Genomic DNA, 144179 nt, shown 5'->3' with positions numbered 1-144179 from the left:
TCTGCTTGGAGCAGGAGGACGCTTGGGTGCCAGGGGGGGCTCTGGCTGTAAATCCCTCGCCTTCCGGGTCCTGCACAAGAGACTAACGTGACTCGGGATTGGATCTCGAGGCCCGCATACTAGTCTACGGGCGGAAACTTGGGATAGTAATCACAGGAAGGATTACTAGATAGCCTTCGGGCGGATTATGAATACGCCTACGGGCGGGAACTCCTTGTATTGCAAAGATAAAAGGATATAATGATAATAAAGAAGTTGTTTGGCACTGTTTTCTTTATGTCCTATGATAAGATTACGTGAAGGAACCAGTGCTTAACAGGGTTAATCAAAGAAGTTGTTTGTATATGTCAAACTAATGTGGTAGGTAATTACATAACTAAAACAAACCGAGGAAAGTGCGGAGGATGGACCATGGGTCCGTCCTATGGATGGGTGGTCCCGGTTAGCCGGGAACTTTTCTCAAGGTCTTCAACGGACATCACCGAAACAAGAAAGGAGAACGATGACTTGGAAATACCAATTACCCGATTCAAGCTGTTTTAGGGGAACGGAATGGGACTATGCCTTTTGGCAGAGAGGTCGAGCCTTGCATCCCTCTCGTTTCCCATTCTCCTTGAACCAAGTGCAGTATGAATTCGCTTCAGACCGGGCGTTCTGCGTAAAGAAGTTTGATCAGGTCTGACGCTAGTCGCTGTTAGCAAACGACCAAACAATTCCGTTCGATCCTAAGTGGAAAGCGCCCAGGACACTTCCGTTACGGGGCAGATGCGGAAAGTCCTAGATTACGAAACCCGCAACATTCCATGGGAGTGCCGGGTGGAGTCTTCTAGACAACCTTTCCGATGGACTGCTAAGACGTGTCCTAGAGGATGTTAGTGGACACGTTACACTCCCCCTCGAGCTCAATCCCAATTCCTGCACACCAAGCAGGTCTCTGAACTTGCGCAGCTTCTCTGCGCCCAATGCCTTCGTGAATATGTCAGCTACCTGATCCTCTGTGCTGACATAAACTAGATCAATAAGACCTAGTAAAACCCTCTCTCGCACATAGTGATAATGCACCTCAATGTGCTTTGTTCTAGCATGATAGAATGGGTTATTTGCCAAGTGTATACTACTCATGTTGTCACAATAAATGACAACTGGTCCATCTGTAGACTGATGCATATCATAAAGTAGCTTATGCAACCAAGCTACCTCACATGCAGCCATTGCTGCACCCCTGTACTCAGCCTCTGTGCTCGAAAGGCAACTGTAGGCTGTTTCTTGCTGCTCCAAGTGACTGCAGCACTCCCAAAAGAGAACACATATCCACTGGTAGATCGTCTATCAGAAATACTACCAGCCTAATCAGCATCAGTGTATCCATGCAACTGTATCTGAACCCCAGTCTCATAAAATAGTCCATACTGCAATGTGGACTTCACATACCTGAGTATGCGTCTAGCCGCATCCAAATGTGGTTTCCTTGGAGCCTGCATAAACTGACTTACCAATCCAACAGCATAGCTCAAATCTGGCCTGGTAATAGTCATATAAATCAAACTTCCTACTATGCGTCTGTACATAGTAGGGTCTTCTAGAAGCTCACCTGCATCTGTGCTCAGCTTCACATTTTGCTCCAAAGGAACTGAAATAGGCTTACAGCCTGTCATCCCATATTTGGACAGCATGTCCAATCCATACTGCCTCTGCAAGAGCTGTATCCCACTTGGTGATCTAATCACCTCAATGCCCAAGAAATAACGCAGCTCTCCCAAATCCTTCATCTCAAACTTTTGCTTCAATAGCATTTTCACATGAAGGATATCTTCATCACTATCACCTGTCATAATCAAATCATCAACATAAATGACAAGTAGCATAATACCTTTCTCTGTTTTTTTTACATAAAGTGAGAAATCTGCCTCAGAAATCTGAAAGCCAATAGTGACAAGATACTGTCCTATCTTGTCAGACCATGCTCTAGGTGCTTGCTTCAAGCCATACAAGGCTTTCTTCAACCTGCAAACAAACTCAGGATGAATAGCATGCACATAACCTGGTGGCTGCTCCATATAGACCTCTTCTTGCAAATCACCATGCAAGAAGGCATTCTTTACATCCATCTGATGTAAAGACCATCCCTTTGATGCAGCCATAGCAATGACTGCTCTTACAGTTGCCATCCTTGTAACTGGACTGAATGTTTCTTCATAGTCAATGCCATATGTTTGTGCATACCCCTTGACCACTAATCTTGCCTTGTATCTATTCACAGAACCATCTGCATTGTGCTTCACCTTATAAACCCACTTACAGCCAATTGCATTTTTACCTTTAGGCAAAGGTACCAATTCCCATGTAGCATTTGCTTCCAAGGCATCCATTTCTTCATCCATGGCTTTCTCCCATTTTTCTTTTCCCATGGCTTCCTCAAAAGAAGTGGGTTCTGGTTCCTGTATCACTTTAACCATATATGCATAGTGAATGGCTGTAAATCCATCATATTTCAGCCTATCCACAGGATACCTAGCTCTCGTAGACCTGCGAAAAGTAGGTTCACTCCCAGGTGCTCTCAAAACATCCCTGGTCTTCCTTACTCCAGGTGTAACAATAGAAGGAATACCCAACTCATCATCAATGCTCTGTTTTTGAGCCACTGGATTCACCATCCACATAAGAGTGACCTGCATTCGCATCAAACATGGGCTGATCAACCTTCTCTTTTCCTTTTCGTGATACATGCATACCACTATCTGCATTACTTTGAGAAGATCCTCCTGATCTCAATCTGCCTGTCCATGGCGAAGAATGTGAACCACTGCTAGAGGACGCTCCAGGTCCACTAATATTTTGTGACTGCTGCTGTGAATTCTGTGCAGCATTACCATTTTATGCATCTACATCATCAATCACATTTACTGGTTTATACCAGCTACTCATCTCATAAAAAACAACATCTCTGCTCACTGTAAACTTACGAGTAGAAGGGTTATAGCATCTATACCCTTTTTGCTGCAGAGAATAACCAATAAAGATGCACTTCTCAGCTTTTGGATCCAACTTGGATCTCAACTCATCTGGCACATGTACATAGGCAATGCAACCAAAAATTTTCAAATGAGAAATATCTGGTTTCCTACCAGTATACCTCTCCTCTGGAGTCATTCCATGTATTGCTACAGTGGGAGTCCTGTTCATTATGTAGACTGTTGTAGCAACTGCTTCAGCCCAATAAAAATCCGGCAAGTCTTTTTCATTGAGCATGGCACGAGATACCTCTCCAATATGCCTGTTTTTCCTTTCTGCAATTCCATTTTGTTGTGGGGTATAACTGCATGAATATTGCTGCTTTATGCCATGCTCCTGTAAGAACTTTGCAAACTCATTTGAGAGGTACTCTCCCCCTCCATCTGACCTTAGGCATTTTATTTGCAGACCTGTTTCTTTTTCAGCCATAGCTTTAAGGGTTTTGAAATGCCCAAAAACTTCACTTTTCTTTTTCATAAAATACACCCAAACTTTTCTGCTATAGTCATCAATAAAAGTGACAAAATAATGATAGCCTCCAAGAGATGCAGCTTTAGTAGTCCACACATCAGAGTGGATTAATTCCAATGGCTTTTCACTCTCCTGAACATGTCTAGGAAATGGTTTCCTTGCTTGGTTTCCAAACTGACAGGCTTCACATACCTTATGCATTTCTGCAACCTTGAATTTTGGCAAACCTGCAACAATATTTTGGGCCTGCATTGATTTAAGTCGCTGTACATTAACATGACCAATGCGTTTATGCCAGATATCAATATCTGCAACTACACCGGTCCCATGTGCAAACATTGCTGCACTCAATTCAAACATGTCTGCATCCAATGTAAACATTATGCCCTTCTTCTTTCCTTTTGCTATCATGCGACCTTTATTTTTCATATCCTCAACAAAGCATCCATGAGGATTAAATCTGACCTGCTCAACCATTTGACCAACAGAAACCAGATTCTTGGTGATATTCGGGACATGAAATACATCGGACAGGTATTTCTTTTTCCCATCCTGCATAGACCAAGGAATTTTTCCAATCTGCACAATAGGATGTGCAGTATCATCACCAGTCTCCACAAATCCTGGTTTTTCCATTTTCCTTGCATCCTCCATCCATTCTGCATGACCAGTCATATGGTTTGATGCACCTGAGTCAACATACCATACATCGTTGCTTTCTTCTGCACTTGTCACAGAATTATTCATGTGCTGCACCATAAATAGATGCTCATTTCCGTCATCACCCCGTCTACTAGAGGATGCATAATTTCCTTGTTGCAGTTTTCCATTCATGAGGTCATTCTACTTTTTATAGCAGTCTTTAGCTATATGACCCATTTTACCACAATAGTAGCATTCAACATTACTGTTTGCATTTTGGCCTCTTTGCCATCCACCACGACCTCTTTGGCTCCCCTTGCCTCTAGAGTTACCACGTCCTCCTCCGTAGGACTGGTTTTCTTGAGTTTGCTGCATATTCTGATTTCTACCACGGCCTCCAAATCGGCCTCCTCTACCTCTACCTCTACCTCTTCCAGCATTTGAGTAGAAGACAGCTTCTTTTGAAGTTCCTCCTGAAGAAGATGCACCACCATTTCTCTGTTCCTCAGAAATTAGAAGAGCAATCAACTCCTCAAAATCAGGAAATCTTTCACGAACTGAAATGGATGTCCGAAACTGTGCATAATCCTTTCCTAGACCATTCAAGGTCACAGAAACTAAATCATCATCTTCCACTGGTGACCCAATGGAAGCAAGTGCATCTGCAATCTTCTTCACCTTCATGTGGTAGTCGTTGATGCTCATATTTTCTCTTTGCACATTGTGCAACTCTTGCTTGAGCTGCATTTTCCTGGCTTGCGTATTTGTGCTATACATTTTTGACAAAGTATCCCATGCCTCCTTTGGCATACTTGCATCTTGAATATGCACAATCATAGAGTCTGAAATGTTGATAGACAGCCAATACATAACTTTCCTGGCCCTCTCATGCCATGCTTTAAATGCTTGCATTTGCTGTTGATTGGGAACATCAGGAAGAACTGGTTCTTCTTCATTTCCTGCAACAAATTCCCAATATCCTTTTCCCATAAGGAAATTCGTCATTCTAAACTTCCACGCTTGGAAGTTGTTCTTGTCAAGCTTTTCAGTGACAATCTGTGAAAGAGAATCAGATGCCATTACAGAAGACTGCAAAAAATTATGTCACTGCAAAAACCACAGCTTCACCCTCACAAGGGAAAATCTGCAAAACTGGCGAAAGTGGTATTTGACCACACAGTCACTTCCTAGTGACGATTTTGCATCAACAGGCAACAGGATGATTCTGTAACTCCCAATGTCTCTGCGCACAAGCATACAATGCAATTTTTACAGTAACTATTCACCGACCTGTAGAACAGTGGCTGCACAGCATAAAACTGGGCCTTTTCCTGAGTGCGTGCAGAAAACTTATGCCTCCAAAACAGGCCCCGAAATGGCCTCAAATAAAAAAAACAAGGTCGCCGAGGGCTAAAGCCCTCGCCCGCAGCATATACTACCCTTTTGCTTCACCGCGAAGGGTGTCTCAACCTGAGACAATGCACTCCTGCACTTTCCGGCTGTGCTACCTGTAGAGATCTGCTCCCGAAACAGAAAATGAAAGCAACACTGCTCCTCTTACCAGAACACCGCGAGCTTGGCTTGCTTTCTTGAGCTCCTTACCACGAACAAGGCTCTGATACCATGTCAAGATTGTGGGAGAGAAGGAAGGAGTCTCGCTTGAAGCTTTCTTGCTTGCACAATGGGGGAAGACACACAAGGGTGGAGGCTGAAAACAATTTTTCTCTTCTTAGTTGTGTAAGCCAAAAGAACTCAAGTACAAAGAAATAGAAGAACCCTATATATGGGTCTCAAACCAAACTCAACTAACTAAGGTGGCATACTAACTGAGCCACGAACTAGAGTAGATAAGGATAGCTATCATGTAGCTATTATTCATGGGCGGTGTACCAACTGCGTCTGCAACTGACAAGTCGGTGACATAAATACACAACGGTCACCCTGGCATATCACGAGTGGAGCTCGATATCTCAATAGCTTGATCTCATGATCTACTTCTCTTTGAAGCGAGAGTTCTGTTAACTCTTCAGAAACTACGTCTGCGTATTCCTTTAAGTGACCAAATCACTTTACTTCTTTATCAATATTCATAGTCAAGATAATCGTTGATTTTTTTTAAAAAATTTATTCCATTCATATCAGCATAGCCCTTTCGAGGTACAATTATTTCTTGGGGCGATGGAACAAGTTGATACATTAATTCGAGGAGAATAAGATGTTGTTGCATTCAGTTACAGGAACTGAGTAGTAGTACGGCTTGGGGTCATCGATTTTCAGGAATCGATAGTTCATTGGAAGATTAGGGTATATTTTTCTTTGATATCCGTTCTTCTCATGACGTCCCAAAACCTTGATTCGGTCGGCAGGGATTCTTCGAATCACTTCCCCGTACACATACTTATTCTAGTTAACCCTTCGACCTCCGACCTGTAGGGTCGCTTTTGCGTGAGCCTCAACAAAGACAAATAGCTTCACGATCTTCAAATCCTCCATCCACTTGATTCTCTTCAAGTTAATTTGAAGGTACGCAAGTCGATGGCCGGCTATGTAATAGATCCCTGAAACACCCATCCATCTCCGTTCCACGTACACAGGCGATGGATTGTAAATGCGGTCTAGGATGTTTATCATCTCAACCCTTTGTCGATAATCTGTGGAATGCATCGCGGTCATAAACATGACTCGGAACACTAAGAAATATTCCATACTTCATAATTTTGCAAGACAGCATTGAAAGTAAGGAAATGTTTGGGACAGTAACATTTGCTTTACTTCTTCTTATTAAAACTTCATAAAAACAAGTCCTTTGTTGGTTTGCTATGATACGAACTGTAACGTATCTGCTAGTATCATCCAGGACACGTCTTAGCAGTCCATTGGAAAGGATGTCTAGAAAACTCCGCCCGGCACTCCCATAGAATGTTACGGGTTTTGCGATCTAGGTCTTCCCGCGTCTGCCACATAGAGGAAGTATCCTGGCCGTTCCCACTTAGGATCGACCGGAATTAGGGTTTTCATGATTGGTCATTAGCTAACAGCAACTAGCGCTAGACCCGAGCGAACTACTTTACGCAGAAATGCCAAGTCCGAAGCGGATTCACGCTGCACTTGGTTCAAGGAGAATGGGAAACGAGGGGGATGCAAAGCTCAACCTCTCTGCCATAAGGCATAGTCCCATTCCGTTCGCCTAAAACAGCAAAAATCGGTTAAGACATAACTCTAGGTCATTGCTTTTGTTATTCATTTTGATGATGATGATCATCCTGTTGTTCTTCGAGATTTTTGAGAAAAGTTCCCGGCTAACCGGGACCACCCAACTGTAGGACGGACCTATGGTCCATCCTCCGCACTTTCCTCAGTTTGTTTTAGTTATGTAATTATCTAACACAATAATTTGACATATAACAATCAGCTTCTTTAATTAACCCTGTTAAGCACTGGTTCCTTCACATAATCTTATCACTTGACATTAAAAAACAATATCAAGCAAGTTCTTTTAACATTTCATCATTTTATCTTTGAAATACAAGGAGTTCCGCCTATAGGCTTGTCCATAATCTGCCCGAAGGCTATCCAGTAATCCCCAGGGATCACTATTCCAAGCTTCCGCCCGTAAACTAGTATGCGGGCCTTGAGATCTAATCCCGAGTCACGTTAGCCTCTTGTGTAGGACCCGCAAGGCGAGGGATTTACGGCCAGAGCCCCCTGGCACCCAAGCGTCCTCCTGCTCCAAGTAGAGCTCAACGGAAAGACCTCTCGCAGTAGGTTCGGTCTACGTTCTTGACGTGGTCAACAACCCCCTGGGTTAGGGTCAAGCAGGCAGTCGGGAATAACTGAAGCTGCCTCTCCCTTCAGGCCTTCAACCTGAAGCATTAGATATCATTTCATCCTTTAGTTCTTTGAGCAAACAATGCAAACAATGCTTTCTAAACTATTACAAGCACAATCAATTCCAGTGGTTGTTTATTTGGCCAACTGTTAAGGAGTGAATCCCTCTCTCCGAATGCATCCAGCATTCGATCCGGGATCAATTGTGACTTGGCAAGATCCCCAAGGGTTTGTTTGTTAACCCTATATCCTTGGGTTAGGGCTGTACCCTACTAACCCAGCTTAACCAATACCTTAAATTCTATTAGCACTAAATATGTTATTCCAATTTACTAATTGGTCTTTTGCTTCCAAGCAAATATCTAATCCTCGTATCTTGGTTACTTTACCCAAGAAAGGTACTATATCACGACGATTATTTCTCCTCTTGCATGATAAACTTGCATAAGAATCTGCCAATCTCATTCCGAGGATTTGGCCGTTCCCTTGTGATCAAACCACAAGGTCATGCGACGTTGTAACTTGTTGCACAAGTTTTGCATCTAGTTCATGGGACTATTTCACCCATCGCATGAAGTCTTCTAATCACGAAATCTTGATTAGATAGAAAACAGGGTTTAGGGTGTCTTTATATCCAATCCATTCCCGATTGCACTAGGCCGACATCGTCGGTACTAGGGTTCCAACTCAATCTGAGTTCCATATTTTTTAACAAGAGATCCTTAGGATAGAAACCCTAGATCGTTTCTTATAGGTATGTCTTATTGTCCCTACATTCCGTGAATGTGGGCAGGACTTTTAGGGTATGAGAGTTTGGACTTGGCAATAAGTGCAATTATGTCAAGTCCTTAATGTGCTAAACCCTAGTTAGCACTTGGAGTATATTGTATCGATTTAACCATTTGTAAGCGAATCCTTTGTGGTTTAGGTGTCTTGGGTAATCCAATTTACTTATCTTATGATAATGACAAACTATTCCTAAAGATATTGTCTTGATGGAAGCGGGGAAAAACTAGTAGTATTACATCATAATTCATGTAAGCATGTGATTCATATCCTCTAGACTCATAATCCTTAACTTTTCTTATTAAGACCAAGCACATGTTAAAATTCGTATAACTTCCATTGATCCTACTAGGATATGCATTCACAACTCATGCTTCTAAGCTTTTAAGGTCTTATGTTAAACAAACCATGCAACCTTTTCCTAACTTCATTTCTGAATGAAATATTTGTACGTTGATTGAGAATTACACAATCTTTCCTAACCACTACGTAGTTGAATGAGATTTATGCCAATTGACTAGAGCTGATCCTACTTTATGCAACCTAGAATCATTTCCATGCCTTGCAATTTCCTACAATTGTTAGCAACTTTCTTAATGAATCATTACGAAGAAAATTTTTTCGAATAATGTGACATGCAATGTTTTAATCTTTCCATGCCAAATGAAGGTGTACAACAATAATCTCGACTTTGTAATGATAGTCATTAATTATTCTAAATTCGTTACTTTGTAATATACAAAAGCAACTTGCTATAAATGCATGGACATATTTCGTTCATTTCGTTGGAAAAATACAAATGACCAATCTTCAATCGTGAGTTATTTCTTTTTGAAATAGCCAATGTAATTCTTTCTCATCAAACTAGGTGGATTTGACAAGCATAAGTGCATCCTAATTCCATGAATTAACCAGGCGTGATTGTAATGCTTCAACGTAAATCAAGAAACAGGAAGAAAACCTGGACTTGTGGGTTCAATGAAATGTCCACATGAATGTTAGGAGATGATCCTCCTGTGGTTGCGCCTTGTTCCTTTTGAGGGGCCATCATGAATTCAACCTTCTTGCCTTGGCCGCATTCTTATGATCTTGGCATGTCTCCCTCGTACGAGCAATTCCCTTTGAGGTACGGCTTCCTTGACCGATGTACCGACTTGCGGAATTGGGCTTTGGAAGGCCTTAGGGTTCGAAGCTTGGGCCTTCTTTCTTTCAGAAAAGAGGAATTTGTGAGAGGGTTCTTGCAAAAGCCTTGTGAAAACGGAGGCTTGAGAGATTCTTCTCCTTGAAATTCTGGCTAGGAATGGTTTTATGGACTTTGCGGAAATGGGAATTTATGAACTTCTCCTTCTTTTCATAGAAGTTCTAGGGATAAAGATCTTTATAGAGAGGGATTGTGAGGGGAAATTTTAGAGATGGGTTTATGGGGGAATTTGAGTGGAAAGGGACTTAGGGAAAACCCTCTTATTCAAAGCCATGATGGCCTTATTTGAGGATCTAATGGGGGGAGCCTTATAGGCTTCCTCCTCGAAGCTCGGAGGGAAGAAAAGTTATCTTTAGGAGGGTTCAATGGGAAAGCCCTTAAACCCGGCAAGGAGATTGGGCTTCTGACGCAGATGCAATGGAAAAGGGCTTTAAATCCCGGGTTACAATGGACTTAATAGGGTCTCCACGGGTAGGACTTTATAACCGGGGAAAAATGGCTTTTGGGGGAATGCAAGGGGAAAGGGGATTTAAATGAAAACCAGGGGTAAAATTTGCTTGGGTGGGGAATCCACGGGAAGGGGGCTTGAAAACCCGAGGGGATGCAAGGGGAAAGGGTGCTTAAATCCCGGGGGGGTTATAAATAGCGCTTGGAAAGGGGCTTATGAAAGTCCACAAGAGGGACTTGTAAAATATTACACGGCGCAGCGAACAGAATCTGAGAAAGAGATAGAGAGTACACAACAGATAAGAGGAGAATCAGTAAAATTCTTTAACTCCAAACAACTGATACAAAGATGGCTCTGTCCACCCGTGCGCTTCCACTGCGTGAAGCTTAGATGGCGATCTAGACAGAAGATAGGTGAAGAGCTTAAGGCTAGCTGGAACAACAACTCTGACTGGGTGAAAGATGAGTGTAAGATGGCTGCGAAGGGGTTTAGCTTTTATAGCTCGCGAAGGTCGTTAGGTCAGCCTGCTGACCGACCTACCATATGAGCCTCCACTAGTCGGCCAGGGAATATTCCAGGGAATATTCCCTTTACCATCGGGCCGGGGGCGCTGCCCCCGGACCCCCGCCAGGGGGGCCGCTGGCCCCCCTGGGACCCCCCAGCCAGGGGCCGCTTCCGCGGCCCCCGGACCCCACAATAGGGGCCCCTTTTAACTCCCTTACCACACAACTCAATGCAATGTGCCTCGAGTTGCTACCAGCTTAACCACTCCGTCTAACCCAAAGATTAGACCCACAATGGTCACCTTTTTGCCATCCGGTCACATAGACCTCATCTGATATACAAGTCAGGACTCCACCAATGTCCGGGCTCACACTTGGCTTCTCCTCATAATGGGGGCCTTACAACTTTGAGCACCATGGATCATTGGTAGTACCTAATGAGGGTGGGGCATTGATCATATCTAACACCCCCCCTCAATGTCCACCCATAGGTGAACTATCTCCTCGGCCCAATGCCGAGTCTCTGAAGATGAACTTGAAGCAGATCCTTCGTAAGTGCTTTGGTGAAGATATCTGCTCCATTCTCCTCTGTTGGACAGTAGACCAATTCCACTATCCCATCCTCCATCAAATCACGCACATAGTGATACTGGATCTCTATATGTTTGGTGCGTGCATGAAACACTGGATTTTTGGCTATGGCGATGCAACTCTGATTGTCACATCTCAGCACAGTTGGTTCTTCATCCTGCACTCCCATATGCCATAGAATCCTTCTCAACCATACGGCCTCACATGCAGCAAAACAAGCTGCCTTGTACTCTGCTTCGGTAGAAGACAATGCCACTGTTGGTTGCTTCTTACTAATCCAAGAGAAAATTCCTGAACCCAAAGAGAAACAATAACCAGAAACTGACTTCCTGGAATCAATGTCTCCTGCCCAATCTGAGTCACAGTTCCCCACAAGAGAAGTTCCGAAACTGTATGTGATACCATAGTCAAGAGTTTTCTTCAAGTATCTGAGCACCCGCATCCCAGCCTTCCAATGACTCTCATGAGGTTTGTTTGAGAACCTGCTCAAAACACCAACAGCAAAACTGATATCTGGTCTGGTGTTACACAAGTAGATTAGACTGCCGACCAACCTCCTATACCTCCCAATGTCTGCTAGTGCTGATGTATCCTCAACGGATAACTTTACATTCACCTCCATAGGTGTAGCTATCTCCTTGCACTCGGTCATACCAAATGCCTTCAAGATCTCCCATGCATACTTCTTCTGAGAGATGAAGATCTTTCCTGGCTCTTGCCAGACTTCAATCCCCAAACAATAGTGCAGCAAGCCCAAGTCTGTCATTTCAAACTCAAAACTCAAAGCCTTTCGAGTTTGGTTGATCATATCTTCATAGTCACCTGTAATAAGAAGGTCGTCCACATATAGGACAATCACTACAGACTTTTTACCATCCCTGTAAACATACAAGTTAGCATCTGAGGCACATCTTTTGAAGTTTAGGTTTAAAAAGAACCTATCTATCCGCTGGTACCATGCTCTAGGGGCTTGTTTCAGCCCATACAATGCCTTCTTCAGTTTACACACTTTGTTCTCAGAATGGGGGGCCTCAAACCCTGGTGGCTGAGCCACGTACACCTCCTCCTTGAGGTCACCATTTAAGAACGCTGACTTAACATCCATTTGGTACACTGGCCACTTCTTGTGGGCAGCCACTGCAAGTACCGTGCGAATAGTGGTCATTCTGGCAGTTGGGGCAAATGACTCTTGAAAATCAAACCCTTCAACTTGTGAAAATCCTTGGGCAACCAGTCTAGCTTTGTACTTTTCTAAGGTACCATCAGCCTTGTACTTTACCTTCCAGATCCACTTGGTGCCAATAATCTTCCGCTTTGCTGGCCGATCCACTAGCTCCCAAGTGTCATTCTTCATTATGCTGTCATACTCCGCCTGCATAGCAGCCTTCCATGATGGATCTGCAAGTGCTTCTTCTAAGTCAGTTGGCTCCTTTACTTCTCTCATAATCTCAACCATCAAGGCCATGTTGACTATGTGAGCAGAAGCCCTCCTTTGCTCCTCTATTCTCTGAGACCTCCTTGGTCCGTCTGCCTTCTCCTCAACAGATGCAGGCATAGGATTATTGTGGTCATAGAGCTGCTTCACCCAGCGCGGCAATGGCTTTTCCGGTGGGGTGATGTCAGGTTGGTGAACTTTTTCCTCATCATCTGAAGATGATGCTTCCTCCTCCTTAAGGATAGGGATAGCTCTCGGGACAGGTTCATAGTGGACTACTTCTTTGCTTGATGATAAAGTGGAAGACCTTGCCTTCTCCTCCTCCACTGTATGCGGCTCCTCCTTGAACACCACATCACGGCTCGCGATGATCTTCTTTGCCTCTTGGTCATATAACTTGTAAGCCTTTTGCTCATCACTATAACCCAAGAAGATACATTTTCTGCTTTTTGGTTGTAACTTGTTTCTCTTCTCATCTGGAACATGTGCATAACATTCACATCCAAAAATTCTGAAATGTGAAACAGATGGTTTCTTACCAGTGTAAGCCTCATGAGGTGTTTTTCCCTTGAGAGCCTTTGTGTAGCTCCGATTTAGAATGTAGACTGCAGTATTAACAGCTTCAGCCCAAAAATGGTTAGGCAATCCCTTGCCCTTTAACATGCATCTTGCCATCTCCACAATGGTACGATTCCTGCGTTCCACAACACCATTCTGCTGAGGTGTGTGAGGCGTCGTCAATTGACGCTTGATCCCTTTGCTCTTGCAAAAGCCTTCAAACTCCTTTGAGTTGAACTCACCACCACCATCTGTTCTAAATTTCTTCACACTTTTCCCTGTTTCATTCTCAACAAGTATTAGCCATTCTTTAAACTTACCAAAAGCTTGAGCCTTATCACGAAGGAAGTACACCCACATCTTCCTACTGTAGTCGTCGACAATCAACATAAAATAAGAAGATCCCCCCAAGGCCTGTGTAGGCATCTTACCACACAAGTCAGCATGCACCAACTCTAGAGGAGCATGTGCTCTATTCTTGCTTTCTTGTGGAAATGCCTTTCTCTGTTGCTTGCCCATCATACAAGCTTCACATGGTTCCTTCAATTCAGTTATTGTAGGTAGGTGAGCAACCATACCTTGCTTTTGCATCTCCTTCAATACTGCAAATCCGATGTGTCCAAACCTTTCATGCCAAAGCTTACTTGTGCCCACTCCAGCGGTGGCTGTAAGAGCACTTAGCTCATACAGGTTGTTCCTCCTTTCTCCTTTGCCAACAATTGTGCCAGCACTATCAATAATTTCTGCACCTGTCTTCTTGAACCTTACTTCATGACCAAGATCAGTTATGGCAGCAACTGATAAGAGATTTCTTCTGATTTCGGGAACATACAACACATTTGAAAGCTTTTTGACTTCACCATTTGCAGCAACAAAAGAAATAGTACCTGTGCCCGCAGCAGGGCATTTAGCATCATTTCCAACCGTCACAGTGATGGATTCTTGTAGAGGCTGCATAGAACTGTATAGACCTTTCTTGTTGGTCATGTGACGGGAGGCCCCACTATCCAACACCCAAGAGTCAGTGGTAGATTCTTCTTGCGCCGAGGAGCACACTTCCTCAATGGTCGCCATGAATAATTCCAACTCTGCTTCAGCCGTATTGGCTGTCTCTTTCCCTTTAGTTTTAAGGGTACCATTCTTTTCATCTGCCTTCTTGACACGACAATCTGCAATTGCATGTCCTTTCTTCTTACAGTAGAAGCACTCTCCTTGAAACTTCTTCTTGCCGCCCTTTTTCTTTTTGTCACCATCATTTTTGGTGGAGGAAACACCTTTGCCTTTTGCATTGGCAGAGAATGCAGCATCTCCATTGTTGCTTCCTTCTCGGGCTTTCAGCCTCAACTCCTCCTCCATTAATAATGCACAAAACTCCTCAAAAGTCAAAGCTTGAGGTCTCACCTGAGTATTAAGGGCAGTTACTAGTCCATCAAACTTTTGTGGACAAATCCGAAGACACCTCCGAGCTAGCTCTTCGCTAGTCTTTTGTATCCCAGCGCCAGCCATCTGGTCGCGCAGATTCTTAATCCGAGTGATGAATGCTTCAACCGTCTCTCCTTCAGCAAACTTCTCTGCTGCTAGTTGATTCTCCAAGTTTTGAATCCTTGTTTGGTTTCGTGTTTCATACTGACTCCTTAGTACATTCCAAGCCTCTGACGCTTTGGTTGTATGCTGAATCAGAGTCAAAACACTGTCAGAACAGCTTGTAACTAAGGCACACAATGCATCTGCATTCCTTCGTTTCCAAGCTCGTAGGAGATCTGCATTCGGAGGAATCATCACACTAGGATTTGATGGGTCGGGGGTAGGCTGTGGTTCTGCGTCAGTCCCCAGCACAGTCTCCAGAAGCTCATAAGAATCAAGGATAGTAGTAATTTTGAACTTCCACAAGGTGTAGTTTGTACCATCTAACTTGCCTTCGCTGAAGGTTGGTGGACGAATCCTCAGTGTTTGAATAGCCGGTACAGCAGCACCACCTCCTACACCGCTTCCTGATGCGCCAGAACTGCTTCCCGGAGTCGACATCGTTTCTCTTTGCTGTTGAAGCCTTTGCCTCTTGCACTCTCTCCGATCTCTAGAGCCCCCTGGGCTCTGATACCATGTAAAATATTACACGGCGCAGCGAACAGAATCTGAGAAAGAGATAGAGAGTACACAACAGATAAGAGGAGAATCAGTAAAATTCTTTAACTCCAAACAACTGATACAAAGATGGCTCTGTCCACCCGTGCGCTTCCACTGCGTGAAGCTTAGATGGCGATCTAGACAGAAGATAGGTGAAGAGCTTAAGGCTAGCTGGAACAACAACTCTGACTGGGTGAAAGATGAGTGTAAGATGGCTGCGAAGGGGTTTAGCTTTTATAGCTCGCGAAGGTCGTTAGGTCGGCCTGCTGACCGACCTACCATATGAGCCTCCACTAGTCGGCCAGGGAATATTCCAGGGAATATTCCCTTTACCATCGGGCCGGGGGCGCTGCCCCCGGACCCCCGCCAGGGGGGCCGCTGGCCCCCCTGGGACCCCCCAGCCAGGGGCCGCTTCCGCGGCCCCCGGACCCCACAATAGGGGCCCCTTTTAACTCCCTTACCACGCAACTCAATGCAATGTGCCTCGAGTTGCTACCAGCTTAACCACTCCGTCTAACCCAAAGATTAGACCCACAATGGTCACCTTTTTGCCATCCGGTCACATAGACCTCATCTGATATACAAGTCAGGACTCCACCAATGTCCGGGCTCACACTTGGCTTCTCCTCATAATGGGGGCCTTACAACTTTGAGCACCATGGATCATTGGTAGTACCTAATGAGGGTGGGGCATTGATCATATCTAACAGGACTTGCCATATGAAAGGGGCTTAAAGGACCCCCCCCCCCTTAGAAGCTTCTAAGAAGCTTAGAAGCTTCTAAGGCTTATAGCCTAGCATGTGGCAGAACTAAGGATGGCGGATAATTAAGCCGCGGTGGCGTATCAAGGCTGCTGACAAATGGCAGCGTCGGCTTGGTCCATAGGCGGCAGCCTCTTCAATCGGCGGCGGCAGCTCCTCCCTCATGATGTTTGCACGCAATGATTTCAGCCTCTCTCTCCTTCCTCTACAACAGCGATTCGCTGTCCTATCTCTCGTTCAGCCCGCTCCCTTCTCCTTGAAATGGCCATGGTTTTTATAGGTAGAGGGAGAGGTACCTCCCTCCCTCCACGCGGCCTGATGCATGAGCATCAAGCCTTCCATGCTCCAGCACGCTGCACAGTCATCGTGCCTCCCCTCCCTCTCCTCCAGCATGACCGTCGGCTAGGGAAGGGAGGGGATAATTTTTTAAAAAAAATTGCTATTATCTAACTTAAGAGGAGATTCATATGCGGGAATATTACACTCAACCCAAATTAACCATTACCTTAGGTTTCTTAAGTCAGTGAATCCTGGCAACCATGTCACTCGAACTTGATTGATCCTTTGTCTACCAAGAAAAACATAACTCCATGGGATCATTTCACCCGTTGAAGGGTGTTTCCTGGGCAAGGAATTATGTTTAGACAAGAAGCAGGGTTTAGGGTGTCTTCTTACCCAACCCAATCCTAATTGCACTAGGCCGACACGGTCTTTCAGGATTCCAACTCAATTCGATTTTTAGCATTAGGTCGAATGATCCTTAGGGTAGAAACCCTAGATGATTATTTGCATGATCGTCCAATTGAGCCAAACATTCTGTGAATGTGGGTAGGACCTTTGGGTTTGAGGGTTTCGACTTGGCAACAAGTGCAAAACTAGATTGAATCCTTAACGTGCTAAACCTTAGTTAGCACTTGGGAAATTTATCGTATCAACTAAACCACGCCTATACAAATCCCTTGCGAATTAGGTGATTTAGATAATTCGATCTACTTGTCTTGCGACAAGGACGAGCCTTTCCTAGAGATGATAAACTTGATCTAAAGGAGAAAAATAGTTGCAAAATGTCACAACACATGTAAACATGTGATTCGTTGCTTCTATGTGCCACTAGATTTGCAATAACCCTATCTTTTCTTGCTAAAAGTCAAATGCATGATAATTTGTAGAATAACTTTCATAGCACTTACATCAAAGAATCATGCCTACAACCTTTTATCTAGGCGATTGAGTTTCATGCTTTGATAAGCCATGCAATCTTTTCCAAATGCAACTTGATGAAATGAGATTTACAAATATGTAACAAGCGATCCTTAGATACAACAACATCGTAAAAATGAAATTCATGCAACACTAAGGCTAGTGTTGATTTAATCCATTTCCAAGCATCTTTTTCCATGTAGGTTAGAAGACCGGGGTTCATTTTCATGCCATGCAATGGAAGTTAACAATTTCCTCGTGGGAATCATAACAAAGGGAGTTATTGAGTAAATGTAAGATACTCCTTTCCTTCACGGCCCAATGCACTTTAACAATTTCCTTCCTTTGCCCTAAGTAATAGGCGTTTAGACTCATTACTGTGGAAATGCACCAAAATAGCACCAAAAGCTAATCTCCTAAGATGGAAAACTTTGGAAATGCAAATGATCCAATTGCGTGACATGCATCATTCCTTATATCAAGAGATAATTTATCAAATGCATCTTTATCAGTATTACTTGAACTAACGATAAGCCAGAAGTGCATTATCCCTATGCTAGGTGAATTAGAAACATGCATAAGCGCTTTAAAGCATTTCTTTATTTGGAAAATAAATTCGTGGAACCTGGGTTTGTGGATCCACTGTGGGATCCACGTGAATGTTAGGGGAAAAGCCTCCCATGGGTGTGCCTTGCAACTTCTTGGGATCCATCGTTATGCAACGTACTTTTGTTGCAGCAGCTTCCCTTGAGTTATACGCGCATTCTGAAGACTTACGGTCTACGAATTTCCTCTCCTTCGCAGGATTAGGCCCTTGGAAGCTTGGGTCATGAACCCCAGGAATGAAATGTATGCACAAGGCCTAGGGAGGCTAGGATTTTTACCCTCGGGGTCAATCCATGTGCACAAGGCCTTAAGCCTTGCCTTTGGAAGCTTCCAAGAAGCTTCTAGGAAGCTTCTCCTTCCTAGAACCATGTGGGGAAAAAGATAATGGTTGAGGAGAGGGAAAAAATAATCGACGACAAGAGGGGAGTTTATGACAGAATGGCGGTGGCCTGACACCTGGGCGTGGCAAGGCGGTCCTTTCGATGGCCTGGTGGTGGATGGCTTGGCGCTGGCAGCAGGTCTCAGCAGTCCTCACAGCAGCTTCCTCCCAGCACGACGGCCTCTCCTCTTTTTCCCCTTGTCATAGCCCCCTCCCTTCACCATAGGGGGGGTTCTTATAGAGCTTAAGGGGGGGAGAGGGGAGCCACCACGTGGCTGGTGCGCATGGCTCTCCCCCCATACACAACCTTCACCACATCACCTCCTTCTCCCATTCCCTTTTCTCCAGCCATGCATCAGCTAGGTAAATTAGTAAAAAAATTTGCTTTATTTCTATCATTATCCATTTTTCCCCCTTCTAAAAGGGTGTTTCCCCATGGTTATGCAGTCTTGAATCCCCAGGCCCAATTTCACAATGCAGAGGCCTTGTTTTTGCGTGTGCGGGGTATGGATTAAACTACCAGTAATTACAATGCGGGAGATAACCTTACATAGGATTTACACGGTGTGCGGGGAGTCAGGTTTAGTAATATTTTAGAGCAGGAATATTACATACTCTCGCTCCCTCTTCTTCTCTTCTTCTCCTTCTCTCTTATTCCTGTACTCTCTCTCTCTCCTTCTCCCTCTCCCACTTCGTTTCTCCTCCTTCCCTCCCTTTCTCTTCCTCTTCTCTTCTTCTACTACTTCTCTTCTCTCTCCCTCTACCTCTTCTTCTCCTTCTTCTACCTCTCTCCTTCTCTTCTCCTTCTACTTCTCTCCCTTCTTCTCTTCTCTTTCTCACTCCTTCTTATCCTCTCCTTCTCCTTCTCCTTCTCTCCCTCTTCTTCTCTTCTCTCTTCCACTCCTTCTTTTCTCTCCTTCTCCTTCTCTCCCTCTTCTTCACTCTTCTCTCTCTCCCTCCTTTCTCTTCTCTCCTTCTTATTCTCTCCCTCTTCTTCCCTTCTCTTCCCCACTCCTTCTTCTTCCCTCTCCTTACTCCTTCCCTCCCACTACTTCCCTTCTCTCTCCCACTCCTTCTCTCCTTCTCCTTACCTCTCCCTCTTCCTTTGTTCACTCTACTTCTTTCCTACTCCTTCTCTTCTCCTCCTTCTTTCCCTCTACTTCCCTTCTTCTTACTCTTCCTCATGAGGCCCCGCACAGGTGGTGATCAAAAGGGGGGGTGGTTAGGGTTGAAGTCCCAAGGCCGTTTCAGCAGCATGGACGGGGGGAAAACGCCTAGTCAGAGGGCCCCAACAACACTGCCAGTGAGGAGAGGGGTGATGTAAGGGAGCTGGATGGCGGAGCATCATGTTGGACGAGGGCTGCCAATTGCAACAGGTCGCAGGGGGGGTGACATCGATTGGACAGCCAGGGGGTGGCACAATAGTTGACGGGGGGTAAGGGTGGCAGCGTAGCCTCCTCTCTCTCTTTCTCTACATGGGGAGGGGAGAAGCCTCCCCTAGGGGAGGAGATACATGGCATGGCCACCCCTCCATGTGGAGGTTGCATGCCTTCCCCTCCATCATCCACCACTCCCAATCTCTCTCCTCCCCCCCGATGTGTTGTCGGCGGGGAGAGAGAGGGGACTAAATTTTTTTGAACTAAATGAAAAAAAAATATTTTTCTTTTAAAATTACAGGGGAGGGTTCCTATGGCCCATTACATTCTCTCCCCTTTAGAGGAATCGAGATGTCCTCATCTCGAGAGGACCTGAGGGTATTGTTGGTTGAGAGTATCCTCATCCATCCAGGTGGCATCCTCTTCAAGATAATCTTTCCACTGGATAAGGTATTCTCTCAAGGTCCTTGACCTCAAATTCTTCTCCCTGACACCTAGGACTTTATCAAGCTGTAGCTCAAGGAATCCTTGGCTAGGCATTACAATTTGTTGATCATCAAGTACATGATTCGGATTAGGTAGATAAATTTTCAATAGGCTAACATGGAATACATTATGAATCTTTAGGGTTACGGGAAGTTGTAGTCTGTAAGCATTAGGTCCTAGGCACTTAGTTATCTTATAAGGTCCACAATACCTTAGACTTAGCTTCTTGTATTATCCCAAGGACAATGAACTCTTTTCAGGGTGTACGCGGATGAAGACCATATCACCTTCAACAAAGGATCTGTCTTGCCTTTTTCAAGCCTGCGTAAGCCTTGTGTATTGCATTTTTCAAGTCTGCGTAAGCCTTCTATCTATCCTGGGCATCTTGAATGTCCAGTCTTATTGACTTGATTTGCTCATCCATGTCTTCCAGCATCTACCTTAAAGCTTCTATCCTCAAGGTTGGATCCAAGAAGCTCAAAGGAGTACGACAATCATGCCCATACAATGCTTGAAAAGGGGTCATTTGAATATTTTGTTGGTAAGAAGCATTGTAGGCAAACTCAACCAGTGGCAAATATTGAATCCACTTTTTGGGTTCTCGACAGTAGTATGCCCTGAGCATATCTTCAATGACTTGGTTGATTCATTCCGTTTGACTATCAATTTGGGGATGGTAAGCTATACTGAAACATAGTTGAGTCCCAATCGCCTCGCAGATAGCCCTCCAAAAGTGTGATGTGAAGAGAGAGTCACAATCACTAATGATTCTTCTGGGTAACCCATGCAGTTTGAATATTTCCTTAACAAATATTCTTGCAATGTCTGAGGCTTTATAGTTTGTCTTGATAGGGATGAGATGTGCTACCTTGGTGAGCATATCTACTACAACCATGATAGAGCTGTATCCTCCCTGAACTTGGGGTAGACCAACAATGAAGTCCATACTGATGAATTCCCGATTCATTTGGGGAATGTCAAGTGGTTGAAATTTCCTTGGCATTTTAACATGTTCTACCTTAATGCATTGACAAGACAAATATTCTGTGACATATTTGAGAATGTCACCTTTAAGCCTATCCCAATAATAGCTCTTCCTTACGGCATTAAGGTTCTTGGCATAGCTAGGATGTCTTGAGAAAGGGGAGTCATGGGCTTCCCAAAGTATCTTCCACTTTGAGAGATTGGCTTGTAGGGATACATAATCTTGTCCTAAAGTAGACAAGTCCACTACTGACAGAGAATTCTTGATACTTTGTCTTTAGCTTTAGGTTTTAATCCTTGACGGGGATCTCCCTTAGCAATTTCTGATAGACTAGGTCATGACATGCCTCTTCTCTAGCTAGCTCAAGAATTGGGTTGTTTGGCATTGATACCTTTGTGGCTAGTGACCTTGCTGCTGATGGATCTTGCAAAATAAGGGAGTTTAGAAATACCTTGCGATTGAGTGCATCGGCAACTACATTCTCTTTTTGAGGCCTGTATTTGATTTGGAAGTCATATTCTTCCAGCACTTCGATCCATCGACGTTGCCTCATGTTGAGCTCATTTTGCATGAAGATCCATTTAAGACTCTTGTGGTCCATCACTAAAGAAAATTTATTACGTAGCAAGTAATGTCTCCAAAGTTTGAGAGCATGGATGATAGCCAACAGCTCCAGATCGTGGGTAGCATAATTCCTTTCATGGCTCTTCAGTTTCCTTGAAGAGTATGCTACGGGATTACCTTCTTGCATAAGCACACATCCTAAGGCAAGTGCACTAGCATCAGTTACCACTTCAAACTCCTTACTAAGATCAGGAAGTTTCAGGATGGGTGCTAATACTAAGCTTTTCTTTAGTTTGTCAAAGCTGGTCTGTTCAGCAGGTGACCATACAATTGCTACTTGTTTCTTTAGTAGACCAGTCAGAGGCACTGCAATCAAAGCATAGTTTTTGATAAAGATCCTGTACCATCCTATCAATCCAAGGAAGCTACATATTTCTTTGACAGAAGTTGGTGTTGGCAATTCCACAAAGTCTCCAACCTTGGCTAGATCTACTGAAATTCCATTTGTTGATACAATGAATCCTAGATATTCAATCTGTCGCTTGAAAAATGCACACTTCTTCTTCTTGGCATAAAGCTTGTGTATTCTCATTGTTTCAAGAACAATGCAAAGCTGGGGTTCATGATCTTTTTCCTATTTCGAGTAGACTAGGATATCATCAAAGAAGACGAGTACGAAGTCATCAAGATAGGGCCTAAAGATATCCTACATTAACCTGTTGAAGGTAGTAGGAGCATTTGTCAGCCCGAATGACATCAATAGGAATTCAAAGTGTCCATACCTTGTGCTTAATGCACTCTTCAAGATATCTTTTTCCTTGATCCTTATCTGATAATATCCAGATCTGAGATCTATCTTAGAGAAGATCTTCGCACCTTGAAGACAGTCAAGTAATTAATCTATTCTTGGAATGGGGTATTTATTTTTTATGGTTGATTGAGTCAACCCTTTGTAGTTAATGCATAGCCGAAGCGTTCCATCTTTCTTCTTCTGGAATAGGACTGGAGCTCCCCATGGCGAACTGCTAGGATGGATGTAGCCTTGATCTAGTAGTTGCTTGAGTTGCTCTTTCAGTTCAATAGCTTCCATGATGAACATCCTATACGGCCTCTTTGGACTGGTGTAGCTCCTGGCGCCATCTTGATTTCATGGTCGACTTCCCTTTGAGGAGGAAGTTCTGTCAGCTCTTCAGGAAATACGTCTGCGTATTCCTTTAACCATGAAGGTTTTTCCCCAGATTCCTGATTCTGATCTAGCTTATTTAGTTTAATCAAATAGACAGGTAGGCCCTTTCTAACTCCTTTTATTATCCGTGTTGCTTTTGCCAGCTGAATTTTGGGCTTACCAGGTGTAACTAGTTCCCCTTCAGAATTTCGGAAGGAAACTTGGCCCTTTCCACAGTGGATGTGGGCATCATTGGGTATTAGCCAATCCATTCCGATCAAACATTCGTGGAGACCTAGGTTCATTACCTTGAATCTCACCGAAGTTGGCTTCCCACCCAGTAGGAATTTCACCTTAGCAGTTTGCCTAGTACAAGAGACCTCAGGACCATTTGCCAATTCCAAAGTAAAGTAGGTGTGTCTATTGTGGCTATCCCTAGCCTTTTTGCACAGATTGGTGAAATGAAGAAATGTATACTTGCACAATCGATTAGGGTTTTGAAGCTTTCACCTTCATAATCTGATGGAGTTTGGATTACCGAGAATTGGCAATTCGGACCCTTCTTGTGAAGAGTGGCGTGAACCGTTGCCCTCTCAATGTCAGCATCCATGGATGGATCTTCTTCGTCACTCACCCAGCTCCTTGTTGGAAACATTGGAGGTTCTCTCTCTGGCTATGACGGTGGCTCCTTGGCCATGGGCGGCTACTTGGAATGGCCATTGGTGATGTCCCTAGCTAAGCTTGGGACACTGCCTCCTGAAGTGTCCGGGCTCATTGCAATGGAAGCAACGTAGATTGTGGTCATTACCTTGTGTAGGAACGAAGTTGTTGATAGCATTGGTTCTAGCTTTCTTCCTTTGTCCCTGATTCTGACCCAGTGCTCTCTTAGTCTGAGCCCTATACATTCCCTTGTTCTGATCCTTGTAAGGCCAAGTCCTATTGTTCCTTGGCTTGGTCTGCACCTCCTGTATTATTGGTGTAGCTCGAATGAGTGCGTCTTGAAGGTCTGTTGGGTGCATTGATTCCAAGTGGGTGTTTATGGGTAGATTTAACCTAGCACAAAACTTTGACACCTGTTGTGTAATATCCATTGGTGGCGTGTACTTTAAGAGTGAGACGAACTTTGAATAATATGCATCAAGGGATAGTCTGAGCTACTTTAGTTCATAAAATTTGTTCATCTTTTGTGTGCAGGTGGTAGATACCTCCCTCACACAGCTTCCTTAAGCTTCTCTTAAGTGACTGTCCCTTTCGAGATCCCTTGGTCTCTGCACCACTGTTTTCACCAAATTCTTGCTTTGCCTGTAAGCTTAAGTTTGGCGAGCATATCTTGGTTAGCAGGTGCAGTTCCTGCTGCCTCAAAATAGTCCTCCATGGACTCGATCCAAATCTCGGCATCAGTTTGAACAATCCTTTGCTTTCCATCGAATTTAGGTGGCTTCATTTGTTTGAGAAGGAACTTCTTCTCTTTAATCACAACAACTGTACTTAGTGCAGGGGTCGGACTTCGAACCTACACTTGGGGTTGCGCCCGGACAATAAGATTCTTTATGTTAAAAAACTTATCAAACGTTTCCCATAGTACGTTAATATGACCAGTAGAGCTTTTAGCCAAGTGACCTAATCACTTAACTTCTTTGCCAACATTTACAGTCAGGATAGTAGTAAAAATCTTGTTCATTCATGAGGGCATAGCCCTTTGAGTACATTTATTTTGGGAAAGTAGAACAAGCTGATTGGTACATCAGTTTAGGGAAAATAGGATTGTGCGGCTACAGGGAGTGAGTAATAATATGGAGTGGGGTCATGGATTTTCAGGAAACGATAAGTCATAGGAAGCTTGGGGTATCCCTTCCTTTGATACCCGTTCTTCTCATAGTACCCTAGCACTTTGATTCTATCCGCAGGGATCACCCAAGTCACTTCTTCATACACATACTTGTTCTGCTTAACTTGCGTCTGCCAACATGCAGGGTTGCGTTTGCGTGAGCTTCAACAAAGTTGAATAGCTTCATGATCTTTAAATCCTTCATCCACTTGATTCTCTTCAAGTTGGTTTGAAGGTACGCAAGTCGGTGGGCTGCTATGTAGTATATTCCCAATTCTTCCATTCATCTCCATTCCGCATACAGGGGTGAAGGATTATAGATACGGTCCAGAATATTTATCATGCCTAGCCTCTGTCGATAATCCGAAGCCCACATTGCAATCATAAAAATAATGTGGAACACCAAGAATTTGTTCCATGCTTTGTGACTCTACAACCCAGCATCCATAAGTGAGTAAGGAAATGTTTTCAACAGAAAACACTCCTCAATTCAACTCATCTTCCCCTGACTGACCCCTTAATCCCTTTACTTTCGTCCATTTACACACTTTACTGTAACCCTTTTGTATGGCCCAAATATAGCACAAATAATTTTTTTTTCTTTCTCTTTAACCATTGCTTTTCTTTGTAAATATTAGATCTCACTGGTTCGCTCTGATACCAACTGTAACATGCCCACTTGTCTGCTTGTGAAACATGTTTTAACAACCCATCGGGCCAAGGGTCTAGAAGGCTCCGCCTGGCACTCGCAGGGAATGACACAGGGTTTGCAATCTAGGTCTTTTCAAGTTTGCCCCGAGGGAAAGTGTCCAGCCATTCCCACTTGGGATTGACCTGAGGTCAGGGTTCCTTTCCTATCAGCAAAGTCCCTAGGAAGGAGCTAGTGTCGAGTTCCAGATGCACCATTTTGCGTAAGAACAACAGAGTTGAAGTGAATTCATACTGTACTTGGTTCATGGAGAATGAGAAACGAGAGGGATGCGAAGGTCAATCTCTCTGCCATACAGCATAGTCCAATTCATTTCCCCTAAAATAGAATAAACCAAAAATTCTACATCTACTAATACTAGGTCTTCATTGTCTTATTATCTCATCATTTGAGAAAAGTTCCCAGCTAACTGGGACCACCCTAGCGTAGAATGGACCTAAGTCACGTCCACCGCACTTTCCTCAATTTGCTTTAGTTTTCTAATTACCTAACACATTACGTTTTGACATGCAAAATCAGCTTTCTTAATTAAATAAATTAATCATGGGTTCCTTCACGTAACTTAGGCACTGACACAAAAACAATGCCAAGCAAGGTCCTTTTTCTCTAATAACTGCTCTTTTTTTATAAAAATCTTGGAGTACATCCAATATCACGCTTGAAGGCTATCCCAGTAATCTATAGGATTGCTGCTTCAAGTTCTACCCATTGACTAGTACATGGGCCTCGAGATCCCAGGTCGGCCTCTTGTACAGGATCCGGAGGCAAGGGATTTATAGCTAGAGCCTCCCTTGGCACCCAAGCATCCTCCCACTCCAAGCAGCACCCATGGAGAGACCTCTAGCGGCGGGTTAGGTCCATATACCGGGCGCGGCTAACAACCCCCTTGGATAGGGCCAGGCAGGCAGTCGGAGGTAACTGTTCTTGCCTCTCCCTCTAGGCTTTCAACCTGAAGCATTAATGTTTTTCCTTGAATTAGTTCCTTGAGCATAGAGATCAAATAATGTACTTAAGTACAAGCACAAACATTTCGGAGGTCGTTTGTGCGACCGACTGCTAAGATGTGACTCCTTTTTTTCCTAAATGCTCCCAGCATCTAATCTTGGGTCTTTTCACCACTTGGCAAGATCCCAATAATTTCAAACAAGATTACGCAATCAAATGGTCTTGGTAAGTTGACTTATACTTGCCCTTTTCCCTTGGGTTTTAACTTAGGGTATCTTAGTCCCTAACTCAGGCATTAGCCGATCAGTCAAGGCAATGGACATGCCTTATTCGCAACCCAACCAAGGTCAGATAACACACATGGCAACACATGATTCTTTGTTTAGACTTTAAAGATGCAGTCTAGATGCATGTGATCCTTCCAATTTAGTAGGGATTCATGATGTAATCCATATGAGAGGTTGTATGGTCATAAACCTGACATTTCACACTTGAAGGTATTTGGTAGTATTGCATATGTGCATGTTCCTGATGAAAAGACGAAGAAATTGGATCCTAAAGCTATCAAGAGTGTGTTCATTGGTTATGCACAAGACCGGAAAGATTACAAGTGTTATGTATTATCTACACATGAGACATTGATTAGTAGAGATGTTGTTTTTGATGAGCTGGCATCGTGGTATGGTAATCCTGTTGCAGTGACTACTGATGGATTAGCCATCACTGTTAATTTTGAAAATACACCTACAGTGAGTACATCTATGAGTGGTTCTACATGTGATGGATCAGTTGCAATAAATCCTTGGTCACGACACTTGCAGAGTCGTACTTCTACGTCCACTGACACGGATATGTCAGTGAGAGGGAGATTGGATAAGAGAAAAGAAAAGATGCTTGAGGATGTGGCATGTCTGCTTACAGGAAGTTATGAGTTATCTAACAACGACAGTTTGGATAGTGAGTTAGGCCTTCCATCTATTATGATGCATGGAGCAAGGCAGAGTCATTATGTACCACCTCATGAGAAGCAAGCTCAAAGTGAGCCATAGTTACAAAGATATAAGAGAGTCACGAAACTAGTTGATAGGTTTACATACACTGGTTATTCAGCCCATCATGATCCATATATGGCTAGTGTGATAGGTTACAAAGAACCTACAAAGTTTGATGATGTAGTTACAGATGATAATTGGTGTGCTACAATGGATGAGGAGTATGTAGCCCTGGCTGAAAATGAGACATGGGAATTGGTTGAGTTGCTTGAAGGCAAAGTCCCCATTGGGTGCAAATGGGTGTACAAGGTTAAGTGCAAGTCAAATGGCTCATTAGAACACTATAAGGCCACGTTGGTTGCAAAAGGATATGCGTAGCAATATGGGCTTGACTATGAGGAGAATTTTAGTCCGGTGGCTAAAATGGCAATAGTTAGAACAAGAATTGCTTTGGCAACATGCAAAGGCTCAAAATTATGGAAAATGGATGTCAAAAATGCTTTCTTGAATGGTGATTTGGTTGAGGAAGTATATATGGAGCAGCTTGAAGGCTATGTTCACCCAAACTTTCCTACTCATGTATGTAAGCTGAAAAAGACTTTATATGGACTCAAACAAGCACCTAGAGCATGGAATGCTCGGATTAGCAGTTATTTAAAGCAACATGGATTTAGATTGGGTGATCCAGATCACAGTCTGTTCACGAAGAAGACAGATCATGGATATGTGTTTCTAGTGGTTTATGTAGATGATCTTATCATCACTGGAGATGATGAAGAGGACATTGCTGAAATTGAATCAAGTTTACAGGCTGAATTCAGAGTCAAAGACCTTGGTGAACTAAAGTATTTTCTTGGGATTGGGGTAGTCTCTACGCCTCAAGGTATATGGCTGCTACAGAAGTAGTATGCTAATGACATGTTACAGAAGTATGGTATGGCTGAATGCAAGCCTATGGAGACACCTTATGATCAAAATTTCAAGCTACAGATTGATGTTAGGAATCATATAGAGAATGTGAGCATGTATCGACAGATGGTGGGTAGCTTGATATAGTTGACTATTACCCGTACCTTGACTTATGTTATGTAGTGGGGTTGATTAGTCTGTTCATGCAAAAGCCTCCCAAACCACATTTAGATGCAATCAGGAGGATCATGAGATATGTAAAGGGTATTACAGATTATGGGCTATTTTATGCATATGGAAAATCCCTTGACTTGACAGGGTTTACTGATGCTGATTGGATTGATTGTGCCTATGACAGGAGGTCAACCAGTGGTTATGCATTTGGATTGGGCAACATTATGATTAGTTGATAGAGTAAGAAGCTGAGTACATAGGAGCTGCATTAGCGGCTTGCAAAGTAGTTTGGTTGATGAAACTACTGAAAGACTTGGGCATACAGTTGGAAAGCAGAGTGAGATTGCATTGTGATAACCTCAGTAGTGTTATGTTGACTAGCAATCCTGTCTACCATGCTAGGTCCAAACATATTGAGGTTCACTACCATTTCATCAGAGAAAGGGTTCTTATAGGGCAGATTGACTTGATTCATGTAAAGACTGAAGACCAGGTAGCAGACATATTTACCAAGTCTCTTGGTAAAGAAATTTTCATATACTTCAGACATCTACTTGGAGTTTATCAGATGGTTTGAGCTTGAGGGGGAGTGTTATAATATCAAGCTCCCGTTACTCTTCAGTCAGTCTATCTTTATGTGTGTGACCAACATTAGCTGGATACAACTCTACATATGTGTGACATTCAATAAGTTGGTGTAGTTAGTGACTTAACCACAGTTAGGCTTGGTTGGTCATATCTATGTGTGTAAGTCTCTTTCATTTTGTATGATGGAAGAATAATAGAAGAAAAGCAACAATGAGCTGAGGCTCATCTTCTGCTCCACTCGATCTCTCCCCCTCTCTTCCAACAATCTAGATGATTCTCATTCACATTAACAAGTGGTTGTTGCATATAAACTTCCTCTTGTAACTCTCCTTGCAAAAAGTGTTCTTATTATCCATTTTATGCATGATCCAATTTTTGATATAGCCACTTCTATAATAGCCCTTACAATAGCCATTTTAGCAATTGGATCAAAGGTCTCCTCATAATCAATAAAATGAGTTTGTGCATATCCTTTGGCAACCATCCATGCCTTATAGCACTCAACAAATCTATCTTTGACCTTGTGAACCCATTTGCTAAGCTATAACCTTCTTACCTTCATGTAAGGGTATTCAATCCCATGTGTCATTATCAATAAGTGTAGATATTTATTCATCCATAGCACAATACCAATACTAATTACCCACTCCATCCTCAAAACAAGTGGGTTCCACATCCTACACAACCTTAGGCATGTATGCATAGTGATGAGCTAGCTATCATATGTCAATCACTATATTGGCTTTCTCACTCTACTTGACTTGCATGGACTTGGATCACTACCAGGTTCTTTAGCATCCTCTTATGTCTTTCACATACCAAGTCTTTCAATAGATGGAATCCCAACCTCCTTATCCAAGCTCTGCTCAGAGCCATTTGAATCAACATCAACATGAGAGAAACCTAATGATACATTAGTCATAATAGGTGACTCTCCAACTTTCTCAATCTACACATTATTGTACTAGTTACTCATTTCATAAAAAACAACATCCTTGCTAACTCTCAGCTTATGTATGATAGGATTATAATGCCTATATGCCTTCTACTCAAGAGAATATCCAATAAATACATATTTTTCTACTTTGGGATCCAATTTACTGTGCAACTCATAAAAAATATGCACATAAGAAATATATCCAAATACTTTCAAATGGGATAGATTTGGCTTTCTACCCATAAACTTCTCTTCAAGTGTCATACCATGTACAACAGGAGTGGGTGTCTTATTCATAATGTATACAAAAATAACAATTGCTTCAATTTAATAGTAACAAGGCAAGTTTCTCTCAGACATCAATGCATGAGCCACCTTTGCAATATGCCTACTTTTCCACTTAGCAATAGTTCCATTTTTTTGCAAAGTATATCTATATATATAGTGCCTATGTATACTATTTTAATGCAAAAATTTATAAAGATCATTGGAGAGATATTCTCCCCCTCCATTCAGCCTTACGCATTTAATATGAAACCTTGTGTCCTTCTCAACCAACGCCTTAAAGCTTTTAAAGTGTATAAACACCTCACTTTCTCACGCATGAAGTAAACCTATACTTTGTGAGTATGATCATCAATGAAAGGTTATAACAATCCAAATAGTTTCACCACATTAGATCCCTTTCACCAATCCAAATGGAGCCATAGCAAATTTTGTTGTAAAAAAAGCTCACTCTAAACCCATAAATTGAAAAACTAGCATCTATTTAAAAAGTAATAAAGTCCCACAACTACTCAAAGTTGCAATCTTTGTAGGACCTCACACATCAAAATGTATAAATTCAAGTGGCTTCTTACATACACACTTTTCATGCTAAAACATGTGCCTTGCTTTTCAAGTTGACATGCTTCATGTACTTTGTACATTCCATCAACTCTAAACTTAGGCAAATCTTAGGCAAGCCATCCACAATCTTTTTATACTGCATGTCTTTCAACTTCTTCACATTCACATGACCAATACTCTTATGCCAAATTTCAATATTAGCCACAACACTTCAACCTTGTGCAAACATGGTAGCATCCATTTTTTAGGTAGACTTACATCAAGAGTAAATAATTTGCCAACATGTTTCCATTTTGAAATGAACTTGTAATCATTTTTTAGATCTTTTACATAGCAACCGTCAGATGTAAATCCAACTTGCAATCCATATTCTACCATCTGACCAATAGAAGCCAAGTTCTTTATAATATTTGGTACATGTAGCATATCGAGCAAGTACTTAGTTTTGTCATCTTGCACACTCAAAGGAACATTTTTAACATGAGTAATGGGATGAGCTAAACCGTTCCCTATCTCCATATAGCCCCGAAGACTTTAGACTATGCATCTCTTTAGCCCACTCTCCACGAGAAGTCATGTGCTTAGAGGCACTTGAATCTACATCTCATACATCATTCTTTGATGAACCATCAACAATCATAGTAATCATGAAGTGCTACATAGCAAACAACTATTCACTTCAATCATCATGGTTTTTGCTCTATTGGATGCATAGTTACCTTGTTGCTTTTTTCATTTCTAATTGTATCCTTATTTTTGAAGCAATTTTTAGAAATGCAAACTTTTTAACCACAATGCAAGTATTATTTATTATCACCAAAATTCTATTGCCTATTAGAATTTGCAACTTATCCTCTATCCCTCCCGCTTCCTCAAGACTATCCTCCTCTATTTTGTTGTGAATCATAACCTTGACCACCATAACTACCACCTTGTCCTTTGCCACAACCTCCACCTTTGCTAGTAGAGTAAAACACCTATTCGGACTTGTTCTTGCTTTTAGAAGAGAAATCCAATCCAAGGTTCTTCTCCTCAAGTATTAGCATAGAAATCAAGTCTGGAAAATTGGGGATATCATCACTTGTATTTATATATGACCTTAAGTTTTGTGTTAATCTCCAAGTCCATCTGAGCATGCACGCACAAAATCATCATTATTAACTACCACATTGATAGATCTAAGAGCTTCCACAACGCTCTAACTTGAGCTGTAGCTTTCTTGCCTTTGAATTTACTTCAAATAGCCTTGCTTAATTTTTCCATACAGTAGTGGGGGTTTCAAATTCCTGCAAATAGCCCATTATGTTTTTTGTGACATTGATAGATAGCCAATACATGAATTTACTTTATGTCTACTCCCAATCTTGCTTAGTCTTTTTACTATTATGTAGTAGCATTTCATGTAGAAACTTTAGGTGCTATTGCCATGTCTCCTTCAATGCAATTCCAAACACATTTTCCCTTCAAGAAATTTAATATATTGAACTTCCATGCATGAGAGTGGATTTTATGACTAGGAAATACCTAGAAATATATCGAATTTTATCTATTTAAGATGGAAATTAAAGCTCAAAGAAAGCAAAGGATAGAAATATGACAATTTTAAGCAGCCGTGGAAGATAGAAATTCAAATCACTTCTAACGACAGACTTTGAATGGTTGCAGATTTTTCATAATTATTTCGGGTCCTGGATCAAATTGAAATGAGGTATGTTTGGACTTCACGACAGACATATAGAAATTTTCGGAATCGAAATTGGACACTAGACATGGAAACATGGAACAAAGGACCAAATTCAAGGTAAAGGAGCCTTCAAAATTAGAGAGTCATGCCCTTTGGGGCTAAGAAGCTGAAGATTTTTCATTTGGGGGGAAGGGGGATGGGAAGGGGTGTCTTTCAATAGCAAAATGGAAAACAAATGATAATTCCTTATTTACGTGATGATTTTAGTGGAGAGGGCCTATAGAGGCTATGAAGAACTACCCAATCTGAGCGTGGTAGCTTGTTTGTCAAATTTTTTGCTCCGAATATCTCACTTTTGATCAAAAAATGGTGGACTAAAGAGAGAGAACCAAAATAATTCTTTCTCTCTCCTCCCTCTCTCTCATCTTGAAGATGGTTCATACGGATGATTCTTGGAAGAGATTGGGATGAAGACGAGTTGTCCCGGGTCACTTTGAAATCATGTCAACAGTGAGAAGTGATATCCAACACAATTTGAGGAATAATGCCAGGTTGAGTGGCTACCCCAAGTTTCCGTTTTTGAATCCCAAAACTCAAAATGGTGGTAAGCCTCTTTTTAATGGAAATTCGAATCTTTTTTGACATTTCAAGATGCAAAACTTATTCATATGTAGTGAGATTTTGTTTCATTCTTGTTTGCAATATGTTTGAGGGCTATGAGTCATAAAATTTAGAACCTGCATTCGTAATCATAAGCTATTAATTTTCAAAAATCCAAAAAATGTGTTTTTAAGAAAAAATAATGTGCTTTGTCATTTCAGACAATCAAATTGTGTTCATGTGGGATAAAATTAAATTCCAAGATGGATTGTAGTGTGAAGTAATTTCATGACTCAAAAAAATATAAAATATATCAATTTATATAAATAAAATCAAGAAAATTACTCAAAATGCAGTTTTGGTAAAAAAAGGTAGGAAAAAAATAGTAATTGCCTTCGAAAAGTTACCAAAAATTATAAATATCTTCGTGAATGTATAATGGAGCTAGGGCATGAGGTTTAGCCTCAACTTATCCCCCTTCTTTGTGTCAAAGGGTGTATTTATCACTTTTCACATAAGAAAAACACATTTAAAAATGCTATCTACACCTACTATTGCAAGCAAGTTTTAAACGATAGGGGAGTTAAATATCATTGTAATGCTAATTTCATGCATATCTTGACATATAGGATTCGATTGTTTTAAGTCTTTAAAGAAAGGACATTAGCACAATTTATTTTGGTATTTCCTTGGCAACAAAGCACTGCGTTAGGATGAAGTCATGAAAAGAATTGTTTATACATATCCACACTATTTGATCTATAAGTTTACTTTGTAAAATCTATGGCATTCACTTTGCATCTACATTTTATAGATGGTATTAGGAGTATTATCTCTTAGATGCATAGCACTTGTTTTCGAATATTTCACCCACATTGAGTGCGAGGTTCCCTAAGGCATATGTTTATATAATCATTTTTGTTGGGATGGATGTGGTAAGGATTGAATTATCCTCTAGAACATTTCATTAAAGGAGAGGACTATGTTGCATATGTGCTTTATATTGAAACGGAACATCCTGGGGCTAATCTCTAGGGTGTAAGAGAGCCATAGTGGGGCCATAGCAATATGTTGGGGGTTCTCCCTTTGTTTGTGCTACAAGGTACTAGACACTATTATGTTGGGATACTCCAATTGCTTGCAATTTGGAAGGGCGATACATTGGACTATGCTTTAGAAATAGTATCTAAAAATTTATTCTTTGGATGAATTAGTTCATAGTGTCTATATGCTTCTAGTTGCAAGGCCATGGGATTGTTTAGGTGAGTTTAAGAGGCCTAGCTAGAGTCCTAGAGCCATTGTTCGGCCCATTTTTAGTTCCAATAATGCATGATAATTGTTTTTATCAAGCTTTTTGTTAACAATCTAGCTGAAGTTGATGCCAGGAGGCATATTCCACGGTGGATTTCGTAAGATTTTGCGGTGGATTTTGTAAAATTATATTTGTTACCGGGGCTCATACACAAGGTGGATTCCTTGTGCAAAAAGTCGATGGGGACGCGTGCCCTTTTCTGGCGTCTTGTTAATTTAATGTGCAAGTGGGTGATTCCATAGTGGGTGATTCTGCAAAATACATATTTAAATTAATGGAGATTTATGAGTTTAGAGTGCGCACTCGTAATAAATTAAGGTTAGGATTGCGTTCTAACCAATTTATTTATTTTGTAGCTATTCCACTGTGGATTCCGTGAGGTTTTGCAGTGGATTCCGTAAAATTATATTTGTTACCGGGGCTCATACACAAGGTGGATTCCTTGTGTGAAAAGTCGATGGGGATGCCTGTCCTTTTTGGCGTCTTGTTAATTTATTGTGCAAGTGGGTGATTCCATAGTGGGTGATTCCATAGTGGGTGATTCCGTAAAATACATATTTAAATTAATGGACGTTTATAAGTTTAGAGTGTGCATTCATAATAAATTAAGGTTAGGATTGAGTTCTAACCAATTTATTTATTTTGTAGCTAAAGACTGCTAGGTATTCACGTTTGTCAGTTTAATTTTATTATTTTCTAACAATTGTGAATACTTTAGTTGATGTGTATAACAAGCAATGGTGGCGTTGGGAAGCAGTGGGCGATAGCGGGGCGCCAATATTTATTTTGACATGCTTATTTATTGAAGCACCTGACATTTATTTATTATTTTGTATGCGCATGGATGCATGATTTAAATATTTGTTATTGGACATTGTATTTGGGCACAGCTCGACTCTTTGGGCGCCCAATCGCTTTAATTCTTTAGTGGAACAAAAGAAAACATAAAAGCTAGAGCGTGCTAATTTTAAATTGGACTATTTTTTGATGTTGAAGATGAATAATATATCAAATACATGCTTTGTGGAGCACTCACACAAGGCATGGGGGGAGATTATATCCAATTAGTCTTTTGCTTCATGTAGTGCAAGTATTCTCTCTTGTTTTTTATGCAAAAATAGAGTTCTTTTGTTCTTGGGGACCTTCCGGTGCTTGCTACGCTGCAATCAAAGACTACATCCCTACTAGGCTAAGGTGCCTCCTATGGCTATAACCTAAGGCAAATCAAGCAAGGTGGAAGAGATGCTTACCCATTTCTTACTTTCTTGCTTTTATACTCCAATATATTCACCTCAACCTTCAATCAAGCTCTGCACAACTATGGGAAGGCTCTGATATGATGAGAATAGATAAGAGGAGAGAGAGTTGAAGCACCAAGAGCACACATAAACAAAAGCAATGGAGATTTGAGAATATAGAGAGATAGGGATGACATCTTCTTCTTCTTCTTTCTTCTTCTTTCACAAGAGAGGACTAATTCTACAACATGATAAAAGACTAATATGAAAGTACCACAACATATGTACATGCATTCATTAAGTGTGAACCGAGTAGGAGAGAAGAGGTGGTATGATAAATATGCCATTATCAAGGATGGACTACAAGGGTATAGTCTAGCTATAGAATCACTAGTTTATCCTCATGTTAGTCACCTAACATGCCATTGAATAATATCATGCCATATTACCGAGGCACATAGTGGATGCTAGCTCATGTAGAGCTCAATATCTCAACTCTAGTCTGCCTAGATCTAGGAGTATACACAAATGGAATTCTAAGCTCACTATCAAAGTTGTCAATCGAATCATATCTAGAAGTTAGAATCCCAGAAGCATCAACATGAAATTTCTTTTTTTCTTTTCCTTCATCTTTACTTCTCCCCCTCACTAACATAGTACTATTAGTGAATGGTAATGCATGACTGTATACCTACTAGTCCAAGCTGAAAAACTTGGAGATACATCACATATAGGCCAAAACATAGTAGTACTTTGCAGTGAAATATTAGTAAATACATGATTTGAAGGTACATCATGTAGAATAGCAGCATGTAAGCCATACCATAATGCCAACCCATCAAGATAACATCTTTACTAATGATTATCTCTTGTATAAATTGATTGAAGCATTTATAAGCTTTCTACTCTTATACATAGCCAATGAACACACACTTCTATGCTTTAGGATCTAACTTCCTTCTCTTCTCACCTGGAATGTGTACATATGCAATGCAACCAAAGACGTTCAAATGATATGCTGTCATATCAGGAGTCGTTGCTATAGGAGTATGATTTAGCACATGCATAGCTATCATAATAGCTTTAGTCCAATAATATAGTGGCATATTCATCTCAGTAAGCATTGCACAAGCAATTTCCATAAGAACCCTATTCTTCATTTTTGCTACTCCATTTTATTATGGAATGTAATTGCAAGTAAGTTGCCTGCCAATGCCATTGTCTATCAAGAATCTATCAAATTCATTGGATACATATTCATTGCCACTATCAAATCTCAAGCAAGATATTGAGCAATAAATTTTTTTCTTGACTTTCCCCTTAAATTCCTTAAAAATAACAAGTACCTCATCTTTATGCTTCAAGGTTTACACCCATGTATATCGGCTGAAATCATCAATGAATGTCACATACTATCTTGATCCACCAAGAGTACCATTATGGGCTAATTTCCAAACATCAAATTGAATTAATTGTAGTGGCTTAGAGATATTCTAAACATGTTTTATAAATGGAAACCAAGATTGCTAACTGACATGTATCATAAACATCCACCTAAATCGGTGTAAATAAACTTGGACAACTAGCTACTTCTTCAACATGTGATACAAGCTTTGAACATGGGGCCCAATCCTCTTATGCTAAATCTCGAGATCTCTAATTACCTCTTGTCCATGTGCAAACATAGCTAACTTCAGCTAGGAAATATTAGGATCTAGAGTAAACATCCAACCATGTCTTTTTCCCTTAGCAATCAACCTATAACCATTCCAAACTCCTCAATAAAATAGTCATGTTTACTAAATCACACTTGAAAATTTTGCTATGTCATCTTCCCATATTTTTCCAATTGATAAAGAATGCTTAGTGATGGAAGAAACATGCAAGACATCATGCAAATTCTTCTTCTAACCATCATGTATAACTAAGGGAACCACATCCTTATGTCAATGTATGCTAAGTATTCTTGCATATACAGACATAACCATGATTATCAGGAACCATATCAATGAACCATTCACCATGTGGATTCATGTCATTAGAAGCTCCTAGATCAATTTACCATATATTATCAGACTTATCAACCTTAGTGACAATATTATGAACATAGATCATAGCAAAAAACCTATCATGAGTAGCATCTTTAGCATGACTAGATGAAGCATAATGTCCTTGTTGCTTGCCTCTTTGATTTTCTTGCTTCTTGCAGCATTCCTTAGTAATATACCCATACTTCCCACAATAGTGACAATACTTATCCTATTTGCATCCTCATGCGCATATTCTGAGATTGCCATGAATCTCTACCTCTAGAGTTGGATCTCCCCCTTACTCAAAAGTATCCACCACCTCTAGCACTCTGTAACTCTACTAATTATTTGCATTTTGAGATGCATTCTAATGAGTTGCTTGACCATGAGAGGATCCTCTACCATGGCTACCTTGGTCTCTTTGATTTGAGTAAAAATTTGCATCTTTACCTTTTAAGGTACTTGAATCAATAGCTAATCCAAGCTTAACCTCTTCATGAACAAGAATAACATTACGCCATACACACATAATACACATAAGAGGAACCTCACTCAATAATACAAGAAGAGAGATTGAGGTTGAAACATTTTCTTGCAAGTTTTCCTTCTTTCTTCGTCACACAATACAATGTACACAAAATATAGATGAGATACAATATTAAAGGAAAGTGGCTTACTAAGTCAAACAATGCATAAATAACTATACTAATTGAATGGTGCTATAACTATACCAACTAGAGATAGGTGTAGATAACCAAGTATAATAAGTGATAAGTTAGTGGCCATATGAGAGTCATAATGACCACCGACATGCTAAGTGTAGATATGTGGACCTATCTAACTAGGTGGTCCATCATCAATGTTTACGCATGTTGAGCTTTCCATATCTACACACTAGTGAGGTCCTCAATTCCAATAACATATGATGATTATCATAATTTCATAACATCTAGTACTCTAGGCTAGTGTATGACCTTGAGCTTTGAGATAGCTTTTGACAAAGCTCTTAATACCCATAAGTGGTAGTATAAGTCTACAATGGAAGAAACACCTCTTGGGGTGCGTATGTAGGAGAATATGGGAACAAACCTTATGGTCATCTAATTGTTTGAATACTCCTTTATAGCCTTTGAAAGGTGAGAAGGATCGAAGCTTGCACTTCAGAGCTATGGCCGGAGAGCAAGAGCAAGAAACAGAGAGACAAGAAATGGGAGCTCCAATAGTGGTAGTATAAGTCCAATAGTGGTAATACAAGAAATGGGAGCTCCAATAGTGGTAGTATAATACCCATAAGTGGTAGTATAAGTCTACAATGGAAGAAACACCTCTTGGGGTGCATATGTAGGAGAATATGGGAACAAGCCTTATGGTCATCTAATTGTTCGAATACTCCTTTATAGCCTTTGAAAGGTGAGAAGGATTGAAGCTTGCACTTCAGAGCTATGGCCAGAGAGCAAGAGCAAGAAACAGAGAGACAAGAAATGGGAGCTCCAATAGTCACAATGTGTGATCGAGCCTTCCTTTATTCAAATTGTCACTGAAAGAATAAAGAATAAAGTGACGCTGACAGACACCCACCACCTACAGTGTGCAGTGGTGGTGAGACTATCAATGTAGTAATACACAGGCGGCTAGGTGGAGGCGCCTTTACCCCCAAAAACCTCTCACTTAAAGGTGAATCTGCCCATAGTGAGGAGTGAAAAGAAAAAAAAAAGAAGAAAGACAGTACAACATGTACACATGTACAACAGGATGAGGAAAGATGTCATCTCATCCCATGCTCATCAACCTCCTGAGGAAGGCAAAGTGCTCTGTAGAGAGGCTTTTCGTGAGCAAATCTGCAGGATTCTGGTCAGTCAAGATCTTAACAAGATCAATAGACTTGTTCTCAATGACCCCACATATGAAGTGATACCTCACCTCAATGTGTTTTGTCTTTGCATGGAAGACCGACGAACTCTTGGCTAACTGAATAGCACTCATAGAATCTGAATGCAATGTAGGGATAACATCAATACCAAGGTTAGCAACCAAACAACCCAATCAAATGGCCTCCTTACAAGCCTCAGTGGCTACAACATACTTGGCCTCTGTAGTAGAAAGAGCCATGCATTTCTGCACCCTGGACATCCAAGAAACAACACCTCTAGCATAGGTGAATACATAGCCGGAAAAGGACTTCCTACTATCTGCATGTCCTGCATAATCAAAGTCAGTGTACCCCACGACTCTTGTATCCTGGCTACCATAGCATATGCACATATCTGCAGTGCCCTTCAAGTACCTCATGATACCCTTCATGGCATCCCAATGTTTCTTGCCATGTGTAGCTATATAGCGTGCCACAACACCAACTACAAAGGCAATATTTGGAGGAGTGGATATCATGGCATACATAAGATTTCCCACTGCAGATGCATTGGGAATCTTGGCCATCTTGGCCCTCTGCTCATCTGTCTATGGACAATCAGCCTGTGATGCCTTCACATAAGAAGGCAATGGACAGTCAATAGGCTTTACGTCCTACATGCAGAAGCGCTCAAGGACTTTATGAATGTACTCCCTCTGTGACAAGTAGAGGAGTCCATGATGCCTATCGTGTCTAATGCGCATACCAAGTATGTGAGCAGCCTGTCCCAGATCTTTCATCTCAAAGCTCTTCTTGAGCTGAGCCTTAAGAGCTTCTAGCTCATCATGAGCTTTCCATGCTATCAACATATCATCCACATAGAGTACTAAAATCAATAAAGAACCATCATGGGCTTTCTTCGTGTAAAGACACGGATCCATAGCACTCCTGTTGATGTAGCCTTGTGACTGCATAAAGGCATCAAACTTATGATATCACTCCCTAGGTGCCTGCTTCAAGCCATAAAGACTTTTCTTCAATTTGCACACTAGGTGCTCCCTGTCAGGTTCTGCAAAGCCCTTAGGCTACTCCATATAAATCTCATCATGCAAGTCCCCATGTAAGAAAACTGTCTCGATATCCATCTGGTATAAATCCAAGTCAAGCTGAGAAACCAAAGCCAAGACTAAGCGTAGGGTGGTCATCTTAACCACAAGATAAAATATCTCATCAAAGTCACACCATGCTCCTGCTTAAAACCCTTTGCTACCAATCTAGCCTTGTATGCCGGCTTGGGGTGTCCAAGGGTACTTTTTAGCTTGTACACCCACTTGCATGGCAAAGCCTTCTTGCCCTTAGGCAAGGAAACCAGATCCCAAGTCTCATTTTTATGCAAGGAGTATATCTCAAATTGAATAGCCCTCTCCGAGGAGTGACTATCACCCGTGCACATAGCCTCATCATAAGTGAAAGGCTCTCCTGCATCTGTAACCAAGACATAATGCATCGAGGGTTGGAATCTACCAAGTGGACATCTGTCTCTAGTAGATCGTCAGGCTCTACTGCCTGCCCAACTGCCTATCCAACACCCTGACCATGAGCATCTGTTGCAGCTGTAGGCTGTCCAACTGGCTGTGTGGGAGCTCTCCGCTCCTCCTGAAATATGACCCTGCAGATCTCAGCAACACTCTCAGGAAACTGATGCATCTTGTCTTCATGGAAGACTACATCATGACTACGGATGACTTTAAGCGCCTACGGATCCCATAGACGGTAACCCATCTCGCCTGTATCCCCATAACCAAGGAAAATGCATTTGACCCTCTTAGGATTCATCTTATTTCTCTTGTCCTTAGGCACATGGAAAAATGCCTCACATCCAAAGACACGGAGATGTGCATAAGAGGGAGGTTTTCCAATCCATACCTCCTCTGCAACCTGGAAATCCAAACCACTAGAAGGTGATCTATCTATGACATGCAGAGCTGTACTAACTTCCTTAGCCCAAAGGCTCTGTGGTAGGCCTGCATGGCTGAGCATACTCCGTACACGCTCCTGGATGGTTCTATTCATCCGCTCAGCCAAACTATTCGGGGGGGGGGGGGGGGGAAGGGTGTAGGGGGCGGTCAATTGATGCTTAATACCCCTCTCATCACATAACTGCTCAAAAGCACATGAGACATACTTACCCCCATTATCTATCCTTAGGCATTTTAGCCTATACCCAGACTAGTTCTCAACCAATGCAAGCCATCTCTGAAACACAGCCAAAGACATTGGATTTCCGCTTAATGGGATAAGCCCAAACTTTCCGTGAAAAATCATCTATGAAAGTAACAAAATACTTTGCACCACCCATAGATTGACAAGGCATGGGCCCACAGACATCGGAATGTACCAATGCCAAGGGCTCACTCATGCGTGGCCTACCAGACTTCTTATGCGTAGATCTAGTCTGCCAGCCATAAAGACAATGCTCACATGAATCAAAACATGCATAATCATGTAAAATATTACATGGCGCAGCGAATAGAATCTGAGAAAGAGATAGAGAGTACACAACAAAAAAGAGGAGAATCAATAAATTCTTTAACTCCAAATAACTGATACAAAGATGGCTCTATCCACCCGTGCGCTTCCACTGCGTGAAGCTTAGATGGCGATCTAGACAGAAGATAGGTGAAGAGCTTAAGGCTAGCTGGAACAACAACTCTGACTGGGTGAAAGATGAGTGATCGAAGGGGTTTAGCTTTTATAGCCCGTGAAGGCTGTTAGGTCAGGCCGACCTACCTTATGAGCCTCCACTAGTCGACCAAGGAATATTCCAAAGATTACCCCTTTTAACTCCCGTACCCCGCAACTCATAACCACTCCGTCTAACCCAAAGATTAGACCCACAACAGTCACCTTTTTGCCATCCGGTCACATAGACCTCATCTGATATACAAGTCAGAACCAATGTCCGGGCTCACATTTGGCTTCTCCTCATAATGGGAGCCTTACAACTTTGAGCACCATGGATCATTGGTAGCACCTAATGAGGGTGGGGCATTGATCATATCTAACAAATCAAGGGGTGGCAAGTATAGCAAACCAAAAAATATTTTCATTCCCTTCAAAGACATATGGCCCAAACGGGCATGTCAAAGAGATACAAGTGGGATAGAACCCACAGACAAACATGATCAAGGGAAGAAGCGGATACAATCAAGCGGAACCTCTTCCAATCACAAGTCTGCCACCACGAGTGATCTTCCATGTAGAGTCTCCAAAAGATACATGATAATCTATGTCATCAAGTTGTCTAGCTGACATGAGATTGTGTGTCAAAGAAGGTACATGACATACATCCTGCATAACAAAACTGCTGCTAGAAGGAAACTGTAGCCTAACATCACCAATGCTCACAATATCAAGAGAGCTGTTATCATCCAAGTGCACAGAACCCGAAATAGTACGATATCAATGACACCACTCTCGGAAAGATGTCACATGAAAGGATGCACCACCTGAGTCGAAGAGCTAACACTATGCATACATAGAGTGTATCTCTGTCATATCTGCGAAGCATGAGAAGAAGCTACAAGGATATAATCATCATCATCAACATCCTCAGGCTGCATAACATTGATCTCTTCAATTTAAACATTGGACTTTGCAGGCACTATGCTTCGATCAGAAGACTTATCCTGCACTTTGTCTTTCCCCTTATCTTTGCGCCTTTCATTGCACAGTTCATGGCATTGTGGCCTAATATGGCCATTTTTTCCACAATGGTGACAAGTAACATCTACATTCCTACCACGGGATTTGCTACGTGACTTCCCACAAGACTTGGACCGAGATTTCTGAGAATCCCATCCACGGCCACTCCCACTGCCATGCTTTCCATTTCCATCATTCTTGCCTATCATAGCATGCCACACACGAGAGGCATCCAAATTTTTACAATTAACCTCTTTTTGCAGAAGAGCACTCTCAACATCAGATAATTTCAAGGTATCAATAGAGGCACATAATGCAGTGCGGAATACATCCCATGACTCATTAAGAATACCAAGCAAGAAAAGAGGAGTGACATCCTCGGCAAAAGTGATGTCTTGTGAAGTCAAGTTCTTGAGTATAGCATGGATCTGGCTCAAGTGAGCAGGCATAGTCACATTCTCCTTCATGCGTAGATGCATAATCTACTTCAATCAATACATCTGACTCGCTAGACTTTTCTTGTCATAGAGATGTCAAGATTGTGGGAGAGAAGGAAGGAGTCTCACTTGTAGCTTTCTTGCTTGCACAATGGGGGAATACACATAGAGGTGGAGGCTGAAAACAATTTTCCTCTTCTTAGTTGTGTAAGCCAAAAGAACTCAAGTATAAAGAAATAGAAGAACCCTATATATGGGTCTCAAACCAAACTCAACTAACTAAGGTGGCATACTAACTGAGCCACGAACTAGAGTAGATAAGGATAGCTATCATGTAGCTATTATTCATGGGCAGTGTACCAACCGCGTCTGCAACTGACAAGTCGGTGACATAAATACACAACGGTCACCCTGGCGTATCATGAGTGGAGCTCGATATCTCAACACTCCCCCTCAAGCTCAATCCCAATTCCTGCACACCAAGCAGGTCTCTGAACTTGCGCAGCTTCTCTGTGCCCAATGCCTTCGTGAATATGTCAGCTATCTGATCCTCTGTGCTGACATAAACTAGATCAATAAGACCTAGTAAAACCCTCTCTCGCACATAGTGATAATGCACCTCAATGTGCTTTGTTCTAGCATGATAGACTGGGTTATTTGCCAAGTGTATACTACTCATGTTGTCACAATAAATGACAACTGGCCCATCTGTAGACTGATGCATATCATAAAGTAGCTTATGCAACCAAGCTACCTCACATGCAACCATTGCTGCACCCCTGTACTCAGCCTCTGTGCTCGACAAGGCAACTGTAGGCTTTTTCTTGCTGCTCCAAGTGACTGCAGCACACCCAAAAGAGAACACATATCCACTGGTAGATCGTCTATTAAAAGTACTACCAACCCAATCAGCATCAGTGTATCCATGCAACTGTATCTGAACCCCAGTCTCATAAAATAGTCCATACTTCAATGTGGACTTCACATACCTGAGTATGCGTCTAGCCGCATCCAAATGTGGTTTCCTTGGAGCCTACATAAACTGACTTACCAATCCAACAACATAGCTCAAATCTGGCCTGGTAATAGTCATATAAATCAAACTTCCTACTATGCGTCTGTACATAGTAGGGTCTTCTAGAAGCTCACCTGCATCTGTGCTCAGCTTCACATTCTGCTCCAAAGGAACTGAAATAGGCTTACAGCCTGTCATCCCATATTTGGACAGCATGTCCAATCCATACTGTCTTTGCAAGAGCTGTATCCCACTTGGTGATCTAATCACCTCAATGCCCAAGAAATAACGCAGCTCTCCCAAATCCTTCATCTCAAACTTCTGCTTCAATAGCATTTTCACATGAAGGATATCTTCATCACTGTCACCTGTCATAATCAAATCATCAACATAAATGACAAGTAGCATAATATCTTTCTCTGTTTTTCTCACATAAAGTGAGAAATTTGCCTTGGAAATCTGAAATCCAATAGTGACAAGATATTGTCCTATCTTGTCAGACCATGTTCTAGGTGCTTGCTTCAAGCTATACAAGGCTTTCTTCAACCTGCAAACAAACTCAGGATGAACAGCATGCACATAACCTGGTGGCTGCTCCATATAGACCTCTTCTTGCAAATCACCATGCAAGAAGGCATTCTTTACATCCATCTGATGTAAAGACCATCCCTTTGATGCAGCCATAGCAATGACTGCTCTTACAATTGCCATCCTTGCAACCGGACTGAACATTTCTTCATAGTCAATGCCATATGTTTGTGCATACCCCTTGACTACTAATCTTGCCTTGTATCTATTCAAAGAACCATCTGCATTGTGCTTCACCTTATAAACCCACTTACAGCCAATTGCATTTTTACCTTTAGGCAAAGGTACCAATTCCCATGTAGCATTTGCTTCCAAGGCATCCATTTCTTCATCCATGGCTTTCTCCCATTTTTCTTTTCCCATGGCTTCCTCAAAAGAAGTGGGTTCTGGTTCCTATATCACTTTGACCATATATGCATAGTGAATGGATGTAAATCCATCATATTTCAGCCTATCCACAGGATACCTAGCTCTCGTAGACCTGCGCAAAGTAGGTTCACTCCCAGGTGCTCTCAAAACATCCCTGGTCTTCCTTACTCCAGGTGTAACAATAGAAGGAATACCCAACTCATCATCAATGCTCTGTTCTGAGCCACTGGATTCACCATCCACATAAGAGTGACCTGCATTCACATCAAACATGGGCTGATCAACCTTCTCTTTTCCTTTTCGTGATACCTGCATACCACTATCTGCATTACTTTGAGAAGATTCTTCTGATCTCAATCTGCCTGTCCATAGCGAAGAATGTGAACCACTGCTAGAGGACACTCTAGGTCCACTAATATTTTGTGACTGCTACTGTGAATTCTATGCAACATTACCATTTTGTGCATCTACATCATCAATCACATTTACTGGTTTATACCAGCTACTCATCTCATCAAAAATAACATCTCTGATCACTGTAAACTTACGAGTAGAAGGGTTATAGCATCTATACCCTTTTTGTTGCAGAGAGTAACTAATAAAGATGCACTTCTCAGCTTTTGGATCCAACTTGGATCTCAACTCATCTGGCACATGTACATATGCAATGCAACCAAAAATTTTCAAATGAGAAATATCTGGTTTCCTACCAGTATACCTCTCCTCTGGACTCATTCCATGTATTGCTGCAGTGGGAGTCCTATTCATTATGTAGACTGCTGTAGCAACTGCTTCAGCCCAATAAAAATCTAGCAAGTCTTTTTCATTGATCATGGCACGAGATACCTCTCCAATATGCCTGTTTTTTCTTTCTGTAATTCCATTTTGTTGCGGGGTATGACTGCATGAATATTGCTGCTTTATGCCATGCTCCTGCAGGAACCTTGCAAACTCATTTGAGAGGTACTCTCCCCCTCCATCTGACCTTAGGCATTTTATCTGCAGGCCTGTTTCTTTTTCAACCATAGCTTTAAGAGTTTTGAAATGCCCAAAAACTTCACTTTTCTTTTTCATAAAATACACCCAAACTTTTCTGCTATAGTTATCAATAAAACTGACAAAATAATGAAGCCTCCAAGAGATGCAGCTTTAGTTGTCCACACATCAAAGTGGATTAATTCCAATGGCTTCTTACTCTCTTGAACATGTCTAGGAAATGGTTTCCTTGCCTGTTTTCCAAACTGACAAGCTTCACATACCTTATGCATTTCTGCAACCTTGAATTTCGGCAAACCTGCAACAATATTTTGGGCCTGCATTGATTTAAGTCGTTGTACATTAACATGACCGATGCGTTTATGCTAGATATCAATATCTGCAACTACACTGGTCCCATGTGCAAACATTGCTGCACTCAATTCAGACATGTCTGCATCCAATGTAAACATTCTGCCCTTCTTCTTTCCTTTTGCTATCAAGCGACCTTTATTTTTCATATCCTCAACAAAGCATCCATGAGGATTAAATCTGACCTACAAGCCCTGCTCAACCATTTGACCAACAGAAACCAGATTCTTGGTGATATTCGGAACATGAAATACATCGGACAGGTGTTTCTTTTTTCCATCCTACATAGACAAAGGAATTTTTTCAATCTGCACAATAGGATGTGCAGTATCATCACCAGTCTCCACAAATCCTGGTTTTTCCATTTTTCTTGCATCCTCCATCCATTTTGCATGACCTGTCATGTGGTTTGATGCACCTGAGTCAACATACCATACATCATTGCTTTCTTCTGCACTTGTCACAAAATTGTTCATGTGCTGCACCATAAACAGATGCTCATTTCTGTCATCACCCTGTCTACTAGAAGATGCATAATTCGCTTGTTGCAGTTTTCCATTCATGATGTCATTCTGCTTTTTATAGCAGTCTTTAGCCATATGACCCATTTTACCACAGTAGTAGCATTCAACATTACTGTTTGCATTTTGGACTCTTTGCCATCCACCACGACCTCTTTGGCTCCCCCTGCCTCTAGAGTTACCACGTCCTCCTCCATAGGACTGGTTTTCTTGAGTTTGCTGCATATTCTGATTTCTACCACGGCCTCCATATCGGCCTCCTCTACCTCTGCCTCTACCTCTTCCATCATTTGAGTAGAAGACAACTTCTTTTGAAGTTCCTCCTGAAGAAGATGCACCACCATTTCTCTGCTCCTCAGAAATTAGAAGAGCAATCAACTCCTCAAAATCAGGAAATCTTTCACGGACAGAAATGGATGTTCGGAACTGTGCATAATCCTTTACTAGACCATTCAAGGTCACAGAAACTAAATCATCATCTTCCACTAGTGACCCAATGGAAGCAAGTGCATCTGCAATCTTCTTCACCTTCATGTGATAGTCATTGATGCTCATATTTTCTCTTTGCACATTATGCAACTCTTGCTTGAGCTGCATTTTCCTGGCTTGCGTATTTGTGCTATATATTTTTGACAAAGTATCCCATGCCTCCTTTGGCATACTTGCATCTTGAATATGCACAATCATAGAGTCTGAAATGCTGATAGACAGCCAATACATAACTTTCCTGGCTCTCTCATGCCATGCTTTAAATGCCTGCATTTGCTGTTGATTGGGAACATCAGGAAGAACTGGTTCTTCTTCATTTCCTGCAACAAATTCCCAATATCCTTTTCCCATGAGGAAATTTGTCATTCTAAACTTCCATGCTTGGAAGTTGTTCTTGTCAAGCTTTTCAGTGACAATCTGTGAAAGAGAATCAGACGCCATTACAAAACACTGCAAAAAATTCTGTCACTGCAAAAAACACAGCTTCACTCTCACAAGGGCAAATCTGCAAAACTGGCGAAAGTGGTATTTGACCACTCAAACACTTCCTAGTGACGATTTTGCATAAACATGAACCAAGGATGATTCTGTAACTCCCAATATCTCTACGCACAAGCATACGATGCAATTTCTACAGTAACTTTTCACCGACCTGTAGAACAGTGGCTGCACAGCATAAAACTAGGCCTTTTCCTGAGTGCGTGCAGAAAACTTCCGCCTCCAAAACAGGCCCTGAAATGGCCTCAAATAAAAAAAACAAGGTCGCCCAAGGCTAAAGGCCTCTCCTGCAGCATATACTGCCCTCTTGCTTCACCGCGAAGGGCGTCTCAACCTGAGACAATGCACTCCTGCACTTTCCAACTGTGCTACCTGCAGAGATCTGCTCCCAAAACAGAAAATGAAAGCAACACTGCTCCTCTTACCAGAACACCGCCAGCTTGGCTTGCTTTCTTGAGCTCCTTACCACGAACAAGGCTCTGATACCATGTCAAGATTGTGGGAGAGAAGGAAGGAGTCTCACTTGTAGCTTTCTTGCTTGCACAATGGGGGAATACACACAAAGGTGGAGGCTGAAAACAGTTTTCCTCTTCTTAGTTGTGTAAGCCAAAAGAACTCAAGTACAAAGAAATAGAAGAACCCTATATATGGGTCTCAAACCAAACTCAACTAACTAAGGTGGCATACTAACTGAGCCACGAACTAGAGTAGATAAGGATAGCTATCATGTAGCTATTATTCATGGGCGGTGTACCAACCGCGTCTGCAACTGACAAGTCAGTGACATAAATACACAATGGTCACCCTGGCGTATCACGAGTGGAGCTCGATATCTCAACAAGAGATTCTTGATTTTATCCCACAACTATCATGCACTTTGTTCTTCCTCAAATACATTGTAATGAACCTGTTCAGTGAGAGATAATACAATAGTTGACTTGCATAACTCATCAAGCTCAAACCATTCCTCATCTGGCATAGTTGCAGGTGGCTGCCCGTTGAACCTCAATGGTTTGATCTGCAATTTCTGCACCAATACCTGCCAAATCTGGCTCTTCTAATAAGAGTAATTCGTACCATCAAGATTAGTGATGTTGAAAACATCATGATCAGTGGAGACGAGCTCGCCATAATGTAGCCTGGAAGACTGTAGACAATTCAAAATTGCTTGTTGTTTACTGTAGAAAATGACCAAAAAACCCCAAAATCGAGAGAAAATGGCAAGTAAAGTGTAATCAAAGCTATTACTCACCAAGCACTAGTGAAAGTATATCATTTCAAAATATTTTAGCATGAAAAATCCATGTCAATCTAGAGTTATATACTTGCTGTAATAAATGATAGCACGGTACTATGAGAGGCAATTGCTGACCAAATCACTGCACCAAGTCAAGAAATAATAGCCAAGACAAGACCAGCTATAAACGGGCATAAATCAGTATGAAATAGTCATCAAGACCCTGAGCAAACACCCAAATATATCACCAAAGCATCTATTAGTGAGTAGGCATACCCCTTGGACAGTAGGGCAAAGTATGTATAACACTGGCAAGACCTGACACCAGTAGGTGTATGGTCACTAGAGTGCAAAGCCCAAGTGCAAGTCAAAAGCAATTCCAAGATATTAGTGCATGAACCATGCAACATGTAAGTGTAAGAGATCTCAAAGTCTTAAGTATCTACAAAATGTTCAAATAGCATAAATCTCCTGCTCAATGTCGGTCAAGCATACAAGATGCTCCCACCGGCTTAAAAGGCGGATAAACAAGCTCAATAGCTCAAGCAAACCAAGTCAAAGTACCAAAGACAGGTAACCAAGACAATGCCTCAATAGCATCCAAGGTCATAATGGCAAAAGCCAAGTTGTAATGGAAAAATCCAAGTCAATGTCCAACTCCTCAAGGGAATGCTCAAATGAATATCGAGACGAGCTCAAACAACTACCATCCACAGCCAAAGCATAAAGCATTCACTAAGATATCATAACCCGTACTGCATAGCCTAGGCATAAACCATGAAATAGATGAAATGCCAGCTGCAAAGAAGTGACAATCAAACCCAAATCGAGCTCTAATCTCAGCTCAGAAGCATTCATAAACAAGACATGTGGCATAGTCCAAATACATCATGACATCATACCGAGTAGCCGGGAGTACCCTATGACCAATAGGCATAACCCAATTGTAGCATAAATAGCTTCAGCCCTGAAGTTTCCAACAGCATATAACCTTTGTAAGCTGAGCATATCAGTGCTCAATACAAGCTCAAATCCATAAGCAAACCATAGGCATACATTCCCGTATGTATAGGTACCAACCGGGCATAATCGGGCATCAAATGCCAACATGTAAGCATAAAATTGAAGTAACAATTGGTTGCCCTATTTTGGACAGATCTGGGATTGTTCAAAATAGTCAATGGCTGAGCTAAATCAGCTCTAAATGCGTCTCACATAAGAGGCATAACATCCACAAGTGATCCAGTATCAATAGACATCAGTAGAAGCATCACATAAGCCACATGCATACAAATGCATGCTATCTCAGACCTAAAATCTGTTGCAAAATATTCTATCATGAGAATTTGGCAAATCCAACATCACCATCACATCCGGAGTGTGCCAAAAATCCCAATTAAGACTCTTACCTTGCCTGAATCGGGTTCCGAATACCCAAGATATGACAAAAAGAGTGATTTTTGGGCCACACTTTGAAACATGCGCAAAAAAAACATGAGCTGCTGGGGGGGTCTATTGTCCCACGTGTCAACAATGGGTCCCAAAGGGGGACACAAATTGGGGCCAAAGAAGACCTACACCAAGCCTTAGCAAGCTTTGATAGATTGGAAGCAAGATCCAGGTGAAGGAAGCTCCAAGAGGTGTAAGCTATGGCTGCCCACAATCTGTGAAAACCTTGTTTGCCTAGACTTGTGGACAGAAATAAAACTCTGAAATAATGAAGCAATACCTCAATGTCAATGCCATGATGGTGCCTCAATAGGCCGGGAAGAAGCTCGGGAAGCCAGGGAGTGACAGGAGCTCAAGAGAATGCTATGGCTGTTGCCGGGAAGGAGACCCAATGCGAGTGGGGAGTCAATGGAAGGCTGAGAATGCCACGAGTAAAGCTCAAGAGTCGAGAAGCCATGCTCTGATACCAATTGAAAGGTGAGAAGGATCGAAGCTTGCACTCGAGAGCTATGGCGGGAGAGCAAGAGCAAGAAAAAGAGAGACAAGAAATGGGAACGTAAACAATCACAATGTGTGGCCAAGCCTTCCTTTATTCAAACTGTCACTAAAAGAATAAAGAATAAAGTGACAATGACGGGTGCCTGCCACCTGTAGTAGTGTGCAGTGGCTTTGACTATTAGTGTAGTAATACACGTGCGACTAGGCGGAGGCGCCTTTGCCCCCAATAACCATGTGTATTGGGTCTTGAGGTATTTAAAATAGGAGTTATAAAGCCCTACAAAGTCTTATTAGTATGAAATGAATCAATCTAAAAACAAGGCAGCTTCATCACATGGGTTTTTTACGTGGATGGTTCATAAAAAACTATGGTGTTTAGTAGCTTTAGGCTCATGACTAATCACCAATTAAACCATAGATGAATTTGAAAAGTTGTGAAGAGCTTGGCAAGTGGCCAATATGCTAGAGAATAGCATGAACGGCATGTGTTTATGGCATGTTAGGAATTGGAGTAGCAAGCAACGATATTTCTTCATTATCACAATTGACTACAAGATATAGGCCTTATACCGATGTTAAAAGTGACAAAAATGTAAATAAATAAATTTTCCCCCGTCGTCGAAAAAAGCATTGTTATTAGCAATGCCATAGAACAATTGGTATTAGTGCCGTTATCAATGTCATTATTTGTATCGGTATCAACATTGCAAATGCGACACTGATACCAACGCAAATAATGACACTGATAACGATGCTTTGCGATGCTAATAACGACGCCAATAACCGCGCACACAATAAATTTGCGACGCTAATAGCAACGATTACAGGGTTTTTTTTTGTGATATAGCACTATGTGCTTTATTTGGGCCATACAAAATAGTTTTTGCACTGTGTACAATGCTCGTGTAAATAAAGACAAAGTGTACTTAAATCATAACACTGATACATGAAATAAATACATGATCACATAATGAAAGTGACTGGTATAATCATGGCAAGATATCGCTACTACATAGAAAATGTTTACACATATCAGGTGACAAAAAAAGAAGGGTGTATGAGCTCCAGGGATCTAAGGGTGAGCTATATATCCTTGCCATCCGAAAGCTTGTCCCACCGCAAAGGAGCATCGAATGGACTCTACAAAAAAAGAAACAACTACACATCAATCCACCATACAATAATGCATTCTAATTAAACATGGTAACTACGGACAAGAAATATGAGTGACCTACAAGGCCGCCACGTCTATACAATCGGTAGATCAATGCAATGAGACCGTGCCTCTCTGCATATCGAGTCTCAAGGCCGATCAGATCGGGATTTGTAATGGAGTGCTGTAAAGAAAGCAAAATACTAACTCTTAGAAACATGATTGTCAGTACAAAGGATATTTCAAAAAAATAAGCAAGCAAAACAAAAGAAAAACTTACAGAGTCCTCCAGATATGTTGTGTGGCCGCCATTCCCAAGATGATGGACCACTCTAGCCTCTAGTTGTGCCCTTGCCGCCTCGCGCTGCTGACTCCAACGTCCTGGAGAATCTGTAGCCTCCTCCCTTAGTCGGTGCTAGTCGTCCACATCTAGCCACTTGAGCTTTGCAGCCCCACTCTTGAGTGCCTTGCTTGCATTCGATCATCTGTGTGACATATATGCATGCATGCACTCCATCATCCAAGCCGTAGAAAACCTATCTGCTGTGGCTGGAATCGAAAAATCCTCATGTAAGGATGCTACTATGTAGTCCTTCCTCCCCTCTGTTATGTTTTTTCAATGATCCAAGATGTTGTGCCGAAAAACTTGTTGGCACAACTCTCTCATGCAAGCCATTATTCTCCTCCCCTCATCATTCATGATAATGACTCCTGACCTATCATCTACAAGATATGCATACCCCTCTGGGGTATGCCTAAGATGGGTCCTCTTCCACCTCGACCATGCTCTTGGGCATATCTAGAAGACCCATGTACATCTGGTGTACCGACGAGGAGTAATATCTATCAAAGTAGCACCCATAGAGGTGCCACCTGTGGATGGCTGAGAAAAAGCTAGAGTAACTGGAGTAGATGTCCCCACAGGTGTGACAAATCATAGAGGTGATGCAACTCTAGCAGAATGACAAGATGGAGACACCGCATCCACGTGAGCCACACTCTTTGGAACCGCCATGAGAGCGAGAATTAGTACCTGTATCCTGAGCCAACCGTGGGCTCACTACATCCATATCTCTACAGCAACCCCTTGACCCTGAAGCACTCCCTACCTCTGGCCCAATTCTGGAGGGTCGACCTTGTTTGCTCAAAGCTAAAGCATATAATCGCGTCGAAGTAGATCTAATAGAGTGGCTTGACAATGTCCGAGATAGCTCCTGGTCCGCCATGTCTCTGAATCTCACCATCTGATCTAGAGACATGCGCGTGAATATATTCTACAACTCCTCATCGCTCATCCCTCAACTCATCCTGATGATCTAAGTATCCACAAAGGTCACCTGCACAAATAAAAAATGATGTTAGCATAATCAATTTAAATCATACAAAGCACAGTAATATAAATCTTTAAAAAATAATCATACTTAAAATGCATATGTTATGTACCCTTATAAGTGATTAGTCAATAAATTGAGTAAGTGGATGCTCCAAGTATGAAGCATCCTATGGTCCCATGTCAATATCCTGACACAACTTGGCATAAACTGGAAGGTCATAGACATGTCACCACAAAAGGATGAGTCCACCTAGTTCTCAAATAATTCTTAGACTCCTGTATTTCCATCATTGTTACCCGATGTTGGCTCCTCTACATGCTCCAAGCTTTCGGTGGCCTCCACCCCTTGCAGTATCGACCTCTCTATTTGTTGATTGTCCTCATCTATGCTCGCACTCGGAACATCGCTTTGATCATATACTCTCGCACTTTGGAGAGCTAAAGGTATAGCATACCACCATCGAGGTTGTCAAGGGTTTGGATAGAAGATTACATGTTCACAAACATGTACAAGATAAACACAATATTAGTGAGTTTGGGAATCTCCCAATTCATGCCCATAAGTTTCTGAAAACCATATGATGTGACCTATCATTAGAAAGTGCTTGAAAAATGGAATCTATTGAGCTATAGAGCACTTGATTTGAATTTATAGTGTTCAAGTTATGAAAAATCCAAAGATTTGACCACGTGTCCCAAACTTATGGAAAATTTCCATATTCCGCAATATGGTGTTGAGAGATTTAACTATTGTGACATATACCATGTCGTAATACAATTAACAAACAAATGAGTTCATGTACCTGTTCAAAATGGGCCGGCAACACAAAGGTGTCGCACAAATCCATCCATTTTTTTTTAGAATCTATTTTGAGAAATCCAGATGGACCTCGTCGAACTGTTGTTTCTGCTCCTTCAAGTACCACTTTGAACCACTGCACATCGAATAGTATCATGGAGAAGCTATGGTAATCCACCGTAACAATACTTTGTAAGTTCCCAAAATACTTCATCTCATCTATAACCGTGTTTGGATCCGTTGCTCGTCATCGGCTCTCTTGCTCAAACCTTGCCATGATACCACAGTCTGTTGTGGAGTGCATTTTGTCAATACGCTCCACGCAAAAATGACGTCTGTGTGACCATGCTGCACTATATATTTTGTACTGTACATTGAAACACTCAATTAGTTGTTGCATATAAAATATAGATATGACAAATCCTAAACCCCATTTCCAACCACCACATCTCCGGTCAATCTATCATCATCCTTCAGCGACCATAGCATATTGTTGTCTGGATCCACTGTTGGTAGCCATTGTGAAATATGCACTAGCGCCTCAGACACCAACCAACCTTCAGCCATGCTATGTTCTGGCTAAGCTCATTGTCGCACAAAACCTTTCGGGGTTTTCATGAAGTGCTCCAAGAAGATCATCCATCGTGTTTGGACAGGTCCAACAATCTCCACTTCATCTATAAGATGCACACAAAGGTGGATTTGTATCATGAGCATGCTGGTAGGCAAGTATTTCTCAAAGAGATAGATCGTCTCCACTACTCCCCCCGTCTCTCGAATTCAATAGAGAACATCTTAATCTCCTTCTATGAGATCCACTGCACTAAAGTCGATAACCTATAAATGGCCATGCGTATTTCTAAAGTAAGGCATCCTACAATTGTGATCGATAGTACAAGCTGCCACAAATGAGAAAGCATTATGAACAATGACTACACTCCAAATAGCAAAATACACAGGCCACTTACAATCCATTTGTAGTACAAGCCTGACATATCTTATGCCAATCATGGGATTTTAGCCCTAATAATTGGTCGCCTTTAGAAAACGTAGACCTAAGAAAATGCATCATACTCGTCGAAGTGCAGATAGACTTGACTATTTGCTTCACAATGCACTCTCTTTTAGTGGAAAAAACCCAAGGAGCACGAGGTAGCTGCATGTGACCATCAGCACGCGGCTGCGGCCAAAGCACCTCCATCTTGCCTACCTCCTTCAAATCCATTCGTGCCCCTAAAGTGTCTCTCTTTTCCTGTGATGTGGTCCCATAGCAAGTTGCCCATGTTCTTGAAAATATGCATGTGATCCAACAAGTGGTTGATTTGTAAGTGGGTCCAATATGGCAACTCGTAGAAAACTGAAAACCGTCGCATTCCGTTTGGATGTGGCTCAGCATGGACCATTTTCAACTCCTACCAGCTTTGGGCATTCATACGTGTTGGAGGTCATCGAAGAAAACCTTCCCTGAGTTCATGACCCTTTGGCAAGAAAGCGGCATGTCCTTGATATACCATCTTCTTCATGGTTTATGACCTTTGTGAGTCTAATTGTGGCCGGCACAATGGACATGCATGATAACCTGAGGTAACCAGACATGTCCTAACACCTCTATCCAGTGAATACAAATTTGAATGAGCTATGACAGTTATTACCAACGAGAATGGAAGCCTATTTACTTGAGCACTCTTCGAATCCTGGAAAGTCATCTATCGTCCACATGAGAATGTCTCGAATATTGGCAGACCGTCGACCATTGCGCTTGCTCATATCTTGCATGGTGCCCCCTCCTCCCACAAAATCTTAAGCTCATCGACTAATGGACGAAGATACACGTCCATATTTTTGACTTTGTAGCGACCGAGGATGAGTAAGCTAAGGATGAGATGTCCATTCTTCGTAGAAAGCCATGGTCCAAGGGATATTGTAGTTGACAAGGACTATAGGCCACACACTGTAAGAAGTTGACCACAGACCGAATGGATTCATGCCATCCATTGCAAGATTGAGCGGAAGATTCCTTAGCTCTTGGGCAAAGCCTGGAAAGGTAGAATCAATGTGACTCCATGCATGTGAATCCGCTGATATTTATTGAACTCCATCTGTGGACCTGTTCTGCGCATGCCACGTTGCCAAGCTCGCCATGCCAGACATACAAAACATGTAGTTTATACGGGGGATAAGCGGAAAGTGTCTAAGAACTTTTTGAGGGATGGTTTTTCCTTGCTAGTCCTGTCGATACCTATGAGAACCACACTTTGGAAATGTCTCCATAGTCTCGTATTCTCCTCGTAACAGTATGCAATTGTTGATACATGCATGGATGCTGTTGTAGTCCATGCTAAGCTTTCGTAAAACATGTCGTGCATGATTATAAGACTTAGGTATGGTATTTGCAGGTGGTAATATATGATAATTCAGTAACCTGAAAAAAATCATAAAATACCTTGAAAAAGCACAAATTTTTTTAATGATAGTACCAAAAATAAATCAATGAATCATATGTTGAAGGTACCTGAACAACTCAGTCACACTCGTATGGCTCCACCTCTATTTTGCTTGCATACATAGGAGTGTAAGCAGTCTTCAGGCAAGATACTCGGCACCCATCATATAATGGTATGGATACTTCCTCTCTAAGCGGATCAGAAGTCTCGATATCCATGGGAATCAATGCATCGATCCTTGCCTCCATCTCAGGCTCCAAGATTGTAGGTAAGTCTGGAAGGTTGTCTGTCTCCTTTGGTATTGATGGTATAGATTGGGTAGTATCTTCCAAGTGGTGGATTGGCTCAGGCATTCCATCCATCGCATGTCCACAAACTCTTCTAATTGGCCTCAAAGGGTGCACTTCTCCTTGGGACGAGACATCACCTCCCTAGATAGAAAATTTGCCGGCCACACCCAATCTTTTTGTATATGGTATTCAATTAGCTTGGGAGTACAATTCATGATTGCTATTAACTTTTCTTACCGTTTGCTAAAAATCGAAGATCGCCTGATCAATGATCTCAGATTGAAACTCGCCGAAGCATCGTACATGTTCTATAGACAATCAACATTTTCTTCGAATTGCCAGCTTGCATTGAGAGCAAAGACATGGGACACGTTGATTAAGATACGCCTCGCGATCTTGGACATCAAGACCTTCATCGTTTTCCATTTTATCTACGTTACGACAAACAATTTGTTTTTGTTATCATTCTTTTTTTATTTCTTAAATTTTTTGAGAATGGATTTCTTCTCTTGTAACTCAGCAAAAATTAATGTATGTAAAGTCTCCACCCACCCACAAATTAACGTATGTCGGAGTGTTTCCCATCTCGTGGTGTTGTACCGAACCTCATTGGACCTCACCACCACTCTCTCTTTGTTTTTTATCCATTCATTATCTCCTCTCCTTCCATCTCTCTCTCTCTTTTTCTATTTCTTTATTATGTTGTATGCTTATTCCCTCTCTCTCGTTCCTTCTTCTTTTTTCTCTTCCTCCCCCTCTCTCATTTTCTTTAACAAAACATATATCTCTCTCTACTACCACAACAATAACAACATCAACAACAACTACTGCTACTACTGCTACTACTGCTACTACTAATTTTCTTTAACAAAACATATATCTCTCTCTACTACCACCACAACAACAATAACAACAACTACTACCACTACTACCACTACTACCACTACTACTACTACTAACAAGAAAAGAAAAAAAAACTACTATTACTACCACTACTACAACAATAACAACAAATAAGAAAACTAAACAACAATAAACAAGAAAACAAAAAAAACCATTACAATAACAACAACAAACAAAAAAACCACTACTACTACTACAACCACGACCACTACCACTACCACTATAATAAACAAGGAAAAAGGAAACAAAACTACTACTACTACTACTACTACTACTACTACTACTACTACTACTACTACTACTACTACTACTACTACGACCACTACTACTACTACTACTACGACCACAACTACGACTACCAGTACCACTACCACTATCAATATAATAAACAAGAAAAGAAGAAAAAGAAAAGAAAGAAAAACAACAACTACTACTACTACTACAACAAAAAACAAGAAAAGAAGAAAAAATTACTGCTACTACTACTACAACAACAAAAAACACAAAAACTAAACAACAATAAACAAGAAAAGAAAAGAAAAAACTACTAGTACTACTACTACAAACAAGAAAACAACAACCTCTCCCTCCTCTCTCTCCCTTCCTCTCCCTCTCCCTCTCCCTCTCTTTCTCTCTTTCTCTATTATGTTTAATGTTTTCTCCCTCTCTCTCTCGTTCTTTCTTTCCTTTTCTCTCTTCCTCTCCCTCATTCATTTGCTCTCCCTCCCTCTCCCTCTCCCTCTCTTTCTCTCTTTCTCTCTTTCCCTATTATGTTTAATATTTTCTCTCTCTCCTCTCACTCTCTCATTTCCTTTTCTCTCTTTCTCTCCCTCTCTCATTTCCTCTCCCTCCCTAATCATCTCCCTCTCTTTCTCTCTTTCCCTATTATGTTTCATGTTTTTTCTCTCTTTTTCTCTCTCCTCTCCCTCTCTCATTTCATTTTCTCTCTTCCTCTCCCTCTCTCATTTCCTCTCCCTCCCTCACCCTCACCCTCTCTTTCTCTCTTTCCCTATTATGTTTAATGTTTTTTCTCTCTCCTCTCCCCCTCTCATTTCCTCTCCGTCTCCCATTTATTCTCCCTCCCTCCCTCCCTCACCCTTTCCCTCTCTTTCTCTCTTTTCCTATTATATTTAATGTTTTTCTCTCTCCTCTCCCTCTCTTTCTCCCTTTCCCTATTATGTTTAATGTTTTCCCCTATTATGTTTAATGTTTTTTCTCTCTTCCTCTCCCTCTCTCATTTCCTTTTCTCTCTTCCTCTACCTCTCTCATTTCCTCTTCCTCCCTCTCCCTCTCCCTCTCTTTCTCTCTTTCCCTATTATGTTTAATGCTTCCATCTCTTCCTCTCCCTCTTCCTCTCCCTCTCCCTCTCTTTCTCTCTCATTTCCTCTCCCTCTCTAAATACACATGAATTTTAACAAAAACAAGTAAAAGAGAAAGAGAAAACACAAAAGCAAAGCAAGAAGGAACAATGCACTCACCATAAAGGCTCGAAGAAGGGTTGGGCGGCTCCTCTTCGCGATGGCAACTCCTCTTCGCCCTCTGTATACTTCCTCCTCTTCTTCGTGAACGGCGACGATGGCGGTGAGAAGCTTTCTTTTTCCCTCTTTCCCTCTTTCTCTCCCTTTCCCTCTCAAATGCAAGATGTTTGCTCTCCCTTTCGCTCTCGCTCAGGCACCCTTTTTTTCGTCTGAGTACCATTGGTATTTTGCATCGGAAACCGTCATCGCTATACATCCATATCCTTGTAGTGATGTTATGAGGTTTGAACACTATAAATAGTGCATTTGCAATATTTCTAGGGGGTAGAAGACAATGCTTTTATGAAGGGTGCCTCTCATGACAAACTAAGCTATCATATTTCTCTTCTTTCCCATCCTCGTCACTAAGTAATAAACCTTTGGTAATACTTTTCTTTCATTATTATTTAGAAATGAGCAACATGAATATGAAGTTTCTATGCTTATTCTACCTCTCCTCATTTACAATGAAAATTTGACAATGGCTACTCTATTTCTTCCCCTTTCCATCTTGAAAATTGTGGATTACTACTCCCCTCTTTCTTCCCTCTTCTACAATGTTATGTACATGGGCTATCCTTATCCTTTCTTTCCCTTTTAAAATCATGAAGTTTTTCTTTAAGATCTTGGAGTTTCAAACCTACTAGAGAGAATAAGTGTGTCAAAGTACTATAAATAAAAGAAATCAAGCTATTATGGCAATCACCTTTGAGTCCATAGCATGTTTGTGATAACCAAAAAACCCTCTTGAACATTGGAAGTTATTAGCCCACTCTACCTCTGTATCTTGAAGAAGCTATATAAGATGGGTTATGTTTTGCTTTTGTATTCTTTTCCTATTTTCTACTCTTTCTTGATGACAAGTATAAGGATCATGTATTAACTTTTCTATAAAGCAAACAATAAGATAACTAAGAGGATGGGCTGAGCAACTCTTGGTGGAGAAAGAGGATGTGCTAGCTCTTGTAATTTATACTTTTCCAAGATGACATTGTAGGTCCTATTGGGGCCTTTATAAGGTGTTGTGGGCTACAAGCCTACAAGTTCTTTTGATCATTAACGGTGTTCTTGGTGGTGGACTTTTGGGGCTTATCTCCAAGTATTATTATTAGTTTATTTCAAGTGGTGACTTATGGTGATCGAATTTTGGGTGATAATATCAAATTTTTATTTGATTAAATGATATACATGTGAGGTCTTTAGTTTGATACCTAATCTTCTTTAGTATAAAGGAAAGTCATGGGCCTACCAATTGTAGCATTGTAGTTGCATTTAATCACCTTCTTGTAAAGAAGTATAGCATATGCTTGAGAATTGCATTAAATTGATGACTCATGATGTATAAAAAATGTCGTATAACTCATAGTAAAATGCCACAAAAAATACTTGGTAAGACAAGGAAGATGTACCACGAACCTCTCTCTCATTTGACCAAGTTTATTAAATCTTTGAGACATTATATTGCATTGTCCTTGTCCCTTGCTAAAACTCAAGGGTGGTGCCCTTGCTTGTTTCCCAAGTTGGTTGGATCAGTAATTGGGATGAGAGTTTCCTAGTGTGCTATTGGTGCTCTATCCATTGCGTTGGTACCTATCATGTATGGGGTCTAGCTACAAGAGGTTGTTCATGTGCTCTACCAATTCTTAACACCGTGGGGATTTTAATAAAGGAGTTGAATTTTAATAAAAGGAAATTTATTTTCAATTATTTAATATTTATCATTGTGCAATAAGGATCATTTAAAGAACCTTGTGTATTGGGACTATTAAGGAAGCTAATAATATAGTCAAAATAGTATGGTAGGATGTACTACTTAGCTAACTAAAGATTGTTGGATACATGGACCAAATGAGGGTGGATGAAAGTTTCAATGATTGAATGTCGAGACCAAAATGGAGCTCAACACTAGCTCTATTTCTCTAACTAAGCCTCTATGCTCAACCAAAACACCCCACAGCAGCATGGCCAGCAGCATCCAAAGACTACACACACTGATCTAGCTTAAACACATGTTTGTATCATCTATAGTCCAATGAGTCCCTTCCCAATCCTTCACAAGGAGTACCCCTTAGATGATTGCCATAGCCCATTTCAACTCTCCTATACCTTAGGGATTGGCCCCAAGATGCGTCATTCAAGCATATAATATGTACGACACATAGTCCTCTCCTATCATCAATTGTTCAAGGAGATAATTTGTATCCTCACTTTATTAATCCCCAAAGAAATGAATATAATAACCCTATAGCTTGGAACTTCTCACACTCAACATATGTCAATATTTAGCCAACCAAGTGCTATGCAATTCACGAGTTGATACTCATTTGATACTAGGTATATGGAATGCAGTGCAAAGGTGAATGCCCACAAGTCCATATATAAATCAACATCATGGGTGTGCATAACCATTTCTCTTCATGATGAACACTTTATAACCAATTCTCTTCATGATTTTATACCACCTTTGCATACTCATCATGGGTGTGCACCCAACATACTCTTGCTCTACTTAACCCTTTAACTTTTAAAATAAACACATCCTATATATAAAGTGCATCATAAAAATTAGATTTTAGGCTATAATCAGCACTCATAAATCCCCCTCTCCCTAGTGTCTAATGTTATATCTGCAGTGGTAGGTGTAGAGAATATTTTCATGTTATTTTCTTGTTAAAATAGCAATAAATCACACACTATAACAAGGCAATGGTACTAAGATTAGACTAAACCTCATGCTTTAGGCCCATCACACATCCACAAACACATTTGCAATTTTATGGAGTATAAAAACTAATTTTTTCTATTTAAAATCTATTCTTCTTGATTTATTTACTAATAGATTACTATTTTTTATTTTCTAATTCAACCTGATTAGGATTATTGAGATTCATCATTATCTTTCATTTCATTCTAGAAGAACATGATTTTTGCATCCGAAACAACAAAAATCCTTATTTTTCCACGTAAATATTGCATTTCGAGCTTTTATTTATTAATAATGATCACATTTAATTGCGATTTGTGCATATTATAACTTGTAGCCCTCAAAGACATGTCAAAAAAGGTTCATTTGAGTTTTCATTTCACATACACTTCATTTGGACCATAAAGCTCCAAAACACAAGCAAATTTTCTCCATAAAATAGACATAGCATCAAATTGCATGTTTCAAGTTATGAAAATAGAATGTAAGGATAGCTATCAAACCCAGCAACCATCTCTACATAGCACGGAACTTCAATTCTTAGCATCTTGCAACAATATGTTGCAGGCCAAACAAGCATTCTTGATCTCATTTTTCTCTTTCTTTCACATGTATGAATAGCCTCTTGGGTGGAGGAGAGAGAGAGAGAGAGAGGAGAGAGGAGAGAGAAAGATTACATTATGATCTCCACAACTAGGCAGCCATTATTCAAGTGAAATGCAACGAGAAAGTGAAAAAATGGAGAAATATACTAGAATAATCAGAGCAACAGCTTCTTCTTATCCTCCAACCCCCCCCCCCCCCCTTCTCCCCAAATCATCATGGCAGTGTGGGAGGGTGGCTATTTGCTGACACCATGTTTTTAAAAGCCACCCCCATTCACATGAAAATTTTGGGCCTTATGCATCCAAAGGTCCATGTCTCTTCATATCTTGTTCACATTTGACCTTGTCCGACCTCCTGCTTCTCTCACGTCCGGCACCCAATTTCACATATCTTGAAAATTCTACGCATTTGTCCTGAAGTTCTAAAAAACTATCAAGAACTTGTCCTTATTTAGTCTAGCACCCAAAAATTTTATGAAAAATCTACAACCACTGCAAAGGTCAATCTTTTAAATTTCCATCTTCCATGGCCACTTAAAATTGTCTGATCGATGTCTTCCACTTCCGTCAATCTTTAAATTCTGCTTTAAATTTACGTCATTTGACACTTATCCATCACTTTTTGGTATTTAAATCTCACTCTCATTAGCAACCATAGGATAATTTACCCCATCAAATCCAAGAACTGATCTGCATATAAAGAAACTATCAAGAGTATCAATCTACATCAAAGAGAATACACAATAACCCATTAACACAACTCTCACCCTACCCCTTGACCAAATCAAGGCATGAAACCCACAAAGATAGACCAAGTAAAGATCCAAGGCTAGTCACTAACCAACTGCTCCAACACAGTCAAGCTAAAAAGAACTACCAAAGAAGTCATCCTAAGTGGTGGTCTGAACTACCTATCTACCGTAGGACAATTGGATTAGGAACTCCTACTAGGCAAGGACTCCTATAGTCTGATCTGTCAATTTCAAATACCTTTGGTTCATTGCTTTTTAATATTTCAAGATTGGATACTCAAGCGTGTAAAAACGAGGGAGCTAAGCATAGCAACCCAAGGAGAACAGGGCATCAGCCTCAAAGTCCTGACTTAGTACCCAAGAGCCTACCAAGCCCTCACAATAGATGTCTCTACCCGCTAGGTAGCTAATAAGTCTCCTTATTTTAACACGTATTAGTATGCGTAGAATTTTTTAAAGAATTCACCATCTATATTGATGCTAGTGGTCATGGTATTGGGGTTGTTCTATGCCAAGAACATGGTGTTATTGCCTATGAAAGTAGGAAGTTGAATGACCAAGAAAAGCAACTCCACGTTTATGAGCAAGAAATTTCAGCCATACTTTATGCCATCAAAAAGTGATATCACTATATTTATGGCAACCATTTCAAAGTAAAAAGTGACTAATGAGTGTGATGAAGTATTTTCTTTCATATTATAACCTATCTTCTAAGAAAAAAAAATAGTTCGCTATATTACAAGGATATGACTTTGAGATTTCTTATATAGCAGGCAAGGATAATGTAGTGGCAAATGCATTATCTTGGATGTGGACATGTTCTGTTTCTACTATTTCTACTCTCTACAAAGACTGGATCCAAGACATACATAAATAATATTTTTTAGATGAGTAAACAACCAATATCACGAAGTAATTACACCAATGCAATAAATCTAAAGTTTCCAACTTTTAGTGGCAGAAATGACTTCTTTGATTCAAAGGCAAAGTATATTTTACTCCTCAGACAACTTTTAAGTAAAGTATCTTATACAAGATGCAATCTTCTCCTTTAGCAAGGTACAATGGTTTGTTTAAAACATTTGATAAGATCCGTAAATGATTTTATTGGAAACTTTAGAAATATTTTAATGAATCTTTGATGCAATGTTTACTATGCCAACAAAATAAAGATTCCATTTTTTTGTCTAGTGGTTTACTTTAGCCATTACCCATTCGACATGGTAAATGGATTGATATCAAGATAGACTTTATTACAAGATTATTTACCAGTAGGTAGGGTTGGAATACTATTTTTGTTGTAGTTGATCGTCTTACCAAATTAGCCCATTTTATACCCATGAAAGTTCAATATTCAGTCAAACAAATGATAGATCAATTTATGGAAAGAATTTTCAGAGTTCATGGTTTACTTTATGAAAATTGTTTCTAATAGAGATACAACATTCATAGGGAAATTTTGGAAAAGCCTTTTTACTTCCATGGAAACAAATGTAACTCTAAGTATAGCTTACCACCCACAAATGGATGGTCAAACTAAAATAGTCAACAAGTGGTTGAAAGTCTACTTGCGATACTTTTGCTATGATACACAAAATGCATGGGATCATTGGATTCAACATCTATCTTTAGTTTTCAAATTGTTGAAAGAGAATCAATTGTATGCTACCTCTGACAAGAGTGAATTTTCCCAAACCCAGATTGAATACTTAGGTCACGTTGTTTCTTCTAATGGTATCCATGCTGATTTTAAAAAGACAGAGGGAATTTTGAATTGGCTAATCCCTAAAAATGTGCATGAGTTTTAAGCCTTGCCAGCTTTTATAGAAAATTTGTGAGAGATTTATCATTGCTTGCATTGCCTTTGATGAAATTATTAAAGAAAGGTGTTGTGTATCATTGGTCTGACAACCAACAAAAGTCTTTTGATTTGTTGAAACATGCTTTAACACATGCACATGTCTTGCAATTACCTGATTTTAATCAACCATTTTTCCTAATAGTAATTGATGCTAGCATATCAAGAATAGGAGTTGTCCTCATGTAGGATTCATATCCCATAGCATATTCTAGTTGCAAACTTAAACCTTCTAAGTTGAAGTGTTCCACCTATGATAAAGAATTGTTATCTATAGTACATGCCTTACGTCAATGGAAACACTATCTAATGGTATCCAAATTTATGATTAAAACTGACTAGTAAAGTATTAAACATCTCCTTAATGAGCCAAAATTTTTTGACCATTAAAGTAAGAAAAAGGTCTTGCACGACATGAGGCAAAAAGACAAATTGGGTACAATCTCCCCCCATGCCTTATGTGAGCACTCCACAAGGCATGTATTTATAAATTTATTCATCTCTAAGCTCAAAAATAGCCCAATTTACAATTAGCATACTTTGGCTTTTGTGTTTGCTTTTGCCCAAATAAAGAATAAAACGGTTTGGCATTCTCAAAATCAGGCTGTGCCCAATTACAATGTCCAATAATAAAATATTTAAACCAAGCGCCTATGCGCATACAAAATGATAAATGTTTGTCAAGTGCTTCAATAAATAAGCACGCCTAAATAAATATTAGTACCATGCCTTTAATGATATGGCACGCGCCCATCGAAAATTGATAATTTCTTCTAGGTAATTTGAATACACGTCATCGCCCAATGCTTCCCAACGCCATTGCTACCTACTCTACACATCAATTGAAGCATTCACAATTGTTAGAAAATAATAATATTAAACCGAAAAAAGTGAATACCCAACTACCTTTAGCTACAAAATAAATAAATAGGTTGGAACTCAATCCTAACCTTAATTTAATATGAGTGCACTCTAAACTCATAAACATCAATTAATTTAAATATGCATTTTACAGAATCACCAATCATGGAATCACCCGCTGTCAAAGGGTTTTCGAAAGCAAAGTCGCAACCACTGAGGTTCTTGAGAGATTCGAAGACAGAAGATCAATTGAAGCAAATAATCAAGGCAAATATGATGCCAAATAACAATAGTATTACTGCCAAGTTATCTCTGAGCATAGAGAAACATCATAACAAAACCACATGTGATCTATACAATTGATCCATGTCATGTATACAAGCTCTTATTAAAGTCCAAGCTTATGAGAAGCAAGATTTCAATTGCACACAATTGACAACAGTTTCTGCCTACTTTGCATCATTTACATGTAATTGCAACAGTTGACAAAACTGTGCCTCCTTCTCGTGAGCAGCATGAAAACTGAGAATAGCTCTTCAAATCATGACAATTTGATTGAACTCTTCAAACCTTGTAATACAGAATTATTCATTGATGTTGCTCTTCCAAAGTCTGGAATTTGAACATATACAGAACAGGTTCAAAAAGTTCTTCTTGTACAATGGATGCATCATGAGAAATTTCCACAACTGTAGGTTATACAAAATATCCTTCTCTTTTCAAGACACTGAGATTGTCTTTCGTCACTCATGTAATAGGTATAGTACCTTATATGCTTTGCATTCTGAACAAAACCTGCAAGGAAGCATACTGCTGCAATGATAAAGCAGAACCAGTTCAGAAGGTGGCCTGACCAGCTAGCAGAAATAAGAGGGCCCTGGCCATTGTGCCTAATCCAGTTGTAATGTGAGAAGTTTAGTAACATGATACCCAACCATTTTTTTTATTTATATGTTTCCTTGGAGTGCCTCTGCTCAACCACAATGCCAAACACTCGAAATATATTACTGTAAGAACCTGTAGCTGCTCTAGAGCCATCTCCACTCAAGCAACACTCGAACTTATCAAATATTGAATCATTTCCATAAAGATCAAGTAGCTGTGGACGTAGAAACTATAGACTTCCTGCTGGTGGCTAAAGACACCCAGATGAAAATGGTGGAGATAGAGAGACTGTTGCATGCAGATCAGGCTATGTATAATAAAGCAAGACGAAGCGTGTTGGCAAGGAAGGCTTAAAGGTATATTGACTTTGTTAACGTTAGCCTGTTCCTATATTTCATGGGGTGGCCTTCTACCGAAGAACTGCATCGCTGGTTTATGTCGACGTATCAAGCAAGAGTTATCCTTGTGCAGTACGGCTTTAATTGGTAAGGGATCTTTCCTGCTGCTTGTTTGATCCTTCTCTGACGCTATGTCTGTAGTCTTGTCGAGATGGTCTTTAAGTTGCTTCTCTGATTGCCATAATCATTAAGGCAGACAAACCTCGTCATCCGCTTTCCTCCCTTCGTTTTCAGTTGCTGCTTCATCACCTTTGATCTCGCCTTCATTGCAACAATGTCTGATTATCCTCCATCCCATCTAGGTTGCGACTACATAGAGGAGGAAGTGAAGTGGCCCATGATTATAGCTTGAAAAAAATAATTTAAAAAAACACTCTGTGTGACAGCCTTCAATTTGGGAAGAAGCTCAAAGAGTGAGAGAAAGCGCCGTGGGAGACGCAGGGCCAACTCTCTTGGACGGTTCCCAGAAAGAATAGGTGCCTGGCCACATCCATACAGAAGGCATTCTGCCCCGATCTTCAGAGTTCGAAGAAAGTTTGGCTGTTGCTTCTTTGTCTTGATCCTGTTATCACATCAAATTCATCTGCTTTATCATAGAATTCTACTCCACTTCATCTTCATCTTCATCTTCATTGCAACCTTCCAGTCTCTTTGCATCACAGCAATGCTTGTGTTGTCACTCCTCTTCTCGTGTTCCTGTTATGTAGCCTCTTGCTCTGATTTCCTTCAGCACCTTCCTTGACTTTTTCCCTCCTTCCCAAAGATGTAGAACTCCTCTCCTCCATTGACGAAAAAAAATCTCCCCTTTTTTCTCTGTAGAGCTCCCTGTTTTGCAAAAAATCTCCCCCCAAAAAACCTTCTTTCAAAAATAATCCTCCCTTTCAAAATAGGATCCCTCACTTTTCCTTCCCCCAAAACATAAATGACACAAAGCAAAGCAGTCAACAAATCTGATTGTATACCCTGCGCTTAGGTTTCCACCACTTGTAAACATGGGTCTGTCTAAATATAAAACAAGGCACTAAAGAAGCTCCTATCTCAATTGCACCAATACTCTGCTTCAGATAAGCTACCTCAGGATCATGTTACATAAAGAGCATCTCTCTAACACCTCCAGGAATCAGAACACAGCTACAATCATCTTTTAATAAATTGCAAAGAACCTTTCATGAAGCAGACACTAGTCTCAACCAAGTCGATATGTCTCTTAAAATAGGAGTCCTAAAAACCGCACTACTTGCCAGACCCTTAACTTTTTAACTGCAGAAACCTCCATTGCAAAATCCAAGGTAGATGGCAATTGATTTTCTAGTGCTTCTGAAACTGATCCAAACTTCCCAAACATCTCCATTACTATGCTTTCAAACTTCTCTCCACTATACTCGCATGTAGAAAATAAATGTAAACACGACTAAGTATGTACAAAGTAACAAAACACACAACTTTTGGGTGGATTTCACACCTGGGATGCGCAACAGCACGACATCCACCCCCTCTAATCCTGCGCATCCTCCGGATGGGCCAACTACCCATGATCATTATCATCAAGATCCACAAACAGACCAATCTCTTCATTATGTATTTCCGGTATATCATCAAGATTATCTGTCATATCATCTGTCTCTTCTATTGAAGTTTCTTCTCGTTGCTCTTCTCTTGCAAATTCTTCCAATGCATAATCCTCATCATCTCTTTTCTTGAAAATCTTGATTCTTTTTCTTGCAATAGGCACTCTAAGCACTGTCCCATCCAATTCGGTCACTCATATGTTGCATTGTCAAAGACATGTCTGACTATGTATGGCCCAAACCATCTTTTCACCATCTTCCGAAGTGCAGTATGCTGATTTTCAAGGCTACTATCAAAGACTAATACCCAGTCTCCCTCTTCTATTGCTCTAGACTGCAAGCGATGCCTGCTGTCAAATCTGTCCTTATTTCTTAGTCTATCAACCTTCAACCTGTCAATAGCTATCTGAATATCCTCTGATCTTCTCTCCAATTGCCGAATCCGAAGAGCTAAGAGCTCCTCTCTCGTCAAATCCTCCTGCCAAGGTAAAACTAACCAAGTCAAAGCACAAGTCTCAGTGGACATAATCGGTTTCTGACCATACGTGAACTCTACAGGCATATATCCTGTGGTAACACTGTGAGTCATACGATCAGCCCACAAGGAAAATGGTAGAAGTCTCGGCCATTCTCCAATCCGTCCTCTGCATGCTTTGGCTAATGGTTTCACTATCGGCGGATGCTCTCTTTCACTCTTCCCATTTCCCTCTGGATTGTATGCTGTGGTTAGAGCCAACTTGATTCCTAGTTGAGAGAAAAACTCCCTAGTTTCATCTGCATCCAATTCACCGCGATCCACAGTGATCTTACCCACGCAACCATACCTGCAGAAAATTTCTTCCAATAAGAACTTACACACTGCACTAGTAGTCTTCGTTCTCAAAGATCTGCCCTCAACATGATTGGTAAGATCCTCTCTAGCCAAAACAATATATCTCATTTGCCATAGACCCATAGGCATAGTAACCAAGTCAACTACCCACTTATAATGAATGCATAGCGGATAGGTCGGATGAAGCTCATCTCGATGACGCACTATCGAATACATCTGGCAGTCTCTACAAGTCTCTACAAAGTGAGAAACATCTCTATACATGCCTTTCCACTAATATTTCTCCTTGATTTTCTCATAAGTATCCCACACTCCTCTATGACCAGCCCAAGGACTCTCATGAAACTCCCTCATCACCTGTGTAACTGTGTCTCTCTATCGCTGACAACCCGCAAAGGTAATCCACCTCTTTTCTTCGGATGCTTCCAAAGAAATCTGTCCTTGAGAAAATAACCATAGGCTTTTCTTCTGATCTTCTTGAACTCTTCATCTCTTTTACTTAGTGTACTAAGGTACCTGCCAATCTGCAACCAATCTCCAACATAAAGTTCTTCTATGAAAACCACAATATCATAGACATGGAAAACATGATCAACCATAGCGCGGCTAAAATTTTTGCATCATCCTCTTCTGCAAGTAGTGTCTCCTCACCATCATATCTGGCTCTAGACATCATATCTGCCACTAGATTATCCTTCCCTGCTATGTGTTTAAATTCTAGATTTAATGACTTGATGTATGCGATCCATCTCAGCATAGGTATATCCGGAGTAGAGCAACTCCTAATCATACCTATCAATGGCAAGTAATCTGTCTCTACCACAATTGAAGCTCCAATAAAGTACTCCTTGTCACATTTGAGAGCCATAACAATCCCCAGTAACTCCCTCTTGATTTGCGGATATCTCCTTTGTCTCTCGTTTAGGACTTTCGCCCCAAACCGAATAGCATACCTATTTCCATCTGCATCATCTTGACCCATATCCCAACCTATGCCAATTGGACTAGTGTCATCTGTCAATACAATAGGCCTTCTGCAATTATAATCCGCTTTCCTGAGAGTAGGAGCAATCTACAATAACTTCTTCAATTTTTGCATGGCTCTAGTGTGGCTCTCATCCCAATAGAATTTTTGCCCCTTTCGAAGCAGCTAATATAAACAATCTGCTATGTGTGCAAAACGGGGTATCCAAATCATATAAAACACACAAGCTCCAATGAATCTCTGTACCTCTAAAGTGGTAGAACAATACTCCGTAATCTTGCCTATAGCATCCACCTTCTTAGGTGAGGGTTTCCTGCCATAATATCCACACATATGTCCAACAATGACAACCTCATTTACTCCAAAAACAGATTTTTGCCCTAATAGTGTCAAGTTCACTTCTTCCAACCTGGCCAAAATCTTTTCACAAGCTGAAATATGATAAGCCACAAAGTATCTGCATCCCTGCTCATTTAGACTCTCATTCTTCTCTTCTTCTGCACACCCCTTAATCGGCACATCATCCAAGAAAGGCATAGTAAGCTAAGGTATGTAATCACGAAGGACCTTATGCATGGCATTCATCATATGTGCTACAGAATTAGTGGCACCTTGAGGCAAGGTACACATCCTGACAAGCCCAATAGGAGTTCTCATAGTGGTTATGTCCCTGCTTTCCAAAGCCAGCTGAAACTGATCATATCCCGAATACAAATCACCTAAAGAATAGATGGCACGTCCAGCAAATGCTTCTGCAAACTCATCCACAATTGGACCTATACCAACATTCTTGATAGTAACTTTGTTTACTGGCTGCATATCCTGTATAAATCGGAGAGTACCATTCTTCTTTGGAACCGTAAACCACCTATTTCAGTATGGTGCAGATGAAGGCTCTAGGATTCCCATCCTGATTTTCTCATTCAACAAGTCAATCAGCTTTGGCAGGTGTGCCTTAGGCACTGGAATAGGTCGGAGGTTCCATAGAATATGAGGAATAGTAAAGATCGCCATAGGAGCAACAATATCTAGATTCACACATCCAATCTCATGCGGGAAAAAAGCAAACCCCCTTCCATGTCGCTCAAGCATCTCCTGAAAGCATTACTTCTCTGTGGGTAGCAAGAATTCACCATTTCCAATTTTCAATTCAGCAAGAGTCTCTGCTGAAAATTTATGGCCTATATGCTCCGGATTCCTCAAAATTGGCTGTTTGGCAGCCCTCTCTATTTGCTGATCACTGTCAGGTGGAAGCGGTACAGCTACCGGCTTCACCTTCTTATCCACAGTCTTGTATTTCGTGTCAACCCTGGCTTCATTATGATCCTCTGCATTACTCAAATCTTGCTGTAAATCAACAATTCTGCATTCCAATGGCTGAATATCATCAGCCCTCTGCTCTATGGAGTGCATAGGAACATCCCTAATCTCTAGATGGTGAAATATTTATGCAGTAAACTCTGTTGGCTGAAAGTTTTCAGCCCTCTGTGTCTCTGTAAGCTGATCATAATCAACCGGAAACTCTGTTTGCTGAATTTCTTCAGCACTCAATACTTTTTGCTGAGTCACCTCAGCCTCTGACTCTATTTGTGACACAAAATCTGCAATTTCATGAAACATGTCTAGGGATTGCACTGATACATTACTGTGACAACTCTGCATATCAGTTTTCAACATATTTTCCATCTCTGTCATCGTATCCACACAAATCATACTATCATACATCCCATCTATGTGCTCATCATCCTCTAAAATTCTTGCATTTTTCAAATTTTTCTCCTTCCTGCATATGTACTTCCTGGCAGCTCTAGGCAACTTAGAAGTCTTCTGATAACTCATCGAACTGTTTGCTGAAATTCCAACAAAACCGGAGGAGAAAACACTGCTGCCAGGAGGTGAGAACTCCAACCTCCTCTACTCTGTACCACCATCGTCTTACGAAATGGCGGTACCTAATGAAAACCCAAATACCTCATAGTGGGCAAAGGTGCATCTCTAAGAGTATCCATGTTTCTAACATGGTTCACACACACTATCATAAACTGAACTGCTCTCATGCTATCTTTACTACGAATCCGTGCATAAGCAAGTCCATCATCCATTACCTTTGTTTCCATGCGCATCTCTGTGATGAATGGCTGTCCAAGAATTATGGGATAAGAGCATGAATCTTGCACAAAGAAATGAAAATCCTCCTCTACATCTCCAATAGAAACCCTGACATTGGGACAGGCAGCATACAAATCACCTGCAGTGTTGTTGGCGGCTCTCATACACCACCCATGCTCTACATCCATAGGCCATCTGTTACTTTCATAAACTCCACGAACTATGAGATTAATCTCTGAACCATGATCCACCAAAGCAACATAAGGAACTTGTTTCTCTGCAATTTTTACCATCGTCTCTATAGTTGCCCTAGCCCAATGACTCCACGAAAAGTGACTACGCGGTATCAAGATAGGCTCATCAGTTTCAGCATAATGCATAGGCTGAACCCTCTTCTCTATCTGTGGAAAAATAGAAGCATTCTCAACCATAACCTCATCCTCACCCTCATCCAACACCCCAATCATAACTCCCTGTGTATCAATAGTAGGCAATGCATGTCTTTTCCTCTTCAGAACCTCTTGGAACTGATCTTGAAACTCTCTTTTCGAGATGCCCAAAACCTCAGAAATAGTAAAAGTCACCTCACTGCCAAGTATATTGTCATTAAAGATTTTCTTCATGTCCGTAGATGTCTCAATATCAGACATCAATCTAAACCATGGCTGCTTTCTCTCTCTAGGCTCTTGCCTCTTCTCTTTCTTTTGAGCATCTTCCATCTGTCGTTCTGGCCCTGGTCTCAAAGACGGTCCTGCAGTAGGTGGAGTAACAAACTCACCCCCTCTAGACTTTTTAGCTGCACTTGGATTTTCTTCATCCCTCTTACGCTTCTCCTCAACAAGTATATCTGCTCCCTGAGACTTAGCCAAGTAGGTATAAATAGTGTACCTGTCAACAGGCAAATCCCAACCTGTCTCAGATCTGATGATAGAGCCTACACTAGTCAAAATAGTTTGTTGAATTCTTTCCTTATTTGCTGTCTCCATAGCATAAGTCCATAATGCTGACTGATTCTCTGATCCTTTCTCAATCTGGACTCCATATGCAGAAGCATCTCCTCTAGCTGCCACATAAGAAGTACGCGCAGCCATGTCATCCACTAACTTCTTCATTTTGCCTTTCCCAAAGTTGGTAGCAAGCGGAGCTCTTGTTTCAGTCAACCAAATCTTACCATCTTGTCCCCAAAATACCAAATTCTTCCTCCTTGCATCCTGAAAAGATTCACAATCCCTGCAATGCTCATGGTCCGTACTATCACACCAAATACATCTTCGATCTCTCCTAGGTGCACTAGGAGCACTCCTAGCTGGAGTAGAAGCACTAGAAGAAATAGTAGGTGCAATCGAAGCAAACTGCTCTTTCAATTTTCCCACCAATTCTGCTTTAACTGACTCTAGTGTCAAATCCATTATGCCTTTGATAATATCATCAAGAGAGGAAGGCACCAACGGAGCGGATGGTTTTGGAGCAAAAGGAGCTAGCATCGGTTGTGAAACAGGAGGAACAGAAGGAGTAGAAATAGTAGGCACAGGCATAGGCCAAGAAACTGGCTAAGGAAGAGAAGAAATAACAGGGATAGAAGCAGGCATAGAAGCAGAAGACGGCATCGGTGTCATAGATCCATTCTGTAGACGGGTCTTCCATATCCTCCTCTTGGTCAAAGTTGAGACTGCATCCTGGGCATCTTGCCAATTTGTTTTAAGACCCATAGGCTTCGTGTGATCCTCAAGAATCTCTCCTAATTCCTCTTGAAGAGCAGGATCTGCAGCTTGCAAGAAAAGCTCAACTTTCTCAACATCCAATGCTCTTTGTTCAATGGCATCAAGCTGACTATACCTCTCTTCAAATTCTTGAATCAACTCTGAAGTAGCTAGACCTTTGTTTGGCATGTAGACCCACTCTTGGAATGACCGCCGTGTAGCCATCCCAAAGTCCTCAAGGAAATACTCTTCTTTCAAGGCCTTCTTAAAATCTTGCCAATGCGAATTTTGAATAAAAAGATCAGTCACTTTTGCCCTCAAGGCGGATGTGACAAGACGAAGGAAATACTTACTCATAAGTCCAGCTGGAACTCCAAAAAACCCCAACTTGATCTCATATGTCTTCAAATATGCTGAAACATTACGGCCATCAAATAGCTTCTTCTCATTCTCAACTTCTTCAATCGTCTTAGTCGCGCTGATTTCATTCTCCTGCTCCGAATATAGTTTCCCTTGCTGAGACAACTGTTGTTGATGCAATTGCTGCTGCTGCTGCATATACAATTGTGTCTGCTAATTTTGAAGCTGCATATACATAGACATATTCTGCAAAATCTATTTTAGATCATCCGTTGAAGTACTTGAAGCAGCAGTCAATGATGGAGCTGAAGTAGAGGACGCAGCACGAATCGTAGAAGAGGCTGAAAATGATGCTGAAGTATCTCCCATCCTGAAATTTATGCGACGCTTTCACGTCGGGTTCACCAAAGTTGTCGAAGGGTTTTTGAAAGCAAAGTCGCCAACCACTGAGGTTCTTGAGAAATTCCAAGATAGAAGATCAATTGAAGCAAATAATCAAGGCAAATATGATGCCAAATAACAATAGTATTACTGCCAAGTTATCTCTAAGCATAGAGAAACATCATAACAAAACCACATGTGATCTATACAATTGATCCATGTCATGTATACAAGATCTTATTAAAGTCCGAGCTTATGAGAAGCAAGATTTCAATTGCACACAACTGACAACAGTTTCTGCCTACTTTGCATCATTTACATGTAATTGCAACAGTTGACAAAACTGTGCCTCCTTCTCGTGAGCAGCATGAAAACTGAGAATAGCTCTTCAAATCATGACAATTTGATTGAACTCTTCAAACCTTGTAATACAGAATTATTTATTGCTATTGCTCTTCCAAAGTCTGGAATTTGAACATATACAGAACAAGTTCAAAAAGTTCTTCTTGTACAATGGATGCATCATGAGAAATTTCCACAACTGTAGGTTATACAAAATACCCTTCTCTTTTCAAGACACTGAGATTGTCTTTCGTCACTCATGTAATAGGTATAGTACCTTATATGCTTTGCATTCTGAACAGAACCTGCAAGGAAGCATACTGCTGCAATGATAAAGCAGAACCAGTTCAGAAGGTGGCCTGAATAGCTAGTAGAAATAAGAGGGCCCTGGCCATTGTGCCTAATCCAGTTGCAATGTGAGAAGTTTAGTAACATGATACCCAACCATTTTTTTAATTTATATGTTTCCTTGGAGCGCCTCTGCTCAGCCACGATGCCAAACACTCGAAATATATTACTATAAGAACCTGTAGCTGCTCTAGAGCCATCTCCACTCAAGCAAATCTCGAACTTATCAAATATTGAATCATTTCCATAAAGGTCAAGTAGCTGTGGATGCAGAAACTATAGACTTCCTACTGGCGGCTAAAGACACCCAGATGAAAATGGTGGAGATAGAGAGACTGTTGCATGCAGATCAGGCTATGTATAATAAAGCAAGACGAAGCACGTTGGCAGGGAAGGCGTAGAGGTATATTGACTTTGTTAACGTTAGCATGTTCCTATATTTCATGGGGTGGCCTTCTGCCAAAGAATTGCATCGCTAGTTTATGTCGACGTATCAAGAAAGAGTTATCCTTGTGCAGTTCGACTTTAATTGGTAAGGGATCTTTCCTGCTGCTTGTTTGATCCTTCTCTGACATTATGTCTGTAGTCTTGTCGAGATGGTCTTTAAGTTGCTTCTCTGATTGCCATAATCATTTCGGTAGACAAACCTCGTCATCCGCTTTCCTCCCTTCGTTTTCAGTTGTTACTGCTTCATCACCTTTGACTTTGCCTTCATTGCAACAATGTCTGATTATCCTCCATCCCATCTAGGTTGCAACTACATAGAGGAGGAAGTGAAGTGGCCCATGATTATAGCTTGAAAAAAATAATTTAAAAAAACACTCTGTGTGACAGCCTCCAATTTGGGAAGAAGCTCAAAGAGTGAGAGAAAGTGTCGTGGGAGACGCAGGGCCAACTCCCTTGGATGGTTCCCAGAAAGAATAGGTGCCTGGCCACATCCATACAGAAGGCATTTTGCCCCGATCTTTAGAGTTCGAAGACAGTTTGGCTGTTGCTTCTTTGTCTTGATCCTGTTATCACAGCAAATTCGTCTGCTTTGTCATCGAATTCTACTCCACTTCATCTTCATCTTCATCTTCGTTGCAGCCTTCTAGTCTCTTTGCATCACAGCAATGTTTGTGTTGTCACTCCTCTTCTCGTGTTCCTGTTCTATAGCCTCTTCCTCTGATTTCCTTCAGCACCTTCCTCGACTTTTTCCCTCCTTCCCAAAGATGTAGAACTCCTCTCCTCCATTGTGACGAAAAAAAATCTCCCCTTTTTTCTCCGTAGAGCTCCCTGTTTTGCGAAAAATCTCCCCCCAAAAAACCTTCTTTCAAAAATAGTCCTCCTTTTCAAAATAGGATCCCTCACTTTTCCTTCCCCCAAAACATAAATGACACAAAGCAAAGCAGTCAACAAATCTGATTGTATACCGTGCCCTTAGGTTTCCACCACTTGTAAACATGGGTCTACCCAAATATAAAACAAGGCACTAAAGAAGCTCCTGTCTCAATTGCACCAATACTCTGCTTCACATAAGCTACCTCACGATCATGTTCCATAAAGAGAATCTCTCTAACACCTCCAGGAATCAGAACACATCTACAACCATCTTTTAATAAATCGCAAAGAACATTTCATGAAGTAGACACTAGTCTCAACCAAGTCCATATGTCTCTTAAAATAGGAGTCCTAAAAACCGCACTACTTGCGAGACCCTTAACTTTTTAACTGCAGAAACCTTCATTGCAAAATCCAAGGTAGATGGTAATTGATCTTCTAGTGTTTCTGAAATTGATCCAAACTTCCCAAACATCTCCATTACTATGCTTTCAAACTTCTCTCCACTATACTCGCATGCAGAAAATAAATGTAAACACGACTAAGTATGTACAAAGTAACAAAACACACAACTTTTGGGTGGATTTCACACCTTGGATGCACAGCAACATGACATCGCATGCACATTAAATTAACATGACGCCTAAAAAGGACAGGCGTCCCCGTCAAATTCTCGCACAAGGAATCCACCTTGTATACGAGCCTTAGCAAATAAATATACTTTTACGAAATCCACCGTAAAACCTCACGGAATCCATCGTGGAATAAAAACCTCACCAAATCCACCATGGTCTCACGGAATCCACCGTGGAATATGCTTCCTGGCATCATACCCCCGGGGTGGGATAGAAATTTTCCTCAATTGCTATTATCTCAATGTGGAGCGAGTAATGAGGGCTAAGCACTTAGGTCGCGAGCGTGCATTCATTGGGCCTCTTTAATAGGATGATTTTTAAACTTAACCAAATATCTAGAATATCTACGACCAATTCTAGTGGTCATAAAGTCAGTATCTAAAATAGTTTTAAGCTCAAGGATTTCAATTTCTTCTTCTAACAAATGAGGGTTTTCATAGATAGGGTAGACAGGTAATTGGCCTCTAAAAGGACATAACAAACTGATATGAAAAGTATTATGGATTTTCCAATGTGGAGGTAGTTCTAATTTGAATGTGTTGTCTTTGATCTTGTGGATGATTTTAAAAGGTCCATAAAATCTAGCTGCTAATTTAACAACAGGGTGTTTCTCAACACTTTGCAATCTTCTCTTTTCAATGTGTTGTTATGTGAGTGGTGATAGAGAGCAAGCCTCACTTACAACTTGATAATGTGATGTTAACGAGTGCCGGTGTCATGATGTTATGAGGATACACTGTGGAATGCATCATCATCCGACTTCTTTATTGATCTAGAGAGTCAATGTGATCTGAGCCATTAGTACTAGTGTGAGTTGCATGGATTATTTGAAAATAATAAATGGCATGCAAAAAGCTAGTTGCTTTTTTAGCCAATTATGGAATTTTCACAAGAGGGAAAATTTGATGAAATCGTGCGAATTGCGATCGCTGAAAACTGTAGATTGAACTAAAAGAAGAAGAAAAAGTGATCTGGGAGATCTGTGAGCACGTTGTCGTGGAGTTCATGCAAGAGCTGCTGAACACGGGGTTCAAGATGCTGCAAGGCGCAAGGCTAATAAGAAGATCTCAATATTTTATGCCAAAGATCACTATATTGCTTGCCAAGTGAATTACAACAAAGAAGCTGCCAACTACTATTGATGACAAGAAGCTGCAGTTATAGGCATACCACCTTAGAAAAATAACTTGTGATCTCCATGTATATCCAAGAAGACTGGCAAGTTCAGCTCCTTTGCTTATCTAACATTACGTCATCACCGTGCCTATGATAAGAAGCTGAATCCGTAGACATCAAGGGCAGGGGTGACAAAAATCTCTTCTTTTTTTGTACTCATCGACTTCGTCCATAGTTATGTGCTGCTCTAACAATACATTGAGTGTACCACACGATACATGATGTGCTTCACCAAGTATGGGATTGAAGGAAGCCTGTCCAAAAGCTGTGATTGAAAGCACGGACATTTCTACTCTAGAATCACCAAACGTAAACTAGCTGCAGATGGTTGATCTCCGCATTAGAAATCACAGGGACTAAATACAGATGTAGGTACTTTCAAAGCTCCTGGCACAGACAGGCCCCCTCTCAACAGTGTGCGCTTGCAAGCCAACAATGAACTCGAGTTCGGAGCTGGCAATAGGATAGGTGAATGACGACGTAATCACCTACTGGCACGCCATAGGCGTGGAGAGCAAAGAAGGTTGTTTAATCTTTCTCGTTGTAGTATTAGCACGCTCGCTCTCTCTTACATAAGAGGATGTCGAGGAAGGGGGGGCGACGAAGGCCTTTAAAGTTTGAAGAAGCTAGCAAGGTTTCCGGATGGCCATAGACGAGAGAGTCATAGATCGGATACAAGCAAACAGCCGAGTTGGCTGGATTTTTGTGACAGAGCTTTTGCGGCTTTTCCACAACAGTTTGCGATCCTCCCCATATAGCGCGTCGTCCTCCCCAGAAACAACACGACGGAAAGCAAAAATGAAAATCATGCCCCTAGCAAGCACAACCAAATAGCTAAATCTGCCTTGATAGGCATTCTTAACAAGCAACTTTGTATCCTCTCAATGTCGCTTGCATGTCCAAGAAGGTCTATCATAGTGGCATAATGCTTCAAGTCTGAATATAAATCAAACACTTTGCTCATAGACTTGAAACATTCAACATCTTCGGTGACAAATCCAGTGTGACTGCAAGCTGAAAGAAGAGACACAAAGGTCACTTGGTCTAGATCATAACCTGCCAACTGCATTTCCTAGAACATGTGAAAACTAGCATTACAATTTCTTTCTTGTGCATAGCCAGCAATGCACACATTCCATGACACATAATCAGGCTAGACAAGTCCATCGAATATTGCCTGAGCATCTGCCATGTTTTCACAACTCCCATAAGCACAAACGAGAGTATTTGCAAGGGCTATGTTCATCTCATAATCTGTAGATACAACATCAAAATGCAGTTTCCTACAAGCCTCCAATTCTCCTACTTCACAGCAGGCTTGCAGAACAGTCATCAATGTAATCTCATCTTGAATTGCATGTTCCTCTTGCAGATGGCGATACAATTCTAGAGATATTTTGTCTTGTCCTTGCTCTACATATACTCTGAGGATTGCATTCCACAACACAGTGTTGAGCTGGGACAAACCAGTAAAAAACAGTTTCTGCTTCATTGTCCCGCATGTTACATTGGCCTTGTTCACGTGCAACCTTTATCTTCATAGCTTAAATGTCGGCTTCTACATGGCTTCCTTTGATTCCACAGTTTCCTGCACTTTTCTTGGAGTTCTTCATTGAAATTGACAGCATGATAATATTCTTTGGCATTAGTTTTTCATATTTTTCTAACACACACACAACACGCACACAAACAGAAACACACGCAAACACAAACACACAAATGGAGTATGTACATTGGATGTGGGTACAGAAAATGACAGAAAGATAACACAGCAATCAAACACAATGAAACACACGTGAAAAGATAACACAGATGCACAACAAAAATGGAGGTGTTTACGGCTCGGATGCGCAGCAGCACGACATCCACCCCTCTAAACCTGCGCATCCTCCGGATGAGCCAATTATCCATGATCTTCTGACTGCTCTTCTTCTGCCAATGCTTCAAGTGCATACTCTTCATCTTCTCTTCTCTTGAAAATCTTGACTCGTTTTCCAGCAATGGGCACCCTCAATACCATCCCATCCAATTGAGCCAACTCATAGGTAGCACTATCAAAAACCTATTTCACTTCATACGGTCCAAACCATCTTTGAACCATTTTTCTCATGCTACTATGATGATTCTCTAGGCTACTGTCGTAGACTAGAACCCAATCTCCCTCTTTTATGGCTCTAGGTTGCAAGTGATGCCTCAAATCAAACCTGTCCTTCTTTCTGAGTTGAGCTGCCTTCAAACGATCAACTGCTAGCTGCACATCTTCTGCCCTTCTCTCTTGTTGACGAATCCGAAGAGCTAGAAGCTCCTCTCTTAATAAATTCTCATGCCAAGGAAGAGCACTCCATGTGAGAGCACAAATTTCAGTAGGGCATGACAAGTTTTTTCCCATACATCAACTCTGCAGGCATATATCTAGTAGTCACGCTATGTGTAGAGCGGTCTGCCCACAATGCAAAAGGTAGTAATCTCGGCCAATCTCCAATCTGACCTCTACAAGCTTTTGCAAATGCCTTAACTATCGGCGGATGCCCTCTTTTGCTCTTGCCATTCCCCTCTAGATTATAGGCATTAGTAAGAGCCAACTTAATCCCAAGCCGTGAGAAAAATTCTCTAGCTTCATCTGCATCTAGCTCTCCACGATCAGCAGTAATCTTGCCTATACATCCATACCTGCAAAATATTTCTTCCAACAAGAATTTACATACTGTAGTGGTGGTCTTCATCCACAAAGATCTGCCTTCAACATAGTTTGTAAGATCCTCCCTGGCCAAGACAAGATATCTCATCTGCCAAAGTCCCACTGGCAAAGTAACCAAGTCAACCACCCAGTTATAATGCATACATAGCGGATAGGTCGGATGCAACTCATCGCGATGTCGCACTAAAGAGTAGAGCTGACAGTCCCTGCAAGTCTCCACAAAGTGGGAAACATCCTTATACATCCCTTTCCACCAATATCTTTCTTTGATTTTCTCATAGGTAGCCCACACACCTCTATGTCCAGCCCAAGAACTCTCATGAAACTCTCGCATAATCTATATCTGCGTCGCTGCCTCACAAACTACTCTCAAGGGTAGGCTGCCTCTCTTCTTTGGGTGCTTCCAAAGAAAACCATCTTTTAAGAAATACACATAAGCCTTTCTTCTGATTTTCTTGAATGCATCATCTGTCCAATCAGCTCTTCGAGTTAATGAACTCAGATACTGACCAATTTGTAGCCACTCGCCAACATAGAGTTCTTCAGTAAAGGCTTCAATAGTAGATACATGACAATAATGAACAAGGACAGAAGCTGCAAACTCTATCTCATCATCTTCTGCAAGCAACGACTCCTCATCATCATATCTCGCTCTAAACAGCATGTCAGCAACTGGATTATCTTTTCCTGCTATGTGTCAAAATTCTGGATTCAATGATTTGATGTAGGCATTCCACTGAAGCGTCGCTATATCTGGAGTCGAACAGCTAGTAATCATGCCAAGAAAAGGCAAGCAATCTGTTTCCACAATAACTGGAGCACCAATAAAATACTCTTTATCACACTTCAGTGCAGTGGCTACTCCCCACAACTCTCTTTTAATCTGTGGATATCTTCTCTGCCGCTCATTAAGAACTTTAGCTCCAAAGCGAATTGCATATATGTTCCCATCAGCATCATCCTATCCCACTACCCAACCTATGCCAATAGGGCTGGTATCAACTGTCAACATGATTGGCCGTACACACTGATAATCCTCCTTGCGAAGAGTAGGAGCTGACTGCAACAGCTTCTTGAGTTTACACATGGCTTTCGAATTATTCTCATCCCAATGAAACTTCTGCCTCTTTCGAAGCAGCTGATGGAGAACATCTGCTATGTGAGAAAAATGAGGAATCCAAATCATGTAAAATACACAAGCTCCCACAAATCTCCGCACCTCTGAAGTAGTCGAGCAATACTCTGCAATCCTGCTTATGGCATCCACCTTTGCAGGTGAAGGATTTCTGCCATAATAACCAACCATATGCCCAACTATGATGACTTCATTAACACCAAAGACAAATTTCAGCCTTGAAAGAGTCAAATTCACCTCCTCTAATCGTGTCAATATTTGCTCACAAGAAACCAAGCGTTCAGCCACAAACTGTTTACATCCTCGCAAATCAAGACTCTCATTCTTTTCTTCTTCTGCACAGCCTTTAATAGGCACATCATCTAAGAAAGGCATGGTATACTACGGAATATAGTCTCGTAGAACTTTATGCATAGCATTCATCATATGAGCAAGTGAGTTGGTGGCACCTTGAGGCAAGGTACACATCCTCACAAGACCAATAGGTATCCGCATAGTGGTGATATCCCTGCTTTCCAAGGCAAGATGAAACTGGTCATAACCAGAATACAAGTCACCTAGGGAATAGATGGCTCGTCCTAAAAAAGCCTCAGCAAACTCATCCACAACTGGTCCTATTCCCACATTCGTGATTGTCACTCTATTCACAAGCTGCATATCCTGAATAAATCTCAAGGTTCCATTCTTCTTTGGAACAGTAAACCACCTGTTAGAATAGGGCACAGAGGAGGGTTCCAAAATCGCCATCTTAATCTTCTCATTCAACAACTCTATCAGCTTTGGAAAGTATGCTCTAGGCACAAGTATAGGACGTATATTCCATGGCACATGAGGAACGGTGAAGATGACCATAGGCGCAACCAATTTGGGACTAATGCAGCCAATTTCATGAGGAAAGAAAGCAAATGCCTTACCATGTCGTCCAAGCATCTCTCTAAAACATTCTTTTTCTAGAAGAAGCAAGAAATTATCATTTTCAATCTTCAATTCTGCAAGAGTTTCAGTTGTAAATTCATGGCCAATATTTGCAGGATCTCTCAACATAGGCTGCTTCTTAGCTTTTTCCATCTGCTCATCACTATTCGGAGGAAGCGGCCCTGCAACTGGCTTAACCTTCTTATCAACTGTTTTATACTTCATGTCAACCTTGGCATCAGTCAGGCACTCTCTTCTTTGCTGCAATTTCTGCAATTTTTCAGCAACTCTCAACTCTATTGGGGCTGAAAGATTTCAGCCTTTTGCTCTATGGACTGCATGGGTGCAGCCTAAAACTCTGTATGCTGAAATTCTTCAGTATTAAACTCTGTTGGCTGAAAGGTTTCAACCCTTTGCTCTATGGACTGCCAAGATGCAGCCTCATACTCTGTATGCTGAACTATTTCAGCATTTAACTCTGCTGACTGAAAGGTTTTAGCCCTCTGCAACTCTGAAAGCTGATCAAGATCTCGGTTTGCTGAGTTTTCTCAGCCTCTGACTCTATTTTTAGCATAAAATTAGAAATTTCCTGATACATATCCAAGGTTTGCACAAGTATGATCCTTGAACCCTTACATACATCAGTTTTTAGCATATTTTCCATCTCAGACAGAGTATCTGCATAAGACATTCCATCATACAGCCCATCCACTTGCTCTTCTGCTTGCAAAATACTTGCAGTCTTCAACTCTTTCTCCTTACGACCAATGTATTGCTTGGCAGCTCTAGACAAATCTGAAATTTTCTGATAACTCACTGAACTATCTGAAGAAAAAGCAAAAAAATTAGTGGAGGAAGAGTGGCTGCCAGGAGGCGAGATCTCCTCTTTTCTATGCTCCATACCATTGGTGTCTCACAAGACAGTGGTACCTAATGAAAATCCAACTCCTTCGCAGGTAGTGGTGCCTCACGCAAGGAGTCCCTGTTTCTCGGATGATTTACTCCAACAGTCATAAAGTGAATAGCTCGCATACCATCCTTGCTGTGTATCCGTGCATAGGCTAAGCCATCATCCATCACTTTCGTCTCCATTCTTGCTTCTGTAATGAAAGGATGTCCAAGAATAATCGGATAAGAGCAAGAATCCTGAACAAAGCAATGATAATCCTCTTCAACATTGCCAATAGAAATTTTGATGCTCGGACAAACAGCATACATATCACCAAAAGTATTATTGGCTGCTCTCATGCGCCAGCCATGCTCTGCATCCATAGGCCACTTGCCACTCTCATAAACACCTCGAGCAATAATATTAATCTCGCAACCATGATCGACTAAAGCGACCAAAGGAATCTATTTCTCTCCAATCCTTACCACCGTCTCAGTGGTTGCTCTAGCCCAATGACTACGTGAAAAATGGCTGCGAGGAATGAGGATAGGGGTATCATCATCCTCATACTGCATAGGCTGAACTATTTTCTCCAACTGCGGGTTGACAGAAGCATTCTCAACCATCACTGCATCATATTTCTCTTCCCCAAGAGCTCCATGCCATAATCCCTGTAAAGCAGGTCCTTCAACTGCATGGCGTTTCCTTCGCAAAAGATCCTGCATGTGATCCTGTATTTCTCTTCTAGCAATCCCGAGAGCTTCACCAACAGTAAAAGTGACTTCACTATTTAGAATTCTTTTATGAAAAATCTTACTCATATCCATCTGCATTTCAAGGTCTGACAAGAGCTTGAATCCTAGCTCCTTTCTTGGTTGACTCTTTTCTTTCATCTGTTTGTCTTCCATAGGTTGTTCAGGACCTGATTATGCTGGGGAACTCGTCATAGGTGGAGCTGTAGCAGGTGGTGAAAAAAAGTCACCCCCTCTAGTCTTTTTGGAGGTGCTGAGACCCTCCTCATCTCTTCTTCTCTTTTCCTCAACCATGGCATCTAAACCCTGTGTTTTCGCCATATAAGCAAAAATAGAATACCTGTCAATAGGAGAATCCCATACCGTTTCTCCTCGGATGCTGGAGTCCACACAAGTCATAATGGATGCCTGAACTTTGCCTCTTCTCGCTATCTCTAAGGCAGTGGACCATAAGGTAGAGTCTCCATCTGATTTCTGCTCAAGCTGGACTCCATAAGCTGAAGCATCTCCTCTAGCACTCACATAAGCTGATCGCCCAGCCATATCATCAACGAGCTTCTTCATTCCTCCCTTACCAAAGTTCGTGTCAAGAGGAGCACCAGTCTCTGTCAGCCATATCTTCCCATCTTGTCCCCAAAACATTACGTTCTTCTTACGCGCTTCTTGAAAAGCATCACAATCTCTGCAGTGTTGGTGCTCTGTACTATCGCACCAAATACATCGTCTCCCTTTTCTTTGGCCAACTAGGAAAGTAGTCACTGGAGCAGGTGCTACAGCAGGTACTGGTATAAGTTGCTCTTTTAACTTCCCAACTTCAGCTTTGACTGCCTCTATCGTCAAATCTGCCAAGCCTTTAATAACATCATCTACTGAAAAGGGCACTGGAGCAGCAGGAACTGATGGATTTACAACAAGAGGAGTAGGCTTAGGCATAGAACTTGCAACAGGGGTAGAAGTAGAGGTCTCCAAGGATTTTTCAGAAGCAGATCCTGTATTACGATGCAATCGTACCCTCCTACGCTGCTTCTTAACAAGCGCATTCACAGCATCAATGACATGTCTCCACTCTATCTTTAAGCATGTATCTATAGCTTGATCCTCCAAAAGATCATCCAACTTTTCCTGTAAATCAGCATCAATAGCTTGTAAAAGTAATTCCACCTTCTGCATCTCCAAAGGTTGCTGCTCAGTCCTGTCCAACTGATCATAGCGGCTCTCGAACTCTCGCAAAAGGGCGGTAACTGAAAGTCCCTTATTAGGCATAGAAACCCATGCTAAGAAATTCTTGCGATTCATAAGACCTGTATCCTCCAGGAAATATTCATCTTTTAATGCCTTCTTAAACTCTGTCCACCAAGCATGTGTTCCTTGAATTTCTGAAATTTGGACCTCAAGCGCGCGAACCACGACCCGCAAGAAGTAGTGGCTCCAAACGTCTTGAGAAACCCCAAAAAACTTCATATTTTCTTCATACTGATGCAGGTAAGTTGAAACTTGTTGGCCATTGAACTGCTTCATCTCCTATTGGACAGCCTTCAAGGCATCCATGGCATCACTATCGTGTTTCCGTGTGCTTGCTGCTTCATATAGGATGTAAACGACTGAAATAGATGCTTCATGACATTCTCGTCCGTCATCTCTTCTTGCGAGTCTCCCATCTTGCTGGAAATTCACGCAACACTTTTATGTCGGGTTCACCAGAAATGTCATGGAGTTCGTGCAAGAGCTACTGAAAACGGGGTTCAAGATGCTGCAAGGCGCGAAGCTAATAAGAAGATCTTAAATTTTTATGCCAAAGATCACTATATTGCTTGCCAAGTGAACTACAACAAAGAAGCTGCCAACTAGTGTTGACAAGAAGCTGCAGTTATAGGCATACCGCCTTAGAAAAATAACTTGGGATCTCCATGTATATCCAAGAAGACTGGCAAGTTGAGCTCCTTTGCTTATCTGACATTACGTCATCACCGTGCCTATGATAAGAAGCTGAATCCGCAGACATCAAGGGCAGGGGTAACAAAAATCTCTTCTTTTTTTGTACTCATCGACTTCGTCCATAGTTATGTGCTGCTCTAACAATACATTGAGTGTACCACACAATACATGATGTGTTTCACCAAGTATGGGATTGAAAGAAGCCTGTCCAAAAGCTGTGATTGAAAGCGCGGACATTTCTACTCCAGAATCACCAAACGTAAACTAGCTGCAGATGGTTGATCTCCGCATTAGAAATCACAAGGACTAAATACAGATGTAGGTACTTTCAGCACTCCTGGCACAGACAGGCCCCCTCTCAACAGTGTGCACTTGCAAGCCAAGACTGAACTCGAGTTTGGAGCTGGCAATAGGATAGGTGAATGATGACGCAATCACCTACTGGAATGCCATAGGCGTGGAGAGCAAAGAATGTTGTTTAATCTTTCTCGCTGTAGTATTAGCACGCTCGCTCTCTCTTGCGTAAGAGGATGTCGAGGAAGGGGGGTGGCAAAGGCCTTTAAAGTTTGAAGAAGCTATCAAGGTTTCCAGATGGCCAAGGTGTCGAAGGATTTCAAAAGCAAAGTCGCAACCACAGAGGACCTTGACTAATTTCAGGATAGAAGATCAATCATACAAATAAGCAAGATAAGAGGATTTGTGTGCAGTAATAGATCCGCCAAGCTCCCAACGAGACCTCGTCTATGCAGCAATGATAGGACCAAAAGCAAGTTTTCAGCTGAGCATAGAATTCATCCTTCAACATAGGAACTTTCAGTACAAATCTGGTTATCAACTACAATCAAAAATTTCAACATTGTCCTTTCAGCAGCACCAGTCAAAGGATGGATCTATGGATCCACAAACTTAACAATAAACCCATAGGGAACTTGATTTCAAATGATGAGGTGAACAACATCTAGAGCAATAGTCAATGTTGCAGGCATGTCTTTTAGAGGTGGCTCCCTTCCAAGAACAAGAGGGTTGGCCACGGGATGATCTAGAACCATGTATTCATTTGCATTCTACATAAGCTGACAAACTCACTTGTGGCAATGTATGGCACATCTTTCTCTTCCATGTTAGCAATATCAGCATATGAACAACAGCCATAATCATGTGCAAGAGCTACTGCATCACCTTCACAGACATACCACCAGCAGTTGCAATCTAACTTCTGAGGTAATGTAACTGACCAGCAACGAGTTAGTACAGTAGACTAGAAATTGGCAGCTTTATCTTATAGATGTGAAGCAGCAAAAGGTCTATTGATAGTGCTCACTTTCCACCTTGTCTTGGTCACATTGTTGTGCGGGCATAATGCTGTATTGTGCTATTCATGGCTTCTAAAACAGCTTGTTGATTGGCTGCAGAGTTATGACAGGGTATTTTAAAGAGTTGAAGCAACACTATATATGAGACTCTGGCAAGTCTCCAACTCAAATTGTCAAATATGCTGGACAGCAGAGATGCTTTCATCACAATGTAATATGTTTGTAAATTAGGAAGCATAGTTGGCTAATGTGTTTGCAGTCGAGATGGCTGCTGCTGATCCACAACACACACAGGACTTCAATCCTAATATTGTACCTTGTGCACACCCTTGAGACTGATCAGTACAAGGAATATTGATGCAGGAGACTCCAATTATTGTACCCTGATCAAGATTGAATTTGCAGGTCTCGTAATGCAGCTCATCATCCAAAACACTTTCGCCAGCTATGAATCAATTATGTTGCTGATTTACCCTTGAATCTCGATATTGCAGTTGGCCTTCCTCCCATCATCCATGCTAGCTTCAGCATCCTCAGCAGCACGATTACAGAAAAAGAAAGGAAGAAGTACTATACTGACCAAAGGAGGGATGCAAAATTATGAGCCATGTGCCTGCATAGAAGAAGATGAGGCGGAAAGCTAGATTAACGAAAATCGATTGGTTCTTCCGTTATGGCCGTCAGAAGAATGCGAGGGAGAATATAATTTTTTTGCAACCTTCAGCGATGTACTCAATTGTTGTTGATGATAAGCAGATTGGCCTACGATACCATGTTGATCCCAATTGCTAAGGACAATCCGATCCTTCTTCATCTGGACTTCTCTCTCTAGCATTCTATTACTTTCCTTCTTCGTTTGAACTGCAACTCGATCCGCCGTCTTCTGCAAAAACTGCTGCAATAGCCCGCTGCTTCACCTCATCAGAATCATCCTTGTTTGTTACCTCATGATCACTGAGCTGTGACAAATGATCAAGACCCTGTGTTAAGAAGCTATCCAATTGGACAAAGATGCCAAATGGCCGCACAGATTGACTTTAGTGTGACGAACAAAGTATATCTCTAGTAGTTCTGCATCATCATTCCCTTCGAAGTTGTTGAGCCTCTTCCCCCCCCATTGACGAAAAACAAATCTCCTTTTTTTTTCCGTAGAGTTCCCTGTTTTGCGAAAAATATCCCCCCAAAAAACCTTCTTTCAAAAATAGTCCTCCCTTTCAAAATAGGATCCCTCACTTTTCCTTCCCCCAAAACATAAATGGCACAAAGCAAAGCAGTCAACAGATTTGATTGTATACCCTGCCCTTAGGTTTCCACCACTTGTAAGCATGGGTCTACCCAAATATAAAACAAGGCACTAAAGGAGCTCCTGTCTCAATTGCTACACGTATAAAAACCAATACTTTGCTTCAGATAAGCTACCTCACGGTCATGTTCCATAAAGAGCATCTCTCTAACACCTCCAGGATTCAGAACACAGCTACAACCATCTTTTAATAAATCGCAAAGAACCTTTTATGAAGCAGACACTAGTCTCAACCAAGTCCATATGTCTCTTAAAATAGGAGTCCTAAAACCCGCACTGCTTGCCAGACCCTTAACTTTTCAACTGCAAAAACCTCCATTTTTCAAAATCCAAGGTAGATGGTAATTGATCTTCTAGTGCTTCTGAAACTGATCCAAACTTCCCAAACATCTCCATTACTATGCTTCCAAACTTCTCTCCACTATACTCGCATGCAGAAAATAAATGTAAACACGACTAAGTATGTACAAAGTAACAAAACACACAACATTTTGGTGGATTCTACACCTCGGATGCGCAACAGTACAACATCCATCCCCTCTAATCCTGCGCATCCTCCGGATGGGCCAACTACCCATGATCATTATCATCAAGATCCACGAACAGATCAATCTCTTCATTATGTATTTCTGGTATATCATCAAGATTATCTGTCATATCATCTGTCTCTTCTATTGAAGTTTCTTCTCATTGCTCTTCTCTTGCAAATTCTTCCAATGCATAATCCTCATCATCTCTTTTCTTGAAAATCTTGATTCTTTTTCCTGCAATAGGCACTCTAAGCACTGTCCCATCCAATTCTTTCAACTCATATGTTGCGTTATCAAAGACATGTCGGTCCAAACCATCTTTTCACCATCTTCCGAAGTGTAATATGCTGATTTTCAAGGCTGCTATGAAAGACTAATACCCAGTCTCCCTCTTATATTGCTCTAGGCTACAAGCAATGCCTGTTGTCAAACCTGTCCTTATTTCTTAGTCTAGCAACCTTCAACCTGTCAATAGCTAGCTAAATATCCTCTTGTCTTCTCTCCAACTGCCAAATCCGAAGAGCTAAGAGCTCCTCTCTCATCAAATCCTCCTGCCAAGGTAAAATTGATTAAGTCAAAGCACAAGTCTCAGTCGGCATAACCGGTTTTTGACCATACATCAACTCTGTGGGCATATATCCTATGGTAACACTGTGAGTCCTACGATCAGCCCACAAAGCTAATGGTAGAAGTCTCGGCCATTCTCCAATCCGTCCTCTGCATGCTTTGGCTAATGCTTTCACTATCAGCGGATGCCCTTTTTGAGCATCTTCCATCTGTCGTTCTGGCCCTAGTCTCAAAGACGGTCCTACATTAGGTGGAGTAACAAACTCACCCCCTCTAGTCTTTTTAGCTGCACTCGGATTTTCTTCATCCCTCTTACGCTTCTCCTCAACAAGTACATTTTCTCCCTAAGACTTAGCCAAGTAGGCATAAATAGTGTACTTGTCAACAACAGGCGAATCCCAACTTGTTTCAAATCTGATGCTAGAGCCTGCACTAGTCAAAACAATTTGCTGAATTTTTCCCTTGTTTGCCGTCTCCATAGCATAAGTCCATAATGCTGACTGATTCTCTGATCCTTTCTCAATCTAGACTCCATATGCAGGAGCATCTCCTCTAGCTGCCACATAAGAAGTACGTGCAGCCATTTCATCCACTAATTTCTTCATTCCGCCTTTCCCAAAATTGGTAGCAAGTGGAGCTCCTATTTCAGTCAACCAAATCTTACCATCTTGTCCCCAAAACACCAAATTCTTTCTCCTTGCATCCTGAAAAGATTCACAATACCTGCAATGTTGATGGTCCGTACTATCACACGAAATACATCTTCGATCTCTCCTAGGTGCACTAGGAGCACTCCTAGGTGCAGTAGGAGCACTAGAAGAAATAGTAGGTGCAGTCGAAGCAAACTGCTCCTTCAATTTTCCAACCAATTCTGCTTTAACTGACTCTAGTGTCAAATCCATTATGCCTTTGATTATATCATCAAGAGAGGAAGGCACCGACAGAGTGGATGGTTTTGGAGCAGAAGGAGCCGGCATCAGTCTTGGAGCAGGAGGAATAGGAGGAGTAGAAATAGTAGGCATTGGCATAGGCCAAGAAACTGGCTAAGGAAGAGAAGAAATAACAGGGATAGAAGCAGGCATAGGAGCAGAAGACGGCGTCGGTGTCATAGATCCATTCTTTAGGCGGGTCTTCCATATCCTCCTCTTGGTCAAAGTCGAGACTACATCCTGGGCAACTTGCCAATCTGTTTTAAGACCCATAGGCTTCGTGCGATCCTCAAGAAGCTCTCCTAATTCTTCCTGAAGAGCAGGATCTGCAGCTTGCAAGAAAAGCTCAACTTTTTCAACATCCAATGCTCTATGTTCAATGGCATCAAGTTAACTATACCTCTCTTCAAATTCTCGTATCAACTCTGAAGCAGCTAAACCTTTGTTTTTGGCATGTAGACCCACTCTCGGAATGACCGCCGTGTAGCCATCCCAAAGTCCTCACGGAAAAACTCTTCTTTCAGGGCCTTCTTCAAATCTTGCCAATGTGAATTTTGAATAAAAAGATCAGTCACTTTTGCCCTCAAGGCAGGTGTGACAAGACGAAGAAAATACTTACTCATAAGTCCAGCTGGTACTCCGAAAAATCCCATCTTGATCTCATACATCTTCAAATAAGGTGAAACATTATAGCCATCAAATAGCTTCTTCTCATTCTCAACTGCTTCAATCGCCTTAGTCGTGCTGATTGCATTCTCCTGCTCCGAATAAAGTTGCCTTTGTTGAGACAACTGTTGTTGATGCAATTGTTGCTGCTGCTGCATATACAATTGTGTCTGCTGATTTTGAAGCTGCATATACATAGACATATTCTACAAAAGCTACTTTAGATCATCCGTTGAAGTACTTGAAGTAGCAGTCAATGATGGAGCTGAAGTAGAGGACACATCAAGAATAATAGAAGAGGCTGAAATGGATGCTGAAGTATCTCCCTTCCTGAAATGTATGCGATGCTTTCACGTCGGGTTCACCAAAGATGTCAAAGGATTTCAAAAGAAAAGTCGCAACCACAGAGGACCTTAACTAATTTCAGGATAGAAGATCAATCATACAAATAAGCAAGATAAGAGGATTTGTGTGCAGTAATAGATCCGCCAAGCTCCCAACGAGACCTCGTCTATGTAGCAATGATAGGATCAAAAGCAAGTTTTCAGCTGAGCATAGAATTCATCCTTCAACATAGGAACCTTTAGTACAAATTTGGTTATCAACTACAGTCAGAAATTTCAGCATTGTCCTTTCACTAGCACCAGCCAAAGGATGGATCTATGGATCCACAAACTTAACAATAAACCCATAGGGAACTTGATTTCAAATGATGAGGTGAACAATATCTCGAGCAATAGTCAATGTTGCAGGCATGTCTTTTAGAGGTGGCTCCCTTCCAAGAACAAGAGGGTTGGCCACGGGATGATCTAGAAACATGTATTCATTTGCATTCTACATAAGCTGACAAACTGACTTGTGGCAATGTATGGCACATCTTTCTCTTCCATGTTAGCAATATCAACTTATGAAAAACAGCCATAATCATGTGCAAGAACTACTGCATCACCTTCACAGACATACCACCAGCAGTTGCAATCTAACTTCTGAGATAATGTAACTGACCAGCAATGAGTTAGTACAGTAGACTAGAAATTGGCAGCTTTATCTGATAGATGTGAAGCAGCAAAAGGTCTATTGATAGTGCTCACTTTCCACCTTGTCTTGGTCACATTGTTGTGCGGGCATAATGCTGTATTGTGCTATTCATGGCTTCTAAAACAGCTTGTTGATTGGCTGTAGAGTTATGACAGGGTATTTTAAAGAGTTGAACATACATGAGACTGGCAAGTCTCCAACTCAAATTGTCAAATATGCTAGACAATAGAGATGCTTTCATCACAATGTAATCTGTTTGTAAATTAGGAAGCATAGTTGGCTAATGTGTTTGCAATCGAGATGGCTGCTGCTGCTGATCCACAACACACACAGGACTTCAATCCTAATATTGCACCCTGTGCACACCCTCCAGACTGATTAGCACAAGGAATATTGATGCACGAGATTCCAATTATTGTACCCTGATCAAGATTGAATTTTCAGGTCTCGTAATGCAGCTCATCATCCAAAACACTTTCGCCAGCTATGAATCAATTATGTTGCTGATTTACCCTTGAATCTCGATATTGTAGTTGGCCTTCCTCCCATCATCCATGCTAGCTTCATCTTCAGATCACCACCCTCAGTAGCACGACTGCAGAAAAAGAAAGGAAGAAGTATTGTACTGACCAAAGGAGGGATGCAAAATTATGAGCCATGTGTCTGCATAGAAGAAGCTGAGGTAGAAAGCTAGAATAACGAAAATCGTTGGGCTCTTCTATTATGGCCGTCAGAAGAATGCGAGGGAGAATATAATTTTTCTGCAACCTTTAGTGCTGTTCTCAGTTGTTGTTTTGATGATAAGCAGATTGGCCTACGATGCCATGTTGATCCCAATTGCTAAGGACGATCCGATCCTTCTTCATCCGGACTTCTCTCTCTAGCATTCGATTACTTTCCTTCTTCGTCTAAGCTGCAACTCAATTCGCCGTCTTCTGCAAAAACTGCTGCAATAGTCCGCTGCTTCACCTCATCAGAATCATCCCTGTTTGTTACCTCATGATCACTGAGTTGTGACAAATGATCAAGACCCTGCCTTAAGAAGCTATCCAATTGGACAAAGATGCCAAATGGCCGCACAGATTGGACTTTAGTGCGGGATTTTAGTGTGACGAATAGAGTATATCTCTGGTAGTTCTGCATCATCATTCCCTTCGAAGTTGCTGAGCCTCTTCCCCCCCCCATTGACGAAAAAAAAAACCTCCCTTTTTTTTCCGTAGAGCTCCCTATTTTGCGAAAAATCTCCCCACAAAAAACCTTCTTTCAAAAAAAGTCCTCCCTTTCAAAATAGGTTCCCTCACTTTGTTGAGATATCGAGCTCCACTCGTGATACGCCAGGGTGATCGTTGTGTATTTATGTCACCGACTTGTCAGTTGTTGCAGACGCGGGTGGTACACTGCCCATGAATAATAGCTACATGATAGCTATCCTTATCTACTCTAGTTCGTGGCTCAGTTAGTATGCCACCTTAGTTAGTTGAGTTTGGTTTGAGACCCATATATAGGGTTCTTCTATTTCTTTGTACTAGAGTTCTTTTGGCCTACACAACTAAGAAGAGGAAAACTATTTTCAGCCTCCACCCTTGTGTGTATTCCCCCATTGTGCAAGCAAGAAAGCTTCAAGTGAGACTCCTTCCTTCTCTCCCACAATCTTGACATGGTATCAGAGCCTTGTTCGTGGTAAGGAGCTCAAGAAAGCAAGCCAAGCTCGCGATGTTCTGGTAAGAGGAGTAGTGTTGCTTTCATTTTCTGTTTTGGTAGCAGATCTCTGCAGGTAGCACAGCCGGAAAGTGCAGGAGTGCATTGTCTCAGGTTGAGACACCCTTCGCGGTGAAGCAAGAGGGAAATATATGCTGCACGTGGGCTTTAGCCCTCGGCAACCTTGTTTTTTTTATTTGAGGCCATTTCGGGGCCTATTTTGGAGGCGGAAGTTTTCTGCACGCACTCAGGAAAAGGACCAGCTTTATGCTGTGTAGCCACTGTTCTACAGGTCGGTGAATAGTTACTATAAAAATTCCATTGCATGATTATGCACAGAGACATTGGGAGTTACAGAATCATCCCTCTTGCCTGTTGATGCAAAATCGTCACTAGGAAGTGACTGTGTGGTCAAATACCACTTTCGCCAGTTTTGCAGATTTTCCCTTGTGAGGGTGAAGCTGTGGTTTTTGCAGTGACAGAATTTTTTGCAGTCTTCTGTAATGGCATCTGATTCTCTTTCACAGATTGTCACTGAAAAGCTTGAAAAGAACAACTTCCAAGCATGGAAGTTTAGAATGACAAATTTCCTTATGGGACAAGGATATTGGGAATTTGTTGCAGGAAGTGAAGAAGAACCAGTTCTTCCTGATGTTCCCAATCAACAGCAAATGCAGGCATTTAAAGCATGGCATGAGAGAGCCAGGAAAGTTATGTATTGGCTGTCTATCAGCATTTCAGACTCTACGATTGTGCATATTCAGGATGCAAGTACGCCAAAGGAGGCATGGGATACTTTGTCAAAAATGTATAGCACAAATACGCAAGCCAAGAAAATGCAGCTCAAGCAAGAGTTGCACAATGTGCAAAGAGAAAATATGAGCATCAACGACTACCACATGAAGGTGAAGAAGATTGCAAATGCACTTGCTTCCATTGGGTCACCAGTGGAAGATGATGATTTAGTTTCTGTGACCTTGAATGGTCTAGGAAAGGATTATGCACAGTTTCGGATATCCATTTCAGTTCGTGAAAGATTTCCTGATTTTGAGGAGTTGATTGCTCTTCTAATTTCTGAGGAACAGAGAAATGGTGGTGCATCTTCTTCAGGAGGGACTTCAAAAGAAGCTGTCTTCTACTCAAATGCTGGAAGAGGTAGAGGCAGAGGCAGAGGTAGAGGAGGCCGATATGGAGGCCGTGGTAGAAATCAGAATATGCAACAAACTCAAGAAAACCAGTCCTATGGAGGAGGACGTGGTAACTCTAGAGGCAAGGGGAGCCAAAGAGGTCGTGGTGGATGGCAAAGAGGCCAAAATGCAAGCAGTAATGTTGAATGCTACTACTGTGGTAAAATGGGTCATATGGCTAAAGACTGCTATAAAAAGCAGAATGACATCATGAATGGAAAACTGCAACAAGGGAATTATGCATCTTCTAGTAGACAGGGTGATGACAGAAATGAGCACTTGTTTATGGTGCAGCACATGAATAATTCTGTGACAAGTGCAGAAGAAAGTAATGATGTATGGTATGTTGACTCAGGTGCATCAAACCACATGACAGGTCATGCAGAATGGATGGAGGATGCAAGAAAAATGGAAAAACCAGGATTTGTGGAGACTGGTGATAATACTGCACATCCTATTGTGCAGATTGGAAAAATTCATTTGTCTATGCAGGATGGGAAAAAGAAATACCTCTCCAATGTATTTCATGTCCCGAATATCACCAAGAATCTAGTTTTGTTGGTCAAATGGTTGAGTAGGGCTTGCGGGTCAGATTTAATCCTCATGGATGCTTTGTTGAGGATACGAAAAATAAAGGTCGCTTGATAGCAAAAGGAAAGAAGAAGGGCAGAATGTTTACATTGGATGCAGACATGTCTGAATTGAGTGCAGCAATGTTTGCACATGGGACCGGTGTAGTTGCAGATATTGATATCTGGCATAAACGCAGTGGTCATGTTAATGTACAGCGACTTAAATCAATACAGGCCCAAAATATTGTTGCAGGTTTGCCGAAATTCAAGGTTGTAGAAATGCATAAGGTATGTGAAGCCTGTCAGTTTGGAAAACAGGCAAGGAAACCATTTCCTAGACATGTTCAAGAGAGTAAGAAGCCATTGGAATTAATCCACTCTGATGTGTGGACAACTAAAGCTGCATCTCTTGGAGGCTGCCATTATTTTGTCAGTTTTATTGATGACTATAGCAGAAAAGTTTGGGTGTATTTTATGAAAAAGAAAAGTGAAGTTTTTGGGCATTTCAAAACTCTTAAAGCGATGGTTGAAAAAGAAACAGGCCTGCAGATAAAATGCCTAAGGTCAGATGGAGGAGGAGAGTACCTCTCAAATGAGTTTGCAAGGTTTGTGCAGGAGCATGGCATAAAGCAGCAATATTCATGCACTCATACCCCACAACAAAATGGAATTGCAGAAAGGAAAAACAAGCATATTGGAGAGGTATCTCGTGCCATGCTCAATGAAAAAGACTTGCCAGATTTTTATTGGGCTGAAGCAGTTGCTACAGCAGTCTACATAATGAACAGGACTCCCACTGCAGCAATACATGGAATGACTCCAGAGCAGAGGTATACTGGTAGGAAACCAGATATTTCTCATTTGAAAATTTTTGGTTGCATTGCTTATGTACATGTGCCAGATGAGTTGAGATCCAAGTTGGATCCAAAAGCTGAGAAGTGCATCTTTATTGGTTACTCTCTGTAGCAAAAAGGGTATAGATGCTATAACCCTTCTACTCGTAAGTTTACAGTGAGCGGAGATGTTGTTTTTTATAAGATGAGTAGCTGGTATAAACCAGTAAATGTGATTGATGATGTAGATGCACAAAATGGTAATGCTGCACAGAATTCACAGCAGCAGTCACAAAATATTAGTGGACCTGGAGCGTCCTCTAGCAGTGGTTCACATTCTTCGCCATGGACAGGCAGATTGAGATCAAGAGAATCTTCTCAAAGTAATGCAGATAGTGGTATGCAGGTATCACGAAAAGGAAAAGAGAAGGTTGATCAGCCCATGTTTGATGTGAATGCAGGTCACTCTTATGTGGATGGTGAATCCAGTGGCTCAGAACAGAGCATTGATGATGAGTTGGGTATTCCTTCTATTGTTACACCTGGAGTAAGGAAGACCAGGGATGTTTTGAGAGCACCTGGGAGTGAACCTACTTTGCGCAGGTCTACGAGAGCTAGGTATCCTGTGGATAGGCTAAAATATGATGGATTTACAGCCATTCACTATGCATATATGGTCAAAGTGATACAGGAACCAGAACCCACTTCTTTTGAGCAAGCCATGGGAAAAGAAAAATGGGAGAAAGCCATGGATGAAGAAATGGATGCCTTGGAAGCAAATGCTACATGGGAATTGGTACCTTTGCCTAAAGGTAAAAATGCAATTGGCTGTAAGTGGGTTTATAAGGTGAATCACAATGCAGATGGTTCGGTGAATAGATACAAGGCAAGATTAGTAGTCAAGGGGTATGCACAAACATATGGCATTGATTATGAAGAAACATTCAGTGTGGTTGCAAGGATGGCAACCGTTAAAGCAGTCATTACTACGGCTGCATCAAAGGGATGGTCTTTACATCAGATGGATGTAAAGAATGCCTTCTTGTATGGTGATTTGCAAGAAGAGGTCTATATGGAGTAGCCACCAGGTTATGTGCATGATGTTCATCCTGAGTTTGTTTGCAGGTTGAAGAAAGCCTTGTATGGCTTGAAGTAAGCACCTAGAGCATGGTCTGACAAGATAGGACAGTATCTTGTCACTATTGGCTTTCAGATTTCCAAGGCAGATTTCTCACTTTATGTGAGAAAAACAGAGAAATATATTATGCTACTTGTCATTTATGTTGATGATTTGATTATGACAGGTGACAGTGATGAAAATATCCTTCTTGTGAAAATGTTATTGAAGCAGAAGTTTGAGATGAAGGATTTGGGAGAGCTGCGTTATTTCTTGGGCATTGAGGTGATTAGATCACCAAGTGGGATACAGCTCTTGCAGAGGCAGTATGGATTGGACATGCCATCCAAATATGGGATGACAGGCTGTAAGCCTATTTCAGTTCCTTTGGAGCAGAATGTGAAGCTGAGCACAGATGCAGGTGGGCTTCTAGAAGACCCTACTATGTACAGACGTATAGTAGGAAGTTTGATTTATATGACTATTACCAGGCCAGATTTGAGCTATGCTGTTGGATTGGTAAGTCAATTTATGCAGGCTCCAAGGAAACCACATTTGGATGCGGCTAGACGCATACTCAGGTATGTGAAGTCCACATTGCAGTATGGACTATTTTATGAGACTAGGGTTCAAATACAGTTGCATGGATACACTGATGCTGATTGGGCTGGTAGTATTTCTGATAGACGATCTACTAGTGGATATGTGTTCTCTTTTGGGAGTGCTGCAGTCACTTGGAGCAGCAAGAAACAGCCTACAGTTGCCTTGTCGAGCACAGAGGCTGAGTACAGGGGTGCAGCAATGGCTGCATGTGAGGTAGCTTGGTTGCATAAGCTACTTTATGATATGCATCAGTCTACAAATGGACCAGTTGTCATTTATTGTGACAACATGAGTAGTATACACTTGGCAAATAACCCAATCTATCATGCTAGAACAAAGCACATTGAGGTGCATTATCACTATGTGCGAGAGAGGGTTTTACTAGGTCTTATTGATCTAGTTTATGTCAGCACAGAGGATCAGGTAGCTGACATATTCACGAAGGCATTGGACGCAGAGAAGCTGCGCAAGTTCAGAGACCTGCTTGGTGTGCAGGAATTGGGATTGAGCTCGAGGGGGAGTGTTGAGATATCGAGCTCCACTCGTGATACGCCAGGGTGACCGTTGTGTATTTATGTCACCGACTTGTCAGTTGCAGACGCGGTTGGTACACCGCCCATGAATAATAGCTACATGATAGCTATCCTTATCTACTCTAGTTTGTGGCTCAGTTAGTATGCCACCTTAGTTAGTTGAGTTTGGTTTGAGACCCATATATAGGGTTCTTCTATTTCTTTGTACTAGAGTTCTTTTGGCCTACACAACTAAGAAGAAGAAAACTGTTTTCAGCCTCCACCCTTGTGTGTATTCCCCCATTGTGCAAGCAAGAAAGCTTCAAGTGAGACTCCTTCCTTCTCTCCCACAATCTTGACACACTTTTCCTTCCCCCAAAACATAAATGGCACAAAGCAAAGTAGTCAACGGATCTGATTGTATACCCTGCCCTTAGGTTTCCACCACTTGTAAACATGGGTCTACCCAAATATAAAACAAGGCACTAAAGGAGCTCCTGTCTCAATTGCTACATGTATGAAACCAATACTCTGCTTCAGATAAGCTACCTCATGGTCATATTGACAGCATGATAATATTCTTTGGCATCAGTTTTTCATATTTTTCTGACACACATACAACATGCACACAAACAGAAACACATGCAAACACAAACACACAAGTGGAGTATGTACATTGGATGCAGGTGTACAAAAAAGGACGGAAAGATAACGCAGCAATCAAACACAATGAAACACACGTGAAATGATAACATAGATGCACAACAAAAATGGAGGTGTTTACGGCTCAGATACGCAGCTGCACGACAATGTCTCCTGGGGTTTTACCCCCCTTTCGAAGCCAACAGAGCCATCATATTTGGGTTCCGAGCAGCAGAGAAGGAGCTATAATTTTGATGCATGTTTTGTTCTATGAAGAAGCTACAAGAGATCTAATGTTTCCTGGAGATTGCTTTTGAGTAGTGCGAAGATTCCAGGTTCTTTCAATACATATTGATTCAATTCATTGTGCTTTGTCTTTGTAGTGTTTACCACTTGGGTATTCTCTATCTTCTCTTCCATCTCTTATCTCTACTTCTGATCCCCAATGGATTCGACCTTTCGAAAAAAACCCCTCCGACATTAGTGAACCCGACGTGAAAGGTCGTCAGAAGAAGGAAAGACACAATGGGAGAATCTTTGAATACAATCTCCATTTATGTTTTGCAATAGTTTGTGCAAAATATGAATATGCTTATGCAAGTACATCAACAATAACAGCTGATGCAAGCTTCAGCTCAAATAGAAAGTGTTGTGATAAATGCTTTGCAAGTAGTTGAGCGTGAGGTGAAGTTATTCAATGGCAGGAATGTATCTGCATATGTATATACCTATGCTCAGAAGATGGAATTCTTTGGGGTGGCTCAATCTACATGGAGCCGATATTTTATACGTGTTAGTGTTCATGAACTGAAAGCATGGATTACTGAATTATACTTATAGGATGCAGACTAGGTAGCCTTCAAGAAGACACTCAATGAAGAATTTTACTTTGAGGACACCAGCTTGATTACGTGTAAGACTTTTCAAGAGTGGGTTTTACAAACCAATAAGGGTCTTTGGCTACAGAATTGTTAAGAGAATTTGAAAGTCGATTTGAGCAGTTAGAACTTGTAAAACAGCGAGCTCTTGCAAGTCTAAAAATTGAATTGTTTCTATAGGCAACTGATCCTGATCTTCAAGAGAAGCTTGATGATTTGTTGGAGGATCAGAATACAGAGATAGGTTTGAAAACAAAGTGGAGACATGTCAAGGAAGCTGTTACTGCACTTGTGAAGTATAGAAGAAGAGAAAGATTGCATGTCTCTAGCGTGCCCACTATTACGGGAAAGATAGTTGATGTATCCACAGTAAGCCACCTACTTTTGTGACTAACCCTATGGCTGTACCTTCTATTGTTCCCTCTGTTAGGGAAGATGTCTTAGATGAATTGGTCAAAGTCATGTGGGATCTTCAATTGAAGGTTGCGAAATTGGAGGAAAAAATACAAGAGGAAAGGGGACGAGCAGCAGCCCCTAAGCCTGGAAAAAGATGTATGTGGTGTGACAGTTTGTAGCACGAGAGAAAGGATTGTGCTGCCTATCAGGAGGCCTTGGCATGACAGCTTACCTTTTGGAAAGATGACAAGATCCATGCACAAGAAACGAGATTGCCTCTTGCTTTGAATTTTGGAAAGGGAGGTATGTAGAAGTTGTTGGAAGACTTGGATGTCCGAAATGCTTATGCGGCGGTACATGCTTCTACTTTTGGTCTACAGTTGGATAGAATTCATGGCCAAGTGATGATTGGTCGAAAGGCTGAAATATGGACACATGCTTTACATGTAGCTAAAAAGAGAAAGGTCACTGATAGTGAAATGTCTCATGCAGGGCAAGACATTCGTGGCATAATTGGTTGGGAATCACCGGTAGATGTATATTCAGTGTATGCATATTTAGCAAAGCTAAAAAACACAGATATAATTGTGGAAGAAAAACAAAAAAGAGATGAAGATATTGCAGGGACATATAAAAGAATGACAAGAAGAAGTGAGGATCAGCCTAAAGCTACAAATCAGCCACCTCCCGAGCATGTTATGGAAGAGGTCAGTCACGAGCAAAAATAGGATAACAAACAAGAGGGCAAAAAGAAGGGCAAGTAGCCAAGATTTAAGCTGTAATCTGACATTGAGACAGCCACAAATCTTAAGAAGGTTCTTGAAGAATGGATCTTAAAAAGTCATGTGAAATTTACCTTGGGAGAGGTGCTTAGCATTGCCCAGTGACAATTTCATGATGAGATCATTGACATAATTAAAAGGAAGTGTCAGTTTCTTGGTGATACCACTAGTGCATTGCTACAATTTGAAGAGGAAACTGGTTTTTTGGGTATTCGGGCTGAATATGAGCATGAAGTACAGGATTATCTATGCAAGATGCTACTAATCAATGGACAGCATGTGGAGAAGAGAAGAAAGTGGCTGAAAATGCATTGTCTTGTAGCAATATGCATGGTGGAGTAAGGCAAATGCAACAATATGGAGAAGAGACTCTAGGATTTATTCCTCGAAGTCACTACACAAGAAATCATTGGGCTAGAGCTACCACTAAAACGGTAGTGAAAATAGGGAAACGTGAAACTCTTTGTGTTGCTTTACTTGACCATGGGTCTGAGATAAATGTCATTGAGCGAGAATTGTATGAAAATGGTGCATGGCCTATAGACACATTGACCATGGTTGGCAAATGAGGGCTACAAATAATTCTTCAAGGGAGCTCTATGCTGCATGTCCTAATGTAAAAGTGACGATTGGTGATGTACAGGAAGAGCAACATTTCTTTGTGCAAGATAATTCCTCATATGTAGTGATTTTGGGACAGTGCTATATTACAGGTGTGCGTATGGAAACAAAGGTGCTTAATGATGGTTCTACTTATGCAAGAGTCAGAAGCAAGGATGGGAGAAAAGCAATCCAATTTCTTATTGTTTGTGTTAATTATCCTAGAAATTAGGATATGCTTCAAGAGTCTCCTTTGGTTCCAAATGCAAGAGAATTCAAAGACCTAGATTTTCATTAAGCACTGTTGTAATGTGGGGCTACAGTAGTGCTGTTCAGTGGGTGTACTTGCCACTTGATGAAATAAAGCATGTATTTAATATTGGTAATTCTCAGTTTTCATGTTGGTTTAAGCCTATGGAAGCTATGGATAGGGCTAAACGCATATCTATGAAATGGGCTACTAAGAAACTGAGAGCATTGGGGTTGTTAGCTGAAAATGATGGCATTTCAAGCATCTTTTATGGGCTGAATATTATAACACTATGGCTAAAATTTTAGCAACTATACATGCAAAAAATGAGGCTAAAAACAGTGTTGCTAGTATGTTCTTTGGATATGTATGATGTTATAGCATTGTTTGCTCAGCAGGAAGGATTACAATGGGCTGAAGCAAACAAAGTACAAGATAGTTGACAAAAAGGTGAAACCAATTGCTTTTCCACTTCCACCACAGAGTGAGGATATGTATGAAAAAGTGTCAAGGCAGCCAAGCTTACAGGATCCTAAATATATAGGTCATCAGTTTACATCTGAAACATTACAAGAATTGAAAGTTGGTGCAGAAGGGTTTTTTTTGCCTCTGCTGAGAGAGATTGTTTTATGCGGATGTTGGCTAGACATGGGAAGGTATTTGCATTTCAGCCAAGTGAAATAGGTTGTGTGGATCCAAATGTTGTCTCCCCTATGGTCATATTTATTGTGCCACATGTACCATGGAACTTGAGGCCTATTCCAGTGCCTAAATCTTAATTGCCAAAGCTGATGGATTTGCTAAATGAAAAGATTTGCATGAAGATCTTGGAGCCTTTTTTTTCCGCATACTCAAATCAATGGTTTACTGTGCCCAAAAAGAATGGGGCTTTGAGATTTATTCAAGACATGCAACCGGTCAATAAAGTGACCATAAGAAATGTGAGTGCAGGTCCTGTGGTTGATGAATTTGCAGAGGCTTTTGCAGGCAGAGCGATCGATTCTTTGGGTAATCTTTACTCAGGTTATGATCAGTTTCAACTTGCAATTGAAAGTAGGGATATCACAACCATGAAGACTCCTTTGGGGTTAGTACGAATGTGTACTCTCCCACAAGGTGCAACAAAATTAGTGGCACACATGACAAATGCTATGAATAGGGTACTCAGGGATTTTATACCACGATTGACTATGCCCTTCTTGGATGATGTTCCAATCAAAGGGTGTGCAATGGATGAAAAGAATGAAGAGATGGATGCTCATAGATGCAGTTTGTTGCAGACCATATTGTGGATCGTAAGAGGATTTTGACACATCTAGAAGAGGTGCATTTAACTCTTTCTAGACAAAAGTCTATCTTTGGAGTTGAAGAGATTTTGATTGTTGGGAATATGTGTGGGCCTTATGGGCGAAGGCCATCACCAGCAAAAATAGATGGGATTGATAGAATGCAAGATGTATGCACGAATGTATCAGAGGTGCATAGATTCTTGGGTGCATGTGTGTTCTATTTGATATGGATTCCTCCTCACTGTGCACATGTAGTCGATGCTCTTTATCAACTTCTAAGAAAAGGTCAAAATTTTCAAAGGAAGCATCAGAAAGCAATGAAGAAATTGAAGAAACTCTTAAAATCTGCTCCTACATTGAGAAAGGCTGACTATTCACATGGAAAGCCTATCATTATTACTATTGATACAAGCCCAATGAGGATTGGATGGGCAATTGGGCAAGATGATGAGGAAGGACAAAGATATGCAATTCGCTTTGGTGCCAAAGTATTGACTAAATGACAGAGAAGATATCCACAGGTTAAAAGAGAATTATGGGAAATTGTGACAGCCCTTAAATGTGATAAGTAGTATTTTATGGGTGCTCATGTAGTCATTGAGACCGATTGTTTGCTGGTATTAGGTATGATTACTAGTTGTGCTACTCCGGACATTGCTATGCTCCGGTGGATTGCATACATCAAATCTTTGAACCCTAAATTTTAGCATATTGCAGGGAGAGATAACCGAGTGGCAGACATGTTATCTTGAGCACGTTATGAGAATGAAGATAGGATGATGGATGAGGAGGAAGAAAATGACTTTCTTATGGCTGAAAATGATGTTGCAAGAGTGAATTTAGCAATGCAAGATGTTGCTACAGCATTAACAGAAGCTTAGACAACAAAGAGAAGACACTTTAGATGTTTTGTATCTTGTGTAGAAGTGTTTCTGGAAGACAAATATATAGGAGAGTGGCTGAGAATTGGTTAATACCTCAGTACATTAACAAAGAGATATGAATGGTCAGATGAGGAGTTTAAGAAAATCAAGAGGAAAGCGTATGGGTTTTCTTTTAAAGATGGATACTTATGGAAACATGCTAAAAAGAAATAGGATATGCCATTGCAAGTTTTGGGTGACAGAGCTTCACAAGTAAAAGTAATGCAAGAATTTCATGAAAGCTTGTGGGCTAGTCATTGAGGTGTTTGGGGTACTTTTACAAAGATCAAAGAAAGATATTGGTGGCAAGGTATGTATAAGAATGTTGCTCACTTTGTGGAAACATGTACGACATGTCAAATGTATTCATATGTGAGACATCAGGATGGATTGCAACCCACATATCCATTGTCTCTTCATTTTAAGTGGGTGGTAGATTTGGTCACAATGCCTACAGGTCTTTGGAAAATGAGGTATCTTGTACTTGCTCTTGAAGACTTGACTAATCAAGCGGAAGGAAAAGCTTTACGTACTAACAAAACAAATGATGTGTGTACCTTTCTCTTAAAAGAAATCATTTGTCGATATGGCTGTGTGGGAAAAATTACAACAGATAGGGGTGAGTTGGATGCAAATGAAGCTCATGATTTCTTTGCATGGTTGGGGATAAATCTTACTTTAACTTCAGCCTATAACCCTGAAGGAAATGGAAAAAGTGAAAGAGGTCACCCACCTATTGTGAAGGCATTGGCAAAAGCATGTGGAAGGTAAAAGAGTGGCCATGTTTTGTTCTACGAAGAAGCTCTAGGAGATCTATGCCTCGAGATTGCTTCTAAGTAGTGTGAAGATTCCAAGTTCTTTCAATACATGTTGATTCAATTCATTTTGTTTTGTCTTTGTAGTGTTTACCACTTGGGTATTCTCTATCTTCTCTTCCATCTCCTATCTCTACTTTCTTCTACTTCTAATTTCCGGTGGATTCAACCTTTCGACAAAAACCCCTCCGACACCAGTTGGGGTAATTAACTTTGTCGGATGGACAACACAACACACAATTTTAAATATTTTGACAAACACCACAAGCCACACACAAAACCAAACAACACAATATGCCTTTTGTAGCTTAAACAACTAAGAAAAAAATGATTGCGAGTAGAGCATCACTTTAACTCAAATTTCCAAATATCGATAATTCGAATACAAAACCAAGTAAATTGTATTCTCATACCTTGAAAGCTTTGAGCCAACGCTCGGTACCACCAAATCCAAATTCTTCAACTTCCAAATTCGCACGTCAAGAGTATCCTCTCGCATGCGACCCTCCTCTCACCTCTCTCACAAGGTACAATTGAAATTGAGGGGGAAGGCCCCTAACTCTTCTTTTCCTCGTCCTTATATAGTTTTCACAAGTTCTCTCACATACATTAGGATTTTTGCTTTCAGCTTTTGACTTTTGTTTTTATACTACTTCTCACTATTTTCTTTTTTTCTGCCCTATGCTTATTTGCAACTTGTTTGGATCATAACTTTGTCATATGAACTTAGAATATAGTCATTTGAGCACTCAAAACGATCGAAACACATCTAATCAACAAGTCTGCGTCGTAGACAGAATTGTGAAAATCCATTAAAAGTGGGTAAAAATATCTATTTTTATCAATCACATCATTTTTCTCTAGCTTTTATCTTGGACGACTTATTCCCTTCATTGGCCTATTATTCTTATAATTGCACACACTTTTAGTACACATGTCCTCTTTTTCTTCAAGAAATACTTGCTACCGATGTGAAATTTACGACCTTTTCCTTTGATCATTGATTCTTCAAAATAAACATTCTCTAGATATGAACTTGTTTTTCATGCAATGCGTCCTAACATAAATATGCTATGAGAAATGTATGTTGTGTCCATTCATACATGATTTGAGAAATATGCAATAGTGGATGCAATAGTGGATCAATGATATGCACTCAATCAATCAATACTCATACGAATATTATGTATGCACTGAAGAATTGTGCCTAGCATATCTACACGTGATCGTGCTTCATGCAAAGTGTAAACAAAGTTCCTTGATTATTTAAATCTCTATCCTCACCTCTCAATGCTCAACAAAAGAAATGTCAATCTCCCCTTCATCCAAATTCTCACAAATACTCAAGAAAATGATGGTCCTCAAGATGTTGACCAAATAAGAACAACCTATCTCACAATTGGCCGTGTCCTTTACAACCCTCAAACTCACCTAACCACCTTACACACTCAACCAAAGGTTCCTAATTTGGTGATGCATATCCCAAATATCATGCGTGCAAGAAATTTGTTGCTCAATGAAGGTGCTCTCTCGTGTGTGTACAAGTAAGATTTACTGCATATAGCTACAACGGGCCTCATGCCATACTAGTGCTCAACTATGGTGAAAAATGTGCATAATCCCAACCCATGGCATGGAAGTATTTAAGAAAATTAGGACATGACCCCCAAATGCAGTGTATCAACAAGTGCAACATGAAGTGCTCGTGAACCATAATTCCTATGATGTGTAAGAGTTTCAACAAGAAAACAAACATGTTTCACAATACTGGCAAACTCCAACTTTAACATGTCCAAGAAAATACTAAGCTTGCCCAAGGCTATCAAGTCTTCACACTCAAAAAATCAAACAAAATGACAAAAAAAAATCATAATCTAGACAAACAAAATAAATCCAATTACGAAACGACAACACAAACTCACTACAAGGATATGAGGGTATAGCGATGAGAAATAGCAGTGTCACTATTTGCATCGCTATTAGCGTCACATTTAGGAAAAAAACGCAAGCTAAAACTCGAGCGCGTCATTTTTCGTGCATTCACAAAAGAGAGAGCGAAAGGGAGAGTGAGCATCTTGCTGAGAGGGAGAGAAAGAGAGAAAGAAGGACAAATAAGGCTTCTCACTACCACTGCCGCCACTGCCGCCGTTCGCGAAGAAGAGGTGGAGGTGTATAGAGGGCGAAGAGGAGCCGCCGTCGTGAAGAGGAGCTGTCAAACCCTTCTTCAAGCCTTTACAATGAGTGCATTGTCCATTCTTGCTTTGTTTTTGTGTTTTTTTCTCTCTCTTTTACTTGTTTTTAGTATAATTCGTGTGTATTGAGAGAGGGAGAGGAAATGAGAGAGAAAGAGAGGGAGAGGGAGAGGGAGGGAGAGGAAATGAGAGAGGGAGAGGGAGAGGGAGGAAATGGAAGAGGGAGGGAGAGGGAGAGGGAGAGGGAGGGAGAGAGAAAGAGAGGGGGAGGGAGAGAAAATGAGAGAGAGAAAGGGAGTTTTCTCTCTCTCTTTTACTTGTTTTTGATATAATTCGTGTGTATTGAGAGAGGGAGAGGAAATGAAAGAGAAAGAGAGGGAGAGGGAGAGGGAGGGAGAAGAAATGAGGTATAATTCGTGTGTATTGAGAGAGGGAGAGAAAATGAGAGAGAAAGAGAGGGAAAGGGAGAGGGAGAGGGAGAGGGAGGGAGAGAGAGAGAAAGAGAGGGAGAGGGAGAGGGAGAGGGAGCTTTCTCTCTCTCTTTTACTTGTTTTTTGTATAATTCGTGTGTATTGAGAGAGGGAGAGGAAATGAGATAGAAAGAGAGGGAGAGGGAGAGGGAGAGGGAGAGGGAGAGGGAGGGAGAGGAAATGAGAGAGGGAGAGGGAGGGATAGAGAAAGAGAGGGAGAGGGAGAGGGGAAGGGAAGGGAGAGAAAATGAGAGAGGGAGAGGGAGTTTTCTCTCTCTCTTTTACTTGTTTTTTGTATAATTCATGTGTATTGAGAGAGGGAGAGAAAATGAGAGAGAAACAGAGGGAGAGGGAGAGGGAGAGGGAAACATTGAAAGAGAGAAAGAGAGAAAGAGAGAAAGAGGGAGAGGGAGGGAGAGACAAAGAGAGGGGGAGGGAGAGGAAAAGAGAGAAAAAACATTAAACAAAATAGGAAAAGAGAGAAAGAGAGGGTGAGGGTGAGGGAGGGAGAAGAAATGAGAGAGAGAGAGAGGGAGAGAGCAAAAGGAAATGAGAGAGGGAGAGAAGAGAGAAAGAAATGAGAGAAGGAGAGAAGAGAGAAAAAAATGAGAGAATGAGAGGAGAGAGAAAAGATGTTAAACATAATAGGAAAAGAGAGAAAGAGAGGGTGAGGGTGAGGGTGAGGGTGAGGGAGGGAGAGGAAATGAGAAAGGGAGAGGAAGAGAGAAAAGGAAATGAGAGAGGGAGAGGAGAGAGAAAAAGAGAGAAAAAACATTAAACCTAATAGGGAAAGAGAGAAAGAGAGGGTGAGAGTGAGGGAGGGAGAGGAAATGGGAGAGGGAGAGAAAGAGGGAAAAGGAAATGAGAGAGGGAGAGGAGAGAGAAAAAATAAGAGAGAGATAGGAGAGAGAGAAAGAGAGAAAAAACCCATATACCTAATAGGGAAAGAGAGAAAGAGAGGGAGAGGGTGAGAGAGGGTGAGGGAGGGAGAGGAAACAAGAGAGGGAGAGAAAGAGAGAAAAGGAAATGAGAGAGGAGGAGGAGGGAGAAAAAAATGAGGGAGGGAGAGGAAACGAGAGAGGGAGAGAAAGAGAGAAAAGGAAATAAGAGAGGGGGAGGAGAATAGAGAAAGAGAGAAAGAGAGGGAGAGGGTGAGGGAGGGAGAGGAAACGAGAGACGGAGAGAAAGAGAGAAAAAAGTGAGAGAGGGAGATGAGAGAGAAAAAGAGAGAAAAAACATTAAACCTAATAGGGAAAGAGAGAAAGAGAGGGAGAGGGTGAGACAGGGAGAGGAAATGAGAGAGGAGAGGAAGATAGAAAAGGAATTGGGAGAGGGAGAGAAGAAAGAAAAAACACTAAACATAATAGGAAAAGAGAGAAAGAGAGGGCAAGGGTGAGGGAGGGAGAGGAAATGAGAGAGGGAGAGAAAGAGAGAAAAGGAAATGAGAGAGGGAGAGGAGAGAGAAAAAGAGAGAAAAAAAATTAAACCTGATAGGGAAAGAGAGAAAGAGAGGGTGAGGGTGAGAGAGGAAGAAGAAATGAGAGAGGGAGAGGAAGAGAGAAAATGAAATTAATTGTTGTTGCTTGTTGTAGTAGTAGTAGTTTTTTTTCTTTTGTTGTTTAGTTTTCTTGTTTTTTGTTGTAGTAGAAGTAGTAGTAGTAGTAGTAGTTTTTTCTTCTTTTCTTGTTTATTGTTGTAGTAGTAGTAGTTGTTGTTGTTGTTTTTTTTTTCTTCATCTTCTTTTCTTGTTTATTATAGTGGTCATAGTTGTGGTAGTGGTAGATGTGGTGGTTGTAGTCGTGGTAGTGGTAGTGGTAGTAGTAGCCGTGGTCATGGTTGTGGTCATAGTCATAGTCGTGGTCGTGGTCGTCGTAGTCTTAGTCGTGGTCGTGGTCATAGTCGTAGTCGTAGCCATGGTCGTAATGGTAGTCGTAGTCGTAGTTGTAGTCATCATCGTGGTCATGGTCGTCATAGTCGTAATCGTAGTCATAGTCATGGTCATGGTCGTGGTCATGGTCGTGGTCGTGGTCGTGGTCGTGGTCATAGTCATGGTCGTGGTCGTGGTCATGGTCGTGGTCATGGTCGTAGTTGTAGTTGTAGTTCTAGTCGTAGTCATAGTCGTAGTCGTAGTTGTAATTGTAGTCATAGTCATGGTCGTGGTCGTGGTCGTGGTCGTGGTCGTGGTCGTGGTTGTGGTCGTGGTCATGGTCATGGTCATCATGGTCTTCATCATAGTCGTAGCCGTGATCGTTAAAGAAAATGAGAGAGAGGGAGGAAGAGAAAAAAGAAGAAGGAAGGAGAGAGAGGGAATAAACATACAGCATAATAAAGAAAGAGAAAAAGAGAAAGATAGAAGGAGAGGAGATAATAAATGGATAAAAAACAAAGAGAGAGTGGTGGTGAGGTCTGGTGCAACACCACGAGACGGAAACACTCCAACATATATATGTTAATCTGTGGGTGGGTGGGTGAGTGGAGACTTTACATACGTTAATTTTTGCTGAGTTACAAGAGCAGAAATCCCTTCTTAAATAATTTAAGAAAGAAAAAAAATGATAACAAAAATAAATTGTTTGTTGTAACCAGACAAAATGGAAAACGTTGAAGGTCTTATTGTTCAAGATCGTGAGGCATATCTTAATCAGCATGTCCCATGTCCTTGCTCTCAATGCAAGCTGGCGATTAGGCGAAAACGTTGATTGTCTATAGAACATGTACAATGCTTCGACGAGTTTCAATCTGAGATCATTGATCAAGTGATCTTAGATTTTCAGCAAATGATAAGAAAATTTAATATTAATCATGCATTGTACTTGCAAGCTTATTGAATACCATATATAAAAAGATTGGGTGTGGCTAGAAAAATTTCTATCCAAGGAGGTGACATCTCGTCCCAAGAAGGAGTGCACACTTTGCGGCCAAATAGAAGATTTCATGGGCATGCGATGGATGGAGTGCCTAAGCCAATCCACCACTTGGAAGATACTACCCAATCTATACCGTCAATACCAGAGGAGACAGGTAGCCTTCCAGACCTACCTACAATCTTAGAACCTGAGATGGAGGCAATGATTGATGCATTGATTCCCATGGATATCGAGACTTCTGATCTGCTTAGAGGGGAAGCATTCATACCATTATATGATGGGTGTCGAGTATCTCTCCTGAAGATACTACTTGTACTCCTAAGTGTGCAAGCAATTTATGGATGGAGCGATGCGAGTGTGACCGAGTTGTTTAGGTACCTTGTACTTACGCTTTGTTGATGCCCTGCCACAAAAAAAAAGAATTCCATGTTATTGTCGCTATTAGCGTCACAAATTTACCTGCACACGTCGTTATTTGTGTCGTTATTAGCATCGCTGAGCGTCGTTATTTGTCTCAGTATCACCGTCCCAAATGCGACGCTGATACCGATGCAAATAGCAACGCCAATAATGATACTGATACCCACTGTTCTATGGTGTCACCAATAACAATGCTTTTTAGATGACGGTAGGAAATTTTTTTATTTACATTTTCATCACTTTTAACGTCGGTATAAGGCCTATATCTTGTAGTGATGACTATCACGTAAACAACTAAGCTAACAAAAACAAACATATTTAAAGTTTGACTAGGGGTTTTCAGTTTTCAGAAAAATGCTTGACATATTTAGCCCTCCCCCTAGTCCTGCAAACATTCATGTGCAGCAGTTTCTCCTAAAATGATGCAACATTCATGAGCCAATCAAAAATCAAATCCAACGATCTATCCATAATCTTCTCTACAAACACAAATGGCACATTTCTCTCAAACAACTCCTTTACAGGTAGACAAAACTCATCCATGAAATTTTCATCAAAATCCTTGAGACAATCCTCGCCATCTAAGGAAAATACATCATCCTCCAAATTCTTCAAATCCCAACCATAATCCAAAATTTTCAAATCCCTCAAATCGCAACCACACTCAAAAAATTTCAGATCCCAACCATCCTCCTTAGGAAAAAACATGTTACTTCTAGAGTGTAAACGCCCCGAACAACGTAGTATGCTTAACAATTATGATATTCGCTTGTTTTCGAGATTTAATATAAAAGAGAATGAACACTTGAAGCTAAAAATGAAAATTACTCACAAATTTACAGCCATGAAAATGTAAAAGTAATGGAGACAAGATTGAGGGTTGAAGATGGGCAACCCCCCCATGAAGGAATGTATTTCTGCTCAACCCAAGTCCCTTAGGGAAGAGCTCAGTTACAATCAACCTGAGAGTGAGAAGAAGTAATTCTCACTCTCACAAGATCATGCAAAGATGTACAAACACACACGCATTATCTATTATCCAATGATAAGAACTGATTTCTTTACAGTATGAGAGAAGAAAAATGGGAAATCAGCCTTCTCCATTGTTGAACAGTAGTACATGGATAGGGCTTGCTTCTTGTTGCTAAAATGGAAGAAAGAGCTTGAAAAGGAGGTGTTGTAATGAATTTATAGGCTTGCTGTCCTGTAAAACAGCAGTGATAGAAGAGGGAATATGGAGGAATTTGATAATGGAGAAGTGGGGGATGATGATGGGGATGGATGGGGCCAGTTTCTGGCTATCTGTGGGTGCTCTACATGAGTTTACAGCAAAGAAAAATGATGTTGAATGAAGAAAAACGAGCTCTTATTTATAGGAGAGGGAAGAGCTAGTACAAAAGGGGAAAGTCGAGTAGCACAAGACAAGTATCCAGCCACATGTCATGAGATGTGACAAGTGGTGGGACACTTGGAAACTTGTGTGACAAGTGTCTTGACACTTGTCTCTTCTCTATGGCCTTCCTTTTTGGGTTGAATACTGTCAAGAATAGAAACAACCAAATTTAGTAAGCACAGTCAGAGTACAGAACTTACTATTTTTAGAATGACATCCCTATTTTTTAGGACTAGCATTTTTAGGCTAATTCGAGGCTCCTAAAATTTAGGGACCTCCTAAAATTTAGGGACCCCCCAATATGGGTGTCATATGAAAGCTTTTTCCATGTACATCGCAAAAATGGTATCGGAATCTTCATGTGACTTTTCTATGCAAAGAAATGTGTATTTCAAGCTTTCAACCCACACATGCATATTATACAAGCATTTCATGATCATGCCATCTTATTGATTGTAACTGTCTGTTCTGGTGGATCTAGCCCACACTTCAAGGCATCAATCCTTTCTGTGTGCGAGTCTAACCCTAATATGTGTGAGTTCTAGTCACAGGCGCCCAATCGGGCCATATAGGTGGAAGTGTGAACTATCTTTACTCTAACCCACCGCGTGGGTCCACCATAACATGTGACCACTCATCAGTTGGCCAGCTCCAATGCACTTTTCTTTATATCTAATTAGTGCAAAGGAAATAAATTTAATAAATCATTATATAGAAAAATTAATGAAAAAGGATACAAATTCTGTTTCTATAGAGTTGTGACAGCCCTCTGGCTTTTATTCAGTTGTCCTCAGATGAAAAGCTTCTTGATATTGCTATAGAATATTTGGGTAATGCTTCATGAATTTTTCATCTACCCACTATGCATCTGTTGTGGGTAGATTCTTGAATTTTAGTAATAATTTTCGTGTCACAAGGCCACTTCTCGTGGTTCGATCCTTGAGAAACAAAATCTTTTCAGGTTCCAAGAGTTGCTCTGTTTCTTCAACTTTTGGGGTATCTTCAGTAATGGGTTCCTTTGGTTCTGGTCCTATGTAAGGTTTTAGAAAAATTACATGAAAAGCATTGTGTACTTTCCAATGAGTAGGAAGCTCAAGTCAATAAGAAAATTCATTTATTTTCTCAATCACTTTGAAGGGTCCAAAGTATCTACTGGAGAGCTTTGGAAAAGATGAATTTTGACCAGAACCTTGTTTGAGCCTACTTTTATCAAACTTTAGCAAGACATATTGACCTTTTTCAAAAGCCAAAGGTCTTCTTCGTTTATCTGCTTGCTTCTTTTGTCGCTCTTGGGCAACTTTGATAGTGGCTCGAACTTGATCCATTGCGGTTTTTAAATCTGAAGCAAACTCATCAGCAGCAAAAATCTTATCTTTAGTGCGAATAATTGGAGGAGGAATCACTTTACCCTATACTATTTCATTTGGAGCTTTCCCTATGGATGAGTGCACTGTATTGTTGTAAGCCAACTCCAATAATGGAAGATATATCTCCCATTGTGACTTATGTTCACTAACATAAGCTTTCAACATATCCAAAAGAGTGAGATTCATCACCTCTGTTTGGCCGTCAGTTTGAGGATGAAAAGGTGAGGAGAACTTTAAAGTGGTACCCAAATTCTCAAATAAAGCACGCCAAAAGTTACTTGTGAATTTGGAGTCTCTATCTGAAATGATCTTAGAAGGCATACCATGTAATCTGAAGATATGTTGAATGAAAAGTCTTGCAGCTTGTGCGGATTTCAATGTTTTATGGCATGGAATAAAATGTGATTGTTTGCTGAATCTATCAATTATGACCCAAATCATATCATGACCTTGAGGTGTTCTTGGAATACCTGAGATCTTTGGGCACTGGAAGAGGTTGCAACAATCCTGGAATATTCTATCTATCATATTTGGATTTTTGGCATACTAGACAAGCCTCAATGAAGTTATGTGTATCTCTTCATAATGTTGGCCAATAAAAGTAGCGCTCAATTGCACTTAGAGTGGCTGCCCTCCCTCTATGCCTTGCATAAGGGGGTTCATGACTTTCTTTAAGCACCTTTTGTGGAACAGGAAGAGTGACACAAAGGCGATTGTTCATGAGAAGGTAATCGTCTTTGATGGAATAATCTGGATGAGAACCTCCTTGCTGTAAATTTGACCAAATTGCTGCAAAATCAATATCTTCATCATAAGTATTCTTCATCGTTTGAAAATCTTCATGATGAGCCACTGTAATAGTTGCAATGCGAGGCACTCTAGAAAGTGCATCAGCAACTACATTTTGTTTCCCTGGAGTGTACATAATTTGAAAATGAAACATAGACAAGAAATTTTTCCATCTTGCATGTTTCTCCTGCAAATGCTTTTGAGTCTTGAAATACTTCAAGCTTTGATGATCAGTTTTAATAAGGAATTCATTGCCTAAAAGATAATGTTTCCATATCTTTAAAGCATGAACCACTGCTAAGAGCTCCTTTTCATAAATGTCATACCTTTTCTCCACATCATTTAGACGGCGGCTTTCAAAGGCTACGGCATGGCCTTCTTGATTTAGCACTGCACCAATACAATCACCGCAAGCATCTGCTTCCACCACAAATGGTTTTACCAGATTTGGAATGATAAGAACAGGTCCAGAAGTATGAGCTATTTTCAGCCTTGTGAAGGCTGCCTTCTCTTTTTCCTTCCATTGGAAAGAGATCTTCTTCTTTGTAAGGTCATGAAGTGGAGAAGCTATATGTGCAAAATGCTTGCTGAAGCGGCGGTAATAAGAGCATAAGCCAAGAAACGATCGCACCTCATGTATATCATGAAGATGAGGCCATTCTTGGATTATCCTGATCTTTTTAGGATCCATTTGAATCCCTTCAGAAGAGATGACATGCCCAAGGTAATTTATTTTATGCATGAAAATTTCGCTCTTTTTACCATTTACCAAGAGTTGATTTTGTTGAAGTAATTGTAGAACGATTTCCAAGTGTTGATGATGCTCCTCTTCATTCTTGCTAAAGACAAGAATATCATCAAAGAAAGTACCGACATATTGTCGATGCTCTCTAAAGATGCGCTCCATCATTCGATTATAGGTGGCTGGTGCATTGGTTAATCCGAAAGGAACCACCAAGAATTCATAAAGACCGTATGAACTGTGGAAAGCAGTTTTGTGTACATCTTGTGGTATTACCCTAATTTGATGATAACCACTCTTTAGATCAATGCGGCTGAAAACCTTTGAGCCTCCAAGACGATCCAAAATGTCATCAATTCTGGGAATAGGAAACCGATTCGTCACAATGCACATCCTGAATGTGCCATCTTTCTTTTGAACAAGAAGAACCGGTGGACAAAATGGTGAGCTACTTGGCCTAATTAGCCCACAGTTGAGTAGGTCTTTGACTTGCTTTCTGATTTCTTCTTGTTGAGGACGGCTCACACTGTATGGTGCTATATTAGGAGGAGAACTGCCTAGGATAATATCAATATGTTGGTATTCTTGCCTTTCTGGGGAAAGATGATAAGGAAGATCTTCCGAAAAACAATCTTTATACTTTTCCAAGAGCTGAAGTTGCTCTTGGTTTTCAGCATTCATATTATATTTTACATCAGTGACATAAAGCAGACAACATTGAACACAATCCTTAATTGCTCTAGAGACTTGTATATGGCTTACCATAGGTATGGTGTCTCTAGAAACTCCAGCTTGGATCTCGTACTTCTTGCCTTTGTTGGTGAGTTCTACCTTCTTTTTCTGAGAGAATATGGTTGAATCTACTCTATGATTCCAGGGCATGCCAAGAATCACATTGCAACTATCAAGGTCTCCGATACAAAAGTTATCTTCGTCACTGTAGCCTTGAATTTGAAACTTGAGCTTGCCAATGTAGGGTATCACAGTCTTCACTGTGTCACCTTCATCAGCATTTAAAGCTTGGCGAACTTCTGTCAGAGTGTCCATCTCTTCATTCTTTAATCCAAGCTCTTTAGCTAATTGCAAGGAAATGATATTTTCATTTGCCCCAAGATCTATCAAGAATAGTGCTTGCTTACCTTGCAACTGTCCCCAAGCTTTTAATAATTTGCGCATCTCTGGAGTGTGAGTTGTGTTTGCAACTACATCACTGATAGCATTGATTTTCACTGGCGACTTAGGCTTGTTGTCAAAAACCTTGCTTTGTCCCTTGTTTGGACATTGCTTCGCTATGTGGCCTATTTGTCCACATTTAAAGTACTTCCCTTCTTTCATGAAGCGTTGCTTTTCTTCTTCGGAAAGTTGCTTTGCTTGTGGGTATAGATTGGAGCGAAATTGAGGAGCATTAGGAGGTGCATAGGGCTTCATCTTCTTTTGATTTGATGGCTACTTTTGCCGCTGTTTTTTTCCTTCATTTGGGGCTAAATACTCCTCATCGTCAGCTACTCTCTTTTTATCATTCGTTTGGAATGATTTGTTGCCATTGTACTCCGTTTCCCATGTCTCAGCATGGTCAATGAGTTCCTTGAGACTAGAACAATGATAATGATTAAGAGCAGTACGAAGTTTAAAATGCAGACCTCCTTGAAACTTCCTAAGCTTTTTCGAACTGTTGATCTTCTTGAAATGTTGGACCTTCAAAAGTAGCTCCCAAAATCTCTTGGTATAGTCACCAAGTGACTCATTTTTCCTTTGCTAAAGCCGATCCCATTCCATTTTTACATCTCTTTTGAAATGAACAGGAAGAAATTGGCTATGTATCATGTGAACAAAGGACCGCCATGATTTTGGGGCAGCATGATCATATTCCAACCCCGTCCACCAAGTATGGGCTAAGTCAGTTAAATGTAAAGCTGCAAACTTAATCTTTTCTTTTTCTTTATACTTGTCGCGACCATACAAAATTTGAAATTGACGAATAAACTTCAGAAGAAGATTAGGATTTCGGAAACCATCATACATACTGAACTTGATCTTCTTTTCAAGTTGAGATAGTGACTTGGTCTTCTTCTTCTTCTTATGCCTTCGTCCATACTCAGATCTTGAGGTTGAAGATGATGAAGTACTTAATATGGATGAAGATGAAGACAAGGGTGAAGAATGTCGACGCCTTTCACGATGATGAGGTCTTCCACGAGAAGGGTGTGACTCTTCGTTACTAGAAGAGGATCCATCAGAATAGGCACCAGATGACTTTGAAGAAGAGGATGAGCTTCGACGCGATCTCTTTCTTTGTCTTGAAGTAGAATGGGACTGCCTCTTAGAAGTAGTTGGACTTCTTGATCGGCTCCTTTCATTGGTATGGCTTTGTCTCCTTGAAGTAGATAGGCTTCTTTCCTTGAATTCTTTGGGATTCTCAACTTTTTCTAGTTTGAGAAGTTGCTCATGAATTTGCTGATTCTCCTCTCTAAGACTTTGAATGGCTTGAAGGATAGCACTCGACTGATCCATTGAGACTCTTAAGAAAAAAAAAATATGCTCAAGCACTCAATGCAAGGGCTGAAAACAAACAAACTTATAATTGTAAGCACTACTAGCGTTGGGGGTGAGGACCGAACCAAAGCTCTGATACCACTCTAAACACCCCGAACAACGTAGTATGCTTAACAATTATGATATTCGCTTGTTTTCGAGATTTAATATAAAAGAGAATGAACACTTGAAGCTGAAAATGAAAATTACTCACAAATTTACAGCCATGAAAATGTAAAAGTAATGGAGACAAGATTGAGGGTTGAAGATGGGCAACCCCCCATGAAGGAATGTATTTCTGCTCAACCCAAGTCCCTTAGGGAAGAGCTCAATTACAATCAACCTGAGACTGAGAAGAAGTAATTCTCACTCTCACAAGATCATGCAAAGATGTACAAACACACACGCATTATCTATTATGCAATGATAAGAACTGATTTCTTTACAGTATGAGAGAAGAAAAAGGGGAAATCAGCCTTCTCCATTGTTGAACAGTAGTACATGGATAGGGCTTGCTTCTTGTTGCTAAAATGGAAGAAAGAGCTTGAAAAGGAGGTGCTGTAATGAATTTACAGGCTTGTTGTCCTGTAAAACAGCAGTGATGATAGAAGAGGGAATATGGAGGAATTTGATAATGGAGAAGTGGGGGATGATGATGGGGATGGATGGGGCCAGTTTCTGGCTATCTGTGGGTGCTCTACATGAGTTTACAGCAAAGAAAAATGATGTTGAATGAAGAAAAACGAGCTCTTATTTATAGGAGAGGGAAGAGCTAGTACAAAAGGGGAAAGTGGAGTAGCACAAGACAAGTGTCCAGCCACATGTCATGAGATGTGACAAGTAGTGGGACACTTGGAAACTTGTGTGATAAGTGTCTTGACACTTGTCTCTTCTCTATGGCCTTCCTTTTTGGATTGAATATTGTCAAGAATAGAAACAACCAAATTTAGTAAGCACAGTCAGAGTACAGAACTTACTATTTTTAGAATGGCATCCCTATTTTTTTAGGACTAGCATTTTTAGGCTAATTCGAGGCTCCTAAAATTTAGAGACCTCCTAAAATTTAGGGACCCCCCAATATGGATGTCATATGAAAGCTTTTTCCGTGTACATCGCAAAAATGGTATCGGAATCTTCATGTGACTTTCCTATGCAAAGAAATGTGCATTTCAAGCTTTCAGCCCACACATGCACATTATACAAGCATTTCATAATCATGCCATCTTGTTGATTGTAACTGTCTATTCTGGTGGATCTAGCTCACACTTCAAGGCATCAATCCTTTCTGTGTGCGAGTCTAACCCTGATATGCATGAGTTCTAGTCACAGACGCCCAATCGGGCCATATAGGTGGAAGTGTGAACTATCTTTTCTCTAACCCACCGCATGGGTCCACCATAACCTGTGACCACTCATTAGTGGCTAGCTCCAATGCACTTTTCTTTATATCTAATTAGTGCAAAGGAAATAAATTTAATAAATCATTATATAGACAAATTAATGAAAAAGGATACAAATTATGTTTCTATAGAGTTGTGACATAGAGTCTCTAAATAAAGTTTTGACCCTTTCTTTGTTGCCAAACTCAAATTCATTCAATGATTTATCTATGCAATCATGAAAAAAATCTCCCAAAGATACTATGCAAGGATCTCCCAACTCAATCTCCAAATCAAACACAACATCAAAAGGAGTCAACTCTACACTCACAACACCACAAGAATCAATAACATCCACAAATGGGGTCACTCTAGGATACCCAACCACATTACTTAACTCATCAACAATGCAAGGCTCCATCGAGTCTTTTACACACAAAGAGTGGTAAACACCTTCCATAGTATCCTTACAAGCAACCTCACAAGAAACATCATCATTAGAAAAAACATCTTCACAGTGCAACAACTTCGGGTCAATAGCCTCAACCAAAGACTCCTTAACTACCTCCTCACAAACCCCTTCCAACTCTATTTCCTTGGTTTTAAACCTCTCCTCCCTCAAATTCTCAATTCTTTTCAAAGCCTTACTCAAATTCTCTCTCACATCCTCATCAATGTCACACCCAACATCCTCAAATCCCCAATCAAAATCATCACAAACATTATCACAAACTTCAAGAGAACTCAAAGAAACCACAAGACTATCAGATGAAGTTTTCTCTTCGACATTGTTGCCAAAATCAACCAAACAATTATCCACATAACTATCAAGAAGCACGAGGTTAGGTCTACTCAAAACAAGATAAAAAACATCACAAACAAAAGCCTCTCCAGGGCTACTCAAACCATCAATAACCAACTCACAAGACTCATCAGAGTGAATAACACCAACATTAAAATCACAACAAGAGTCAGAACCTAAAACCCCAATACTCTCTTGATCAACAAACTCACAACCAAGCTCACAACAAATCTCAGCATTCTCATCAGGTAACAAATTCGAGCCCTTAGCTTCATCTTGAAACCTTACAGTTTCTAAGCCCTTTCCCTCATGGTCTTCTAACAAACTCAAAAATTCATACTCTATTCTCTCTTCTTCTCTCAAACACTTAAGTTCATCTATACTATCACCAAGGCAAACAAGCTCGCTCTCTAAATTGTCTTTACTCTCTTCAACACTGCCATGACTATCAAAACTTTCATCACACCCTCCATCATCAGAAATATCAAAACTTTCTTGACTCTCATCCTCTCCCAAGGAACTTGAGAACTCTTGGTTCTTAAAACAATCAGGACTCTCTTTTTCTTCCTTACAACTCAAATCCATATTTGGCTCATCTCTATAGTCCTCAAGCTCCAAAGTATCATCAGTCAATCCCTCATCTTTAGTTAAATCACTAATCACTAGACTAGAAGTATCCGTGGTCAATGGGTATGAATTCACAGTCCTAGATTCTTCACTTCAATCAATTAAACAAGAATTTTTCTCCTCAACCACCCTAGGGAGTTTCTCCTCATATACTTCAATTAATTTCTCACAAGTCAACTCATCCATCCTAAATAGAGAATATAATATAACTCTCTCAAGATCGACATAACTAGCTCTCTTCTCCTCAAAAACTTTTCTCTCAACTCGCCTTGAACTCAACCTTTCCCTTGGTTCATCAAACCTTGACTCTTTTTTTCCTTTGGTCTTTCTATCTTGATATTTAGCTATCTTCACCACTTCCTCAAAAGTCTTAGGGTTCTTAGCCTCTTATTTCACTCTCCAATCTTTTAATTTCAACCCATTTACAAAGTATATTATCTCAACATAACTAGGGTTATCTCACCTTTTGACAATGTCAAACTGCATCATTTTCACAATCTTTCAAACTCCCTAGCAAAGTCCTCAACACACTGATCATATTTTTGAACACAAGTTTCTATTTTCGCCCAAATCTCACTTTGAATTTCTCTTTTTTTAACCTAGATAAAAAAGCATTTTTAATGGTCTCATAGTCCAAATTTTGTCTCCTAAATTTCAGGCTTCTCTCAAAGTCAAGCAACCAATTTCGTGCTTCTCCCTGCATTTAATATCTAGGAATCTAGAGTTTAGTCTCGGGATTGGTCACTCTCCCTATCAAACAACACAGCTCTATTTTTTCTAAAAATCTTTCGGGATCTTCTATACAATTTCCATGAAACTCAAGAAAATCATCAGCCATTTTCAACAATCACAAGAAATCGAAACTAGGTCACATATAAGTAAAACAATCAAACAAAGTCATTTTTCGGCACTCCTTAGTGGGGGCACCAAAAAAGAGATGTTACGTGAGCAGTGATAGAGAGTAAGCCTCACTCACAACCTGATAATGTGATGTTAAGGAGTGCTAGTTGGGGTAATTGACTTTGTCAGATGTATAACACAACACAAAAAAATTAAATATTTTGACAAACACCACAAGCCACACACAAAACCAAACAACACAATATGCCTCTTATAACTCAAACAACTAAGAAAAAAACGAATGCAAGTAGAGCATCACTTTAATTCAAATTTCAAAAACACCAATAATTCGAATACAAAACCAAGTAAATTGTATTCTCATACTTTGAAAGCCTTGAGCCAATGCTCGACACCACAAAGTTCAAATTCTTCAACTCCCGAATTAGTACGTCAAGAGTATCCTCTCGCATGCGACCCTCCTCTCCCCTCTCTCACAAGGTACAATTGGAATTGAGGGAGAAGGCCCCTAACTCTTCTTTTCCTCATCCCTATATAGTTTTCACAAGTTCTCTCACATACATTAGGCTTTTTGCTTTCATCTTTTGGCTTTTGCTTTTCTATTGCTTCTCACTATTTTTATTTTTTCTACCCTATGTGTATTTGCAACTTATTTGGATCATAACTTTGTCATATGAACTCTGAATATATTCATCCGAGTACTCAAAATGATCAAAACACATCAAGTTGATAAGCTTACACTAGCAAAATTGCAAAAATCCATCAAAAATGGGCAAAAATATTGATTTTTGCAAATCACATAATTTTTCTCCATCTTTTATCTTGGACGACTTATTCCCTTCCTTGGCCTATTGTTCTTGTCATTGCACACACTTTTAGTACACATGTCCTCTTTTTCTTCAAGAAATACTCACTACCGATGTAAAATTTATGACATTTTCCTTTTATCCTTGATTCTTCAAAATAAACATTCTCTGGATATGAACTTGTTTTTTATGTAGTGTACCCTAACATAAATATGATATGAAAAATGTACATTGTGTCCATTCATGCATGATTTGAGAAATATGCAATAGTGGATCAATGATATGTACCCAATCAATCAATGCTCACACGAAAATTATGTATACATTGAAGAATTGTGCCTAGCCCATCTACACGTGATCATGCGTCATGCAAAGTGTAAACAAAGTTCCTTGAATATTTAAACCCTTATCCTCACCTCTCAATGCTCAACAAAAGAAATGTCAATCTCTCCTCCATCCAAATTCTCACAAACACTCAAGAAAATGATAGTCCTCAAGATGTTGACCAAATAAGAATAACCCATCTCAGAATTGGCGACGTCCTTCATGACCCTCAAACTCACCCAATCACCTTACACACTCAACCAAAGGTTCCTAATTTGGTGATGCATATCTCAAATATCATGCATACAAGAAATGTGCATGCTCAATGAAGGTGCTCTCTCATGTGCACGTGCAACTAAGATTTTTTGCATATAGCTGCAGTGGGCCTCATGCCGTGCTAGAGCTCAACGATGGTGTAAAACGCGCATAATCCCAACTCATGGCATGGAAGTATTTGAGAAAATTAGGAGATAACCCCCGAATGCAGTGCATCAACAAGTGTAATGTGAAATGCTCGTGAACCATAATCCTTATGATGTGCAAGAGTTTCGATAAGAAAACAAACATGTTTCACAATGTTTAGCAGCTACTGGTAAACTCCAGCTTTAACCTAACCCAAAAAATACCAAGCTTGATCAAGGCTATCAAGTTTCCACACTAAAAAAATCAAACAAAATGACATAAACAAATTGTAAGCTAGACAAACACAATAAATACAATTACAAAACGATAACATAAACTATCACGTAAACAACTAAGCTAACAAAAACCAAACCTAACTACAGTTTGACAAGGGGTTTTGCATATTCAAAAAAATGTTTGACAGTGTAACCAAACATAATCGTCAACTTTGAAACTCGTGGCTTTTCTTTTCTTATTAGCTTGTTTAGTGTATGATTGCTATGCTTTCCCAATCATATCTTTAACTTCATAAAAAATAGTAGCATGCATATTGGCAATATCGTCAGCAGTTTTAACTTTGTTTGATAATTATGTAACAGGTGTATGCAATCTATTTTTGTAAATGATTTCAAAATGTGTTTTTTGTGTAGATGTATATGGTGTATTATTATAGGAAATTTGAAGTAGATGCAAGTGTGTATCCCATGTTTGTGCTTTTGAAATTGTGTATGTATGCAAAAGATCTAAAATTGTATTGTTAGTAGCTTTTGTTTGCCCATTGGTTTCATGATGAAATGCTGATGAAAAATCAAAATTAGTACCTAAATTAGCAAACAAAGTAGTCCAAAAATTATTGCAAAATCTAGAATCACGATCTAAAATAATAACTTTTGGCAAACCATGGTTAGTAAAAACAACCTTTAAAAACAATTGTCCAGCTTGAGATGCAATTAAAGTTTTCTTGCATGGAAGAAAATATACTTGTTTGCTAAATCAATCTATGATAGTCCAAATCATATCATGTTTAGCTTGTGTGATAGGCAAGCTAGTTATAAAATCCATTGAAATATATTCCCATGGTTGTTCAAGAATTGGTAAGGGCACTAACAAACCATAAAGCTTACCATGGTGTCCCTTGACTCGTTGACAAATTAAACATTCAAAAACAAAGTTAGAAACATCAGACTCCATTTGTGGCCAATAAAAATCTCCGTTCTATCTTTTGATTCCCTTACCCTTATGAAGGATACTTATGACCATGACCCTAGTTTTCAAGCTGATTGGAATAAAGTAGTTGCTAATAACTAGATTCCAATTGATTCTTTATCTTATTCTAATGGATTTATGTTTTATGAGAAAATATTGTATGTCACTATTCCATTTAGATAATTTATGTTGCACGAAATTCATTGTCCCCCATATCAAGGCCATAGAGGTATTATTTCTACGTTAAGAACATTGGTTGAAGATTTTGGGAAGAATTTTACATTGAAGTCACCAGTTTGATTACTCATAAGACTTTTCAAGAGTGGTTTCTACAACCTAATATAAGGGTCTTGTGGCTATAAAGCTATTAAGAAAATTTGAAAGTCGGTTTGAGGAGTTAGATCTTGTAGAATATCAAGCTCTTGCAAGTCAGAAAATTTAATTGGAGCCTTTCTATTATCGGGAAGACGGTCAGAAATTTGTGGCTAACTAAGAAGATGTCTAATACTTTATTGGTCAGTTTTGATCATGAATTCAAATCCCATTAGATAGTATTTCCATTGACGTAAAGCTTGAATTACATCTAACAATTCCCTATCATAGGTAGAATACTTCAGTTGAGAGGGTTTAAGTTTGCAACTAGAATGGACTATGGGATGTGAATCTTGCATAAGGACAGCTCCTATCCTGATCTGCTAGGAAGAATGGTCTATTAAAATCAGATAATTTCAAAACAAATGCATGTGTTAAAGTATGTTTCAATAAATCAAAAGACTTTTTGTTGGTTATCAGACCAATGATATACAACACCTTTCTTTAACAATTTTGTCAAAGGCAGTGCAAGCAATGAAAAATTTCTTACAAATTTTCTGTAAAAGCTAGCAATACCTAAAAAAGAACATAACTCATGCATATTTTTAGGTCTTGGCCAATTCAAAATTGTTTCTATCTTTTTAGGATCAACTTGAATACCATCAGAAGAAACAATGTGACCTAAGTATTCAATGTGGATTTGGAAAATTTCACTCTTTTCAGGGTTAGCATATAATTGATTCTCTTTCAATAATTTGAAAATCAAATATAAATATTCATAATGCTCATTCTCATTTTTATTGAAAACCAATATATCATAAAAGAAAACAATTACACAATGCTAATACTTCAACAATATACAATTCATCATACGACTGAATATAGCTGGTGCATTAGTCAAACCAAAAGGCATAACAAGGAATTCATAATGACCAAATTGAGTTCTAAATGTAGTTTTGAAAATGTCAAGTATATCCAATCATACTTTATGATATCCAGATTTGAGCTCTATTTTGCTAAAAATAGTAGCTTCCTGTAGTTTATCCATAAGGTCATCTACCCTAGGAATCAGATATCAATTCTTAACAGTGATCTTGTTTAGGGCACAATAGTCAATGCGCATCCTATAGGTATTATTTTTCTTCTTAACTAATAGGACAAGTACACCAAAAGGAGAACTACTAGACCTAATGATTCCTCGGGTTAACAGTTCTTCAACTTGTGCTTCGATTTCTTTCCATTCAATATGATTGTGTCTATAAGGTGCTTTATATGGTGGTTGAGAACCAGGAATTAAATCTATTTTATGATCTTCAAGACATGCAGGTGGTAAACCAAGGAGTAAATCAACATCAAAACAATCTTTAAATTGTGAAAGAAATTGTGTGTGCTTAGGATACATCTAGCTTCAATTTCATTCACCCATACTAAGTATGCTTTGCTAACTTTTCTCAATGCGCGTTTAGCCTGTGTGTGACTAAGCAATGGAAATTTATCAAAGATGCATGTTCCATGTAATGTGATTTATTTTCCGTTAGAGTGAATTTCCATTGAATGTGTGGAATAATCTATGTCAGGATCATATTTGTGACTCCAAGGCAATCCGAAAATAATATCACTAGCTTGCAAAGGCACAATCAAGAAATTTATGCGCTCAACATAATTGCCAATTTTAATTTCTAAATCATGAACTTCTTTTGTACCATTGTATCTAGTACCTAAGTATGTAACTTTTATGAGATAATGAATTGGAACAATATGTAAATTCAATTCTTTTACCAACTTTGCAAAAATAAAATCATGTGTACTCCCAACATCATGCAAAACAATCTTTTTGTGACCATGCATGAGGCATTTCATCATTAAGAATAATGAATGAGAATTTGGCATACTTAGTAAAGTATCTGAAGCATCATCGATATCATTATCATCTTGAAATCTGGCATATCTTCATGGTCTTCATCTTTAGTCCCTCCCAGGTAATTGATTTGAATAGCTAGCTTCTTGGATTGATAGTTCACCGCTAAGTGTCCAGGTTGATGGCACTTGTAGCAAACTATAGACTTTGCTTTGAAAACATTATTGATAATGGCTAGAAATTTGGGATGTTGGGATTTGGCTGGAGAGATGGGTTAGGGTTTGAATTTTTGTTTGATGGTAAAGGAGGAGGTTGAGTCTCGGGGAAGTTACTATATGTATATCCTCTACATCACGTGTGTTCAAGGTCTATTTATAAATATCCTTATCTATGAATTTTTTCTAAATAAAAAATAACCCTTTTCTATTCAATCTCTAAATAACCCCTTTATATTACATCCGTCTATATGTAAAAAATTGTATAAAAATTGCATTTTAAAAATATCTTATTTTGAACCTACGTGATGCACACATATATTCATGAGTAACTTACCCGAGGGTCGAGTCCAGGGTTTACAAAAAGAAGGAACAGAGTGATTTTGATTGAATCTTCAAAAGTTAGATTTAAATTGCTTTATACCAAAGTTACCATTAGTTGAAAATTGTTGTGGTCGCTTTTCTCGTCCACAAATTTTGTATTCAGCATCATGGGTCAAAGAAATCGCATCCTCCAAAGTCTTTGGCTTGAACATGTTCACTTTCACATAGAAGTGACCAAGCAAACTGGATATATACTTGCATTTGTGGATCACTTAGGAACATCTTCAAGCATTCGAACTTGCACCAAGGCACCCTAGAAACGCTCAGTGCTTTGCGGAATAGGTTCACAATCTCTTTAATGCAAAAGATCTCACTGTTTGATTGCTTTTTCATGGAATTGAGGTGGAAGAAAATTCTGCAAAATTTTCTTTTGAAAGGCCTCCCAAGTAGTAGGACAATCAATACTCTTGCGGACAACAGTCCACCATAACAATGCTCTATCCACTAGATGGTTAGTGACACATTTGAGTTTATCTTTTTCAGCATACTGCTCTTCATGGAAATAATCATCAAATTGGCTAATAAAAGCAAGAACAATTTTTCCATCACGTTGCCCATTAAAAGTATGGAATTTGAAATTTATTTTACTTATCTTGGCTTCTTTTCTAAGAGACTGTGCTTTGAGTGTCACATCAATTGTATGTCAAATATTACTTCTGCCATTTGCACTCCATCTTGATCGGCAGTGGATTGTTGAAGAGTAGCCAGTTGAGCCTGCAAATTTTTACGTGCTTTTCATTCCTCTGGAAGTTGCATCATAATTAGGTCCAATTTTTGCTCCATGGTTGGTTCCAGTAAATCACCTTCTGCCATAAAATCTTCCATGTTTTGATTAGACATCCTTCAAAATCTCAAACAACCTCACACACTTGAAATCTCATTAGAGGGATGAGCATAGCTCAAGTTTGGGTTCACAAGGCTTGCTTCTTTTTAATGATTTTTTACGATCTTGCTTCTTTTGCGGGTACGGTAATTGATGATGGTCTTCTTCCAAGTGGAAAATAGACTACATATGTTAGTTTGCTTACTGGAAATTGACTCTATCAGGGTGCAGGTGTGAATAGAGGCTTGTTGAAGGTTCGAAACGGGTTCAGGATAAGCTCGATATGAAGACCTACTATGGAAAATTTCAATATTGAAGTTTTAAATCTTTAGAAAGCTTAGAACCTTTGAGCTTTTAAAAAGCTTGACTATTGAATATCAATCGTGGCAGGATAGCAACATGTACTGGCCACAATCGTCACCGTTGAGTTCATGCTACCGCCGCAGATGCTGAAATTTGAGAGCTTAAGCTTTAAGCTTAAACAATAAGCTTCGTAATTGATAAAAAGGTTGATACTTTGTCTGTTTGAGAAGAAAAAAAGAATTCTTCACAAAGAAGCTTGGGAAGTGGTCCTCCGTCGCCTAAAAGTGGTCCTTTTTGCGATCTGACAGCACAGTAGGGGGTTTTTCACCGCCAGGAGCACACTGGCATTGACAATTCGTCACGAGACTGTCTATAAAGCCCTTTTGTTCCAGGAGCTTTGCCTTTGCGTGAGATGGTAAGCAATTGGAAGCCCTTGTGCTCTAATACCACTGATGCACAAATCGGATGTTGTATGTGCGCATGGTGAACACCATAAGGTCCCCAAGAACAAAGAACTCTACTAAAACTCATAAAGTAAGAAGAAGGTTTTGCATGACATGAGGCAAAAAGACAAATTGGGTACAATCTCCACCCATGCCTTGTGTGAGCGCTCCACAAGGCATATATTTATAAATTTATTCATCTCCAAGCTCAAAAATAGTCCAATTTACAATTAGCATGTTTTGGCTTTTATGTTTGCTTTTGCCCAAATAAAGAATAAAGCAGTTGGGCATTCCCAAAATCAGGTTGTGCCCAAATATAATGTCTAATAATAAAATATTTAAACCGAGCGCATATGCGCATACAAAATAATTAATGTTTGCCAAGTGCTTCAATAAATAAGCATGCCTAAATAAATAATAGACGCACGTCTTTAATGATAAGACACGTGTCCATCAAAAATTGATAATTTCTTCTAGGTAATTTGAATACACCCCATCGCCTAGTGCTTCCCAATGCCACCCCTGCTCTACACATCAATTGAAGTATTCACAATTGTTAGAAAATAATAAAATTAAACCAACAAAAGTGAATACCTAGCAATCAATAGCTACAAAATAAATAAATAGGTTGGAACTCAGTCCTAACTTTAATTTAATACGAGTGCACTCTAAACTCATAAACATCCATTAATTTAAATATGTATTTTGCAGAATTGCCCGCTATGGAATCACCCACATGCACATTAAATTAACATGACACCCAAAAAGGCCAGGCGTCCCCGTCAACTTCTCGCACAAGGAATCCACCTTGTGTATGAGCCCCGACAAATAAATATAGTTTTATGGAATCCACCGCAAAACCTCACAGAATCCACCATGGAATAAAAACCTCATCAAATCCACTGTAGTCTCATGGAATCCACCATGGAATATGCCTCCTAGCATCATCTATAGATAAAGAGGTCGTGAAAAACACTTTTATTTGGTGATAACTAACATATTTACAACTTCAATGAAGTGGTAGCAATAAAAGTTGACACAAGTGGAACAAATTATTTTTATGAATTTTATGTACTCCCAAGATAAATTTTTCATCTAATATTAGGATGTGATTGTCTTGAGAAGGTACGAGTGTTGATTTTTGACACTAGAAACTCTTTCTTCCATGAGGAAATTGGGTAGAGATTGAGAAATCGACAAAGGCTATTGCAATTCAGTGCTACCAAATATTCCTTTGTGAAAAAAGGGTAAAATATATAATTAAACAACTTAATAAATACTCCAAAGTAACTCTCTTTACTCAACCTTCTACAACTTATGTCCCCATTGAACATAGTATCAACACATTAAACCATGTACCCATAAAAATGGCACACTATAGACGTTCACATAAAGAAAATGAGATAATTGAATAAGCAATTAAAGAAATGCTAGTATGTGGAGCAATTCAGCTACAAAAAGCCCATGGGCAACAAAAATATGCTTGGTAAAAAATAATAATAGTGAATATCAATTTTGTGTTGACTATCAACCATTAAATAAGATAACAGAACATTATGTTTATCCAATGCCAAGAATAGATGCTCTAATAGATGAGCTAGGTCAATCAGAACACTTTATTTCATTGGATTTAGCATCAGGGTATTGACAAATCTCAATAAACAAAGGTAACTATTAAAAGACAACCTTTTGTACGTCATCTAAGGGACTATATGAATTTAAGGTGATGGCTTTTGGACTTTCAGATGCTCTAAGTTCCTTTCAATGTTTAGTTGATAAATTGTTCGTGCATCTAATTGCTAAAAAGGCACTTGTTGTCAATTTAGATGATATTTTAATTCATACTAAGAACTAGAACGAACACTTGTAAGTAATAGAGGAAGTTTTATCAATATTAGAAATATATGATCTAAAAATATAATTAAAAAAGTATAGATGGGCTCAGGCGGCTCAAGTCTAATTTTTAGGATTCATCATATCTAAGGAAGAAATAAAACCCCAAAAAGATGACTACAACAAAAGCATTTTCCAAACCTAAAAATATTAAACAGTTACAATGTTTTTTATGTATGATGAATTTCTCAAATTGATTTTTACAAAGATTGGTAGAACTTAGTAACCCACTACATAAATGATTAAAAAAGAAAGAAAAAATATATTGATGGATGAATGTAAAAAAGAGGACACATCATGATGTATGGTATGTGGATTCAGATGCATCTAATCATATGACCAGTCATGTTGAATGGTTTGAAGAGATGCAAGACTTACAAAAATCCACGTTATGTGCAAACGGGTGATGATTCATGCCACCCAATTTCATATATTAGAAAGGTTCCCTTGTCCTTGCATGATGGCCAGACAAAAACTCTGATAAATGTATTGCATGTGCCTTCAATCATGAAGAATCTAGTGTATGTTGGCCAAATGGTAGAGCAAGGGTTGCAAGTCCGATTCAATGTAAAAGGTTGTTTTGTAGAAGACTTAATGATAAGTGCAGGTTGGTTGCAAAAGGAAGTAAAGTTGGTCGCATGTTCACTTTAGATGCTGGAATTCTTGCAATGGATGCTGCTATGTATGCTAAAGAAAAAGGAGTGGTTGCAAAAATTGAAATATGGTATAAACATATTGGACATGCAAATGTGCAATGACTAAAATTAATGTAGTCTAGAGGATTGGTTACAGGTTTGTCTTCTTTTAAAGTTGCAGAATTTCATAAAGTCTGTGAAGGATGCCAGTTTGGTAAGTAGGCAAGACAACCCTTCTCGCATGACAAAGAAGTGAGCAGAAATATCCTTGATATAGTGCATACAGATGTTTGGGGGGCTTACACAAAATGTATCTCTTGGTGGCAGCAAATACGTTGTCACATTTATTGATGACTGTTCAAGGAAGCGATGGGTATATTTTATGAAGGAAAAGAGTGATGTATTTGAGCACTTCAAATCTTTCAAGGCAATTATTTAAACAGAAACTAGCTTGAAAGTGAAGTGCTTGAGATTAGATGGAGGGGGAGAGTACCTCTCTAATGAGTTTAGTAGCTTCTTGAGGACTCATGGGATAAAAAGGCAATTTACTTGCAGGTATACTCCATAGCAAAATGGAGTTGCAGAAAGAAAAAATCAGCATATTGCAAAAGTTGCATGGGCATTAACGGCTAAAAAGAATATGCCAAAACATTTTTGGTCTGAAGTTATTCATACCACTGTCTATATTATGAATAGAACCCCCACATTTGCAGTTCATGGGATGACTCCTGAAGAATTCTTTATTAGCAAGAAGAATGGCATATCACACTTAAAGATATTTGGATGTGTTGCATATGTTCATGTGCCAGATGAGCTATGCAAGAAGCTTGATCCAAAGGTTGAAAAATGTATTTTTATTGGATACTCTTTAGAGCAGAAAGGGTATTGTTGTGATAACCCTGTCACAATTTAGTTCAAAGTGAGCAAGGATGTTATTTTTTATGAGATAAACATTTGGTATGCACCTGCTAGTGATGTATTAGATTATGATAATGATCATGATAGCTATGTGTACAAATAAAAGCAAGGATCACGGAGTCTTAGTGGACTAGAAGCATCATCTGGTACTACACCTACAGTGAGCCCTTGGTCTGGGAGACTAAGGAGTAGCCCCACATCTTTAGGTGTATTTATAAGTGTTGTAGGCAAAGACAAAGGAAAGAAGAAAGTGTTGGATGGTAATGATGCATCTACTAGTCATTTGGGATTTAATGAAGATTCTAGTGGTTTAGAGAGTTTGGATGATGAGCTAGGTATTCCTTTAGTCAGGACACCAGGTGTACAGAGAGCTCATAGTAATGTAAAGGCTCCATTGAGGGATCCAGTGGTACGCAAGTCTAGCAGGGTCAAATACCCTATTAAAAGATTTGTCTTTGAAGGTTATGCAGCTCACCATTATGCTTATATGGTGAAACTAGTTGAGGATATTGAGCCCACTTGTTTTGAGGATGGTGTTGGTCATGCTCATTGGGATGCAACAATCGATGAGGAGATGGCTGCATTAGAAGCCAATAAGACTTGGGATTTGGTACCCTTGGCTAAGGGTAAGAAAGCTATTGGTTGTAAATGGGTTTACAAAGTCAAGCATAATGAAGATGGTTCATTTAGCAGGTATAAGGCTAGGCTGGTTGAAAAAGGCTATGCTCAAACATATGGCATAGATTATGAAGAGACCTTTAGTCCAGTTGCTAGGATGGCAACTGTTAGGTGTGTGATTGCCTTGGCAGCAGCCAAAGGTTAGAGCTTGCAACAAATTGATGACACCAAAAGAAGCATAAAAACAAGGCACAAAAGAATCCAAGCATGTATCATATTTTTATTTTTTGTCAAGAGAATAATACTAAGTTGTTGCAAAATCACTAAAATAATATCCCACATAAGGGGGAGGGGGGCCACATCTAATAAAGTCAATGGTATGCTTTCAAGTGTTACGTGCATGCATTTGTAAAGGGTAGGAACTCAAAATTAAAGGCCAAAGGCCTTATAATATCAAATGTATCAAAGTTTCAAAGAAATAATAAAATACGAAGGGATGTGCTTTTTGGGGAAGAGGTGCAGTGGAGTGCATGAGTGGTTGTGTGCCTCTTTCCCTTCCCTCTCTCTTCTCCAATCGCATATTCTCCCTTTTTGGTGGTGCCAAAATTTGTCATCTCTCCCTCTCTCCTCTGTGCAAAAGTTTCTCTTTCCCTTTTCCCCTCCATTCTCTCTTTCTTGTGAGTGATGGAAATGGTAATATCTAATGAGAATGATAAAGACAATGTTTTTATTTATCAATAAGAGAGAGAGATTTCAGGTTCTGTTGTGGTTTTGAGATTAATATGGCACAGTCATGTGCATAGATTTTATATGCTTTTACCTTGGTTGCGTGCTCATTTTCTGCCGTGGGAGGGGTGCCTTCATTTGGGTACACAATCGGGGAATGAAGCTGATCTCAAGTCTTGACTGAGGCTATTCATGGTACATGCTTCTAAAGCGAGAAGGTCAGAATGATGCATTTTCAAGAGGTTGCAATCTAGTAAAAAAGAAAATGATGGTGGAGAAAGAAGACATCATGGGAAGATTTGTTTTCTTCTCCTCCTTGGGCATATGTTTCATTTCATCTCGATCTATAGCATGTCCCTATGCCTCTTCCTTATCCTCACAAAAACATCCAAGGAGAAATTGCAAGTACAAAGGATATGCGTTGCAAAAAGTGGTTAGAGAGAAAGAGAAGAAGAGCCACAAGATCTATGGTGATGAGTTCTTTGTTTAGTATTGAGAATTTAGGGTGGAGCAATATCCATTTTTGGCAATCCAAAAAAAGAGGACAACAAGATCTGACATCTGTGCTAGCACTTCTACTTTCACAGAATTTTAGAGGAAAAATGCCAGGTTTCTCCTTGTGGAGGAGAGGCCCTAGAGCATAATGGAAGAGAGAATAGAAAGAGAAAGACAAAAGCTAAGGATGGCTTCCATGAACGTATATACAGTGAACATAGCAGTGGGTATTTTCAAGCTGCCACATGCCTGCCCCTCCTCCTTGAAAGTCTGGCATCCCTCTCCTACTACTAAAACCAGTGCCCTACTGCAGTATAGATAGGTTCTTAGTTTCCTCCTAAAGCTAGCAAGGTAATAAGATCTAAGGAAAGAAATAAGAGGAAGAAGAAAGAAGAAGATGATGATGATGAAACCCTTTCCCTTGCTTGCAAACCGAACATCCTGCAACGAGACAACCACCATGGAGTAAGTGGCAGACGAAAACGAAGAAGATGGAAGAGAGAGAGAGAGATAGAGAGAGAGAGAGGTTGCATTTAGGGGTAATTGTTCCTCATGGAGGTACCCGTCTTGCCAACAAAATGATGAAGAAGGGAGGCAAGACTAGAGAGAGAGAGAGAGAGAGAGAGAGATGGATGGAGATGGGTCCTCGATACTCTGCATTGAGGCATGATGCTACCCTCCCTAGATTGATCACCAGCAAGCCAATTTGTGAGATGTGGAAGTGAAACCTGTGCCACAAGCAGAGGACCATGCCCCCTTATAAATTTATTCATCTCGAAGCTCAAAAATAGCCCAATTTACAATTAGCATGCTTTCCTTTTGTATTTGCTTTTGGCCAAATAAAGAATAAAGTGGTTGGGCATCCCCAAAATCGAGCTATGCCCAAATACAATGTCCAATAATAAAAAATTTAAACCGAGCGTCTATACACATACAAAATAATAAATGTTTGTCAAGTAATTCAATAAATTAGTGCACCTAAATAAATATTAGCATCACGCCTTTAATGATAAGGCACATGCCCATCAAGAATTGATAATTTCTTCTAGGTAATTTGAATACACATCATCGCCCAGTGCTTCCCAACGCCATCGGTACTTGCTCTACACAACAATTGAAGAATTCACAGTTGTTAGAAAATAATAAAATTAAATCAAAAAAAGTGAATACCTGAAAATCTTTAGCTAAAAAATAAATAAATAGGTTGGAACTCAATCCTAACCTTTAATATGAGTGCACTCTAAACTCATAAACGTCCATTAATTTAAATATGTATTTTGCAGAATCACCCGCTATGGAATCATCCACGTGCACATTAAATTAACATGATGCCTGAAAAGGACAGGCATCTCCATCAACTTCTCGCACAAGAAATCCACCTTATATACGAGTCCCAGCAAATGAATATAGTTTTATGGAATCCATCGTAAAACCTCACAAAATGCAGCGTGAAATGAAAACCTCACCAAATCCACCATACTCTCACGGAATCCATCGTGGAATATGCCTCTTGGCATCATACCCCTGGGGTGGGATAGCAATTTTCCTCAATTGCTATTAGCTCAATGTAGAGCGAGTAGTGAGGGGTAAGTGCTTAGGTCACAAGCGTGCATTCATTGGGCCTCTTTAATAGGATGATTTTTAAACTTAACCAAATATCTAGAATATCTACAACCATTCTAGTGGTCATAAAGTCAGTATCTAAAATAGTTTCAAGTTCAAGGATTTCAGTTTTTTCTTCTAACAAAGGAGGGTTTTCATAGACAGGGCGAACAGGTAATTGGCCTCTAAAAGGACATAACAAACTGATATGAAAAGTATTATTGATTTTCCAATATGGGGGTGGTTCTAATTTGAATGCGTTGTCATTGATCTTGTGGATGATTTTAAAAGGTCCATAAAATCTGTGTGCTAATTTAACAACACGGTGTTTCTCAACATTTTGCGATCTTCTCTTTTCAATGCGTTATTACACAAGTGATAATAAAGAGCAAACCTCACTCACAACTCGATAACGTGATGTTAAGGAGTGCCGGTTGGGGTAATTGACTTTGTCGGATGCATAACACAACACAAAATTCTAAATATTTCGACAAACACCACAAGCCACACACAAAACCAAACAACACAATATGCCTTTTGTAGCTCAAACAACTAAGAAAAAAACGAATGCGGGTAGAGCATCACCTTAACTCAAATTTTAAAAACACCAATAATTCGAATACAAAACCAAGTAAATTGTATTTTCGTACCTTGAAATCCTTGAGCCAACGCTTTGCACCACAAAGTCCAAATTCTTCAACTTCCGAATGAGCACGTCAAGAGTATCCTCTCGCATGCGACCCTCCTCTCACCTCTCTCACAAGGTACAATTGGAATTGAGGGGGAAGGCCCCTAACTCTTCTTTTCCTCATCCTTATATAGTTTTCACAAGTTCTCTCACATACATTAGGCTTTTTGCTTTCAACTTTTGCCTTTGGCTTTTCTACTGCTTCTCACTATTTTCGTTTTTTCTGCCCTATGTCTATTTGCAACGTGTTTGGATCATAACTTTGTCATATGAACTCCGAATATTGTTATTCGAGTACTCAAAACAATCAAAACACATTTGATCAACAAGTTAGTGCGGGCAGAATTGCGAAAATCCATTAAAAGTGGGTAAAAATACCTATTTTTGTGAATCACATCATTTTTCTCCATCTTTTATCTTGGATGACTTATTCCCTTCATTGGCCTATTATTCTTGTAATTGCACATACTTTCAGCACACATGTCCTCTTTTTCTTCAAGAAATACTTATTGACGATGTAAAACTTACGACCTTTTCCTTTGATCCTTGAGTCTTCAAAATAAACATTCTCTAGATATGAACTTGTTTTTAATGCAGTGTGCCCTAACAAAAATATGCTATGAAAAATGTATGTTGTGTCCATTCATACATGATTTGAGAAATATGTAATAGTGGATCAATAATATGCACCCAAACAATCAATGCTCACACAAAAATTATGTATGCACTGAAGAATGTTGACTAGCCTACCTATACGTGATCGTGCGTGATGAAAAATGTAAACAAAGTTCCTTGATTATTTAAATCCTTATCCTCACCTCTCAACGCTCAACAAAAGAAATGCCAATCTCCCCTCTATCCAAATTCTCACAAACACTCATTGGTCCTCAAGATGTTGACCAAATAAGAACAACCCATCTCACAATTGGCGGCGTCCTTCATGACCCTCAAACACCTAAACACCTTACACACTCAACCAAAGGTTCCTACTTTGGTGATACATATCCCAAATATCGTGCGTGCAAGAAATGTGTGTGCTCAATGAAGGTACTCTCTCATGTGTGCATGCAACTAAGATTTACCGCATATAGCTATAGTAGGCCTCATGCCATGCTAGTACTCAACGATGGTGCAAAACGTGCATAATCCCAACCCATGGCATGGAATTATTTGAGAAAATCAGGTGACGACCCCCGAATGCAGTGCATCAACGTGCAACATGAAGTGCTCGTGAACCATAATTCCTGTGATGTGTAAGAGTTTTAACAAAAAAACAAACATGTTTCACAATGTTTGGCAGCTACTGGCAAACTCCAGCTTCAACCTGTCCAAAAAAATACTAAGCTCGACCAAGGCTATCAAGTTTTCACACTGAAAAAATCAAACAAAATGACAGAAATAAATCCTAATCTAGAAAAAAACAATAAATCCAATTACGAAATGACAACACAAACTATCACTCAAATAACTAAGCCAACAAAAACAAACATAACTACAATTTGACTAGGGGTTTTCAGTTTTTAGAAAAATGCTTGACATATTTAGCCCTCCCCCTAGTCCTGCAAACATTCATGTGCAACAATTTCTCACAAAATGGTGCAACATTCATGAGCCAATCAAAAATCCAATCCAACGATCTATCCACAAGCTTCTCTACAAACAAAAATGGCACATTTCTCTCAAACAACTTCTTTATAGGTAGACAAAACGCATCCATGAAATTTTCATCAAAATCCTTGAGACAATCCTCACCATCTAAGGAAAATACATCATCCTCCAAATTCTTCAAATCCCAACCATAGTCCAAAATTTTCAAATCCCTCAAATCACAACCACACTCGAAATATTTCAAATCCCAACCATTCTCCCTAGGAAAAAACATGTTACTTCTAGAGTCTCTAAATAAAGTTTTGACCGTTTCTTTGTTGCCAAACTCAAATTCATTCACTGATTTATCTATGCAAGCATGAACAACTTCTTCCAAAGATACTATGCAAGGATCTCCCAACTCTTTCTCCAAATTAAACACAACATCAAAAGGAGTCAACTCTACACTCACAACACCACAAGAATCAACAACATCCACAAATGGGGTCACTCTAGGACACCCAGCCACATCACTTAAGTCATCAACAATACAAGACTCCATCGAGTCTTTCACACACAAAGAGTGGTAAATACCTTCCATAGTATCCTTACAAGCAACCTCACAAGAAACATCATCATTACAAACAACATCTTCACAATTCAACAACTTCAAGTCAATAACCTCAACGAAAGACTCCTTAACTGCCTCCTCACATACCCCTTCCAACTCTATTTCCTTGGTTTTAAACCTCTCCTCCCTCAAATTCTCAATTCTTTTCAAAGCCTTACTCAAATTCTCTCTCACATCCTCATCAATGTCACACTCAACATCCTCAAAACCCCAATCAAAATCAACAAAAACATTATCACAAACTTCAAGAGAACTTAAAGAAACCACAAGACTATCAGATGAAGTTTTCTCTTCAACATTGTTGCCAAAATCAACCAAACAATTATCCACATAACTATCAAGAAGCATAAGGTTAGGTCTACTCAAAACAACATCAAAAATATCACAAACAAAAGCCTCTCCAGGGCTACTTAAACCATCAATAACCAACTCACAAGACTCATTAGAGTGAACAACACCAACACTAAAATCACAACAAGAGTCGAAACCTAAAACCTCAATACTCTCTTCATCAACAAACTCACAACCAAGCTCACAACAAATCTCAACATTCTCATCAGGTAACAAATTCGAACCCTCAACTTCATCTTGAAACCTTACAGTTTCTATGACCTTCCCCTCATGGTCTTTTAACAAACTCCAAAATTAATCCTCTATTCTCTCTTCTTCTCTCAAACACTTAAGTCCATCTATACTATCACCAAGGCAAACAAGCTTACTCTCTAAATTGTCTTTACTCTCTTCAACACTACCATGGCTATCAGAACTTTCATCACACCTTCCCTCATCAAAAATATCAAAACTTTCTTGACTCTCATCGTCTCCCAAGGAACATGAGAACTCTTGGTTCTTAAAAAAAGTAGGACTCCCTTTTTCTTCCTTACAACTCAAATCCATATTTGGCTCATCTCTATAGTCCTCAAGCTCCAAAGTATCATTACTCGATCCCTCCTCTGTAGTTGAATCGTAATCACTAGATTAGAAGTATCCGTGGTCAATGGGTATGAATTCAGACTCCTAGATTCTTCCCTCCCATCAATCAAACAAGAATTTCTCTCCTCAACCACCCTAGGAAGTTTCTCCTCATAGACTTCAATTGATTTCTCGCAAGTCAACTCATCCATCCTAAACAGAGAATATAATATACCTCTCTCAGGATCTACATAACTAATTGTCTTCTCAAAAAGTTTTCTCTCAACTCGCCTTGAACTCAACCTTTCCCTTGGTTCATCAAACCCTGACTCTTTTTTTCTTTTGGTCTTTCTATCTTGATATTTAACTATCTTCATAGCTTCCTCAAGAGTCTTAGGGTTCTTAACCTCTAATTTCACTCTCAAATCTTCTAATTTCAACCCATTTACAAAATACATTATCTTCAACATAACTGGGGTTATCTCACCTTCTGACAATATCAAACTCCATTGATTCCACAATCGTTCAAACTCCCTAGCAAAGTCCTCAACACACTGATCATCTTTTTTAACACAAGTTTCTATTTTCACATAACTCTTCTTTTATTGCATACACTTTTCCTAACTCTTATTTTCCTCATCCTTATATAGTTTTCACAAGTTCTCTCATATACATTAGGCTTTTTTCTTTTAGCTTTTGGCTTTTTCTTTTCTACTGCTTCTCACTATTTTCATTTTTCCTGCCCTATGCCTGTTTGCAACTTTTTGGGATCATAATTTTGTCATATGAACTCCAAATATATTCATTTGGGTACTCAAAACGATCGAAACACATCTAGTCGATAAGCTTGCACTAGGAAAATTACAAAAAATTCATCAAAAATGGGCACTAACATCGATTTTTACAAATCACATAATCTTTCTCCATCTTTTATCTTGGATGACTTATTCCCTTCCTTGGCCTATTGTTCTTGTAATTGCATACACTTTTAGTACACATGTCCTCTTTTTCTTCAAGAAATACTCGCTGTCAATGTAAAACTTATGACCTTTTCCTTTTACCCTTCAGTCTTCAAAATAAACATTCTCTAGATATGAACCTGTTTTTAATGCAGTGTGCCCTAACAGAAATATGCTATGAAAAATGTATGTTGTGTCCATTCATACATGGTTTGAGAAATATGCAATAGTGAATCGATGATATGTACCCAATCAATCAATGCTCACACAAAAACTATGTATGCACTTGAGAATCGTGACTAGCCTATCTACACATGATCCTGCTTCATGCAAAGTGTAAACAAAGTTCCTTGATTATTTAAATCCTTATCCTCACCTCTCAACGCTCAACAAAAGAAATATTGGCAGCGTCCTTCACGTCCCTCAAACTCACCTAACCACCTTACACACTCAACCAAGGGTTCCTAATTTGGTGATGCATATCCCGAATATCGTGCGTGCAAGAAATGTGCGTGCTCAATGAAGGTGCTCTCTCATGTGCGCGTGCAACTAAGATTTATTGCATATAGCTGCAGCGGGCCTCATGCCATGCTAGTGCTCAATGATGGTGCAAAACGTGCATAATCCCAACCAATAGCATGGAAGTATTTGAGAAAATCAGGAGATAACCCACGAATGCAGTGCATCAACAAGTGCAACATGAAGTGCTCGTGAACCATAATCCCTGTGATGTGCAAGAGTTTCAACAAGAAAACAAACATGTTTCACAATGTTTATTAGCTACTCTCAAACTCCAGCTTCAACCTGTCCAAAAAAATACTAAGCTTTGTTAGAATATCAAGCTCTTTCATGTGTGTTTGAGGGACATGAGCTGGCCACATCTAGTCTGGCTAGATCAGTTAGGTACATTAAATAAGTCAGTTCTACTTCTGGTGTGAATGGTCTTTATGACCTTAGGTTGTATATGCACTAAAGTGTGTGTGGAATGAATAATGAGTAGAATGTAGAGAGGAAGCATGTTGCTTCACTCTGAGTTGCTCTCTTTTCTACATCCATGA

This window comes from Lygodium microphyllum, chromosome 8 (assembly GCF_053477565.2).
Source record: "Lygodium microphyllum isolate KBCC chromosome 8, Lygodium_microphyllum_v1.1.10, whole genome shotgun sequence".
Classification (NCBI taxonomy): domain Eukaryota; kingdom Viridiplantae; phylum Streptophyta; class Polypodiopsida; order Schizaeales; family Lygodiaceae; genus Lygodium; species Lygodium microphyllum.
Note: the sequence above shows the minus strand (reverse complement) of the source record.